We start from the raw sequence: 144179 nt of genomic DNA, 5'->3' as shown, positions 1-144179 counted from the left end.
GCCTCTCCCATTGCAGAGCACAGGCTCTGGACGCACAGGCTCAGCGGCCATGGCTCATGGGCCCAGCTGCTCTGCGGCATGTGGGATCTTCCTGGACCGGGGCACGAACCCGTGTCCCCTGCATCGGCAGGCGGACTCTCAACCACTGCGCCACCAGGGAAGCCCACTTCCACTCTTTTATCTTCCAGGTCACCTATCTGTTTTTCTGCCTCAGTTATTCTGCTATTGATTACTTCTAGAGAATTTTTAATTTCATTTATTGTGTTGTTCATCATTGTTTGTTTGCTCTTTAGTTCTTCTAGGTCCTTGTTAAATGTTTCTTGTATTTTCTCCATTTTATTTCCAAGATTTTGGATCATCTTTACTATCATTACTCTGAATTCTTTTTCAGGTAGATTGCCCATTTCCTCTTCATTTGTTTGGTCTGGTGGGTTTTTACCTTACTCCTTTATCTTCTTTGTATTTCTCTGTCTTCCTATTTTGCTTAACTTACTGTGTTTGGGGGTCTCCTTTTCACAGGCTGCAGGTTTGTAGTGCCCGTTGTTTTTGGTGTCTGCCCCCAGTGGGTAAGTTTGGTGCAGTGGGTTGTGTAGGCTTTTTGGTGGATGGGACTGGTGCCTGTGTTCTGGTGGATAAGTCTGGATCTTGACTTTCTGGTGGGCAGGACATCATCCAGTGGTGTGTTTTGTCAGGTCTGTGAACTTACTATGATTTTAGGCAACCTCTCTGCTAATGGGTGGTGTATTGTTCCTGTCTTGCTAGTTGTTTGGCATGAGGTGTCCAACTCTGGAGCTTACTGGTCATTGAGTGGAGCTGGGTCTTAGAGGTGAGATGGCTAGCTCAGGGAGAGCTCTCACCGATTAATATTATGACAGGCCGGGATGTCTTTGGTGGGTCAATGTCTTGAACTCGGATCTCCCAGCTCAGAGGCACAGGCCTGGCACCTGACTGGAGCACCAAGACGCTATCAGTCACATGGCTCAGAAGAAAAGGGAGAAAGGAAAAAGAAAGAAAGAAAGAAAAAATAAATAAAGTTATTAAAATAAAAAATATTTAAAAATTATTTAAATAAAACATAAAAAAGTAATTTAAAAAGTAAGAGAGCAAGAAACCAATAAAAACATCCACCATTGATAACAAGCACTAACACTATACTTAAAAAAAATGGACAGAGAGAACCCTAGGAAAAATGGTAAAAGCAAACCTATACAAGACAAAATTGCCCAAAGAAACATACACATACACACTCACAAAAAGTGAAAAGGGAAATAGATAGATAGATAGATAAAATAATAAAGGAAGAGAGAAACCAAATCAATAAACAAATCTACCAATGATAATAAGCTCTAAATACTAAACTATGATAAACATAAAGCTAGAAACAAATTAGACACAGATTGCAAACCTCAAGTCTACAGTTGCTCCCAAAGTCCACTGCCTCAGTTTTGGAATGATTTGTTGTTTATTCATGTATTCCACAGATGCAGGGTACATCAGGTTGATTGCGGAGATTTAATCTGCTGCTCCTGAGGCTGCACGGAGAAATTTCCCTTTCTTTTCTTTGCTCGCACTGCTCCTAGGTTTCAGCTTTGGTTTTAGCCCTGCCTCTGAATGTAGGTCCCCCTCTGACAACTGTTCTCCACCCAGACAGGAGGGAGTTAAAGGAGTGGCTGATTCAGGGGCTCTGGGTCACTCAGGCTGGTGGGAGGGAGGAATGCCAGGCAAGCCTGCAACAGCAGAGGCCAGCACGACATTGCAACAGCCTGTTGTGCGCTGTGTGTTCTCCTGGGGTATTTGTCCGTGGATCACAGGACCCTGGCAGTGGCGGGCTGCACAGTCTCCCAGGAGGACAGGTGTGGATAGTGACCTGTGTTTGCACACAGTATTCTTGGTAGCTGCAGTAGCAGCATTAGTGTTTCATGCCTGTCTCTGATGTCCGCACTGATAGCCGTGGCTTGCACCCATCTCTGGAGCTTGTTTAGGTGGTGCTCTTAATCCCTTCTCCTCGCACACTCTGAAACAATGGTCTCTTAACCCTTAGGCAGTTCCAAACTTTTTCCTGGACTCCCTCCTGGCTAGCTGTGGCACACTAGCCCCCTTCAGGCTGTGTTCACACAGCCAACTCCAGTCCTCTCCCTGGGATCTGATGCTGCAGTCTCAGCTTCCAGCCCCACACACCCCGGTGGGTGAGCAGACAAGCCTCTCAGGCTGGTGAGTGCTGTTCGGCACTGATCCTCTGTGTGGGAATCTCTCTGCTTTGCTCTCTGCATCCCTGTTGCTGTGCTCTCCTCCATGGCTCCGAATCTTCCCACTGGGCCACCTCTCGTCTCCACCAGTGAAGGGGCTTTCTAGTGCATGGAAACATTTCCTCCTTCACAGCTCCCTCCCAGAGGTGCAGGTCATGTCCCTATTTTTTTGTCCCTGTTTTCCTTTTTTCTTTTGCCCTATCCAGGTACATGGGAAGTTTCTTGCCTTTTGGGAAGTCTGAGGTCTTCTGCCAGCATTCAGTAGGTGTTCTGTAGGAGTTGTCCCACATGTAGATGTATTTTTGATGTCTTTGTGGGGAGGAAGGTGATCTCCACATCTTACTCCTCTGCCATCTTGAAGGTCCCCCTCCATGCCTACATCTTTTAGCCACTTCAACTCTTCCTGTGTATTTCTGAAAAATTAATTGCTCTAAAGCATATATTTCATGTATCACTCACCTGTTAAGAAACTCATTTTGCTTTCCTATGGAATAAAGTCCACACTTTTCATCTTAGCCCTTAAAGTTTCCCACAATCTGGCCACAATCTAGCTTCAACACTGGCTGTGTTCCAGCCAAACAGAGCCATGAAATATTCTGTAAACTACTCATGACCTGTGAATATTTGACTCCATTATTGCCATCTGGAATGCCTCACCTTCCATATGTATTTTTGTATGCTGAAATATTCAGCCTTAGTGATGAGTTAATTACTTTCCTTACCAAGAGCCTGCATTTGTATCACTTATATTGCTTATCACTCTACCATAGTTTATGAATATGTTTTATATCTACATCTGTTTGGTAAACATCTATCTACCAAGGATTATTTTTGTTTTCTTTGCAACCTACACTGTGCTCAGCATTGTGCCTTTCTCACAGCAGACTCATTAAATATTTTACTGAAATCATTGAACTAAAATGTGAATGCATCTTATTTTCCCCTTCATGTTTTCCAAGGTGCCATACTTGGAACTGAATAGTAAATGTTCCAAAGTCGACATGATATGTATTCTTATGTTATTAAACCAAAATCAAAACTGTCCTATTTTGCATTCATTCTCATTATATTCTGTGGGACTGTCAAATGCTAAAATCTGATTTCACTTAGAAGAAATAGATAATCCCTACAATTAGTGGTCTTGGAAAGGATAAAAACAAAACAAAACAAAAGCAAACCACCCTGCTATATCAATAGGAATATGGAAGTCTGACTTTTGGAGTGCTGCCTTACTATGAACAAAATCACTGGGAGAATTTTTACCAATGAGCAAAATTTCTCATTCAATGGTTATATTTATTGCCTAATACAGTGATTCTTAAACTTTTGGAGTTTGCTTTTATTTCATGATACCCATCTTCCTAAATGACCTGCCTTCTGAATACCAGTGATTTTAAAAAATGATTAAAATGAATTAATATCTACTTTGTTCTGAAATGTTTTTAGGGGGTGGTGAAGTTTGAGATTTCTATGACACTCTTGGACATAATTTTGGACGTCCTGTTATTGCACAAACAGATTAAGAAGCCCCATCCTATATCATTCAATGTTGTCAGTTTCCCAACAGAAACACATATTGTCCATTTATAAACGTCTCTCCAGAATGAAATATGCAACCAGATATAATAAAATTTTCAGCATTTTTGAGTCAGGATTTAATGATATGGTGAAAGATGATGTCTGAAAAATTTTGGTTTGATTTGCATAATCCATTAAGTCTCCATATATGACTTTTCTACGTTTCCCACTAGCTGCTAAAACATTCAGCATTTCTTATTTGTTAAGTTCAAATAATTCAGGCAATGACTCTCCCACCCCTTGACAATTGTTTTTGTCTAAATACCATTTTATTAGAACGAGAATTTATCCTGTATGCTGCTGTTTTACCCAGTCAACATTTGCATAATGCTAAACATTTGTTGTCCATGTTTTTTGTTAACACCCTTCAAATTCTTTCAGCCCTACTCCCTCTTACTCATCAATTGGCCTAGCTGATGAATAAGATTTAGTTTTTTTCATCTGTTTAAATAAATCAATTCCATATTTTTAACAGAACATTTCTATTCTTCATGTATTATTCTTTGTAATCTCACCAAATTTTAGAAGACTTTCTGATACAAATGTACCCAGAAAAATACTTAATGTGGTTTCTAAAGAGAAATACAGAAACAATAATTATCCTTAAATTAATTAGTCAGAGGAAAAAATGTCTTCTAGCAAGTGTTCCATTATCAAACCACATAATTAAGATCAACCTGTTCTCTACTGCCTCACAGGATTTGGCAGAGGAAGAGACTGTGAATTGCCAACTGAAGAAGAGAGAGAAAAGAACCCTGAACAGATAGCTTACAGATGAGCCCACTAGATTTTTGCTAGTATGCAATAAAGTCTGCAGAAAATAACTTATAATTGTCCTTTGTACTTCACGTGCTGTTTTATGTCAGTATGCTAAAGTTCCCATTGGTGTGATTAATTTTACATTAAATTTCAGCTTTCCACTCTTGTTTGTGAATGGAACAGTCACACATATTGATCAGTATTTATCTTTGATCATCTTAACATCTTTTTAAACAATTGAGAGTGAACATTGGGTGCATAGAATTTCATGGTGGCCTCCTATGACTTATGTATTTTTGGAGAATCAGACTTGGTGTGTTGACTGCCTCTAACTTTCTCCCCCAGGTAAGTTCTACCTTCTTTCAAAAGGAAAACACTGTATGCCACAGTTATGAACATTTACCAGTGTAATTTGTGAAATTTAAATTATAAAAGAATTATAGAAAATATTCACCATACCTTATGTGAAAATACTCTCAGCATAAACATATTTAATATTGTTTAATAATATTTGTTATTTAAAACAGCAAAATATGGATTTCTTTATTTATAAAGATTTTTCTCAATGAAAAGACATTTTAAGACACAAATACATAGCTGACCCTTAATTTACTATGAAACAAAATCCACCCATTTGAGCATACCTCCCTTCACAGCTCTGCAAGACTGCTGGCTTCATCTCCTGCTTTTGAGAACATTTTACCATTAAAATCACCTCTCATATTACACAATAAAGACAGAACTTTTTATTCAGAACATCCATTAAATTTTGTACATATTACTTTGGGGTGGAGGTCAAAGGGAGGCTTGTCTTATTCTCTGTTAATGTTTGTCACACTAGTGAATTAAGAACTTCTCATCTTTACAGCCGAGAGAACATACTGCTAAGAAAGGGAGACACAATTATCTATCGATTGCTTATTCAACCATCATTATTACAAGTTTTCTTTGTACTTGGCACTAAATTAAGTGCTGGGAATGTGGGGGAAAATAAACACACACATGTACCCACATCCTACACAGTTTCTATCCTGTGAGACTCTCAGTTCAGTGAAGAATATAGACATATGAACTTATTATTATTGCACTTGGAGAGCCTTGTACATCACACTAAGATTTTGGATGGTATTTTAAAGAAGTACAGAGTTACAGAATGATTATATTGAAAGTTGGAAAAATAGCTTAATAGCCATAAGGAGGATGTATTGGAGCAGGAGAAAGAAGAGGCATTACTTTCACCTTATTTTCTTTATCTCTTTATACTTCATCTCAAAAGAAAAAAAAAGAAAGAAATGCAACAGAGAGAAAGGGGATGAGGCAGCAAGGAGAGCTTTAGGGGTTGAAAGTAATATAGGAAAGAGGTAGCAGATAAAGGAGAAAAAGGAAGAGATGGGTATTACATTTTTGGTGCTCTTCAGCCAGATTAAGAGGAGAGCAAACGGCACCCAAACCACGTCTCTGTTAGGGATTGCTAAAACATCACATGAACAGGTCAAAAAATATGGTGGCTGCTAGTTAACTAGGGTGTTCTCTTATAACTGTTGAAATATAAATTGAAGTGGCTTCTCCCAAAGAAGACAACATTTTGGTAAGAAATTAAAACTAAATAGAATGCTCTTTATGTTCATAACTCTGCCCCAATTGTATAATGTTGATTATATCTTTAAATAATAGCAGTTTGGAGGGATGAAAAATTATTAGTTTTCCTGTTGAATCAAATGATAATCTTGGCTGGGGAAGCCCCATGTCTCTGTCAGTCCTTGAATATGCATTTAGAAATTTTGTCCTTTCTATAGGAATGAATAAGAAGGGAAAAGAGAGATCAGAGAGGAGGAAGCTGTTTGGAGAAAGAGAAACACTGGCTTTAGTCCAACCACACATAAGTACAAATGCATTTGATATAACTTTTAAAAAATTGACAATCTTAGAAATATAAACAAGATCCAGTGGGAATCAGAGAGGAAATTCAGAACCTCAAAGATGAGCTAAGAGATTTTTACTAATAAAAATAGCACATTAAAATAATCTTATCAGAAGTGAAAGAGATAGCAAGGAAGAATGTCATATAGATACTTATATTAGTTCCTTTAAACCATAAGGGAACTTGATGAGGTTACACCACACAATTGCCTAGAAACTTGACAAACAATAGGTGAGCCTACTCCCCATATAAATTTCCTTTACACTGAACAATGGAGACTTTACAATGAAGAGTCTAATATTGTCTGTAAATGTTTTTGTTCCCCCTACCCTTGCCTATAAATAGTTCCACACTTAAAAGTTTCCTAGACTTGCTAATTATTTAGAAGTACCTGGTGTGTTGCACAATATCCCTCAAAATGCCACAATCTAGCCCAAGACTTTAGTCTAAAGAAAAGAAAAAAATGAAGAAGAAAGACAAATAATAGAGAAAAATGGGGCATGTGTTGGCAAATCAAACACAAAACTATCTATATTCTCACCTATGCCCACTGTAACTCATTTCTGAATATCCTACTAATAACTTAGCCAGTGCCCAGGCAATAATGATGCAGAAGTACATACTTAATGTACATTCATAATATGGGATTTTGATTCCTATGATAAAATTCAGCTCACTCTATCCCACTTGATTTTGGTTGCCTCAAACATATTCTTGGGGAAAAAAGAGTTTATTAAAAAATTTTTCTCTTCCCAACATTAGAATTTACTTACATTAGAATTAACTTAACAAGAGACAGTTTTGGGGTGTCTGGTGACCATTAGATCCAAATCTTGGTAGAATATGTTATTTAAAATGAGATATGGGTGAAAGGGTAGGAATGGGAGTATGTGACAAGAACAGAGTTGGCTGGTCTGCCTGCCACCATCATACTGGGGACAGAATATAAGAGAGAGTAAAAGTAATTTTAAGAGGCACATATCCTTGATGATGGTTTCTGTCAAATTTAGCCAATTATAAGTTCTCATGTTTTCAGAATTAGGATATTTGTTCTTCTACTCTGTGAAAGCTAATTAGCACAAATTAAATCCCAGGCATGGTGAGTAAACCATTGCCTTATGGAGCTTACTGTCTAGTAGGAAATAAAGAAATTGATCAAACTAGCAAGCAATAAATATAGAATTTGATATGCTTACAGTCCAGTGGGAGAGAAAGACATTAATCAATGTTTTTCTCACATATGTATAAATATTTAATTTGATGTATAGCAATAAATGTGTCATTTAGGTGTTGTGAAGAATTAGATATACAATGCTAGGAGCACTTAACACAAGAATACTACTGTTATTGATGAACATTTTGGATGTCAAGAGTATGTTGGAATGATCCTTTGTAATGTAAAAGACAATTGCTGATAAATCTATAGCACTAAAAATATAATCGTAGAGGGGCTTCCCTGGTGGCACTGTGGATAAGAATCCGTCTGCCAATGCAGGGGACACGGGTTCGAGCCTTGGTCCAGAAAGATCCCACATGCCGCAGAGCAACTAAGCCCATGCGCCACAACTAATGAGCCTGCGCTCTAGCGCCCATGAGCCACAACTACTGAAGCTTGCATGCCTAGAGCCCGTGCTCCGAAACAAAAGAAGCCACCGCAATGAGAAGCCTGTGCACCGCAACGAAGAATAGCCCCCACTCGCCACAACTAGAGAAAGCCCACGCGCAACAACAAAGACCCAACTCAGCCAAAAATAAATAAATTTGTAAAAAAAAAAATATATATATATATATATAATTGTAGAAAAGAGGCATAGTCACAAATCAATCACCTAATCTCAAGAATCTGGAAATAGAAGAGCAAAATAAACCCAAAGCAAGTAGAAATAGTAAAGGTAGATAGACATCAATGAAACTGAAAACAAAAAAATAGAGAAAAATCAGTGAAACAAAAATCTTATTCTTCAAAGATATTAATAAAATTGATATCTCCAGCAAGAGTGACAAAGAAATAAGGAGAAAAGACACAAATTACCATACCAGACATGAAATATAAGATATCACTACAGACTCTATAAACATCAATAGGATAAGGGAATACTACAAAGAGATTTTGACTGTATCTTGACTATATTAATGTCAATATCCTGGTCATGAATTGTCCGTGGTTTTGCATTATGTTACTATTGAGACAAACTGTACATGGAATGTACATAAATATCTGATAATACATATGTTTGACTCCAATTTTTGGAGTAAATTGATTGAGAATGTAGGCTGCAGACAGACAATGGGGAAATCTTGAAAGACAGAATAAAGAATGTGGACTTTTTTTCTAAGTTGTAAAAAAATGGTGGGTGGTTTTTAAATTGAGGAACAGATGTTCAATGCCTTACTTCAGGATGAAAGACACTAGACACCAATGTGGAAAAACTTTTAATTCCAAGCTATGGTAGTGAGATTTACAAAGTAAGTTTCTTAAAAGAAAACATAACCTTGATACGTGGACTTTAAAATTAAATACAATTCATCAGAGTTGGCAAAATGTCCTCCAATGGTTTCCATCTCAGGCTCCTGTCTGTTGGCGATTCATTCTGTGACCTCAAAGAATACATCAGAGTTTTTTTTAACCCAACCTTCTAAAAATCAGTTTGGTTGCATGGAAACAGAAAACTTAGCTTAGTATATAAAAGCTGTAAATAGTAGTTATGACTCAAGGAGCTATAGATTGTGAAGTTTACATACTTACTACTAACCTATAATATTGAACATTTTTCTATCTCTTTATAAATTGGAACTATAGTTTTGCAGCCAAGTTCTGATAACACAGGCATTACAAAAAGTTAATATTTCCAGGAACCTTTATTTATATGCTTATCCATATGTTATCATTTCCAAATAAATTTCCTAGTCAATATGACTTTTTTTTTTTAACCTGGATCAGAAAAGTAGAAGAATATTTCAAAGAAAGATTTTTGAAACTTTTGGTGGATCCATTTGAGATTTAGAAGATCTATTTAATGATATTTTAAAGTTGACATATAATTTATAATGTGACTTAGGCACTAATAATTCATTAACTTGCCATTTAGGACTGAGTTATCAAAATAACAATAGGCAAACTACTTGTCCACTCTGAATACAGATAAAATTCTGCGGCACAATTTTGCAGCCCAGTCCCTTAAATGTTGTTAAGACTTGGGGTTCATTCTAATCCTCTCAGATACTGCTCTGAACCTTTAGTAAATCACATTGATCTGGGAACAGAGCTTTATAAGTAAACTGTCATTTTGACATCTACTTATGAATTTTCTAGGTTGACTATAGCTTTGCTTATCAGATGCCACTCATTGCAAGTAAAATATAATTTCTATCTCAAATTCTGATTTTAATCCAATTATCAATACCCCCAGAACACAGAGTCATTTGCAGAAAATGGAGATTTATATGGTATGTTCCTCCATGGAATCAATAATATGTATCTTGGGAGTTTGGTTTTACTAACACAGAGGTCCTTAGATGACAAATGCTGCTATTTCCAAGGAGAAGTTTATCTGCCCATTATAATCAATCTACCTGCAGAAAATGAATAGAGGGTTAAATCAGGGGAAAAAAACCCTCCTCTATTAAGTCATAATTAGGTCAATCAGTATTAGACAAAGGAAAAAAGCAGTGGAAAGCCTAAAATATTTTCTTCATGGGCAGCCATAAAATCACAAAATTGATTATTCAGCTCAGCTTATGTGCATCATTCTTACCAGGAGATGAAAATAATTTTAGAATTGATATGTCTTTTGTGATTTTAAATGACAATCAAATTTAGTCATTTTTTATAACTTGAATAGTATTACAGGGAAAAGAAACAACCAAAAAGAGATTTTGCAGCTCTTAGCACTGAAAAGATTATGGTTTTCCCTGCTTTGGTTTAAAATCAAAAAAGAAAACAAACCTAAGTTATAAAGTAATTATAAGGAATCAAAATGTTCTGATTTTTGGCATAAAAACAAGTTCAACAATTTTTGAAATATCAAAAATCGTTATTTCAAAAATGTTTCTGGTGCCCTACATTGCTGCTGCATGCAATTTGTTGCCTCATGGATAAGACTAATGGTCATGCCAAGACATATTTTTCTGATCAGTCCAATGGTCTCTGAAGCCACAACATAATACCTTTTATTTTGTTGGAAGGATGAGCATGAGGTGGTTATGAGAGTGGTATGAATGGGGCAACCAAGAGAAAAATAACAACTTTACTACTGCTGTTATAGTTTTAATGAAAACCACTAGATGTTATTATTCCAAATGAGAACTAGCCAACACATCAACTTAGTCACACATTAAGTCGACAACAACCCTTTTTACAGTTCTTACAATGCTAGAAATCTGTAAAAGATGTCAATTCTAATAATAACCTTTTTTTCAAATATGCTTATGAGTGTGGGTAATATAATTTGAAAACCTTTGGCCATTGGATATTAAAATCCAAATTCATTTGTTCTCTACATATATGAGGTCTGGAACACCTGTTTTATTGTGAATAGATAATGAGAATCTTCTTGAACTGAATTTGGTCAGTATTGCATTTCTAATGCTCTTTCTTTACTAGTTTTTGGTTTTAAATTTCCTCCTCTGCCTGCCAAATTACCCCCTATTCAAATTTTACTAATGAACCGAATATTTTCCCACTGAATCAGAAAAGATTAGTTTATCATATTTTAAAAGGAAGGTAATTTTCCATGGGGAAATGTGTGAGATTTTAAATCTCCGTATTCTAATTCACATATTTTTAACCAAATTCCTTTCAGCTGACAGTGTGAAAATTAGTGACTTTTATAACATAACTTACCTGTGCAGGAATGGACTGCACAGAGTGAAAACTGTCATGTAGTTAATGATATACAGGGCCTGGGTTAAAAGTTTGAATTCCAGTCTTTTTCTGCCACTTTTAGCTTCATTAATTTGCACAGTAACAGCTTCTCTCACCCAATTTCTTTCCTGTTAAAGATTAATAAATGCTAAATTAACAATAAAGTGACAATAATTTTAAAAGACATATTATGCCACTCTGAAAACTTTGAACAGCCTAAACTCTGGCAGGAATTAAGGAAAAATAGATCTTGATTATGGGAACAACAGACAAAATTAAGAGATAATATAGATGTATGTTAAGTTCAACTGCTTTAATAGAGAATAGTGAGTCTTCAATTGTATAAAAAATACCTAGGGTTTTAATTGACTGTTGCTTCCTTATAAGTCACGGTATGATTTAATTGCCTAAAAAATCATGAAAGCTCATTTTGCATTTGTGGTCATGTGGAGAATAGAGGTCATGATCTCGAGAACCACAATATTGCCAGAAATTATTGAAGTAAACTTCCAACTGGTTAAATGGTTCCCTGTCTTTATTAGCGCCCTCCTTCCAATTCATTGTACACAACTGCAGAATGACATTTTGAAATTTTAACATGAATCTCTCCAGCTTAAAATGAGGCCATCATCCTCTATTGCTTTAGGCAAAAGTGTCCAAACCCATTAGCATGCCATATACATCTCCCTGGGGTAAGACTTCTGTTAAACCTCCTGGCCTTAACTGTGCCCATTCCCGCTGCTCTCTGATCCTGTCATGACAAACTATCTTGTCCAGTCCTATTTGGACTAATCCTATGTATCTTTCAAGATGCAACTTAATCATTATCTGCCTTAAGAACAACTTTCTGATAATTGACCACCCCTGTGGTCCTTGGGGTTTTTTTAATGAGATTTAAAAAAATTATTATTATTATTATTGTGGTAAGAACAGTTAGCATGAGATTTACCTCTTAAATGTTGAAGTGAACAACACCATGGTGTTAACTATAGGCAATCTGATTTACAGTTGATCTCTAGAACTTACTCACCTAGCATAACTGAAACTTTACATTGTTCAATACAATGTCCCGTTTCTCCCTCTCCCCAAACCCTAGGCAACGAGTATTGTATTCTCTGCTTCTCTGAGTCTGACTATTTTGAATACCCCATATAAGTGGAATCATACAGTATTTGTCCTTCTGTTATACTCTGTCCTAGTGTTTATAATACTTTCATTTTTTTTTCTGACTACTAGTTTGCAAGCCCCTTGAAAGTATCATGTCTGTCTCATTTCTTGTATCCCTAGCTCATGACCAAGTACACACGATGTTAAATAAATGTGGTATGGTATGTGTATGTTTGTGTTTTAAGTATATCAATCCCATGTGGCAGCAGTGGGCAGAGCCGAAGAGTGTAAGTTGGGCAGAGCAAATTGTGCTGCAAATTTCCAACAATAAAAATGTTTAGTGAAAAGTTTGGCTAAGTCATTTAGAAATTAAATTGTAGAAGAGATTGCTTCATTAGATGAGGAATTAGATTAGATATTATGTAAATGATGATAATAATAACAACATAATAATACTGATAATTTTATTCATCTATCACCTCCTACAAAAATTAATGAGTGCTTGTTATGTGCCACGCACCATGCTAAGTATTTTACGTAAATTATCTTGTTTACCAGCAAAAAAATAAAAGGAGACTCAGATATATAAATTAATTTGACCTGTTGCAACATGAATGAGTGAAAAGAAATTCAAACTTAGTTTGATCTGAATTCTGAGCTTTTGCTTTTCTACCTACTTTACTGCATGCACTTCCCTGTCCTCCTGCATTCCTGCGGCAGCTGAGAGACAGATTTCGCGGGCGGAGACTGTGGGTGGCGGAGGGGGGCAGCTTCGGAGCCGCGGAGGAGAGCACAGCAACAGGGGTGCGGAGGGCAAAGCGGAGAGATTCCCGCACACAGGATCGGTGCCGACCGGCACTCACCAGCCCGAGAAGCTCCTCTGCTCACCCGCCGGGACGGGCGGGGCTGCGAGCTGAGGCTTGGGCTTCGGTTGGAGCGCCGGGAGAGGACTGGGGTTGGCGGCATGAACACAGCCTGAAGGGGCTAGTGCGCCACAGCTAGCCGAGAGGGAGTCCGGGAAAAGGTCTGGAGCTGCCAAAGTGACAAGAGACTTTTTTTTCCCTTATTTTTTCCTGGTGCACGAGGAGAGGGGATTAAGAGCGCTGCTTAAAGGAGCTCCAGAGACGGGCGCGAGCCGCGGCTAAAAGCTCGGACCCCAGAGACGGGCATGAGACGCTAAGGCTGCTGCTGCCGCCGCCAAGAAGCCTGTGTGAGAGCACAGGTCACTATCCACACCTCCCCTCCTGGGAGCCTGTCCAGCCCGCCACTGCCAGGGTCCCGTGATCCAGGGACAACTTCCCCAGGAGAACACACGGCGCGCCTCACGCTGGTGCAACGTCACGTGGGCCTCTGCTGCCGCAGGCTCAGCCCACATCCCTACCGCTCCCTCCCCCCGGCCTGAGTGAGCCAGAGCCCCCGAAGCAGCTGCTCCTTTAACCCCGTGCTGTCTGAGCGAAGAAGAGACGCCCTCAGGAGACCTACACGCAGAGACGGGTCCAAATCCAAAGCTGAAACCCAGGAGCTGTGTGAACAAAGAAGAGAAAGAGAAATCTCTCCCAGCAGCCTCAGAAGCAGCGAATTAAAGCTCCACAATCAACTTGATATACCATGCATCTGTGGAATACATGAATAGACAACGAATCATCCCAAACTGAGGAGGTGGACTTTGGGAGCAACGATATATATATATATTTTTTCCCTTTTTCTCTTTTTCTGAGTGTGTATGTGTATGCTTCTGTGTGTGATTTTGTCAGTATAGCTTTGCTTTTACCATTTGTCCTAGGCTTCTGTCTGTCCGGTTTTTGTTTGTTTGTTTGTATTTTTATTACTAAAAAAATTTGTTTTCTTAATAATTATTTTTTATATTACTGACTTTATTTTATTTTAGTTTATCTTCTTCTTTCTTTCTTTCTTTTTTCCTCCCTTTTATTCTCAGCTGTGTGGAAGACAGGCTCTTGGTGCTGCAGCCAGGCATCAGGGCTGTGCCTCTGAGGTGGGAGAGCCAAGTTCAGGACACTGGTCCACAAGAGACCTCCCAGCTGCACATAATATCAAACGGCAAAAATCTCCCAGAGATCTCCATCTCAACGCCAAGACCCAGCTCCACTCAACGACCAGCAAGCTACAGTGCAGGACACCATATACCAAACAACTAGCAAGACAGGAACACAACACCATCCATTAGCACAGAGGCTGCCAAAAATCATAATAATGCCACAGACACACCAAAACACACCACCAGACAGGGACCTGCCCACCAGAAAGACAAGATCCAGCCTCATCCACCTGAACACAGGCACTAGTCCCCTCCCCCAGGAAACCTACACAACCCACTGAACCAGCCTGAGCCACTGGGGAGAGACACCAAAAACAACGGAAACTACGAACCTGCAGCCTGCGAAAAGGAGACCCCAAACACAGTAAGTTAAGCAAAATGAGAAGACAGAGAATAACATAGCAGATGAAGGAGCATGGCAAAAATCCACCAGACCTAACAAATGAAGAGGAAATAGGCAGTATACCTGAAAAAGATTCAGAATAATGATAGTAAAGATGATCCAAAATCTTGGAAATAGAATGGAGAAAATACAAGAAACGTTTAACAAGGACCTAAAACTAAAGAGCAAACAGACAGTGATGAACAGCACAATAAATGAAATTAAAAATTCTCTAGAAGGGATCAATAGCAGAATAACTGAGGCAGAAGAATGGATAACTGACCTGGAAGATAAAATATTGGAACTAACTGGGGCTTCCCTGGTGGCGCAGTGGTTGAGAGTCCGGCTGCCGATGTAGGAGACATGGGTTTGTGCCCCGGTCCAGGAAGATCCCACAGGCCGTGGAGTGGCTGGGCCCGTGAGCCATGGCTGCTGGGCCTGTGCGTCCAGAGCCTGTGCTCCTCAATGGGAGAGTCCACAACAGTGAGAGGCCTGCGTACCACAAAAAAAAAAAAAAAAAAAAAATTATATATATATAGGAACTAACTACTGCAGAGCAGAATAAAGAAAAAAGAATGAAAAGAATGGAGGACAGTCTCGAAGAACTCTGGGACAACATTAAATTGCACCAACATTCGAATTATAGGGGTCCCAGAAGAAAAAGAAAGGGACTGAGAAATTATTTGAAGAGATTATAGTTGAAAACTTCCCTAATATGGGAAAGGAAATAGTTAATCAAGTCAAGGAAGCACAGAGAGTCCCATACAGGATAAATCCAAGGAGAAACACAGCAAGACACATATTAATCAAAGTATCAAAAATTAAATACAAAGAACAAATATTAAAAGCAGCAAGGGAAAAACAACAAATAACACATAAGGGAATCCCCATAAGGTTAACAGCTTATCTTTCAGCAGAAACTCTGCAATCCAGAAGGGAGTGGCAGGACATATTTAAAGTGATGAAGGAGAAAAACCTACAACCAAGATTACTCTATGCAGCAAGGATCTCATTCAGATTTGATGGAGAAATTAAAAGCTTTACAGACAAACAAAAGCTAAGAGAATTCAGCACCACAAAACCAGCTTTACAACAAATGCTAAAGGAACTTCTCTAGGCAGGAAACACAAGAAAAGGAAAAGACCTACGACAACAAACCCACAACAATTAAGAAAATGGTAATAGGACCATATATATCAAAAATACCTTAAATGTAAATGGACTAAGTGCTCCAACTAAAAGACATAAAATAGCTGAATGGATACAAAAACAAGACCCTTATATACGCTGTCTACAAGAGACCCACTTCAGACCAAGGGACACATACAGACTGAAAGTGAGGGGATGGAAAAAGATATTCCATGCAAATGGAAATCAAAAGAAAGCTGGAGTAGCAATTCTCATATCAGACAAAATAGACTTTAAAACAAAGCCTATTACAAGAGACAAAGAAGGACACTACATAAATCAAGGGATCAATCCAAGAAGAAGATATAACAATTGTAAATATTTATGCAGCCAACATAGCAGCACCTCAATACATAAGGCAAATACTAACAGCCATAAAAGGGGAAATCGACAGTAACACATTCATAGTAGGGGACTTTAACACCCCACTTTCACCAATGGACCGATCATCCAAAATGGAAATAAATAAGGAAACACAAGCTTTAAATGTTACATTAAACAAGATGGACTTAATTGATATTTATAGGACATTCCATCCAAAAACAACAGAATACACATTTTTCTCAAGTGCTCATGGAACATTCTCCAGGACAGATCATATCTTGTTTCAAAAAACAAGCCTTGGTAGATTTAAGAAAATTGAAATCGTATCAAGTATCTTTTCCAAACACAGTGCTATGAGACTAGATATCAATCATAGGAAAAAGTCTGTAAGAAATACAAACACATGGAGGCTAAAAAACACATTACTTGATAACCAAGAGATCACTGAAAAAATCAAAGAGGAAATTAAAAAATACCTAGAAACAAATGACAGTGAAAATACAACGACCCAAAACCTATGGGATGCAGCAAAAGCAGTTCTAAGAGGGAAGTTTATAGCAATACAATCCTACCTTAAGAAAAAAGAAACATCTCAAATAAACAACCTAACCTTACAACTAAAGCAATTAGAGAAAGAATAACAAAAAACTCCCTAAATTTAGCAGAAGGAAAGAAATCATAAAGATCAGATCAGAAATAAATGAAAAAGAAATGAAGGAAATGATAGCAAAGATCAATAAAACTGAAAGCTGGTTCTTTGAGGAGATTAAAAAAATTGATAAACCATTAGCCAGACTTATCAAGAAAAAAAGGGAGATGACTCAAATCAATAGAATTAGAAATGAAAAAGCAGAAGTAACAACTGACACTGCAGAAATACAAAGGATCATGAGAGATTACTACAAGCAACTATATGACAATAAAATGGACAACCTGGAAGAAATGGAAAAATTCTTAGAAATGCACAACCTTCTGAGACTGAACTAGGAAGAAATAGAAAATATGAACAGACCAATCACAAGCACTGAAATTGAAACTGTGATTAAAAATCTTCCAACAAACAAAAGCCCAGGACCAGATGGCTTCACAGGCGAATTCCATCAAACATTTAGAGAAGAGCTAACATCTATCCTTCTCAAACTCTTCCAAAATATAGCAGAGGGAGGAACACTTCCTAACTCATTCTATGAGGCCACCATCACTCTGATACTAAAACCAGACAAAGATGTCACAAAGAAAGAAATCTACAGGCCAATATCACTGATGAACATAGATGCAAAAATCCTCAAAAAAAAAATACTAGCAAACAGAATCCAAGAGCACATTAAAAGGATCATACACTATGATCAAGTAGGGTTTATCCCAAGAATGCAAAGATTCTTCAATATATGCAAATCAATCAACGTGATACACCATATTAACAAATTGAAGGAGAAAAAACATACGATCTTCTCAATAGATGCAGAAAAAGCTTTCGACAAAATTCACCACCCATTTATGACAAAAACCCTCCAGAAAGTAGGCATAGAGGGAACCTACCTCAACATAATAAAGGCCATATATGACAAACCTACAGCCAACATCGTCCTCAATGGTGAAAAACTGAAAACATTTCCACTAAGATCAGGAACAAGACAAGGTTGCCCACTCTTGCCAGTAGTATTCAACATAGTTTTGGAAGTTTTAGCCACAGCAATCAGAGAAGAAAAAGAAACAAAAGGAATCCAAATTGGAAAAGAAGAAGTAAAACTGTCACTGTTTCCAGATGACATGATAATCTACACAGAGAATCCTAACGATGCTACCAGAATACTACTAGAGCTAAACAATGAATTTGGTAAAGTAGCAGGATACAAAATTAATGCACAGAAATCTCTTGCATTCCTATACACTTATTATGAAATATCTTAAAGTGAAATTAAGAAAACACTCCCATTTACCATTGCAATAAAAAGAATAAAATATCTAAGAATAAACCTACCTAAGGAGACAAAAGACCTTTATGCAGAAAATTATAAGACTGATGATAGAAATTGAAGATGATACAAAAGATGGAGAGATATACCATGTTCTTGGATTGGAAAAAACAACATTGTGAAAATGACTCTACTACCCAAAGCAATCTACATATTCAATGCAATCCCTATCAAACTACCTGGCATTTTTCACAGAACTAGAACAAAAAAATTCCACAATTTGCATGGAAACACAAAAGACCCCGAATAGCCAAAGCAATCTTGAGAACGAAAAATGGAGCTGGAGGAATCAGGCTCTCTGACTTCAGACTATACTACAGAGCTACAGTAATGAAAACAGTATGGTACTGGCACAAAAACAGAAATATAGATGAATGGAACAGGATAGAAAGCCCAGAGATAAACCCACACACATATCGTCACCTTATCTTTGATAAAGGAGGCAAGAATATACAGTGGAGAAAAGACAGACTGTTCAATAAGTGGTGCTGGGAAAACTGAACAGCTACATGTAAAACATTGAGATTAGAACACTCCCTAACACCATACACAAAAATAACCTCAAAATGGATTAAAGATCTAAATGTAAGGCCAAACACCATGAAGCTCTTGGAGGAAAACATAGGCAAAACACTGTATGATGTAAATCACAGCAGGATTCTTTTTGACCCATCTCCTAGAGAAATGGAAATAAAAACAAAAATAAACAAATGGGACCTAATGAAACTTAAAAGCTTTTGCACAGCAAAGGAAACCATAAACAAGACGAAAAGACAACCCTCAGAATGGGAGAAAATATTTGCAAATGAAACAGCTGACAAAGGATTAATCTCCAAAACATACAAGCAACTCATGCAGCTCAATATCAAAAAAAACAAACACCCCAATCCAAAAATGGGCAGAAGACCTAAATAGACATTTCTCCAAAGAAGATATACAGATTGCCAACAAACACATGAAAGGATCCTCAACATCACTAATTATTAGAGAAATGCAAATCAAAACTACAATGAGATATCATCTCACACCGGTCAGAATGGGTATCATCAAAAAATCTATAAACAATAAATGCTGGAGAGGGTGTGGAGAAAAGGAATCCTCTTGCACTGTTGGTGGGAATGTAAATTGATACGGCCACTATGGAGAACAGTATGGATGTTCCTTAAAAAACTAAAAATGGAACTACCATACGACCCAGCAATCCCACCACTGGGCATATACCCTGAGAAAACCATAATTCAAAAAGAGTCATGTACCAAAATGTTCATGGCAGCTGTATTGACAATAGCCAGGACATGGAAGCAGCTAAGTGTCCATCAACACAGATGAATGGATAAAGAAGATGTGGCACATATATACAATGGAATATTACTCAGCCATAAACGAAACTCAGTTATTTGTAGTGAGGTGTATGGGCCTAGAGACTGTCATACAGAGTGAAGTGAGTCAGAAAGAGAAAAACATATACCATATACTAACACATATATATGGAATCTAAAAAAGAAAAACAAAATGGTCAGAAGAACCTAGGGGCAAGACGGGAATAAAGATGCAGACCTACTAGAGAACGGACTTGAGGATACGGGGAGGGGGAAGGATAAGCTGGGACAAAGTGAGAGAGTGGCATGGACATATATGTACTACCAAATGTAAAATAGATAGCCAGTGGGAAGCAGCCGCATAATACAGGGAGATCAGCTCGGTGCTTTGTGACCACCTAGAGCCGTGGGATAGGGAGGGTGGGAGGGAGGGAGATGCAAGAGGGAAGAAATATTGGGACATATGTATATGTATAACTCATTCACTTTGTTATAAAGCAGAAACTAACACACCATTGTAAAGCTGTTATACTCCAATAAAGATGTTAAAAAAAAAAGATATGGAAATGAATTTCAAATATGTGTAGCCCTTTAATTATGCCCTTGAAGACAGTACAGACCGTTCACTCTTAGATAACTAAGCGCATGGCTGAGGCTGAGGCTGCCATAAACCAGCCCTTACTTTTCCCTTTAGCAACATAGTAATCTGTACCAAGTCTGCCTCAGATGGGCAACAGGCCATCTTCTCTCTTTGGTTACACCTTCTTTTCTCCCATCTCTGGGTTCTCTCAGATGAAAATGATTTGCTTTCTATACCACTGGAAGTTCATTACTTTAGAAACATAATTTATACATATTTTGGAAGCTCTAATTTTATTTTTTCAACATCCTGAAATAATTTAACATATTTTCCTAGTAATCCAAATGTCTCCAAATCCTCTTTCATCTAATGTAACTGTAGCAAGTCCAGATCCCTCTGCCATAATTCTGAAGTTTACCAGGACACATATCTTTTCTCTTGGTCACTCTTATCTCTCATTCTAAACTCCTGGCTTCCCTTTAATGACCATGGCCTCATCGCTCACTGTTCATGCCAGTCGCTGCCTTCTCTCCACACCCCTTGGTCCCAAATGTGGACATAAATCATTTAGTCCCCATTAACACAGCGCTATTGTGTGTATTAGACCGTACTGAAGCTCTGAAGTTGGTGGAGGAGAATCACAGTACAGGACATGAAATAATTTAAAACTGGGTATAGATACTATGTTTCGTAAGTTTTTCAGCCATTCCTATAAAAGAGGCCTCTTTTGTGTCTGCCCCTCTCTGAGTACAGACCTGTTCTGATGTCTCTAGGGCTTCAGAACAGAAAGATGTTCTCTGCTCATCATCCCTCCTCCCCATCCCACTAACCAACGACACAGTATAAATCCACATATAACAAATTGTACAAACAAAAACAAAACATTCCCTAAGGTGAACACCCTTTACTTCATTACATAGGGAATTTGTGTATTTTCTTAATTTCTCCCTATAGATGATTTGTTTCCTATAACTACAAAGCCTATTGAAGAGTTTTCCTAAACAGGAGAGCGGTTTTCCCCAGAAGCGCAGTTGTCACTACAGAAGATGTAAGGAATTACACAGACGGTTCTCTGCAATTTATTAAATAACATTTTTTCCGCCTCCTTTCACATGACATTGTGTTTCGCCTTTTGTATAATCTGTCTAACTTTCTATCTGAAGAAATATAACTCCCAATAGCATTTCTAAGAAGTGATAATACTGTTGTCTGGGAAAGAACAGCAGCAAACAAATCATCTGAAATAAAAGTGAGTCATTTGGAAGAGGCAGACTGGCCTGGCTGGGAGAAGGTACTAAAACATGACACAAACTTCATATTGGAATGAGAGTTTTGAGCACTTGTTATTTTTGAGCTAGACTTACAGATATATAAATATATTTACAGGCTCATTAATCCTTTGTCTTTGAGCAAATAGTTGAAGATAAGTTCTTGGCAATGATCTATCTGTTTCGATCTCTGTGTGCCAACCTCACCTTTCAGTATTTTCAAGCTAAACTTATCTCCAGGCCAAAAGGCAGTAAATACCTCTCACCCCAGGTCAAAAACCTGCAATTGCCAATAGCTACTCTAGGCTCTAGAATTCTCTCTTCCATCTCTCTTCTTCCCTCCACCCTCCCAGTTTTCCTTCATGTCTCTTTCCATTTCTCCCATGAAAGCCGTCCCCTGTCCTTTAGCTTCCTAACACATTCTCTTAAATTGGGGGAAAAGAAGCATGTGGGTAAAGGAGGACAAGAAGGAAGGCTGCGATGCCCACTGTCCTTTACTCCTCCACTAGGATGGACATTTTCACCATACTTCACAACATTTTCTTCTCTCTTATGGGTTTGCTGTTTTCATGACAACTTTGAAAAATTGCATTCTTAAGTTAGTTCATCACTGTTTTTTATTGTATGCTCTTGAAATTTTCCAGAACCCTTAACCAGGGAGGCTTCAGTAAATGGAATTAGCATTTGGGCCCTATAAAGAGTCAGAAGAAAGTTAACAGTAGTCACTTGGTTATACAATACAATATACAATACAATACGTAACCATCTGAGCTCACAGATAAAGGACAGATGTTTAACTATTTCTAACATGGTCAGTAAAACTGGGCTTTTAGCACGCTTTTCGGTCTTTGTTATTTGCAGGAACACTAAGTTCTCAAAGGAGAACTCTGTATTGAATTAAACTTATCGACATACAAAATATACATGACATAAATATTTAATTACATAACTACATAGTTCTCATAGTGAACCTATGTCCCCATTCTTTACACGGAATTAGCTTTGCATCTAGGCAGCATTGTCCACATTTACAAAAGGCAAAATTAGAGCTCTTTTTTATTTTAAGAAAGTAATTAATAAAGTAATAAAAGTAAAGTAGATAAATCTAACTTATAATTTGGAGATCAGTGCAGAAATAACTTAATTTATTGAACTTTTAGAATGTAGGATTTATGATTTTATTACTTTTCTGAAAGATATGGACTGAGAATTTTCTTTTCCTGAGAAGCTACGTGGCATTACCGCATCCTCAGATTCACTTTGCCTTTGGACTCTTTCTCACCCTTCTCCTTAGGGAGAGAGAAAGAGAGAGGGAAAAAAAGTACTATTTCAGCCAACTGGCTTTATTAAAGCTTTCTCATTTACAAGTCATGAGAATATGTTTATGAATCTGCTTCTCTTCGGATTGGCAATAAGATGTACAATTGTTCTTTAATTAGAACCTTCTTAGTGCCATCATACTGTTGAACCCAGGTGTTTAGCTTACCTCAATCCAAGTGCAACTTGGTGATATGAGTCACCTGATAATTTTATTTATTTATCAGACAACGTAAGACTAACTAAACACTGCCACCAATGATTCACTGAGTGATTTTCTTTGCTGATTATTAGAGTAGGGGAGGGGGAAATTATGGTGGCGTGTACGGGAAGTCACAGTAAACTTGGTTATGAGATTGAATACTAGCTTTAATCCTTAAAATATTTATCTGTATGGGGCTGAGATTACTTTGTGATTACTAGAACTTGATTTTCCTGTCTGTAAACACATAAGTTATAAGATTCTCTCTGGGATTCAGAACTCGTAATTCTAATCAACCCATAAAAAGAGATTGAAGGACAGAAAGAAATATATACATATGTTACCAAATGGTTGGGTGGCTTTGAGAAACCCATATTTATTTAATACTTTCTCAATGATGTTTTGCTTTTGTGACATTTTAATAAAAATATTTGCTAACCTTGTCAAGGGATTTTCTAGCTAAAATATAATCAAGAGATATCTTGAAGACCGTTTCTCTTCTTCTTCCAATTACATCTCTTGGATCTACTACAGGTAACCAAAAATATCAATGTCACTGACAAATAGAAAGAGACACAGTTAATCATACCTCACTGAAAATCACACGATTGCCTCTTTCCCTGATGTTTGGCTGTAAACAGAATCCAAGAGCAATGTCTTTTATTTTTGTGTGTGTGTGTGTTCCTGTTCGCGTGTGGAGGACATCAGGCAGTGACTCATATTCCTGACACACTGCCAGCACAGCTGGATAGGCACAGAATGCATTTCATAACAACAGGAACAAAGAAAGACAAGGAGAAAAGTTAGTTTGCAGCTACAAATGCAAGATGCAAACTTTTCTAAGAAAACAGCTTAAAGGAAATGCAAGATTCGGGAGCTAAATAAAATTACTTTAATAACTGTTAATGTGTCTTATACTCCTTGAAGGTGGCTATTCCTTCTGGAAAACTAACTCTTCCCCACCAAAAAGAAACAACAATCTATGAATATCACCAGGGCTTCATTATGGTGACGAGTGGGAGATATAAACAATAAAATAAAAATACTCCACAATAATTTTGGAACTCTTTTGAAAACAAATAGGAATAGGAAGAGGATTTCAAGGATTTTAAGGGGGAAAAAAGATATCATGTAACCTCTGACAAATGAACTGAGAAATATCTGCACTCTAGCTTTCAAGGATGAGTTGATTGATACAGCACAATATCAAATGACACGTTTTAACAGAACTGTCCATGGTTAATATTTCCCAGTGCAGTAAGTGTAAGTGACACTGTCACTCATTGTGTCTTCTATCTACACTGTATAGAAATTCAAATTAAGTTGTTAATTTAATTTTTAAGTTATATTAAAAGTAAAGTTTTTAGGATATGGAATAGTTTATAACATGCCTATTGGCCATATATATGTCTTCTTTGGAAAAATGTCTATTCAGGGCATCTGCCCTTTATTTAATCAGCTAGTTTGCTTTTTTTATTTTGAGTTGAATGAATTCTTTGTATATTTTGGATATTAACTCCTTATCATGCATATCACTTACAAATATCTTTTCCCATTCAATAGATCGTCTTTTCGTTTTGTTGATGGTTTCCTTTGCTATGCAAAATGTTTTTAGTTTGATTTGGTCTAATTTGTTCATTTTTGCCTTTGTTTCCCCTTCAGAAGAGAGATCCAAAAAAATATTGTGAAGACTGATGTCTAAGAGCTTACTGCCTAAGTTTTCTTCTAAAAGTTTTATGGTTTCAGGTCTTACATTTAAAGCTTTAATCCATTTTAAATTTATTTTTGTATATGGTGTGAGAAATTAGTCCAGTCTGATTCTTTTGTGTGTACTCTCCAGTTTTCCTAATATCATTTACTGAAGAGACTGTCTTTTCTCCATTGTATGTTATTGCCTCATTTGTCATAGATTAGTTGACCTTATAAGTGTGGGTTTATCTCTGTGCTCTCTATTCTGTTCCATTGATCTATTTTTCTATTTTGGTGCAAGTATCATACTGTTTTGATTACTGTAGCTTTGTAGTACAGTTTGAAATCAGGGAGTGTGAGACCTCCCGTTTTCTTCTTTCTCAATATTGTTTTGGATATTCGGGATCTTTTGTGATTCCATACAAATTTTAGAATTATTTGTTCAAGTGTTTTGAAAAATACCATTGGTATTTTGATGGAGATTGCATTGAATCTATAGATTGCCTTGAGTAGTATGGACATTTTAACAATATTAGTTCTTCCAATCCATGAGCATGGTAAACCTTTTCACTTGCATTTGCTGTCTTCATTTCTTTCATCAATGTCTTATAATTTTCAGAGTACAAGTCTTTCACCTCCTTGGTTAGATTTATTCTTAAGTATTTTATTATTTTTGGTGTAATTTTCAATGGGATTATTTTCTTTATTTAGCTTTCTGATTGTTGTTAGAGTATAGAAGTGGAACAGATTTCTGTAGGTCAGTTTTTTTTTTTATCCTACAACTTTATTTAATTCATTTATTAGTTCTACTAGTTTTGATGGAGTCTTTAGGGTTTTCTATATATAGTATTATGTCATCTGCAAACAATGACAGTTTTACTTCTTCCTTTCCAATTTGAATTCCTTTTATTTCTTTTCTTTTCCAATTGCTGTGACTTGGGCTTCCAATACTATGTTGAATAAAGTTGGCAAGAGTGGGTATCTTTGTCTTGTTCTTGATCTTAGAGAAAGTACTTTCAGCTTTTTACCATTGAGTATGATGTCAGCTGTGGCTTTGTAATAAATGGCCTTTATTATGTTGATATGTGTTCCTTCTATACCCACTTCGTTGAGAGTTTTTAACACAAATGGATGTTGAATTTTGTCAAATGCTTTTTATGCATCCATTGAGATGATTGTATAAATTTTATCTTTCATTCTGTTAATGTGGTGTAGTACATTAAAGTTTTAAGTTTTTTACTTTCAGCACTTTAAGTAGACCCTGAGATTCTCTTCTGGCCTGTAAAGTTTCTACAAATGTTAGTATGTTTAATGTTGTCTGAGAGGTGCCTTCAACTTTCCTCATTTAAAAAAAAAAGTTCTTTCTTTTTTTTTTTTTTTTTTTTTTTTGCTGTTCAGATTGGTTGATTTCTACTATCCTATCTTCCAGATTGCTTTTCTGTTCTTCTAGAACAGAAGATTCCCTCTAGATTATTTTTTCAGTTATTATATTCATTTTGATTGATTCCTTCTTATATTTTCTAAATCTTTGTTGAAGTTCTCACTGAGTTCCTCCATTCTTCTCCAGGTTTCATGAACATCCTTATTATGGTTTTTTAAACTCTTTATCAGATAAATTACTTATCTCCATTTCATTTTTTTTCTAGAGTTTTATCTTGTTCTTTCATTCAGAGCATAGTCTTCTGTCTCCTCATTTTGTTTGACTTTTGGTTTTGTTTCTATGAATTAGGCAAAACAGCTACCTCTCCTGATCTTAAAGGAATGGCCTTGTGTGGGAGGACCCACTGCGTAGAGTGCTTGTGCCTAGCGGCTTTGGCAGGCCAGCGTGGGCTGGAGTGATCCCAGGACAGAGGCAGCCCCTTCAGAGTGCTGTACCTGAGCCCACCTTGGATGGACAGCTGGGGCTGGAGCTGGAGCAGTGCAGGTTGAGGATAGTCCTGAGGGGTCTCAAACAATGACACTTGCCAGTGCCCTTAACCCCAGTGGAGGCTCCAACAGTTCCCTGCTCATTTGGTAGAGCCTCTAGGATTAGTAAATAAATTTTCTTCCTGTATAGTCTAGATGCCCTTTATACTGCAGTTTTTTGCTGTATCCCAGGGCAGGCTGGCAAGTCCTTGGTCAGGCCCCTCAGCTATATCCCTGTCTGCTACAGGTCACCCTGTCTTTGATCTCTGAGATCATTAATTTACCTAGTTCAGAACTTAGAATAGATACTGAAAGACTTCTGAGAGAATAAAGAAATAAACTTTTTCTCCTGTTGTCTTGAGCTCTAGACAGTTCTCTTGCAACCCAGGGCACACATTTTTTTCCCTGGATATCTCAGTGAGGAAGCAAATCTCTGAAACTCTGTCCATTGCCTAATGAATGATCACTGCTCTTATAGCTGAGACCATAGATCCATCAAAAGGTTCATAAATCACACATTGTCATTCTATGCAATACAATCACCCTTGTTTCTTATATAACTTAATCTAAAGATGAGGTTGCTGGACTTGGTCACAGACTATTACATTGTATTTAGAAACTTAACTTTTATTCCTGTCTCCTGTCAACTGGATAACCTCAACACTGATGTTCTTTCTGTATCCCAGCAGAAGTTTTTGGACCACCTGGACATATATGCCACATTCATTCAAGGGTTGGCAAAACTTAATTATCCTGAAACTTATTCTTATTTGGAACAATAGATCAGACTTTATCAAAGCAATTATGGGAATATATGTATAATTTTATGTATATATTTATTTGATATATATTTTTCTATTTTTAAAATCCTTTTACTCCTCTGCCATCTTGAAGGTCTCTCCAAATCCTTTGATTACTGAAGCACAGTGGAGTATTGATAAATAGATGATTGATAATTTGATGATAGATAGATAAATGAGACTAGCTCAATGACCACAAGAATTGTTATCTTGATTTTATAAAACTGTTAAAACTAATCTGATGTTTTTCATTTTCTTTTGTTATTTATTTAAATGTTATTTATGTTTAATATAATTTAAGGTGGACCTGCTAGTCAGACCTCAGCCAAGTAAGGGAGCATTTATTTTTAAAGGTGTAATTATAAGAAAACAACTATAAAAAGGTGTTTGCCATATCGAAGTTATTTCTCTACCTCTGCTAATGACCCAGTCTTCTGAATGCTCCTTTGTAAACAATTTTCTTGGTCTTTGTCACACATCGTCAAAATAGCTTGTGTGCTGATTGTATCATAGAACTAAGATCACACCCACAGGTAGTTCTTAAAATCTTTTGTTAAGGACATCAACTAACAACCATCATTCCATTTTTGCTTTCTTGCCCCACTTATAGTTCAAGTCTTACTGGGAAAATAAACCTAAATTCCCAGAGCACCCACTACACAGGGAGCATTCAGGAGCTTGTGGGAAGATAGACTGGGATAGAAGGAAATTGATGCTCTTTCTTATTTAATAATAGGTTCCAAGGCTTTTTTTTTTCCCCTTCATATATGTATTTTGGCCATTTTGTCTCTGGGTTCTATGGGAACACTATGTGAATTCTAATATTGAATTCCTTTCTCACAGTTTATTTTGACTAAAAATTTTAAAGCTTGTATTAAATTCATTGTTATGGAGTTTCACCACGTAAATGACAACACATAGGCTTTACAAAAAGGAATAATATATATTTGCAGAATTTTTCTTTCTAGTTCATGATAAGGAGAAATGAAAGGGGATATCACTACATGAGAGAGGATATCTAAAAATGAGGAAGGGAATATTCACGTGCTTCACCTCCCTCAGAGTTCTCTACAACAGTCATGCATCTTTTTTTTAGGGTATTGGTAATGCTTAAGTTTTAATTGTATAAAATGACAAATCCCCTAAATCTAGTACATCATTTTAATCTACCTGCCATATTTATTTTTCTTCAGCTGTGCCACATGGCATGCAGGATCTTAGTTCCTGGACCAGGGATCAAACCCTTGCCCCCTGCAGTGGAAGCACAGAGTCTTAACCACTGGACTGCCAGGGAAATCCCAATCTGCCATAATTTAAGACAAAATTTTTGCACTTCCTTGCCATACTCTCTTTAGCTTTTTTTAAAAATTGAAATATAGTGGACAGACAATATTATGTTAGTTTCAGGTGTACAAAATAGTGATTAACATTTAATTACATTATGAAATGATCACTAGTATAAGTCTACTAACCATTTTTCCCCACAAAGAGTAACTATAATATTGGCCAGATTCTTTATGCTGTATATTATAACCCCTGACTTATTTATTTTATACTGGAGGGTTATACCTCTTAATCCCCTTCATCTATTATGCCCAAGTTGCACATCCTTCCTTCGGCAACTACCTATTTGTTCTGTGTATCCAGGTCTGTTTTTGATTAATTTTGTTTGTTTGTTTTGTTTTTTAGATTCCACATGTAAGTGAATCATATGGTATTTGTTTTTATCTATGACTTATTTCACTTAGTTTGATATCTTCTACATCCATTCATGTTGTCCCAAATGGCAAGATTTTGTTCTTTTTTATGGCTGAATAATATTTCATTGTATATATATACCACAACTTCTTTATTCATTCATTGATTGATGGACACTTAGGTTGCTCTATATCTTGGCGATTGTAAATACTGCTGCTATGAACATTGGGGTGCATATATCTTTTCAAATTCGTGTTTTTGTTTTCTTGAGAAAAAATACCCAGAAGTAGAATTTCTGGATCATGAGGCAGTTATTTGGTGAAGAACATCTATACTGTTTTCCAAACTGGCTGCACCAATTTGAAGTCCTACCAACAGTGCAAAAGCTTCCCTTTTCTCCACATCCTCACCAACAATTGGTGTTTCTTGCCTTTTTGAAAATAGCCATTCTGACAAGTGTGAAGTGATATCTCATTGTGGTTTTGCTTTGCATTTCCCTAATGATTAGTGATGTTGGGCATCTTTGTATGTGTCAATTTGCCATATATATGTCTTCTTTGGAAAAATGTCTATTCAGGTTTCTCTGTCCATCTTTTAGTTGGCTTGTTTGATTTTTGATGTTGTGTTGTATGTTTTTCATATATTTTGAATATTAAATCCTTATTGAATATATTACTTGTAAATATCTTCTCCCATTCAGTAGGTAACTTTATCATTTTATTGATGGCCTCCTTTGCTGAGCAAAAGCTTTTTAGTTTAATGTAGTCTCATTTGTTTATTTTTGCTTTTGTTTCGCTTGTCTAAGGAGACAGTTCCAAAAATATATTGCTAAGACTGCTGTCAAAAAGCTTGCTGCCTATGTTTTCTTCTAAAAGTTTTATGGTTTCAGGTCTTACATTTAAATCTTTAATCCACTTTGAGTTTATTTTTGTATATGGTGTGAGAAAGTAATCCAGTTTATTTTGCATGTGCTGTCCAGTTTTCCCCATTGTATATTCTTGCCTCCTTTGTGTTTGGGTCCCCTTGTGTGTGACACTGTTTTCCTTTTGCTGCCTTTAAAATTCTCTCTTTAACTCTGGCCATTTTAATTATGATATCTCTTAGTGTGGGTGTCTTTGGGGATTTTGTTTGAGACTCTGTGCTTCCTGGACCCGGCTATCTGTTTTCTTCTTTAGGTTAGGGAAGTTTTCAGCAATAATTTTGTGAAATTCATTTTTGCCCCTTTCTCTCCTTCTTTTCTCCTCTGGGACCCCTATAATGTGAATGTTGGTTTGCCTGATGTTGTTTCAAAGGCCTCTTAAACGATCCTTGTTTTTTTATTGTTTATCTTTTCTGCCATTCCGCTAGGTGATTTACACTATTCTATCTTCCAGGTAGCTCATGCATTCTTCTGTATCACCTAATCTGCTGTTAATTCCTTCTGGTGTATTCTTTATTTCAGTTATTGTATTATTCAGCTCTCATTGGTCCTTTTTTATTTTTGCTCTTTGTTGAAATTCTCACTATGTTCATCTATTCTTCTCCCAAGTTCAGTGAGCATCTTTATGATTATTTTCTTGAACTATTTATTGATTAGATTGTTTTTCTCATTTTGTTTAGCTCTTTTTATGAGGCTTTGTCTTGTCTTTTGTTTGGAACATATTCCTCTGTTTCTCATTTTGCTGAATTCTCTGTGTTTATTTCTATGCATTATGTAGGTCTGTTGCATCTCCCAGTCTTGGAGAAGTGGCCTCATGTAGCTGTCCTCTGGGTCCAGCAGCATGCTCCCCTCTGGTCACCAGAGCTAGAACTTCTAGTGGTGTCCCCTATGTCAGCTGCATGCCTCCTTCTGCTGTGGTAGAGCCAGCTACTGTGGGTGGGCTAGTATGCGTGGCTGGCCCCTGTCCCAGTTGTCTGTGAGGCCCTGCCTTGCACAGTAGCTGCAGACACTCTGGTAGGCGGGGCAGGACCCCAGCATGGCTGGTTGCATGTTTGGCATGTGCAGCTGCTATAGGTTCACTGGAAGATGGGACAAGCCCCCAGCTAATAGCCTAGAGAGATATTTCCATAAGAGTGTTTTCCAGCACCAATGTCAGCATAGTACAAGATCCCTCAAATGGCTGCCACAAATGTTTCCCTCCCTGGGGGAAACAGACCCACGGACATAGAAAACAAACTTACAGTTACCAAAGGGAGGGATAAATTAGGGACTTGTGACTAGCAAATACAAACTACTATATATAAAATAGGTAAACAGCAGGACCTACTGTATAGCACAGGGAACTATATTCAATATCTTGTAATAAGCTCTAATGGAAAAGAATATGAAAAATAATATATACATGTATGTATAACTGAATCACTTTGCTGTAACCAGAAACTAACACAACATTGTATATTAACTACATTTCAATCAAAAAAAAAAAAGAAACTGAATAGAGTAATACACTGGGGGCTGATAATAATAGTTTTTTTTTTTTTTTGTTTGTTTGTTTTTTTTTTTTTTTTTGTGGTATGCGGGCCTCTCACTGTCGTGGCCTTTCCCGTTGCAGAGCACAGGCTCCGGACACGCAGGCTCAGCGGCCATGGCTCACGGGCCCAGCCGCTCCGCGGCATGTGGGATCCTCCCGGATCGGGGCACGAACCCGTGTCCCCTGCATCGGCAGGCGCACTCTCAACCACTGCGCCACCAGGGAAGCCCATAATAGCTTTTAATTAATGAGTTTTATTCTTTAATTCATCCTTTCAACAAAAGTTTATTTAATAAAAAGTAGGCAATTCATTATATGGCAGGAGAATGCTAAAGGATTTTTATTACTAGGCCTGCTAGAAAGACATTCTAGCTCTCTTTCACATGAAATATTGTCCCACAACTACTACCCAAAGGATAACATCATATTCACACCTCATTATAGAAACATACCAGATTGGGGGCTTCCCTGGTGGCGCAGTGGTTGAGAGTCCGCCTGCCGATGCAGGGGACACGGGTTCGTGCCCCGGTCCGGGAAGATCCCACATGCCGCGGAGCGGCTAGGCCCGTGAGCCATGGCCGCTGAGCTTGCGTGTCCAGAGCCTGTGCTCTGCAACGGGAGAGGCCACAACAGTGAGAGGCCCGCGTACCGCAAAAAGAAAAGGAAAAGAAATATACCAGATTGGAAATTATTTCCTCATAGATGAAAACCGTTATGTATATCTATTTATTTTCATCCTATGAATATAAAATCTGCAGCATTTCTGCTAAAGGAAAAGGTGAGCTCGATCCTTACCTGTCCGTATGGTTAATACATATGGATAATTAAACCCAGTGTGTTTTCTTACAGCACATGCTTCTGTAAGATGAATGAGAACATGTGCAATTGGTAACTGGAGGGTGATGTAAGTACAATATGAATTCATGTAGGTCCCTATAAAAATTTTCCTAGCACATTAGTTTGTATGCCATCATGGACTTGCAGTTGAATGCATAGTGCACTAGAACAGTTAATGTACCGGACCACAGAGGGTCACAGTGCTGTCAAGGAAGCCCATTCATTCCTTATTCTTTCTCTTGGCTCAGATTGCTCATGTGTTCAGGTTTTGAAGAAGATATTGGTATGCAACCTCTGAAAAGTTGATAATTTCCTTCAGTTATTTAAATCTAGAGCACATACAACTTTTAATTACATTCAGAAATATTTGCTCTTCTCCCACACATTTTATTTCAGTGATGTCTCTCTCTTTAATTTTAATTACTCTCCCGCATGTGCTGATCCATATTTGTCATTGACAACAAACTATTATAAACAGTGAGTCAGGCTATAGCAGCTTCTTGGTTAGTTGCTGCATCCATGTGTTTGCAATGTGCTAGGTAACACCATTTGCAGGATGTTTGTATAGTCACTGGGGAGAATGAACAATGGAACTGTTGGAAATATCTGGCTTCATGTTGTAGCATAGAAAATGGAAAATTCTGAGGACAGCTGTGTAATATAAGCAACAGCTGGAATAACTATGTCCTAGAAAAATGGAAGTCTTGGGTCTCTGTGTTATCAACCAACTAAAATAAATATAAGGTACTTTCCCAAGTTGAATATTTAAAGTTCATTTTCATAAGATTTAGAGTAAATTTACAGTACAGTTGACACAATATATTTCTACTTATTTTATTATTTGTGCATACCCACCCTACTTATTGCAAAATGTATAATAAAGGCTAATATAAAAAAATACAAAGGAACACTGACTTCCAGATTGTGCTCTCTAAATACAATTTTCTACTAAAACCAAGGTTCTTTGGGGAAAATGTCGATTAGAGATCTGGGGAAGGAAACATCGGCTAATGTTTCAGGCCAAGTTGAGCCTGAGATATCTTTGTACTGAATAAAGAAATCTGTCAAATATTAGTGGGGTATTTGCAGAATGAAATAGGTGTCAACTTGAAGGACTCCTACCATCTAAATGTGGGACAACTGAACACCAGGAAGAATAGTGATTGAAGTAATTGAAGCATATCACATACATAAAAGTCTGCAAGTTCATACTGATGTTCAAAAAACTTGGATATTTCTAGAGTTTGCTACAGTGCTAATTCATAGTTTTGAGCATTGATAAATATAGGAAAAGACTCTAGTGTTTATTCTACCTTTTTTTGTAGATATATTTCAGGCTAACAAAATAGTTAATGGAAGAAACATGTTTTTTTTTTTAAATAGATGAATCACAGTTAAAGAAAGGGGAAGAAAAGATAGAGTTAAAAGGTTATCATTTTCAAACACCAAAGGAAATAATGGATATATACATAAATAATCAATGGCTGCTAAACCATTAGTAGACAAGTTGATGGGAAACTCTAAAAAGAGTGACGGTGACTTTACCTGAACACACTGATAAATCTTAACATCACTAAAAGTGAATATCCAGACATGTAGTGCCTCCCAATGTGAAGCAATAAGCAATAAACAGCATTCCATGTGAAGTACTCTTGCTAAAATATAATCAAGCCTCTGATAACACTTTACGAGGAAAGAAAGGAAATACGAGGAAGAAAGGATCATTTTAAATGACTCCATGAAGATTCAATAATTCAAATCAAGAAACAGAGACATTCTTGAAAACCAATGTCCCAGTTTTGACATATAAAGGGCACAAAAATGAGGAAGGGCTGCTGCAAATTTTAAAAGCCCTAATATACATATCAATCAAAGGAAGTTGGTCATCCTGTTTGGATGCTGACTTGAACAAACAACTACCAAAAAAAGAAAACCCCAAAACAAAAACTCGTTTTTATACAATTGGGGAAAATGCAATGAATTTTAGATAAATTAAGAAATTACTTTTAATTGTTTATTTTGTTGGATGTGATAATGATATTGTGGTTATGTTTTACAAGCATCCTTATCTACTAGAAACATATACTTAAGTATTTACAGATGAAATTCTTTGATATCTGGGATTTGCTTTCTAACACTTCAGGAAAAAATCTCAGTGATAAATAAAATAAGAAGTTCAGGATATTGATAATTGTTGGAGTGATGGCTTATGGATTTAATTATGTAACTGTACTTTCTAAATGTTTGAAAAACTTTTGTAATATACAGTTAAAAAAATAAAGCAATTAGATAAATAAGACATCATTGGCTGAGTATAGAGTGCACAGAAATAAGTATCAGTATATTTAAAAATTTTAGTGAAATCTAAATGTGGTAGTTGAGATATGTGTGAAAAGATGCTTCCTTTAATGTTAGAAATAGCATGAGAATTCTGCTAAAAGAAAATATTGAGGTCATTACATAAGAGAATGTACAATATCAATGTATAAAACAATGATAGATGTAACAACCCTCAAGAATTTAGGGACATGATTCACTGATGAGCCCTGTAGTCATATTCTGGCTTTGGTTAGTTTTCAATCAAGCTGTGAACATTCACCACTTTCCTTGAGTAACCCATTAGAATCAATGGTGAGGCTGGGAAAAAAGTCATGGGCTATGTAATTTCCACTGTCGTGGAGCCATGGAGTGAGAGTAAGAATGGCCATTTAAATCAATTTATTTTCAGCGTTTGTGAAAGAAGGGTCTGAATCTCTGTGTGGGGGGTTTTAACCTCATGAATGAATTAATATCCTTATAAAAGAAGCCTGAGAGAACTCCCTTGCCCCTTCAACCATATAAGGACACAGTGAGAAGTTGGCAGTCTGCAACCCAGAAGAGGGCCTTCACCAGAACCGTGCTGGCACCCTGATCTGTGACTTCTAGCTACCAAAACTGTGAGAAATGCATTTCTGTTGTTTTTAAGCCATCTAGTCCATGGTATTTTGTTATAGCAGCCCTAACAGTCCAAGTGACCATCATTAATAAACTCACGATGTATTTTTCTCTATCAAAGAAATATATTTCTTCAGTCCACTGAAAATGTTTAAAAACAATGACCAACTCAGAGGCAGAGGTTATCACAAATACCCGGGGTTTGATCACTGTTGCAGACAAACCCTAAGGGGATCCTCAATGAGTCACACCCTTGTACAGCCTCCTTACCTTGAGTACAAGCAGAACCCAAAACTTGCTTCTAACTAACAGGATGGACAAAGATAAGGGTATGTCACTCTCATGATTACACTACATTATATAAAATTCCATGTCATATGACTTCAGTGAGAGAAATGCCCTGTGCCTTGAAGAAGCAAGCTGCTGTGATGTGAACTATTTACAGAGAGGGTCATGCAGCAGGGAAATGTGGATGGTCTCTAGCCAACAGCCAGTAAGAAGGTGGGCCTTTAGTCATACAGCCACAAGAAAATGAATTCTGCAGGTGACCTAAATGAGCTTGAAAGCAAATTCTTCCTTAAACAAGCCTCCAAATAAGAGTACAGCTCAGCTGAATCCTTGAGTTCAACCTTATGATACAGTAAGCTGAAGACTTATAGTAAGCAGTAAGCCCAAATTCCTGACCTACAGAAACTGTAAGATTTCATTCATACATGTACATAAGTGTATATGTATAATATAAAAAATAATTTATATTTTATATAAATGTAAATATATTTATATAAATATATATTATATATTTATAGACATTTATACATAAAAGATTACATATGTGTGTGTGTGTTTTAAGTCACTAGTTTGTGGTAATTTGTTACATAGAAATGGAAAACTAATACAGACCCTTAGTACTTTTTCTCACTAAGAGGAATCAGGGATCCATGAAGGAATGACTGGTTTAATGTTTGGGTCAGAAAATATACTATATAAGGCATGTTGTCATACCAGGAAGCAGAACATCCTCAAAGACTATGATGGCTTTTTAAAAAAAGTACAAGGGGACGAACTTGAAGGAGCTTCCACTGCCTAGATATGAGGAAATTTGGTACCAAGGAAAATAATGACAGCAATGTATTGAAATACATTAAATATGTTACATTCTACAGGTTCAACAATATCTGAAAAAAGATCCTTGGTATATTTTGGAAGTTATTGTGCCAACATCTCATTTTCCTGAAATCCATTAAAGAGAGAGAAAAAGGCATCTATGTTATCTTTACTAAGTGAATCATCATCAATTGCCGCTAAAAAAAAAATTAAGTGAAAAGCTGGTGGTATTTTTACAACAGGATAAGACTGACATTTGAACTCACTTATCAATCTTAACATCACTTGAAAGAGAGACATACTAACAATGAAAGAGCAGAAAGAGAAATTAAGGAAACAATCCTATTCACCATTGCAACCATTGCAACAAAAAGAATAAAATACCTAGGAATAAACCTACCTAAGTAGGTAAAAGTCCTCTACTCAGAAAACTGTAAGACACTGGTGAAAGAAATCAAAGATGACACAAAAAGATGGAGAGATATACCATGTTCTTGGATTGGAAGAATCAATATTGTGAAAATGACTATACTACCCAAAGAAACCTACAGATTCAATGCAATCCCTAGCAAATTACCAATGGCATTTTTTTACAGGACTAGAACAAAAAACCTTAAAATTTGTGCGGAGGCACAAAGGACCCCGAATAGCCAAAGCAATCTTGAGGAAAAAAAAAAAAATGGAGCTGTAGAAATCAGGCTCCCTGACTTCAGACTATACTACAAAGCTACAGTAATCAAGACAGTAGGGTACTGGCACAAAAACAGAAATGTAGATCAATGGAACAGGATAGAAATCCCAGAGATAAACCCATGCACCTATGGTCAACTAATCTATGATAAAGGAGGCAAGGGTATAAAATGGAGAAAAGACAGCCTCTTCAATAAGTGGTGCTGGGAAAACTGGACAGCTACATATAAAAGAATGAAATTAGAACACTCCCTAACACCATATACAAAAATAAACTCAAAATGGATTAAAGACCTAAATGTAAGACTGGACACTATAAAACTCTTGGAGGGGGCTTCCCTGGTAGCGCAGGGGTTGAGTGTCCACCTGCCGATGCAGGGGACATGGGTTTGTGCCCCGGTCCAGGAGGATCCCACATGCCGCAGAGCGGCTGGGCCCATGAGCCATGGCCACTGAGCCTGCGCGTCCGGAGCCTGTGCTCCACAATGGGAGATGACACAACAGTGAGAGGCCCGCGTACCTCAAAAAAAAAAAAAAAAAGAAAACTCTTGGAGGAAAACATAGGAAGAACACTCTTTGACATAAATCACAGCAAGACCCTTTTTGACTCACCTCCTAGAGAAATGGAAATAAAAAAAAATAAACAAATGGGACCTAAAAACTTAAAAGCTTTTGCACAGCAAAACCATACATAAACAAGACAAAAAGACAGCCCTCAGAATGGGAGAAAATATTTGCAAACTAATCAACAGACAAAGGATTAATCTCCAAAATATACAAGCAGCTCATGCAGCTCAATATCAAAAAAAAAAAAAAAAAATGCAATCCAAAACTGGGCAGAAGACCTAAATAGACATTTCTCCAAAGAAGATATACAAATTGCCAACAAACACATGAAAGGATGCTCAACATCACTAATAATTAGAGAAATGCAAATCAAAACTGCAATGAGGTATCACCTCACACCAGTCAGAAACACCATCATCAAAAAATTTACAAACTATAAATGTTGGAGAGGGTGTGGAGAAAAGGGTGGACTGTTGCACTGTTGGTGGAAATGTAAATTAATACAGCCACTATGGAGGTTCCTTAAAAAACTAAAAATAGAACTACCATATGACCCAGCAATCCCACTACTGGCCATATACCCTGAGAAAACCATAATTCAAAAAGAGTCATGTACCACAATGTTCATTGCAACACTATTTACAGTAGCCAGGACATGGAAGCAACTTAAGTGTCCATTGATAGATGCATGGATAAAGAAGATGTGGCACATTTATACAATGGACTATTACTCAGCCATAAAAAGAAATGAAATTGAGTTATTTGTAGTGAGGTTGGTGGACCTAGAGTCTGTCATGCAGAGTGAAGTAAGTCAGAAAGAGAAAAACGAATACCGTATGCTAACACATATATATGGAATCTAAAAAAAAAAAAAAAAGGCTCTGAAGAACCTAGGGGCAGGACAGGAATAAAGACACAGATGTAGAGAATGGACTTGAAGACATGGGGAGGGAGAAGGGTAAGCTGGGACAAAGTGAGAGAGTAGCATTGACATATATACACTACCAAATGTAAAATAGATAGCTAGTGGGAAGCAGCTGCATAGCACAGGGAGATCAGCTGGCTGCTTTGTGACCACCTAGAGAGGTGGGATAGGGAGGGTGGGAGGGAGATGCAAGATGGAGGGATATGGGTGTATATGTATACATATAGCTGATTCACTTTGTTATACAGCAGAAACTAACACAACAATGCAAAGCAATTATACTCCAATAAAGATGTTTAAAAAAAATGGGCAGAAGTAATAGACATTTCTCCAAACAAGACATACAGATGGCCAAGAGGCACATGAAAATCTGCTCAACATCACTAATTATTAGAGAAATGCAAATAAAAACTACAGTGAGGTATCACCTCACACCAGTTAGAATGGGCATCATCAGAAAATCTACAAACAATAAATGTTGAAGGGGGTGTGGAGAAAAGGGAACCCTCTTGCACTGTTGGTGGGAATGTAAATTAATATAGCCACTATGGAGGTTCCTTAAAAAACTAAAAATAGAATTACCATATGACCCAGCAATCCCACTACTGGGCATATACCCAAAGAAAACCATAATTCAAAAAGAGACATGTGCCCCAATGTTCATTGCAGCACTATTTACGATAGCCAGGTCATGTGAGCAACCTAAATGTCCATGACAGACAAATGGATAAAGAAGAAGTGGTACATATATACAATGGAATATTACTCAACTATAAAAAGGAACGAAATTGGGCCATTTGTAGAGACTTGGATGGACCTAGAGACTGTCAGACAGAGTGGAGTAAGTCAGAAAGAGAAAAACAAATATCGTATATTAATGCATATATGTGGAATCTAGAAAAATGGTACAGGTGAACCGGTTTGCAAGGCAGAAATAGAGACACAGATGTAGAGAACAAATGTATGGACACCAAGAGGGGAAAGCAGGGGGTGGGGGCGCGGGATGAATTGGGAGATTGGGATTGACATATATGCACTAATACATATAAAATAGAAAACTGATAAGAACCTGCTGTATAGCACAGGGAACTCCACTTGACTGTACAGTACAAACTAACACAACATTGTAAAACAACTACACCCCTATTAAAAAAATTTTTTTGAAAAAAAAATGAGACAACCAGACATAATGTCCTTCCTTACATGTTACAGTAGGAAGCTCAAACTACCTGTGAAATGCTCTTGCCAAATTTATAACATGGATCCCATCAAGTCCCAGATCTATCATGTTTTTATACTTTTATTTTGTGATAGCAGACATTCAGAAAGTTTGCAAGAACAGTACAAAGAATTTTCATATTCCTTTTTTCCAGCTCCTCAGTTAAGATTTTCCTACATTTATTTTCCTCTTTCTCCTCCTCCTCTTCCTCCTTCTCTCTTTCTCTCCCTCTGTCTGACTGTATGTATGCATAAATATATATAGATATATTCACATATATATGTATTTTTTTCTGAACCATTTGAGAAATGTTATAGATATGACACTTTACATCTAAACACTTCAGTGTGTATTTTTTAAAAACTAGGACATTCTCTTACTTGGCCACAGCACAATGATGAAAATAAGGAAATAATTATAATATAAAAATATGGGGCTTCCCTGGTGGTGCAGTGGTTGAGAATCTGCCTGCTAATGCAGGGGACACGGGTTCGAGCCCTGGTCTGGGAAGATCCCACATGCCGCGGAGCAACTAAGCCCGTGCGCCGCAGCTACTGAGCCTGCGCGTCTAGAGCCTGTGCTCCACAACAAGAGAGGCCACGACAGTGAGAGGCCCGCGCACCGCGATGAAGAGTGGCCCCCGCTTGCCACAACTAGAGAATGCCCTCGCACAGAAACGAAGACCCAACACAGCGAAAAATAAAAATAAAATAAATTAAAAGAAGGCTCAACATTAAAAAAAAAAAAGAATTTTTTATATAGACCTTATCAAAGTTTGTCACTTATCGTAATGTCCTTTATAGCAAAATAAAATTTCTAATTATGCGTTGCCTTTGTTTTCATGCCTCTTTAGCGTTCTTTAATCTGTCACAGGTCTTCACTCTTCCTTTGTCATTTATGATACTAGCATTTTTGAAAAGCACAGCTTACTTGTTTTATTTTTTCCTTTGTATACTATCTCTAGATTTGGGTACCTTCCATTATATGGGAAATACAGTAGATAGAAGAACATATTAAAAAACAGCAGAGGGAGCAATCCAGAATATGACAAATTCCACAAAACAAAAAATCTGGTTTCATCAACAAATAAATGACAATAGAAAGGCAAGGGTAATTATCATGGATTTTAAAAACTTAGGAAATATGTCCTAATGCAATATGTAGAACTGGTTTGGATTCTAATTTTAACAAGCCAAGTTTAAAATACATGTGTGTAGCAGTGAGAGAAATTTGAAACTGGATATTAGATGACATAAAGAATTAGTGTTAATTTTTAGACGTGATAATGGTATCATTATATTTAAAAAAAAATAGTTCTTATCCCTTGGACAAGCTGAATTATTTATAGTTAATATGAAGACATGTGTGGTACTTATTTTAAAAAATCTATTCAGGGTTGAAAGTGGTAGGCATAGATAAACATTGATAAGTATTGCTTAATTGCTTAGGGTGAGAGGTACTTGGGGATTTGTTATACCATTCTTTTATTTTTGTGTATGTTTGAAAGTTTCCATTATTAAAAAGTTAAAAAGAAAGGGCTGGATGCCTTACCATGAGACTATTAAGTGATCAAAATCCTTGAGCTCATGAAGTATGGGTTATCTGATGCATCCACACATAAAGTCTGGTATGCACATTAGGGAAAGTCTAATGGGCGGAATTTGGGCCAAGAAAGTTCTGGAAACACACATAATTTGCATGAAACAGTGACTTTTGTTTACAAGGAGCTTCTTCTTATTCCACCACTCTCTCAACTAAAGTCAATGTCTCAGATGGCCTCCCAGAGAACCTTTTACAACCAGTTGATTAAAGAGAAAAATATTTTAGTCTGCTTTAGGGCTCCACACCATAAGCATATAGCAGCTGAAAGTGCAATTCTGTGGTAGAAAACTTTACTTAGGTGAGTTCTAAAGGGTGGTGGAAGTAGAAAACATCCTCTGTGGCAAAATTTTACACTTTGCCTGAGATGAGCTGAGGTTAAGATTTGCATTAATCACAGATAATTGTTAACAATACGTGTGGCTGGTCAGGAACAGAATTAAAGGATGAATGACAAGACATTTTGTGAAAATTCATGGATCTTTCAAAATAGGCTCAGAGTACAAAAAACAGTTCCTTTGTGGAGGATGTTCTTAACATCCAAATGGAAGGAAAGAACTGCCATGTGGATGCCGATCAGCCCTTTTCCCCTCATTTCAGCCCTAGATCCATGGGTTTATGTTGCTAAAGATGGCTTTTATTTTAACCATATGACATTTGCCATTCCTTTTTTAATTTTAACTGGTCAATAGCTTAACTCCCCTTCAGGTTTTTGGGGAATTCCCCACCTGATGAGTCTTGTTGGCAGTAGAGTACACTCTTTTCTCGTTATAAAACCTGAAAATGCTGCTTTCTTTCCGAGCTCCCCTTGGAGTTAAGGTGCAAACACAAGACGATAAATGTCTACCTCAGACTTTGAATCAGGAGCTAGTGATGCTAAGATTGGAACATACATGTAACTCTTCCAGCAGGTCATAGTGATAAACAGAAAGATTTAGTTCTTAGGTTAGCAGTGGCAGAGGATCTGATGGCAGCACCCAGAGTTTAATATATTCAGAGTGGGTTTATGTGAAAATTAAATGAATTTTTATGTGTAATTGTGTTGCACAATGTCCTGACTGGTTGTGCTCTTAACAGCTCATTCATGCCACTGAGATATGGATGTCACATTAATAATCATTGTGGTAAATTTTAAGGTGACTCAAATCTTATTCTGTTTCTCTCATTTCCTCTCATTGCTCATACTCAGTTCTTTTGGTTCTGCCCTCTTCTTATTGGTGATCTAGTTGAAAGGAATATCTGGACTTGTTTTTTTCCCTGAATCACCTTTAATTATATGATTTATCCTTTGAGTGAAAGTCTTTGTTGTTCCTTTATTTAGCCAGGCTTTCAAAATACATTAATCTAGCCCAAGTACAGACATCGGGTTCCCATTTATCTATAAAAGGGAATCTAATACTGAAAACAAAGTACTACAAAAACAATCTAGTAGACTTATTTTCTCCATTTTAACTTTCATGTATTTACCTCATCTCTTCCTAAATATTTAAAGTAAAATCTCAGAGACATTTAAAGTTTGGTTCAGATAACTTTCTGTTATATGCAAATTCAACAGTTTAAAAACGTATATTCTACTTATAGAAGAATTATTAAAAACTTTTCTACCAAAGGAAGAAAACTATAACAGATACAAAGATGGATTCTAGAATATCAGAAGGTAGAAATTATTATTTATAGTATATTCAATTGGCTCATGTTTAATGTGATTTTAAAAAACTAATGCACCCTTTCTCTTTATTTTTAGTTTTCCTATTCAGATTGAAACATTATCAACCAGCCAATAATCATTCTAAACAACTGATTCAGATCTGTTGCTAGTTAGATTAAGGTTACAGACTTGAAAATGGAAAGAACCAGCACTTGGATGGGAAAAAGGGCTACTACTGAGGATGAAAATAATATAGTAAGAAAAGACAAGTGACAGAGCATTGACACTGAAGACCACCTTTATAACTGCCCATCCTCCTTGCTATTTACCTTCACCTGGTCACAGACAATGGGCAGCATACAGAGACCATTGTGTGCTTGTACTTTGGCAGGTTAGCAGAGTGTTCTTGTTGAGCAAGACAAAGCAGGTCAAGGTTTATTATTATTTTATAAACTTGCTGATATTATTAAATGAAATAAAGCAAAACAAAAACAATTAACAAAAGACTTTGCCTCTACTCAATTTAATTGAAATATTGCTGTATTCTTTGCTTTCCAAATTACTGAAATCCACATAAAAAGGATAATAATGGAGTCCTTTTGTTATGGGCATAGTTTCCCTCACAGATTCTTAAGGAATCCCTTGGCAGCCTTTACAGCTAGGTTGTAGAGAATCTGCCACAAAGAGAGGCAGTACTAATCCAAAGTAAAGTGAACATTTCAGTTTCATCATGCCCTAACAGAAATTATTGTGAAAACCTGCTGACTTACAGGGTATTTAGTGCAGTAGCTTTACTTTTGAGGGTCTTCAACTACGGATAAAGGGGGACTCTGTTACTTTTTGTGTAAATAAAATGTCCTGCAATTGTTCCAATGTTTTCCTTCCCACCAAGCACAAAAGGAGGTTACAGGGAGCAAGTGGAGTACAATACTATTTATCTCTTTTTGCTGTACAACAGGAAATTGTATTGCTAAGACTTTAAGTTGCTGATTAATAATGAAATGAGTGATGTGTATTTTTCTTTCTGAGGCATTCTTCCTAGGACAGTACTGAATTTTTACTAGTGCAGCAGTGGCTTTCTCTAATATTAGATTGTATATCTCTATGAATAAAGTAAGCTATAAAAATCTTCTCATGTTGGTTCCATGGGGGAAAAAACACCCCTGAAAACCATATGTATAAAGAAATATAACCATTAGTAGATAATTTTAAACCACACTGATCTGTCATAGGCAGGAAAATATTTTAATGACTAGCTATGGTTATATTGACTGAGCATCTCCTTATTTATTAACTTTCTAACTAGTTTCTTTAAAATATTAAATTAACGTTGAGATCCTCTTACCATGGCAAGTAAGTGGCTATCGTATTTTTCCAAAACTCTGTGGGGAGTTGTAATTGTCTGTGGAGGATTTTCCTAAATGTTGAAATGCCCTCCCTGGTTCCCAGTTACTAAGTTCCAATCTGGCTTCACTTTTTATAGCAAGACTTTGGGAAAGCTTTTTTTCCCAGAGAAACATCTTATGTTTAGCTAATGTTTCTGCAGAACAAAAGGTAAAACAAAGACAGCCTGAAACCGAATGCTCGCAGCATTTAGACCGTATGTCCATGTGTGGTTCAGGCCGAGGGGACAGGTATTTCTCACTCTTAGCAGTAAATTTTAGAGTGAGCGAACAAACCAGGCACCTTCAGCTCTTCTGAGTCAGGGAATCAGGCTAGCAATGTGTCAGTGAGACGAGGCTTAGCCCTGGCCAAAGTCTGGAAAGTCTTGGTCTGATACTGTAAGCTTCTGGGGCTGGGTCCAACGCTGACTTTAAACAGGAAATGTGTGCTCCGATGGCGCTCCGTCAGACCTAGTTGGGTCTAAGACGTGCAGAAATCACAAAACGTACTTGAGGCTTTATAGCTCCACCTGGTAAATTCAACATTAATCCTCTCTTTCCTGCTTTCTGACCTAATTCTCCCCCATAGTTGTGTTTAAATGCTACCAAGTGTATTTTGGCTTTTGGTAAGTAGAAAAGCAGAAGTCTACGACGTGTGCCATGTCTCTGAATTTGAGACTGCAATGATATCATAACTAAAGGGAGCACCATTAATCACATGGGGCAGGCTAGAAAAATCAGGGATGGAGACTCTTTTTTTAATAATAAAAGCCAGACAAAAATTGAAGTGGTGAGAGGAAAATGCTGAAAGAAAAAAAAATCTTAAGGTATACTTTAACACTTGGAAATATTTAAACTAAGCCATTTAAAATTTAGTTACATGCATATATATTGTATATGTGGAAAAAATATATACATATGCAATGTACACATATATTATATATATAACATATTGCTATATTATACTTACTACAACTTTGTACTTAGTATATACATATTTTTAAAAATTTAAATAAATATTAGGTTTAGAGAAATGTATTTTGCTTTAACTTTAAATGATACTTTTTCTTATTTTTAACAATCCATTTACCATTAGAGGTACTACCTTTAAAATAGTCAACCCTTCCCACTTTGTTGAGTTTAAGGGTGAAATGGAGACTACATCAAAGAAATTACGCAGAGGCAGTAACAGTGATGAAAGTTGAAAGTAAAATGACATTGATGGTAAATCCCAGACATCTTTCTCCCAAAGAAAGTCTCATGTAAATCATGATAATTTGTTCTTTCTGTAATTTAAAAGAATGACTTAGTAAGGATGTAATGGAGTAGAAAAATTTACTCATGTACGTGAACTTATATTATATAGAAAAAGTAATATTACATTCTGTGAATGAGATAAAAAGCCTGAAACTACATGACTTTATATAAAGTAAATCGTGATTTTTGTATAATTATCAAAATCTTTAGCTGGTAATAGTTCTGTAAGTCTAAGTCAGAAGAGTGAAATGAATTGAAAACTTAGATCTCAGAGATAACCATCTAGTTCTTCTAATAAAAATGAGCAACTCACTCAAATTTGGAGTATTTGTTTTCTTTTCCAGACAGCTTTGTTTATAGAAAGATAATATCTCAGACTTTCTTCGATATTCAGGCCCCAGAACAGCTGAAGCATCATTACTTCCATGAACATTTAAAATTTCTGGCAGAGACAATTATTATTCTATGGTTCTTAATTAGGTTGGTCAAAGTTGATTGTCTCCACAAATTCAGTACTCAAATCCAGAACAAAGTTAAAAAAAAAGTCAACCATGCCATATTCCAGTTATTTCTATCATATAACCTCATTAAAGGAAATGAGATTCATGGCTTCATATTTCACTGAGATGAAACTTAGCTGGTCTTGTTGCCAAGTGGCCATAAAACACAATACATCTTAATACACTTAAAATGCATTCATCCACATTTCCATTTATTTACCAAGGCACTCTACTAGGGGTTTGTGAGTAGTCTGGCTAGAATAAGCAAAACCATGTCCCATAAAATCACAGATGTTGTGTCTTGAGTGACTAGAAGAAATGTGAAAGTTACTCTGACAAATGATATAATTCATTATTATTTTACCCTCATTTATTTCCTTAAAGGAGATAAGATGTAACATAGGAATGGGGATGGGAAGGTATATGGTGGAAGGGTGAAGGGAAGTGGGATGAAAGGAATCAAAATGTACGTAACTAGAAGAACTCAGATGGAAGGCAATCAACGTTTTGTTTATTCACTTCTATCTGTTCAGTGTGATAAATCTTTGCTTTAATATTTCTTTTTAATAGCTTTTTTTTTTAAATTTTAGATCTGTGGAAACTCATTCAGTAGTTCTTATGTCATTTACCATAAAAGTAGTCCTTCTATATTCATCCACCAAAATTGAAAACTGGTACTCAAACAAATACATGTACACACATGTTCATCGTAGCATTATTCACAATAGTCAAAAGGTGAAAGCAGTCCAATGGCCATCACTGGATAAATGGATAAACAAACGGTGGTATATACACACAATAGAATATTATTCATCCATAGAAAGGAATGAAGTACTGATAATGTGCTTCACCATGGACATATATCAAAAATATGATGTTAAGTGAAAGATGCCAGGTGCATAAGGTAATGTATGATTTTATTTATATAAAATATCCCAAAGAAATAAACCCATGGGGATAAATGCAGATTGGTGGTTGCTAGGGGGTAGAAAATGGGGCTATGGAGGGGCAATTTCATAATGGGTATAGGCTTTCCTCTAGGGGTCATGAAAATATTTTGAAACTGGGTAGAGGTGGTGATTGCACAACATTGTAAATGTCCTATATATCACTGGATTGTTCACTTTAAAATGATTAATTTAATATTAGGTGAATTTCACCTTAATGAAAATTTACTTTACTTTTTTTTAGAAGTAGCCCTTCTAGTCAGTAATATGCAAAGTAAATTGGCTTTTCAAAAGTAAAAAAGAAAAATAAATATTGTCACTCATAGAAAAGAAATAATTATAATAAAATTTGAAAAATTTGTAGAGCATTTAATACACATTCCTATGAGCATACTGATTTTCTCATCACTAGAAGTTCTATCTTCAAAAATCTTCTGTATTTTCAATAGGATCTGGAGGTTTAAAGCCACCCATATATTTTTCATATTTTCAGTAAAGTAATTAAACATCATTCTAATACAAGTGACTCCCCTGTATTATAATTTTTATATTAATATCTTTAATTTTGTAAAATATTTAATCTGTCTAGTACTCAGTTCCTCTGACTATAAATAGAAGCAGTTAATTTGCCAGTGGATGTGAACCAGGGGCATACAACAGAAATACTCAATACTCAATACTCAATACTCAATACTCTCTGTCCCAAATCTTGTGAGTCAGAAGTGAGGAGACAGTGTCTTGGCAGACATGTTTTGAAAACTCTCCATCTTCTCACATTTTGATTATTAACTATGAGATCCAATGGTCTCTACTGTCCCTTACTTTTAATATTTTATATTAAAAGTAACATATTTATGGCCAAATTATGAACCAATACCATTAGTGGACTTTCATACATTTAAAGTATAATTACAAATACCTTCTCAATAATACTTTAGGTTATTTTGTTTTACATGATTAGTTACATAAGTTGCTTACCAACTTTAATTCTGCATGTGTAGATAAACTAGTTTTTAACTGTTGGATTTTCATTTCTTCTTTTAGGACTATATATATATATATATATATATATATAGGATACTTGCAAAGTGTATTAAGAATCTACTGCTTTCAATTATTGCAAAATTTCTATTTTCTACAGATTATTCACTGAAGAATGTATTTTTACATTTACATTCTTACATTACATTCTGAAGAATGAAGATTACTCATAAAATGACATTAGGTAGTATTTTTGTGGGTAGCCACAAAAATAGGCAATCAGACAGCCACTTATTCCAACAAACAATTCTTGATGAACTGCATTCTGAAGACTGTAGAAGTCAACCACAGGGACTCAAAAATTACCCCAAACACTAATATTGAACTTGAATCAGAGTGGAAAGAAAACTTAAAGACCAAAAACAACTGTAGACCCTGGACCTAATTTGAATCACCCCAAGTACCCTCCCAAAAGGAATCATATAGTCATCAAGGAGGAAAAATAACAACATACACAACTCCAACATGAAGATATTTGATATTCTTGATTCAAAATATTTTCTCATATTCCTAAAAGCCTGTTAGGTGCTATGGAATATAATGGAATGTAGTGTACAGTTTTCTTCTGTTTCATGTTTGTCTGGGGTGGGGGGAAGGGAGGATTTTCCTGTCTTGAGAGAAGCTTCATATATCAGTTCTGACCTTTTTTATACAATTTCCTGAAAGGATAATGTCAGGGCCAGGGAAGTTGCATACTTTGTTTCTCATTTGTTTTTGCTGGAGAACTAACTTTGCCCTCTTTCTCTATATGGCCACGTTCTACAGGATATCACCATTTCTCCTTATATATGAATCTTCCCTACAAGCAATACTTCTCCAAAACTACAACCTATGGTTCCACTTACTTTTAAGCCCCTTCCCCAAGCCATTCAGACTATATTAAGTGGAGAAATTGAAACGTGTATGATTTCTTTGAAACATGTATAATTTCACAGCTGTTCAATGATAACTCAACAAGAATCCAAATAATTTATATTTCATGCCTCTAGGAAAGACAAAGCTTAGAAATTTATTTTAATTTTTTTTGTGTGTGTGTATTGTCTGAAATATTTAATATTGACCTTAAGCTTATAAATTGCCAGAAAATAACTTGGCAATTATTAGGGATTTCCAACATAGCTAGTTAGCTGTGCTGTTAAAGAAATACTTATTTAAACATGTTTAAATGTTTAAACAGCAAAAAGTTTTCATCATTGCTGTTATAGAAAAGATAGTTATATGAAATATCTGATATACTTTAGGTTCAATAGAATTAATTTAAAAACTAATATCATATCAAATATTATATTGAAAAGGACTTTCAAAATGTAAAGCTCAAAAAAAATTAGGCACTGTATTTATCAGTTAATTATTAATTAATTATTAATCAACCAGAACCAAGATAGATATATATCAGTGTTCCTTACTCCAAGGGCAATGCTCTTCTCTTACAATATGTTAATATATTTTATAATATATATATTTTATTTGTTGAAGACCATTACAGTAAGTTATTGCTATCAACACTATTATCACATGTAGGTACTTTTTATGGATGCTTGTTTTTAAAAGTTGAAAAAGGAGTTAAAGAATGGGAAGATTCCACATCTATTTATTTCTAAGAACCATGTATGAGTTCAGCAAGGAAGCTAATATGACAGAGTAAAAACACATTGCCTTTGAAGTTTTACTCTGATACTTATTGCTTGTATGACCTTGCTTAAGTTACCGGTGAGCAGGTAACTTAATCCCACTAAGCCTCAGTATTCTCATCTGTAAATTGGATGACTATGACTGTGATTGAATGAGGTTAATGCATAGTCATGTACATAGAAGGCACTTAGTACTTGTTATTTTCTGATCCTTCCATTCTGCCCCACAGCAAACACCAACTGTATATAACAGAACAGTAGAATATACAACATATAATTCTTTTAAGTTATATTTATATTTAGTTTTTAATATCTATCATCTGCATAGTACTTTACTAAATGTATGAGAAATTGTATAATTTTGATATTTGATTCTTTCATGAAATGATCATGAAATCTAATGAAAAGACAAGATATACAAAACATTTCAAATGAGTGTAAAATAGTAAAAAAAAAAGGGATATGAAAGACTTTAAATTCAATATATTAAGATTTATGCTTATAAAAATATATGAAGCCGATTAGAATAATATCCTTTTTTAAAAAAAACAAGGACAAGCAAAGAGTGTTATGGCTGATTTTTAAATGAATGATAAAGACAATGTTCTTCAGGATTTCCTGAAAAATGGGACTATGTTAAAACTTAACCTCTTTTACATTTTGTACTGCTTTAGAGTGAGATTGGTGAAGAGTTCCTTGGATCACAATCAGCAGTGGGGCTAGTTCCTTCTCCACCTTCAATGTTGGTGTGGAGATGCTACAACAGTCATTAGGCATCAGCATTTTTTTTTTGCGGTACGCGGGCCTCTCATTGTTGTGGCCTCTCCCGTTGCGGAGCACAGGCTCCAGACGTTGCGCAGGCTCAGCGGCCATGGCTCACGGGCCCAGCCGCTCCGTGGCACGGGACACGAACCCGTGTCCCCTGTATTGGCAGGCGGACTCTCAACCACTGCGCCACCAGGGAAGCCCTAGGCATCAACATTTTGACTTTCACCCATCATCAGAACCAACCATTCCTTGGGCACCAAAATAGGTTTCCCTTGTCACACTAACTGGCCATGTTGTAATAATAAATAAAACACTATAGTCTCATGGTGGCGCTCCCTGAAATGCCATCAGCAGCTCAACTCCTTCTTTGGAATTAATAAAAATTGACATTTTTTCCTGGTTATTAGAAATAAAAAATAAAGACAATGTTCTATATTTTCTGTCTTCTGTTGCATGGGAAGCTCCATAAGTACAGAGATCTTTGTCTCTTTGTTTACTGATCTATCCCTTGCACATAGACCAGAGCCAAGCAGATGCTCAATAAATGTTATTTTTAAACAAATATTGAATGAATTCTAATGATTCCCATGGCATAATATATGAGAATATTGTGAGTGAGCTGAAACATAAAAATAATCCTGACAGATGGATAGGTTTGGATAAGTAGTGGGATAGGAGGATGATCTGAGTGGAAGGACTGGCTTAGGTATTACTGAGTACTTTTTATTATTCAGATAGACATCTGATATATTATACAAACTAGCAGGGAAGACAGGCATTAACCATGACAAAAGCTGCCAAGAAGCCAATTAAGGAAGGAGAATAGACAACTGGCTTTAGCAAAAGGATTCCTTGTAACTTTAAGATTACTTCCAGTAAAGTGCTGGAGGTGGAGGCCAGATTGCAGATCAGTTATGAAAGGGGGATAAAACAGAGCCAGTGGGTCTTTCAAAATGTTTGGTAGTGAAGAAATTATGTATATGCCAGTAGTTAAACTCAAGTAATTTTTTAAAATATTGTCTATTAAATAAGAGAATCTTGAGCATGTTTAAAGAGTAAGAAGGACAGAGAGGTTGAAGATATCAAGTGAATCAAGGGTAATTGCTTATATAAGGTTCCTCAGAATTAAGGAAGGTATCTAATTCCAATCAAAAAGGAGTAGGGCTTCCCTGGTGGCGCAGTGGTTGAGAGTCCACCTGCCGATGCAGGGGACACGGGTTCGTGTCCTGGTCCGGGAAGATCCCACATGCCGCGGAGCGGCTGGACCCGTGAGCCATGGCCGCGGAGCCTGTGCTCCGCAACGGGAGAGGCCACAACAGTGAGAGGCCTGCGTGCCACAAAAAAAACAAAAAGGAGTAAACTTGGACAGGAGTACATACTGTGGTAAGCAAATTAGCTACATATTTTTTTTTGTTTTTTAAAGTTTTATCACAAAAATGTTCACATATTCAGAAAGGGCATAAAAATTGTATAATGCACACCCATATTCTCATCACTTTGATTCTGTGATTAACATTTGGTGATATTAATCATGTATTTATCCATATTTGCATCCTATTCATGCACATATCTGTCTTATTTATGACATACTTCAAAGTTGTAAATGTCAGTACATGTCACTGCTAAAGCTTTCAAAGTGTGTATCATTAACTATCGTTCAATATTTCTAAAACGTTTTTGTGACAAAATATACAAATGTGAAAAGCACTAATATTGATTGTTCCATTGATTGAATACTTTTGGAAAATGCATTTACCTAGGTGAGCCAAACATCTGGCAAGGCATAAAATATTTCCATCACCTCCCCCAAATTCTCTTATGTTGCTTTTCCTTGCCCTCATCCCACTGTTCTGGTTCTTTTTAACCACAGATTAGTTTTCCCTGTTCTAGAACCTGATATAAATGGAATGATGCCGTATGTATGTACGCTTTTGCATACTTTTTGTTTTGAATTTCACCCATGTTGTTGCAGATATCTGCAATTTGTGCTGTTTTATTACTAAATAGCAATCCATTTGTGCAAATATAACACAACTTTCTTATTTATTTTCTGCTTGATGGATACCTGAGCTTCAGACAGTTTTATAAAACATATGAAAATTCTTGAACAAGTCTCTTTATGAACATATGTTTTCTTTTTCTTGGTTAAATACCTAGGAATGGAATTTCTGAGCTTATGGAATATATATGTTTAAATTTTGAGTAACACAGAGCTTTTTTCAAATATGGTAATAGCATTGAAGAATTTTCGCCATAATTATATGAGATTTCTAGATTATTTTATATTTAATTTCAGTCATTCTGATTGATATATATCTTACTGCTATTTTATTTTGCATTTTCCTGATTATCTCCAAAGCATCTGTTCAAATATTTTGTCTATTTTTCCTGGGTTGTTTGTCTTTTTGTTATTGAATCCTAGGAGTTCTTTATATACCCAAAAACCAGTCATTTTTTTAAATATATGTTTTGTGAATAGCTTATCCCAGCCTACATCTTACCTATTAATTTTCTTTTTTAAAGAAACCACTTTATTGAGGTATGATTGACATCCAAAAATCTGTATGTATACAAATTGTTGAGTTTGGAGATAAGTATATATAAGTATATATCCATGAAACCATCACCACAATCTTTGCCATAAACATACCCATCACCTCAAAAAATTCTCTCTCATTTTATTTATGTGTATGTATATATATATATATACACACATATATATACATATATATGTGTGTATATATATATACACACACATATATATATGTGTGTGTATATATACACACACACACACACACACACACACATATATGTATATATATATCCTGTGTGTGTGTGTGTGTGTGACAAAAACACTTAACACTTAACACAAGAACACCTAATACAAAACAGTTGTATTAACTATAGGCACAATGCTGTACAGTAGATATTTAGGACATATTCATCTTATATAACTGAAACGTTGTACCCTTTGACTAATATCTCCCTATCTCTCCCTTCCCTCAGCCCCTGGCAACTACCATTCTACTCTCTATTTCTGTGAGGTTGACTGTTTTATATTCTTCATGTAAGTGATATCATGTAATATTTGTCCTTCTGTGTCTGGCTTATTTCACTTAGCATACCGTCCTCCAGGTATATCCATGTTGCTGCAAATGGCAGGACTCCCTTCTGAATAATATCCCATCATATGTATATACCACCTCTTCTTTATCCACTCATTCACTGATGGACATTTATACTGTTTCCATATCTTGGCTATTGTTAAAAAAAAAAGCTTCAATAAATATGGGAGTGCAGCTATCTCTTTAAAATACTGATTTCAATTTCTTTGAGTGTATACCCAGAAGTGGGATTGCTGGATCATTCAATTTTTAAATTTCTGAGGAAACTCCATACTGTTTTCTATAGTGGCTACATCAGTTTATATTCCCAAATTTCTGTGTAATTTTTTCTTCTTATAGCATTCTTTTCCAAAGGTATTGTCTATAATAATTCATTACAGTGTTTGTAATAAAAAAGTAGTTATATATCCTTTTCCCCAATTTTGATTAAGAATTGTGGCCATATATTTACACTGAACAAATGTGTGAATGGACACAACTCAGTCTTAGTTTATACAACTTTGTATAACAAAATTTATTCAACAAAATAAAAGTCTATCATGTTCCTAAATCTGGATGCTTAAATTTATTTTTTTCTTCCCATTTACGTGATTTGGTATCACATGGACACAATTCAACTTAAGAAAGTACACAGAACATGGCATGGCTATTATAATAATGAATTTTCAATTGAAATATAAATCTTGTATTCTGCTTCTCTAAGAGCCCTTGGGAGTTTTCACAATATAAATCATTAACAAGAATGAAACTTGTTGCAACTGGCATTTATCTCTAAGAATCAATTAGCAAAATGAATTTTATTGTTAAAGCTACAAAGAAAGTCAGAACAGGACATCAAATTTCTGACTGCTTGACTGAAAACCTTTAGGTCTAGTATCTATATTAGCAAGACAATTACAGCAAAATTTTTATGCTTAAAGACATTTCTGCTTTCTCCAGTTGCCTGAGTTGAGTCATTACCTCTGAGAGAATCCATTTGGTGGCAAGGGAGAGATTGGTTATGTTCACTATGTGCTTTGTGTGAAAGCCAAAGTATATTTTCCTTTTCAATGTAGCATTTATAGGATCAATTTCTGCTATATTTGTACCATAGAACATATTTGCCGTACGTCTAGTGTTAGTAGATCAAATCTGCCTCTAGGCTTCTGTTTGCTTTCCTGAGAAACAATAGTCAGGTAGTGATGGAAATCCCATCTGTACAAATCTTTCAACAAGTCTCTATTTCATTTATTTCCTATTGTTCTGACATGTATGGATTGATATCTCAGATTGTCTCATACATCCTTGAAAAAAGTCAGTTTATGTATAAAATTTTGAGCAATATTTAATAAATTTGATTTAATATAACAAATACAGAAAGCTGCATTTCATAATTGCAAAATAATCATTATTTTCAAATGCACATAAAACATTTACCAAAATGACTATTATTTTTTTCCGAAAAGCAAGTCTTAACAAATTTTAAAGACCTAATATCCTATAGAGTATATCTTCTAACCATTGTTAGATTAATCTAGAACAAACTCAATATTAGAAATGAACAGATTCAGAAATATTTGGAAATTAAACAATACAATTCTTAATAACCAATGGGCCCAATTACAAAGAAAATTAGAAAATACTTCGAACTGAGTGCTTATGAAAATATGATATATTATAACTTGTAGAAGGCAGCTAACTCTACTTAGAGGAAAAAGTTTTGCCTCAAGTGCATATACTAGAAAAGAATAAAAGCTGAGAAATAACTTATGAAAAGGAATATAAGAAGAAATAGAAAATTTGTACAGCTTTATAATTATTAAAGAAGTTAAATCTATAATAAAAAAAATTTTCCCCAAAGAAATTTCCAAACCCTACTGGTAAATCCTTTCTTAAAGAAGGAAAAAATAGCACTCATCTTATACAAACTCTTCCAAAAATATATGCATTTAAAAAATATTTCTCAACCCTTTTTATAAGGCTAGTATAATCTTGATATCAAAACTTATAAAAGCACTCCAAAAAGAGAAAATTAAGGCCAACCTCTATTTTGAACATACATGAAAAATCTAAACAAAATAATAGCAAACAAAATACAGTGTTATATTAGAAAAATAATACATTATGCTGGGGGGGTTATTATAGAAATAAAAGATTGATTTAACTTTTGAAAGTTAATCACTGTAATTCAACAGTTTAAAAGAAAAATGATACAATCATCTCAATAGTTACAGAAAATTATTTACACCTATTCAAATACCTAGCAAAAATCCAGTAAAAGATGTGCAAAATTTCTACACAAAAAACCATAAACACTATCGAGACAAATTAAAGAAGACCTAGATAAATGGAGAACATTCCCATATTCATGAATCAGGATACTCAATAATATAAGGATATATTGTCTCCTTAAATTTATTTATGACTTCATTTCAATCCCATTTAAAATCCCAACAGGACTGAAAAGATCTAGGCCAGGATTCTACAGACTATAGCCTGTGGGCCAAATTTGGGTCTACTGACTAGTTTATAAATAAATTTTTATTGGAACACAGCCACACCCATCCTTTTACATATTGTCTATGGCTGCTTTTGAGTTACAACAGCAGAGTTGAGAGATACTATGTGGCCCCCAAAGTGGGAAATGTTTACTGTCTGTCCCTTTCTAGAAAACCTTGGCCTAGTCTTGCTCTAGACAAACTTAAAGGAGAAGAACAAATGTTGGGGGCTAATACTACTGAATATCAACACATTATAAAGTAGTTAAATAGTTAACTACCTTTATTATAGGAGTATTTTAGCATTATGTGATAGACAAACACAGACAAATAAACCAACATAACAGATTATAGAGTTCAGAAGGAGATCTACACTTAAATGGACGTTTGATTTAAGACCAGAGCAGTAGGAAAAGCATTGTGTTTTCAATGAAGGTGCAAAGTCAACTCTATATCCTATGGAAAAAAATTAATCTTGATCCTTATTTTATGCACAGGGGAACTATAGATCTAAATATAAAATATCAAACAATATAGTTTGTGGTTGAAATCATAGGAGAATATCTTTATAATAGCCTTATTAGGGTACAAAAATACTACCAAGGGAAAATTTTTATTAATTGTATGACATTAAAATTAGAAACTTCTCTTCACCCCAAACACCATTAAAAGATGAAATGCATAGCCACAGTGAAAGAAAATATTTTTTATATACAAAATAAACCAAGGAAACAGAATATATAAAGAATCCCTGAACACACATTGGACTTCCAGTTTCAACTCTGACCTGTAAAGAGCTTGTAAATTATCACTATCATCCTTACAAGAAAAAGCCAGACAATGAGACAATCAACAACTTTTGTTTGACCCATCAGAGAACTGAGGTTTCAGGAAAAACCACCATCACAATCTGGAGGGACAGGCAAATCCAGAAAGTCAAGGTCAAGATCTGATTACCTGGAGTAGCAGCCACAGGAGCCATACATTGGTAAGAGTGCTTAATGGTAAATGTGGTGAATCGCTGGAGGTTGAAAGTGGACTAGCATGAAAGCCAGAAACTCCTGGGAACCTGCACCCTTTAGTAGGCTTTACCTCCAGGAAACCCACCAGGTTCTCATCATGAACACCTGGGGGAAAAAAAATTCCCTCTTGGTTCTGGAAGAGAGAGGGAAAGAGTAATCATTTTGAACTACTCTTAGAGTCTTCTCCATAACAAAAGTCTATGCTAAAGGGAAAAGTATTTTTCTAAGCCTTATCCTATCTGGGGGAAGGGAATTCCTTCCAATCTATCTCCCCCTAGCACTCCTGCTTCTCCAAAGGGGAGGGGGAGCAACAAAATGTAGTCACAGGTGTTAGGGCTTAGAGGAAATAGATTGAGAGTGCTGCAGCCAGAGAAGGGAGTTGGGGAATAGGGAGAAAAAAAATGTTCACTGGAGATAGAATTTGTGAACATCATGGCCCTGAGACACAGGTCCATGAAAAAGATTAAGATTTAATTAGAAGATTACAGAATGTTCCACTCACACCTCACCATTTATAGACTACTCCTTCATATTTATAGAATACTCCATCCAATACTAGAAGGACACATTCTTCTCAAGCTCATATGGAACATTCACTCATATAGACCATAAAACGCACCTTAACACTTTTAAAACACTAGAAATCATACAAATTATGTTCTCTGACCACAATGCAATTAAACTAGAAATAAATAACCAAAAAGTAGCTGAAAAAATCCTAAATATTTGGAAATTAAACAACATACAGTACTTCTAAATAACCCCTGGGTCAAAGGAGTCTCAAGAGAAATTAAAGAATCCTCATAAGAGATAGAAAGCAAAGACAAGTTGAATTTAGTAAAGTGGGGGAAAAGCCTTGCACAGGCAGTTCACAAGAAAGGATTTTCAAATAGCTGAATAAATATGTGAAAAATTGCTCAACATAGTCACCAGAAAAATGTAAAATTCAAAAAGAGGCAAAAATAATTATTGATAAATTATTTTCATATAAAAATTCAAAAAGAGGCAAAAATAATTATTGATATTAGAAAGCAGAATAGTGGTTACCTGTGGAGAGGTAGGATAGAGTGATAAGGTGGGTGATGCCCAGAGGGTATTTCTAATATGCTGGTGATGTTTCATTTCTTGACTTTGTTGGTTACATGTCATATAAAATTCAAAAAGAGGCAAAAATAATTATTGATATTAGAAAGCAGAATAGTGGTTACCTGTGGAGAGGTAGGATAGAGTGATAAGGTGGGTGATGCCCAGAGGGTATTTCTAATATGCTGGTGATGTTTCATTTCTTGACTTTGTTGGTTACATGATCTGTTCTTTTTGTGACATTTCATCAACCTATACACTTTGATTTTGTGTATTTTCCATAAGATGCTTCATTTTGATAAAATGGATTTATTTTTAAAATTGAAGATAAAATACAAAATTTCATGGTGTAGAATACTGCCCTTATTGTTCCAGCACTTACGGCTCCATACCACCTAAGTACTCTTATTCTCTGCATCTAAGACATTAATATAGTCTTAAGATATTTAAAGAGCTGTTTTAGCAGACTCTTGCTTTTTGTAGGAAAATATAAAGTTGTTCATTTTGCAAGTTTGACTTACATTTCAAGAAGTTATGTGATTTCCTGTTTGATAACGGAAAGGTCCTTGTTTAAATAATAAATGACCTCTCTGTGTCCTCTACAGTATTAGAAAAACATCCTTCTGTAAAATTCTTTTTAAGTTTTCAGTTTCTTTTTGGGCTTATTGATATTCCATCCAATGTCAGAGAAGTGGGCTGAAATACCTGTGGTTGGATTCCTGTAAGTGCAGGGCCAGGGCCCTTGGTGTTTCTAGCTTAACTGCTTTAGGTTTCTTCTTACAGGTGTACCTAATTCACCTTAATGCATTAATACTTGACTATTCTTTAGCCTTAAGATGACATTTTTTTTGTCCATACAGCAAATAAGAAAGTATAGAATTTTAAGTCAGATTGCAATTTGATAAATGTACCTGTTCTTTGATGATTAGACTATTAAAGATGCAAGGGTAACTAATTTAACTAAAGGATTTTCTTTAGGTAGCCACACAGCAAATTGCATTCTTGTATTAATATATAATCACTAGAATTCTAATTCAAATAGTTAATTCTCCCCAGAATATTTTTCATTATTTGGGGACAAAGTGATCCACAATTTCTTTTTTTCTTTTTTTTTTTTTTTAAATTCTGGATGAATTTTATGTTTGAGTCTACAAAATTGCATGAAGGCTAAACTTGAGAGACTTCCTATCATTCCAAAATTCCTCCCAAATCATTTTTAGGACACTTTCTTATAAATATCACCCTTGAAAGCACATACAATTCCATTTGTTCCACATTTTATGATGTTAAGCTACATAGGGCTGAACTCAGTTATTCATGGAATATCAAATATGATAGGAAGACAAACCTGAGAGAAACATTTACAGTACAATAGCATAACTTGCTAAATTCCTCATCACCATTCTCTGAAAAAAACTTCTCAAGCCTTTCTCCTTTTTATTTTAGCAATGGATTGAGGAAAATGTGCGAATTTCTCTTGACATGAAAATATTTCAATGCACGGTGATCTTGCCAGACGGATTTAGTATTTTCTGCATAGCTGATACAGGAACTCCTATACAACTCTCTTCCATCCTATTGTAAAGGTCAGAAAAAAGCAGCAAACTGGGAGGGAAATAGCTTATTGCCAGAGTAGTAATGTCTGAAGGCTTTCAAAGTATGTTTGTTTTCCCCTCCTTCTGACTGTTTATCTCCATTTTTTTCTTACAGCTCACAAAATGTAGGGGGTTTTGTTGTTGTTAACACAGCTGTTCTTTGTAGGTTTTTTTTTTTTTCCTTCTCCAGATTCTTCTCTGCATTCTTGTCTATGCAGTATTTGACTTGCTCAGTTCCTGCCTGATTGCATCAATGAGCTCTTCTTTTAACTTAGTTAATTCTCTTCTCATTTCATCTAAAATGTCCTGCTTCAGCCTGTCATAGTCTAGTCCCTCCATCTGGACTCCATTGGCACTGGGCTGTGACAAGGGCACAGATTTTGGTCTGTGTAATGAATCATAGGATCTGTTGTCAAAAACAACCTGATTTTTCCTTGGAGAATCCCATCTGGAACAACAGACTTGCTGCCATTCATTGTATTTGTTCTCTCCCAAGGTTTTCTTGTCGGTTCAGGTGTACTTGTTGAAGAAGCCTTAGAAGTTACAGGCTCTGAATTTTCATTTTGTCCTCTTTCTGTTAGGTTTCTATTGTTGATCCCTTTACAGCAATTCTTCTCCTCCTGGCCAGCAGGGTACTCAGTCCTTCCATTAAACCACTAAAGGAAGGGGTCCATTTCCACGACCCCTATCTGTTTTAGATGAGGCCGAATTCACACCAGTGGTGTTCCCTCCACTTGGGAAAGAGGCATCCTCCAACCGTGACACTTTCCTAAGTTTTGCTCCAGCAATTGCAGCTGCAAGTCCAGTTGAAGGGCGATTGTCTACAGACATGGATCCCAAAAAAAATCCAGATGCAGGGAGGGGAGCAGCAGGAGGTGATGAGGGAGAAGGGGATACTTGATTAGGAAGAGGCGCTGGAGGAAGCAGAGGCGGGGGCCCTGAGGACAGAAGTGGACAGAGTGGAGGAGGCCTTGGGGGAGGAGGGAGCGCTGCTGATGCCTGGGCAGGACCTGGTGGGAGTGCAGGAGGGAGTGGAGGTTCAGGTGGTCCCAAGACAATGCCCTGTTGGGCTGGAGTCTCGGCCAGCTGAGAGACTGCCTGCAAGCCTGGCTCAGAAGAGGCTCCCAGCACAGAGTTTAGAGGAGTCTCCACAGAGGCAGGGGCAGCTGCAGAGGGAGAAGGGAGAACACTAGGCTTGGATGAGGGAGTTGAGGCAATAGGCGTGCTTGGAGGAGGAGAAGCTCTCATCCACAGTGTGAGAGTGGTGCGAGGGAAGGCGGTGGTGGGCTGGTAGAGACACTGGATGTGTGACAGAGTCGAGCAGCCCGCTGGGTGCCGCTGATGATGGAGGCATCTGGGGCACAGGATAAGAAACACAACTGGGGAGGACAGGCTTTGGACCAGTAGCTCTGCGTTGGTGGGAGAGGAGACGGAGGGAAGGGCGAGAAATTGGAAGTAGACCAGGCACAGGGCTTCGTAGCTGGAGGTTGAAGAGAGGGTGTGTTCACAAGAGAGGAAGGTCGAGAGTTTTTGTTCAGAAGACGAGGAACTGTAGTATAATGGGGAAGAACAGGGTGGAAGGCTGAACCTAGAGATGTTGCAAAACGTGTCTTGGAGTGTCGAAGTGGTGGTGTAGGGGGTGTAGAAGTAGGTGGCAAAGCGGTCACTACAGCGTAATCAGGAGTGGCCTCTGACACTGGAGCTGAGATGACTTTAGCATATGATGGAGGAGGTGCTGAAGGAGGCTGGCAACTGGCACACTCAGGAAGTGGAGGACGATACAGGGAGCTGTTGGAGGATGGCGCGGCATTTGACATTCTTCGCTCACTTGCATTCCAGTTGCTCCCTTTCTAGCTGCTCTTGCCGCTCTCTTTCTTGCCTTTCCCAGTCCAGCCTCTCCAGCCTCTCCCGCTCTTATCTCTCCTGCTCCAGGCAATTCTGACGTTCCCTTTCTTGTCTCTCTCTCTCCAGCTGCTCCTGTTCTAGCCTCTCCCTCTTCAGCCTTTCCCTTTCTAACCTCTCCCTCTCCAATCTCTCCCTTTCCATTCTTTCTCTCTTCAGCCTTTCCCGCTCCAGCTCCTTTTGTTGTTGATGTTCTTGTTGCCTTCTTTGAATTTCCGATTCTTCTTGTGATGGGCCATTCTGAACTTGGGCAGGTAGTTGTGAATTTTGTCTAGGCAATGTTGACCCTGTTTCCTGTGAATTCAACACTTCTAAGGCATGCATCATGGCACTTGTGAAGACATTGGCATCTTCTTTGCTGCCAAAGTTGAGACCATACACCTGTCTAGCATCCCGTCATTGGTGGAAGGTCTGTGTAGCTTGATTGTACTTCAACCTTTTAGGAATGGCACAATTTATCACTACCTGATGGTCCTGAATCTTCCTGCCCACCCCTCTGAATGTGTTGTTTCCTGTATGATGATATATATGAACTCTGCTGAACCCGGTTGAACCACCAGCTGGCACCCACTTTTTATTGGCATCATCATAGACCATGAAAGCAGTTCTTGCCTGACAGATACTCTGTTCACTTATTATTTTAAATGTATCATGCCACTCCCTTCTGGTCTGCAGAGTTTCTGCTGAAAAATCAGCTGATAACCTTATGGGATTTCCCTTGTATGTTATTTGTTGCTTTTCTCTTGCTGCTTTTAATATTTTCTCTTTATCTTTAATTTTTGTCATTTTGATTACAATGTGTCATGGTGTATTCCTCTGTGGGTTTATCCTGTATGGAACTCTCCATGCTTCCTGGACTTGGATGATTGTTTCCTTTCCCAGGTTGGGGAAGTTTTCAGCTATTATCTCTTCAAATATGTTCTCAGGCCATTTCTCTCTCTCTCTTCTCCTTCTGGGACCCCTATAATGTGAATGTTATTGTGCTTAATGTTGTTCCAGAGGTCTCTTACACTGTCCTCATTTCTTTTCATTCTTTTTTCTTTTTTCTGCTCCACAGTAGTGATTTCTCTTACTCTGTCTTCCAGCTCACTGATCCATTCTGCTTCATTTACTCTACTATTGATTCCTTCCAGTGTGTTTTTCACTTCAGTTATTGTATTGTTCAACTCTGTTTGGTTGTTCTTTATATTTTCTAACTCTGTGAACAGATCCTTCTAACTTATCCATTTTTCTCCCGAGTCCTTGGATCACCTTTACAATCCTTACTCTGAACTCTTTCTCGGGTAGATTGCCTACCTCCACATCACTTGGTTCTTCTGGAGTTTTATCTTGTTCCTTCATCTGAAACACATTCCTCTGTCACCTCATTTGGGGTTAATTACGTTTCTCAACTTTGGAGGAGTAGCCTTCTGTAGGAGACATCCTATGGGTCCTAGCAGTGCACTCACTCAAGGGCCAGGGGCCAGCGGTCCCAGGGTAGTGTCTGGCCTGCGTTTGCAGACTACAGGCTGCTGGATTGTAGGTTTCTTCCTTCTGATTTCTGCTGCCTGGTCGGTGAGGCTGGTCTAGAAGCTTGTGTAGGCTTCCTGGCAAGAAGGGCTGATGCCTGCCCACTGGCAGGTGGAGCTGGGTCCTGGCCCTCTGGTAGGCAGGGCTGTGTGATCATGAAGTCTTTAGGCAACCTGTCTGCTAATGAGTGGGGCTGTGTTCCCACCTGGTTAGTTGTTTGGCCTGAGGCACTGGACACTGAAGTCTACAGACTGTTGGGTGGGGCCAGGTCTTTGTGCTAATGACCCAAGCGAGATGTCTGCCTCAAGGAGAGTTCATGCAGATGAATAATCCCCAGTATATCTTCCACCAGCTTTTATGGCCCCAGCATGAGCCACAGCCAACCCCACCTCCCCAGGAGACCCTCCAAGACCAGCAGGTAGGTCTGGCCCAGACTCCTATGAATTTACTGCTTTTGCCCTTGGTCCCAGTGCACATGAGATTTTGTGCAATCCCTTTAAGGGTAAAGTCTCTGCTTCCCGCATTCCTGTGGAGCTCCTGCAATTAAGCCCCACTGGCCTTCAAATCCAGATGATCTGGGGGGTGGCACCTCTTCCCGATGCCAGACCCCCAGGCTGGGAAGACTGATGTGGGCTTCAGAAATCTCACTCCTATGGGAGAGCCTCTGTAAGGTCACCCACAGGAGTGGGTGGGTAAGGATTTGATTATATTTTGAGTGCACCCGTCCTACCATCTCGTTGTGCTTTCTTCTTTATGCCTTTAGATGTAGAAGATCTTTTTCTGTAGGTTCCAGTCTTTTCTATTGGTGGTTGTTCAGATGTTAGTTGTGATTTTGGTGTGTTCATGAAAGGAGGTAAGCTCAAGGTCCTTCCACTCCATGATCTTGAAAGACTCCCCAGGATTTCTTTTTTATTATTGATATTTTGTCCTATTTTAGTTAACTAATAACTGTCAAGCCCATTTTTAAAATATTTAAAGAAAATAAGTTATGTGCATTGAATGTATTAATTCATCAAGATATTTTAGTCCTCTAGAAAAAAAATTAGTTAATAAAAAATAATATGAAAAGCACCAGTTTTATATCTTGTGTTTTGAAACTAAAACGAGAAGTGGGAACTATATTTTATGGTTGGAGGATATGGAAAGCCTTCTCACACTAATATAGCTTTTGGGTATCAGAATATATATGGCTATTGTTAACAAAAAATGAATCATTGCAGTCTCTTGGGCTGTACATTGTGTATCATAAAGTGTTAATTGTATCAGTCTTTGCCAGGTTCCTACCATTCAATCAGTCCCAAGCATTAGATACTTTACATATTGGTGAGCCAAGCACTAACTCATTATATAATGGTTCACACTAGCTTTTGCTTTTATTTTTTCTTTTTCCATTTCTCAAATATTTATCTTCCCCTTTTCCTTTCAAATTAAAAATAAGCCTGTATGACTCCTGTAAGATGGAGAAAGAGGCAGCATTGAGTAATGGGAAAATGAATAAACTTGGAATTTGGCAGCTTGTCTTCTAGTCCTGGCATTAGTCTTCAACATTTTCTGGGCACCTCAGTCTGAGTCTCAGTTTCCTCATTCATAAAATGTGGGTAATAACTCTTATTCCACTTACCTCAGTAGTTGTTGTGAACGACTGAGGTAAATGTGAAAGTTCTGTGAAAACCTATTACATAAATGGAAGGTGTTATTTTTACTACTACTACTTTTATAGATTGATTGGGTCTAGATTTCTAACATGGTGTCCCTGTGTCTGATTCAGTCATGTCACTCACATTGAATTTAGTTTTTAATGGACCTGGAAACTTCAAGAATCTATCCAATGTTGTAACCTGTAGGGACTATTTATGTAAAACTTTTGAAACTAAGCTTATTTGGATGAAAGTGGTTTGCAAAGACTACCCAATTTCCTGTTTTAAATCATTGTAGAATTAAAGAGGAAAAAAAAAAAAAAGCAGGGGGAGGTATCCCTTATGAAATCTGAATCACTGGCAATCTCTGTGGATTTAAGTGTATTAGCCTAGAGCAGAGGGGCTATCCCTTGTAAATGTGTTACCAGGGGGCACCCAAGGCCATTTGCTAAAAGGTATTGGCTTTAGTTCAGTTACTTCTAAGTAACTTCCAGATCTTTTTCCCCATGACCTTACAATTTTGCTCCCCTTGGTAGTCAGCACCGGTCTCCAGACTCTCCCTTTTCCAGACTGTAGTAGTGCTCCCCACCCTTCTTCACTTGCCTCTAAATGCCAAAGCTTTGAAGTTTCTAAAAAGGAAACTCAGCCTGGTCTTTTGTCTGGTGGCTGCTTTTGAGTATCTCAAACTCTTTATTCCATTTATTGGACTTGGGTACACAGGATTAAAAAAATTTATGGAAAGGCTCCTAAAGTTTTGAAATGGTCTGACTCATGTGACCTAGGTCACAATGTCCTTTCAGAGTCCCCAGAACTTTCTCGACATACCCTCAGACCTCTCTGACCATTTGCCAGCAGCATTATCAGAGAAGTAGCAGTCCACAGTTCCCAGCAGACTGGTGCAGCCCCAAACCACAGTTCAGAAAGACAGCCTGAATGATAGCAGAAGCACCCTGACTACCATGTGGTTTTGTGTGACAAGAAAATAGTTTGGTCCAGTCATTCTACTTAAGAATTTCCTAAACTTGTCAAGGGGATTTAAACTGTGAAATGGAAAACACTGGCCACTTTTCTCCATAATTTACACATTAAGGATTTATTATTATGCTAGATTTCATATACTTCTAAATTATATTTTCAGTGCTTACATCAGCTGATTCCTAATTGTGTTTCAGAGAAAAATGCTGAAAATGGCATATGGAATATTGTCAATAAGGAGAAAGGAGGGGTTGGGAACGATTGCCTAGAGCATCGCTAGTAACATATTGGGCACGATTTTCCCTCTCCCCCTCAGGAGGGTGTGATAATCTACTCAGCCAACAGAGAAATGGTTTAATAATACTGCAGCCAGGGATCTCTGAGAAATGTTTTCAATTCCCTACATTGGTCTTAGCAAAACATTTCTGTGTTAAAATCACTTTCCACTAGTTCACACCACTTACTGGTGGGAAAACACAAAAATCCATCAGGTTGTTCATATCAATCGGTGCACAGTCTTATTTGACTACTGGATATTTTATATTATCCATATTTTAATTTTATAATTAAAATATTTTATATTTATTTTCTTGTTCCAATTTCAACATTTTCTGGTTATTTCACATACTTTTCCTTTGTGTATGTCTGTGCCACTACAAGTGGTAATGATTTCCAAAATGCGTTTTTGTCTAAATAATATTTTTCCTCCCAAATTTTTTATTTAGATGCAATAATCTGAGAAAGTAACCTCCCCTACTTCCAAAGTCACTGTTTGAGCCAAACACTTTTACTTTCCACTCTGGTCCCTTCCTTTTCTGGCTTCATCCATCTTTCAGACCTGAAGTGAAATAAATGTCCCTTTTTTATAGAAACGTCCCAAAACTTCTAGGAATAGTTCAGGTCTTTCAGTAATACATACACATAGGTCCCAGTACTTTAGGTTCATGTCAAATTATACTGTTCTTAGTAAATACCCATTTGTATAATTGTTTGTGAGAGTTTAATGGCTTCATTTCTGGACTTTAAGCTCCATGAGGGCAGATATCATGCTTGTCTTGAACACTGATGAATTTCCCTTGTCTACCAGAGTACTTGACACTCAGTAGTAGCTCAAAAATGTTTTCGCACCGGTGAAAAATGAATAAAGCAACATCTCTCTGGCACACAATTTCTGGTGAACCTAAAGCATGTGACCCTGATGAAACCTGGAATAAAATCAGGAACATTTATGCCCACTAGTTGACCAGGACTAGAAGCAAAGGAGGCAGGAAAGTCTGCTGTCTGAGTCTTGCTTCAGCTGACAAAGTTTTCATGATGTATTAATTCTCCCAGTTTTTTCAAGCTAATTGCCTGATCCGAAGCTGTGTAGAGAGGACCTGTGTTTTGTACTTCTAACTTCCTTTGATGGACCAGCTTCCAGCTTTAAGTCAAATAGCTTTAGAGTTTAGCCCTAAGAGGTGGGTATATTCTCAGCACTCGGTCCCTTCAACCACTACATAGCCTGTTTGATTCACTGACTCTGATCTGCAGGATGCAAAAGCAGGGATCTAGAATTACTGCTCCCATTGCTCTTAGAAGCTGTCAATAAATGGCTGAAAAGGATGGGACATTTCTTTAACTTTCCTTTTCACCATTTCAGTTGAAGAGATTACCAACAACCATGCTTTTTTAGGTCTTGTTGTGCATATTAATAACTTTGTTTTTTCTGATTACTCAGTTATACCAAGGCAGTCATCAGCTGTGTCTACTTGTTTGCCAAACATTAAGAAATGACATAAAGAAAAGTCAAGGACAAGGACGGCAAAAACAGCAAATCCTTTGAGCCATTTTATTAGACCCTAAAGAGCCATTTTGATGACAATATTCCTTTGCGTTAGTGGAAACAGGCTAAGACCAAATTCTCTCTTGATTTCTCAGTTAAGAAGCTATTGCTTTATGTGTACTCACAAAGCAGAATTCTTATACACCCTCTTCTGTAAAAACATGATACAAGAGGCTTGAAGGCCCCAATGATTGTCATGCAATCTTTCAATTCTAGGTAAACTTAAAAATATGACCTTTAATTTTGTTTCTAAACAAAGTAAACAACTCAAGGTCAGTTTGTTTATTCCAAGTGTCATTGTTATTTGTTTTTGAATATATGTTTTGGAAGGTACACTTTGAGCACAATATTCAACAATTATTAACCAACAAATAATTGTAATTGTCAAAGTCTTTATATACTTAACTTGATTTTAAAAGATGGGGCTTGGGTGTTGATTTGAAATATTTGGTTTGGGCTTCTCTGGTGGCGCAGTGATTAAAAATCTGCCTGCCAATGCAGGGGACATGGATTTGAGCCCTGCTCTGGGAAGATCCTACATGCCATGGAGCAGCTAAGCCCATGCACCACAACTACTGATCCTGCGCTCTGGAGCCCGTGAGCCACAACTGCTGAAGCCCGCGTGCCTAGAGCCCATGCTCCGCAACAAGAGAGCCCACCACAGAGGCCTGCGCACTGCAGCAAGGAGTGGTCCCCACTTGCCGCAACTAGAGAAAACCTGCGCGCAGCAACGAAGACCCAACGCAGGCAAAAATAAGTAAAAAAATAAATAAATTTATTTTTTAAAAAAAGAAATATTTGGTAATCTTTTCTTTCCCTTCACCATAGTGCTTGTGCTATCAAAACCAACACGTGGCAGAACTGTAAGGACTAATGCCAAACATATGGTATGCACAACCAGTCAGCATAACCTTTGGAATTCTAATTGCAAAGAAGTGCCAAGTGAAACTGCTTCATAGCACACATATGGCCAGTTGAGGATTTCCTAATAGACTGACTTCTCTAAGGCCTGTAAATATCCTTGTCATGTAGAACAAATTTTAATGCTGCAAGTAAGACCGTGATTAAATACAGTCTTTTAACTGTTTAATGTATTTTTAAGATGTGAAAGTTAAATGTAATTTTCACAACTTTATTAAACCTTTAAAATGCCTTTTCCAAAACTGTATGCACTCTAGAAGTGCCTGCTAATTACCCTATTTGTTTGTGGCCTGAGGCCAACAGAATTCAGGATGCAATAATTTTCCTTGAACTAAGTACGTAATAATTCCATGAAGACAACTACCACAGCAGCATAAATCTAATGTCTAGCTAATGCTGTATTTATATTAAGCACTAATCATGGAATCAAAACTTTTCAATTCAAAGGATGCTAAAAATCACCTAGATTAAATGCTTCATTTGATACAGGAGGAAACTGAGATACATAGAAGTTTTTTGACTTGCCCAAAGCACACAGCTTGGATGTGGCTGAGCGCAAAGTGAACCCATGATTTCCTTACCAAATTCCAGTGTTCTTTTCATTACATGACTCTTTCATACAAAAGATATTATCTTATAAAAATAATGTGAATGGCTCCTTAAGACTTTGTTGAAGTGATTATTTGCTCAGGAACAAAATGAATGTAATTTTGGCCTCTTGTTCAAAGGTCTTTGAGAGGTCCTGTTTCTAGTGTCTTCTCTCTATAGACCCCATCTTGCTCCTTTATATAAAGCTGGTCCTTCCTGCTACTACAACATCTCAACATATAAAAACCATCTATTGAGCCAGCACCAGTCTCAGACCTTCCTCTACTACCTGTTCTCTCAAACCATTGTTCTAATCTCATCACAAAGCAATAGCCTAAGTGAATTAAGATTAGCTCTAGAGTCTGTGGCCAAATTTAAAAAGTGAAATTTGTTATGTTGCAGGTTAGCTCTTTTATGTGGTTACCAAGGTTCAAGGATCAGGCTTTACATCTTTTTTTTTTTTTGCAGTACGCGGGCCTCTCACTGTTGTGGCCTCTCCCGTTGTGGAGCACAGGCTCCAGACACGCAGGCTCAGCGGCCATGGCTCACGGGCCTAGCCACTCCGCGGCATGTGGAATCTTCCCAGACCGGGGCACGAACCCGTGTCCCCTGTATCAGCAGGCGGACTCTCAACCACTGCACCACCAGGGAAGCACCAGGCTTTATGTCTTGAAGGAAGATGTGGCATATAAATTTAGGTGTGGGAGCAATTGTTGGTGACTATTTCTATTAAATCTGTGAATTAATGGTTCATATTTATGTAAAACAAGAGTGAGAGTATGCTACTATCTTGAACTACCAATTCTCTTTCACTACAGCATTAGTAAAATGATCAAAAATAGCAGAGATATTAATGATTGTTTTGTTCAAACTGGGTCCTTTCTTTTTTGTCATATGACTACATGTCACCTTCTGCCCTACTTCTGCCCCTCATGTTGATTCATACAGGTATTTGTAGAAGCCTTGGATTGAGGCTAACGTTATTAACTATCTGATAGGCAAAATTGCTCTAAATTTAGTCTTTACTACAAAAAAGATATCTTTTTTTTTCAAAAGACTATTATTTAGAGCAGTTTTAGGTTCACAGTAAAGTTGAGTGGAAGATACAGAGATTTCCCATATAACCTCTGCCCCATTATCAACATTCCCCACTAGACTGAAACATTTGTCTCAGTTGAAAAACTTACACTGATACATTATAATCACCCAAAACCCATAGTTTACCTTAGGGTTCACTCTTATTGTACATTTTATGGGTTTGGACAGATGTATAACGACACCTTTCCATCATTACAGCATCATACAGAATATTTTGCCTGCCCTAAAAATCCTTTGTGCTCCACCTATTCATGCCTTCCCCCACCCCACCACTGGCAACCACTGAACTTTTACTGTCTCCACAGCTTTGCTTTCTCCAGAATATCATATACTTGGAATCTTACAGTATGCAGCCTTTTCAGATTGGCTTCTTTTACTTAGTAATGTGCATTTAAGGTTCCTCTATGTCTTTTCATGGCTTGATACCTCGTTCTTTTTAGCTTTGAATAATATTCCACTGTCTGGATATACCATAGTTTATTTATCCATCCACCTGCTAAAGTACATCTTCATTGCTTCCAAGTTTTGGCAATTATCAGTAAAGCTGATAAAACATCCATGTACAAGTTTTTGTGAAGACATACCCAACTTCTTTGGGTAAAGCAAAGCAGCACGAGTACTGGATCATGTGAAAGTATGTTTAGTTCTATATAAATCTCCAGATTGTCTTCCAAAGTGGCTGTATCATTTTGCATTCCCACCAGCAATGAATGTGAGTTCCTTGGACTCTACATCCTTGTCAGCACTTAGTGTTGTCAGTGTTCCAAATTTTGGCCATTCTAAATAGGAGTGTAGTGGTATCTCGTTGTTTTAATTTACATTTCCCTGATATGTGATATGGAGAACCTTTTCGTATGTTTATTTGCCATCTATGTATCTTCTTTGGTGAAGTGTCCAATAATGCCTTTGGCCCATTTTTAAATTGGGTTGCTTGTTTTCTTATTGTTGAGTTTTAAGAGTTCTTCATATATTTTGGATAACAACTTTTTATCATAAGTGTATTTTGCAAATATTTTCTCCCAGTTTGTGGCTTGTCTTCTCATTTTCTTGATATTTACCTTCACAGAGCAGAAGTTTTTAATTTTAATGAAGTCCAACTTATCAGTTATTTCTTTAATTAATCCTGCCTTTGCTATTATATCTACATAGTTCTCACCATCTGCAAGGTCATCTAGGTTTTCTCCTATGTTATCTTCTAGAAGTTTTATAGTTTTGTGACTTATATGTAGATCTGTGATATATTTTGAGTTAATGTTTTGTAATGGATGTAACATCTGTGTCTAGATTCATTTTTTGTTTTTGTTTTTTTCTTGTTTTTGCAAAATGATGTCCAGTTGTTCCAGCACCATCTGTTTAAAAGACTATCTTTGCTATATTGTATTGGCATTGCTCCTTTGTCAAAGATCAGTTGACTATATTTATGGGGGTCTGTTTCTTGGATTTCTATTTTATTCCATTGATCTACTTGTCTATTATTTCACCAACACTTTCTGACTTACTTCACTCTGTATGAGAGTCTCTAGGTCCATCCACCTAACTACAAATAACTCAATTTCGTTCCATATTATGGCTGAGCAATATTCCATTGTATATATATGTATGTATGTGTGTATATATATATATATATATATATATATATATATATGCCACATCTTCTTTATCCATTCATCTGTCAATGGACACTTAGGTGGCTTCCATGTCCTGGCTATTGTAAATAGAACTACAATGAACATTGTGGTACGTGACTCTTTTTGAATTATGGTTTTGTCTGGGTATATGCCCAGTAGTGGGATTGCTGGGTCATATGGTAGTTTTATTTTTAGCTTTTTAAGGAACCACCATGCTGTTCTCCACAGTGGCTGTATCAATTTACATTCCCATCAACAGTGCAAGAGGGCTCCCTTTCCTCCACACCCTCTCCAGCATTTATTGTTTGTAGATTTTTTGATGATGGCCATTCTGACTGGTGTGAGGTGATACCTCATTGCAGTTTTGATTTGCATCTCTCTAAGGATTGGTGATGTTGAGCATCCTTTCATGTGTTTGTTGGCAATCTGTATATCTTCTTAGGAGAAACATCTATTTAGGTCTTCTGCCCAGTTTCGGATAGGGTTGTTTGTTATTTTGATATTGAGCTGCATGAGCTGCTTGCATATTTTGAAGATTAATCATTTGTCTGTTGATTTGTTTGCAAATATATACTCCCATTCTGAGGGTTGTCTTTTCATCTTGTTTATGGTTTCCTTTGCTGTGCAAAACGTTTTAAGTTTCATTAGATCCCATTTGTTTATTTTTGTTTTTATTTCTCTGGGAGGTGGGTCAAAAAGGATCTTGCTGTGATTTATGTCATAGAGTATTCTGCCTATGTTTTCCACTAGAGTTTTACAGTGTCTGGCCTTACATATAGGTTTTCAATCCATTTTGAGTTTATGTTTATGTATGGTGTAAGGAAGTGTTCTAATTTCATTCTTTTACATGTAGCTATCCAGTTTTCACAGCACCACTTATTGAAGAGGCTGTCTTTACTCCATGGTATATTCTTGCCTCCTTTATAAAAAATAAGGTGACCATATGTGCATGGGTTTATCTCTGCTCTTTCTCTCCTGTTCCATTGACCTATATTTCTGTTTTTCTGCCAGTACCATGCTGTCTTGATTATTGTAGCTTTGTACTATAGTCTGAAGTCTGGAAGCCTGATTCATCCAGCTCCATTTTTCTTTCTCAAGATTGCTTTGGCTATTCGGGATCTTTTGTATTTCCATACACATTGTGAAAATTTTTGTTCTAGTTCTGTGAAAAAGGCTATTGGTAGTTTGATAGAGATTGCACTGAATCTGTAGATTGCTTTGGGTAGTAGAGTTATTTTCACTATGTTGATTCTTCCAATCCAAGAACATGGTATATCTCTCAATCTGTTTGTATCATCTTTAATTTCTTTCATCAGTGTCTTATAGTTTTCTGCATACAGATCTTTTGTCTCCTTAGGTAAGTTTATTCCTAGGTATTTTTTTCTTTTTGTTGCAATGGTAAATGGGAGTGTTTCCTTAAATTCTCTTTCAGATATTTCATCATTAATGTAGAGGAGTGCAAGAGATTTCTGTGCATTAATTTTGTTTCTTGCTACTTTATTAGATTCATTGATTAGCTCTAGTAGTTTTCTGGTAGCATCTATAGGATCCTCTATGTATAGTATCATGTCATCTGCAAACAGTGACAGCTTTACTTCTTCTTTTCCAATTTGGATTCCCTTTATTTCCTCTTCTTCTCTGATTACTGTGGCTTAAACTTCCAAAACTATGTTGAATAATAGTGGTGAGAGTGGACAACCTAGTCTTTTTCCTGATCTTAAAGGAAATGGTTTCAATTTTTCACCATTGAGAACTATGTTGGCTGTGGGTTTGTCATATATGGCCTTTATTATGTTGAGGTAAGTTCCCTCTATGCCTACTTTCTGGAGGGCTTTTATCATAAATGGATGTTGAATTTGGTCAAAAGCTTTTTCTGCATCTATTGAGATGACCATATGGTTTTTCTCCTTCAATTTCTTAATATGGTTTATCACATTGATTGATTTGCATGTATTGAAGAATCCTTGCATTCCTCAGATAAATCCCACTTGATCAAGGTGTATGATCCTTTTAATGTGCTGTTGGATTCTGTTTGGTAGCATTTTGTTGAAGATTTTTGCCTCTATATCCATTAGTGATACTGGCCTGTAGTTTTCTTTCTTTGTAAAATCTTTATCTGGTTTTGGTATCGCAGTGATGATGGCCTCATAGAACGACTTTGGGAGAGTTCCTCCCTCTGCTATATTTTGCAAGAGTTTGAGAAGGATAGGTGTTAGCTCTTCTCTAAATGCTTGATAGAATCCACCTGTGAAGCCATCTGGTCCTGGGCTTTTGTTTGTTGGAAGATTTTTAATCACAGTTTCTCTTTCAGTGCTTGTGACTCATCTGTTCATATTTTCTATTTCTTCCTGGTTCAGTCTCAGAAGGCTGTGCTTTTCTAAGAATTTGTCCATTTCTTCCAGGTTGTCCAATTTATTGGTATATAGTTGGTTGTAGTAATCTCTCATGACCCTTTATATTTCTGCAGTGTCAGTTGTTACTCCTTTTTCACTTCTAATTCTATTGGTTTGTGTCTTCTCTTTTTTTCATGATGAGCCTGGCTAATGGTTTATCAATTTTATCTTCTCAAAGAACCAGCTTTTAATTTTATTGATCTTTGCTACCATTTCTTCATTTCTTTTTCATTTATTTCTGATCAGATCTTTATGATTTCTTTCCTTCTGCTAACTTTGGGGTTTTTATGTTCTTCTTTCTCTAATTGCTTTAGGTGTAAGGTTAGGTTCTTTGAGATGTTTCTTGTTTCTTGAGATAGGATTGTATTGCTATAAACTTCCCTCTTAAAAGTGCTTTTGCTGCATCCCATAGGTTTTGGGTTGTCATGTTTTCATTGTCATTTGTTTCTAGGTATTTTTTGATTTCCTCTTTGAGTTCTTCAGTGATCTCTTGGTTATTTGGTAGTGTATTGTTTACCTTCCATATGTTTGTATTATTTTTACAGATTTTGTCCTGTAATTGATATCTAGTCTCATAGTGTTGTGGTCAGAAAAGATATTTCATACAATTTCAATTTTCTTAAATTTACCAGGGCTTGATTTGTGAACCAATATATGATCTATCCTGGAGAATATTCCATGAGCACTTGAGAAGAAAGTGCATTCTGTTTTTTGGGATGGCATGTCCTATAAATATCAGTTAAGTCCATCTTGTTTAATGTAACATTTAAAGCTTGTGTTTCCTTATTTATTTCCATTTTGGATGATCGGTCCATTGGTGAAAGTGGGGTGTTAAAGTCCCCTTCTATGATTGTGTTACTCTCGATTTCCCTTTTTATGGCTGTTAGCATTTGCCTTATGTATTGAGGTGCTCCTATGTTGGGTGCATAAGTATTTACAATTGTTATTTCTTCTTATTGGATTGATTCCTTGATCATTATGTAGTGTCCTTCTTTGTCTCTTGTAATAGTCTTTATTTTAAAGTCTATTTTGTCTGATATGAGAATTGCTACTCCAGCTTTCTTTTGATTTCTACTTGCATGGAATATCTTTTTCCATCCCCTCACTTTCAGTCTGTCTGTGTCCCTAGGTCTGAAGTGGGTTTCTTATAGACAGCATATATATATGGGCCTTATTTTTGTATCCATTCAGCCAGTCTATGTCTTTTGGTTGGAGCATTTAATCCATTTGCATTTAAGGTAGTTATCTATACATATGTTCCTATTACCATTTTCTTAATTGTTTTGGGTTTGTTTCTGTAGTACTTTTCCTCCTCTTGTGTTTCCTGCTTAGAGAATTTCCTTTAGCATTTGTTGTAAAGCTGGTTTGGTGGTGCTGAATTCTCATAGCTTTTGCTTATCTGTAAAGATTTTAATTTCTCCATTGAGTTTGAATGAGATGCTTGCTGGGTAGAGTAATCTTGGTTGTAGGTTTCTCCCTTTCATCACTTTAAATATGTCCTGCCACTTCTTTCTGGCTTGCAGAGTTTCTGCTGAAAGATCATCTGTTAACCTTATGGGGATTCCCTTGTATGTTATTTGTTTCTTTTCCCTTGTTGCTTCTAATATTTTTCTTTGTATTTAATTTTTGATAGTTTGATTAATATGTGTCTTGGCATGTTTCTCCTTGGATTTATCCTGTATGGGACTTTCTGTGCTTCTTGGAATTGATTGACTATTTCCTTTCCCATATTCGGGAAGTTTTCAACTATAATCTCTTCAAATATTTTCTCAGACCCTTTCTTTTTCTCTTTTTCTTCTGGGACCCCTATAATTCGAATGTTGGTGTGTTTAATGTTATCCCAGAGGTCTCTGAGACTGTCCTCAATTCTTTTCATTCTTTTCTCTTTATTCTGTTCAGCGGTAGTTATTTCCACTATTTTATCTTCCAGGTCACTTGTCCATTTTTCTGCCTCTGTTATTCTGCTATTGATTCCTTCTAGAGAATTTTTAATTTAATTTATTGTGTGTTTCATCATTTTTTGTTTGCTCCTTAGTTCTTCTGGGTCTTTGTTAAACGTGTCTTTTATTTTCTCCATTCTATTTCCAAGTTTTTGGATCATCTTTACTATGATTATTCTGAATTCTTTTTCAGGTAGACTGCCTATTTCCTCTTCATTTGTTTGGTCTGGTGGGTTTTTGCCTTGCTCCTTCATCTGCCATGTGTTTCTCTGTCTTCTCATTTTGCTTAACTTACTGTGTTTGGGGTCACCTTTTTGCAGGCTGCAGGTTCCTAGTCCCCATTGTTTTGGTGTCTGCCCCCAGGGGGTCAGGTTGGTTCAGTGGGTTCTGTAGGCTTCCTGGTGGAGGGGACTGGTGTCTGTGTTCTGGTGGGTGTGACTGGATCTTGTCTTTCTGTTGGGCAGCACTGCATCCAGTGGTGTGTTTTGGGGTGTCTCTAAACTTATTATGATTTTAAGCAGCTTTTTGCTACTGGTGGGTTTGTGTTCCTTCTTGCTAGTTGTTTGGTGTAGGGTATCCAGCAGTCTTGCTTGCTGGTTGTTGAGTGGAGCTGGGTCTTAGTGTTCAGATGATGATCTCTGGGAGAGCTTTCACAATTTGATATTACATGGAGCCAGGAGGTCTCTGGTGGACCAATGTCCTGAACTCGACTCTCCCACCTCAGAAGCACAGGTCTGACACCCAGCCGGAGCAACAAGACCCTGTCAGCCACACAACTCAAAAGAAAAGGGAGGAAAAAAGAAAGGAAGAAAGAAAGAAGAAGGGAAGGAAGGAAGAAAGAAAGAAAGAAAGAAAGAAAGAAAGAAAGAAAGAAAGAAAGTAAACAATAAAATAAAGTTATTAAAATAAAAAAATTTTAATTATTAAAAATTTAAGAAAATTAAAAAGTAATAAAAAAAGAAAGAAAGCAACCAAACCAAAAAACAAATCCACCAATGATAACAAGTGCTAAAAACTATACTGAAAAAAATAAAAAATAAAAAATAAAAAAATGGACAGACAGAACCCAATGACAAATGGTAAAAGCAAAGCTATATAAACAAAATCACACAAAGAAGCATACACATACACACTCACAAAAAGAGAAAAAGGAAAACAATATACATATTAAAAAAAAAACTGAAGAGAGCAAACAAATCAATAAACAAAGCTACCAATGATAATAAACTCTAAATACTAAACTAAGATAAACATAAAACCAGAAACAAATTAGAAGTAGAAAGCAAACCCCAAGTCTCCAGTTGCTCCCAAAGTCCACCACCTCAGTTTTGCGATGATTCATTGTCTATTCAGGTTTTCCACAGATGCAGGGTACATCAAATTGATTGTAGAGATTTAATCCGCTTCTCCTGAGGCTGCTGGGAGAAATTTCCCTTTCTCTTCTTTGTTCGCACAGCTCCTGGGGTTCAGCTTTGGATTTGGCCCTTCCTCTGCATGTAGGTTGCCTGAGGGCGTCTGTTCTTCACTCAGACAAGACAGGGTTAAAGTAGCAGCTGATTAGGGGGCTCTGGCTCACTCAGGCCAGGGGGAGGGAGGGGTATGGAACACAGGGCGAGCCTGTGGTGGCAGAGGGAGCGTGATGTTGCAACAGCCTGAGGCACTCCATGTGTTCTCCTGGGGAAGTTGTCCCTGGATCACAGAACGCTGGCAGTGGCAGGCTGCACAGGCTCCCAGGAGGGTGGGTGTGGATAGTGACCTGTGCTTGCACACAGGCTTCTTGGTGGCTGCAGCAGCAGCCTTGCATTTCATGCCCATCTCTGGGGTCGGCATGATACCCTCAGTTCTCACCCATCTCTGGAGCTCATTTAGGCAGTGTTTTGAATCCCCTCTCCTCACATACCCTGAAACAATGATCTCTTGCCTCCTAGGCAGGTCCAGACTTTTTTCCAGACTCCCTCCCAGCTAGCTATGGCATACTATCCCCCTTCAGGCTGTGTTCACGCAGCCAACCCCAGTCCTCTCCTTGGGATCTGACCACCGAACCAGGAGCCTCAGCTGTCAGCCCCCACCTGCCCTGGAGGGTGAGCAGACAAGCCTCTCAGGCTGGTGAGTGCTGTTTAACACCTACCCTCTGTGCAGGAATCTCTCTGCTTTGCCTTCTGCACACCGATTGCTACACTCTCCTCCATGGCTCCGACGATTCCCCACAACCACCCCCTGTCTCCACCAGTGAAGGGGCTTCCTAGTGCATGGAAACTTTTCCTCCTTCACAGCTCCCTCCCAGAGATACAGGTCCTGTCCCTATTCTTTCATCTTTGTTCTTTCTTTTGCCCTACCCAGGTATGTGGGGAGTTTCTTGCCTTTTGGGAAGTCTGAGGCCTTCTGCCAGCATCAGTAGGTGTTCTGTAGGAGTTTTTCCACATGTAGATGTATTTCTGATGTATTTGTGGGGAGGAAGGTGATCTCCATGTCTTACTCCTCTGTCATCTTGAAGGTCTTCCTGTTATAGTTGACTTTTGTGTACCATGCTTGTATTCTTCAACCTTGTTATAATTGCTTATTAGTTTCAGGAGTTTTTTGTCAATTCTTTTGGATTTTCTACATGGATGTTCATGTCATCTGTGAACAAAGATAGTTTTATTTCTTCCTTCCCAATCTGTATATGGTTTGTTTTCTTTTCTTGCCTTATTGCATTAGGAAGAACTGCCCTTATGATGTTGAACAGGCATGGTGAAAGGGGCTATCCTTGTCTTGTATTTGATCTTGGTGAAAAAGCTTTAAGTTTCTCACCATGAAGTGCGATGTCACCATCAAGTTGAAGCAATTCCCCTCTATTCCTAGGTTTCTGAGAATTTTTATCATGAATGAGTGGGTGTTGGTGTATCTGCTTTTTCAACCACAGTTCAATCACCTAAACTTTTATTGCTTTAATGTTTCTCTACCTAATTTTTATGGCACAATTTCATCACATGTAAGAAATCAAGAATATGTTACCTTCCTCCAATACAAACCTACTCTACCACTTTTCTCTGAAAAATGATGATAAATCTGGACTGTGAAATGTCCTTGAATAATGGATTCCCTCTGCAAAATTATTTTAAAGGAGAAGTTTTAATATACTTGTCTGACTTTAATTTGAGGGAAAAAATATGGAGAGAGAAGTATTAATTTTATTCTAGAAGACTATACCTTATTTTCAAAATTTTATTTACTGTATGATTATTTCCTCACTTTCTTTGTTAATCTCCCTCTATGTCTCCTTCTACTATTTACACACTTCCCAAGGAGTAAGCATCTTTCCTTGATAAGAGTCTGCTATTCATTTATTTTATGCTTACTATGTGCATGAATTTTTTAAATTTATATACCAAGTAAATTTAATACTATACCAAATATATTTCATTTCTATACCAAATAAAACCTTAATTTTCCATGTAAATTAAAGGATCAGGTATGCCTTCCCTGAAGAAAGAGATGAGGAAGGACATCCAGGCTGAGGGAGCATTGTGAATCTATATGTTTGTCTGGAAATTGTAGGGAACGTTGAGGAAATAGTGGGTGATCCAGTATGGCTAAAACAGGCTTAAACATACAGCTTGAAGATCACATCTAGTTCACAGCATGTTTGCTTAGGGAGAGTAATGCTTTTAAAATGTTTGAATTATTTGTCAATATTTACTAACTGAGAGATTTCATATTACACTTCAGATTCCTGGTTTGTCTTGAAATTCTGAGCTTACTTTTCAGCATGGCAGTATAAGTTTTTCAGGATAGGCTGAATTCAATAATAAACCAAAAAACTGTAAATTTTCAATAGCTTAACACAATTAATATTTACTTCTTCCCAAAGCAATGATTCAACAAAGGTGTTTTTGATCTGGTATCTTTTCTGGATAGCACTCCACTGAGTGATATATCAAGAGCACAAGCTCATTTTATTTTATAATTGCACCATACTCCAGGTCTTTGGAGTTCTTTCTATTCAGCAGGGGAAAGAAGAAAGAGAATAGAGAATTAAACATGGAGGGTTTTATGATCCAGGCCTAAATATGGTGTTTGTCACTCTCACTCTTGTTTCATGAGCCAGAAGTCAACCACATGCCTCACCTAATGGCAATGAAAACTGGGGTATATATTTTAGCTGTGCATTCAAGAGGAAAAGAAAATGGCTTGTGAACAAGTAGCCAATTTTTACTACCTGACAACTGGTTGGAGGTAAGTAGTCTCTACTCCCTTTATCAGGGTGTGTGTCCACTCTCACCACATCTGTACCTATCCTCCTCAACTCATCTGTGTTGTCTTTCTGACTGCTGTAGTCATTTGAGTGTGTAACTCTCAGGATAGAAAATGAAAATGTGTATGTTTGGAACTAGTGAAAAAGGTTTTCTCTGGAAAGGGAAAGGACTTAGACCTTACATTAAACAGAAATTTTCTTCTGTTTTTTTCTTTAAGTGAGGGCACAATGTTCTCTTTAGGTCAATGGACCATATGTACCATGAGAAACAATTATATGACCTTTCAGTCAATCAATATTTTATAACTTGAAGCATTGCCTTTGCTGTACTTCTAAATGAAATGAAATATTAGTGACATTTTTATGGTGCCAATATTTTTCTCATAGTCAGAGAACTCTGATTTATGGACCGTGATTTTGGATGACAGAGAAATGTTTAATATGTAGCTTAGTTGTTTGATATTTTTCTCTTTAAACCTGTCAATTTCTTGATTGCTCAGAACAAGTTTATAAATATCAGGATCAAGCTAGCAGTTTTTGAAAAACCTTGCTTTTGCAGGCATAATTTTTTTAAAAGTTGTATCTCTCAAGCCTGGGAAAATGTTAGGAATTTCTATTTTGATTTTCCTTTATGCACTTGCTAAAGAGAAGAGAATATAGCTAGCCCTCTGTATCTGTGGGTTCTGCATCCATGAAGTCGACCAACCAGAGATCAAAAACAGTTAAAAAAAGAAAAAAACCCAGAATGTTCAAAAAAGCGAAACTTGAATTTTCTTGTACACCAACTATTTCACATAGCATTTATATTGTATTTACAACTATTTATATAGCACTTAAAATGTATTAGGTATTATAATAACCTAGAAATGATTTAAGTAGATGGGAAGATGTGTGTAGGTTATATACAAATACTATACCATTTTATATAAGAGACTTGAGCATCTGCAGATTTTGGTATCAGCAGGGTTTCTGGAAACTATTCCTCATGGATACCAGAGGATAACTATATATGATAAATGTTCAGATGGAATTTTAGTGACAGAGAGGAACTTGAGCACCACTAAATCTAACTTCACTTCACAATGAAGTCACTGAATTCACAGAAGGTAAACAGCTTTGTCCAAGTACTCAGAGACATTTAAGTTTTGGACATTCTTTGGTTGTTTACAGCATAGTCCTTCCATTTACTGCCACATCATCGTTAAATTCATTCAACCTTTGAGTTGATGGTTTAGGGGACATCCTGATGATGTTAGCAAAGAAAGAAGAGGCTTAAGGTGGAGCACAGATAGACATCGATTAGGAAGTATATCATGGAACAGAATTAAAGTGAATATTATATATATTTCCAAAATATACTAGAGTTATATAATTCCTGAAGAGACTTTTTAAGATGTCAGAGCCTTCAAATACCATAAAACAAAAAATATTTTCTCCTAATATTGTTCCTTCACTCACCAGTAGTGAATTATTGTTATCTAGCCACTATTGTCCTTGCTGTTTCGTCGAAGTTCACCCACACTCTGCTCCTACCCTGACCTAGAGCAAAGAGAATACAAGTAGGCACATATTAAGTACTGGATCGGAGACAACTTTCCCTTGCACTACCTTTGCTATTTTTCTGTGAGAGAAAATATCGTTCTTGGATTCTGATTCCCTGTTTCCCAGATTTGTTAGTTTAGTATCTTTACTGTTTATTGCTTGCATCATCTCCCCCCCCCTTTTCTTCTGTCGGATAGAAATTCTGTCCTTCTACACCTCTTTATTCTCTCTATTACATAGCCCAATTTCCAGCCCTGAATTCTCTTTGTCTCACCTGTTCTGAGCACATTAATCCCACAATGATTGATATATTTGCTATCTATATTTCTCCAATCTGTAGTAAACAGCCTAAGCTTGCACCACAGAGCTGACATAAAAATATCTGGCCACTAAATATGTGGCTTATAGTGACTTTGCTTGTATGCATAAGGTTATCTGGTTCTAGGAAATTGTATTGCCAATTACTGCTTCATTTCTTCATTTCTTCATTTTGTTATTATAACAGAGATGTGTACTAACACTGAGTTGGGGGCAGCAAACCCTTCCTAACTATGTGTTCAATAGAGTTCCTCCAGATCCCTAACTAAAGTCTTTTTACCCTAAGTTAATTATATGAATGAGTGTTTGGTACCAGGCTATGTACGTGACAGGGCAACATAGCAGTATAATGAGAGGACTAGTGTTGGTTAAATTGCTTCTGGGTTCTATTTAACTTGCAAGGATTCTTCATAGCCTAGTTCTCAGAATTTGACTGCATCCATTTTAAAAGTTTTAACAGAAATATATTTTAGCAGAAGAGTTAGACAAGATAACAAATTTGTTAACAAATCTAAAATTTGATTTTAAGAAATGTTAGACAATCTAATATAAGCTCTGGACCAAAAAAACTGTGCTTAGAAGTTATATAGTTACTCTCCAACAAATAAAAAATAAAGTTAAAATAAAGTTTTACTAAGATTAATCATGAATCATATTCTGGCTTTTAGAATATGATATCACAAAATCTTTCTTCTAATCTCTAATTTGGTTTCCCTAAACTTCACTTATAAGTTTATTGTTATTTGTTCATTGTTATCTTAAAATCTCTGATAATTCCAAAAGCTGAGCAATCTCTGTTACCTTTCTTAATTTTTTTCTTGCTTGACATGTTCCTTTTTTGACCATCAGCCATATTTTCTTCCATGCTCATGTGTTTTGCGATTTTTAAAGCTTCTCTACTAGATTTTTTATATAAAAATAAAGTAGAAAATAAAAGAAGAGAGGATACTTCCCAACTCCTTCTATGAGGCCAATATTACCCTGACTCCAAAACCAGGCAAAGACATCACAAAAAAGAAAACTACAGACCAATATTTCGTGAATATTGATGACAAAAATCCTAAATAAAATACTGTTGTACTGAACCCACCATCATTTAAAAAATTATATACCATGACCATGTGGGATTTATCCCAGGAATGCAAGGTTTATTTTAACATCCAAAAATCAATTAATGTAATATATTATATCTATAGAGTAAAAAATAAAAATACATGATCATCTCTATAGACACTCATAGAAAAAGCCACTCAACAACTTAGGAATAGAAGGGAACTTCTTCAACCTGATAAAGGAGATCTACAAAAACCCCAAAGCTAATGTCACACCTAATGGTGAAAGACTGAATGCTTTCACCCTGAGATCAAGAACAAGACAAGGATTTCCTTTTTTACCTCTTTTCTTTAACATTATACTAAGGATTCTAGCCAGAGAAATTAGGCAAGAGAAAGAATGAAAAAGTATCAGATTGGAAAGAAAGAAGTAAATCTATCTCTATTTTCATATGACATAATCTTGTATATAAAATATCCTAAGGAATAAGCTGACATTAAAACTAATTAACCAGTTTGTCAAGGTTATAGAATACAAGATAAATATACACAAATCAATTATATTTCTATACATTTGCAATGAGCAATCTGAAAATAAAATTAATAAAATAATATTAAAAGGTGGTTATGTGATGTACTAAATGTTGATTGTTGTTTAAATCATGATAAACAAATCATGTCTGTGCCATCCAGGGTTTATTGTAATCTTTCACTGAGTACTTGGATTGAGATAGAGGGATTGCACTATGCACTTTTTTATTAATGAATAAATAGAAAATGTTGGTAACACCAAAAAAATTTACTATAACATCGAAAAGAATAAAACAAGAACAAATATTTTTAAAGAAGTGCAAAACTTATATTCTCGATATGAAAAACATTGTTGAAAGAAATTAAAGAAGAAATAATTTATTGGGAAAACATCCCATGTTCATGAATTGGAAGACATAACATTGTTAGAGTGGCAATACTCCCCAAACTGATCTATAAATTCAACACAATCTCTATGAGAAGCCTAGCTGAATTCTTTGTAGAAATTGACAAGCTGATTCTAAAATTCATATAGAATTGCAAGGGTCCCTGAATAGGCAAAACTATATTGAAAAAGCAGAAAAAAGTAGGAAGAGACTCACACTTCCTGATTTCAAATGTACTACACTAAAAGCAATGTGAATAAAGACTATGTGATAATAACACAGGATAGACATACAAATCGATGGAATAGAATTGAGAGTCCAGAAATAAGCCTGTACATCTACGGTTAACTAATTTTGACAAGGTTGCCGAGACCAACTAATGGAGAAAGAAATAGTCAACAATCAGTGCTAAGACAACTGAATAGCCATATTCAGTTGTCAAAATATTAAGTTTGACTTTGATGTCATACCATAAAAAAATTAACACAAAATTATTGTAGGCCTAAATGAAAGAGCTAAAACTATTAAATTCTTAGAAGAGAACATAGAAATAAATTTCATGATCTTGGATTTGCCACGATTTCTTAAATATGACACCGAAAGCATGAATAATAAAAGAAAAAATAGATAAATTGAACGTCATCGAATTTTAAAACTTTTGTGTTTCAAAGGGCATTATCCAGAAAGTAAAAAGACAATCCACAGAATGGTCAAAAATATTTGCAAATCATATATCTGATGAGGAACTTGTGTCCAAAATATGTAAAAGGGTGGCAGGGGTAGTAACTAAAGAGTATGTACTGGATTTCTTTTTAAGATGATGACTATGTTATACAATTGACCATAGTGGTGGATTGTACATATAAAGAATATTAAAAACCATTAAATTGTACACTTTAAATAAATTATTTGTGTGGTATATGAAATAAACCTCAACAAATCTATTAAAAAATACAGTAGAGCCTAAAGTAAATCATATTTATCTCCATAAAGGAGGATACCCCTTCTTGTCAGACTTCTAGGATGAAAGTTGAACAAGTGTACTCTAGGTTGAGCTGGGTCTGAGGTTGTAACTTTAGTTTGCTTCAGTTCACTACTGGATTCAAATGTTTTGATGGCAGTGTTGGGAGTTGTCTTCACCAGGGTCTTCGATCTAAACACTGATGAGGCTCCAAAATTCTGAATGTTCTTCATGGCTGAACAGCTTGTTTTCTAAAATGTGAGAGAATTCTCCTTTCTTTACACTCTGCAGCTAACTTTTCGTGTTACTGAGGAATTCTCTTGGCTCTCCAGTCCTGTCTCTCATCTTAGGAAAGCTATTTTTCACTATTCCACCCTGCCCTTGGCCTTCAGAAATCAACTGAGGACTCTCTATACTCTGTGAAAGCAGAGACTGTCCCTAGAGGAGTTTTGCTCAGCTCTCCTGTTCTGCAAGATTTCTGAGCTAAGCATAAAGTGCCAGGAGGAGATGAGGGTTCTCTCAGCTCCCCCATCCCTCCTCCAATGTTCCTTAGCTGCAAAACTGTCATCTTTATGAGTTTCACTCAACTTTCTCTCTCCACCCTTATTTTTAGCACTCAGTAAATAACAGAGGGACAGAGTTGGCAGTAATTCCATTTTGTTCCATGTCTCAGTCTCTGGTGGAATTTAACCTGTCATGCCAGCCCACATTAGAAATGTCATGTTAGGCTGGTTTTCCCTTATTCCCATCTATGGAGGATTACACTTCTCCCTCCATGTTGGTTAAAAGGGATTCTTCACTCTTCTTTCTTATGAAGGGCTTGTCACTTTCTGGATTTTAGTTTATTTAGGTTACTTTGTGTTCTCTGTTCCCTGATGGGTTTTTTAAAAAATTTATCATTATGTGCTTTTCCAACTTTTGATTAAAAGAGTAGGAGTAACAGTCTTATACCTTCCAACAACCAAACTGAAAGAAAGAATCCTGCTAAAAGTTGAGAAGAGAAAAGCAAGTCACAGAAATGTTATTAAGTATATATTGAGCATTTTTCAAGCTTTCGGTTCTATAAATAGGACCTAAGAAACAAGCAAGCAACAAAGTGCCAAGGCCTCATATTTTCTCTTCTCAGGTACCTCTGTCTCCCCAGTAGAGTCTCATAATTCATGAATAATCCCTACCTTAACATATCAGGGCAAGTGATGCATAGGAATGTGGCATAGCCAAAGGAGGCCCTCAGAATCATGAGTCAACTTACCCAGTCTTCTGCAGTCTTGCTGCATCTGTTCAGAGGAAACACAAGTGAGTTACCTCTGTTGGGAAGTATTAAATAAAGTGAGATTGAGTCACTTCTCTTGGTTACTCTGGTAAAAAATGGTCAGGCTCACTGATGCAATAAGAAAGAGATCATGGATACACTGTTTTTCTTGAACAAGAAATTACTTATATGCTAAAAGGATAAAGTCTTATGTTCCACACGACCCTTTCTATACCATTCACATAAAATGCACAAGCCCATAGACTGGCATCCCCTCATGTGAAAGATTCCTCACATCTCATGGTCTAAAACTGACCCATAAACATCAAGTGCTCCTCTATGAACAACAAAAGATCAAACAAGGAGTTGAGGTACACACTTGTATCCTCAATATGGTGTATATCTCAAGTACAGGTTGCTCAACTTAATTCTTTGATCATTAGTAAACCAAAGTGAAAAAAATCATGAACAGTGTCTAAGGAATCCATGTTCATTACAACTCAGCGGCTGACAATAATAATGATGTTGTAATACTTAAATTGTACATCATATGTTCCAGGTACTATTCTAGTTCTTTACATTTAAGCCTTACTGAAACAAAGCAAAACACTATGAATTAGGTACAACTGTTATCCCCGTTTTACTGATGAGCAAATTGAGGCACAATATGCTCAAGGAATTTGCTCAAGCCACAAATGATGGTTTATTGTATATAAAGCTCTTAGGGTAGAAACTTGAATTATGTTGCTATTCAATTGCAATTTAGAGTAACTAATTGTCCTAATTATCAGACATTATTCATTGTCATAATACTGATGAGAATCAGGGGTGGCTCTTCTGACAACGTACTGAATAGAATCATTTTTTCAACTGCTAACTTATTTTAAGAAACATTCACTCCTGTCTGTGTTCTTCCTTCACATCAACTTTACTTATATTCTGAAATGAAAAGAAAGATGTTCATGGAATAGAAACAACCAAAGTAACATAGGAAAAAAGCCAAATTGTGCACGTCTTTAAATTTATCATTATCACTCTCAAGGAGAAAATACTCTTAGATTATACCATATTGCTTTATCCTTTTACACTTCTGCCTTTTCAAATAATAAAAGAACAATGCTGTAAACTAAAAGAATATTTTCCAACTTTGTGTTATATCTATAAACTTTACGTTGAGAGCCACTTTAATGATGCATAATACTCTATCACCCTCCACTATGCTTATCAGAGAAACACGCCCCAAACCAGGACTTACCCTAAAGATGCATTCCAACTGCCAGAATGCTCCCAGCCCAATCATTTTGTTAGAAAATATGAATTCCTTTTGGTTGAAACTAGACATGGGTGTGGTGAAAGTGAGACTGAGAAAAAGGCTTTGGAGAGAAAAGAATTGAGAAATAGCTTTAGGTTATGGTTAGAAAAGGGAAAACAGATTTATATTCCATATGAAATATGTATGAAATAAAAAGGCTGTGATAAGATAAAATATAATTTAAAGAAAAAAACTATGATAATGTGGGTACATTCCTCTTCACATAGAGTATTTGCCAATCATTTTAACATCAACCAAGCCTACTTGGAAAAGAATACATTTGATTCCATACTGCAAAACAATTTGTTCTAAGATGAACACTGGGTCAATCCTATAATCAATAAAAAAATAAAAAACACAAACACACAGCAACAAAGCAGTCACCCTTCCAAGTGGCAGTGAATTGTATCTTTACCAAAAATATTTGGCAACATAGTCCCACAATGATATGACATAATGAACCACGGGTGTAATTGGATATAAGACATCAGTCTAAGAAACCATAGGCAGTTTATTTTTCCAAAATTACAACTACAGGATTATATTACTGTATCAAATTTTATAAAATCCAATTCTTAAGGTCACATAATACCTTAAATTTATATTTCTCACTATGCTCACTGTATATTTCTGAGTAATGAAAATTCCTAAAAAAGCTCTAAAAATTTTTATGTTTTAGAGCTCCAAATAATTTGTCAATCAACAGTAAGATATTTAACCAGCAATTAGAGTAGAAGGGTAAAAAAAGAACTAAATTATATATGAGGTACCATAATAGTAAAAAAAAAATAATAATCAAAGCTAACAATTGAAAATACTTTATCATTTTCAAATGAATACCATGACTGGTTTCTAAATTCCTATTTCCATGCTCCATTCTGTAATTAATTTTATACCTGGCTACCAGAATAAAATTTTAAGAAAGTTGATACATAGTAACCTATTACCTATCATATCAAAATCACTCAAACTTAGCTATTTTTTTTACTAACTCTTTTCTCATCCTATAATTTGCTGCCTTCTTTTTTTCTCCAGTTAATGCATTTCAATTTTAGCATTTTTTACATTGTATTTAAATGGTATAAAAATGCTCGTGTCCAGCTCCATTCAATCCACTCCATGGATCAGCTTGTATTTGTCAGTCCCTCCATAAAAATGGAGGCTAGTGGGAGACTCTCACATTAATTTGTATTCATGCTGAGTAAAATCATAATCTAAAATATAGTTTTTATTATTTTATTTTAAAAATTAAATCCACAATAAATGATTCTATTTAAAGTTATCCAATCATGAATTTGGCAAGTCTTTCTTGAGGGGGGACCTTCAAGATGGTGGAAGAGTAAGACGTGGAGATCACCTTCCTCTCCACAAACACATCAAAAATACATCTACAGGTGGAACAACTCCTACAGAACACCTACTAAACCCTGGCCGAAGACCTCAGACTTCCCAAAAGGCAAGAAACTCCCCACGTACCTGGGTAGGGAAAAAGAAAAAAAGAAAAAACTGAGACAAAAGAATAAGGATGGGACCTGCACTTCTGGGAGGGAGCAGTGAAGAAGGAAGTTTCCACACACTAGGAAGACCCTTCACTGGTGGAGAAGGGGGGCGGGCGGAGGGGAAGCTTCGGAGCCACGGAGGAGAGCGCAGCAACAGGGGTGCAGAGGGCAAAGCGGAGAGGTTTCCCCACAGAGGATCGGTGCCGACCAGCACTCACCAGCCTGAGAGGCTTGTCTGCTCACCCACTGGGGTGGGTAGGAGCTGGGAGCTGATGCTCAGGCTTCAAAGGTCAAACACCAGGGGAGAGGACTGGGGATGGCTGCATGAAGACAGCCTGAAGGGGACTAGTGTGCCACAGCTAGCCGGCAGGGAGAGAGGGAAAAAGTCTGGATTTGCCCAAGAGGCAAGAGATCATTGTTTCAGGATGCACGAGGAGAGGGCATTCCTTCCCTGTGTGCCCACAGAAGGCAGAGCACCACCTAAGTGAGCTCCAGAGAAGGGTGCAATCTGCGGCTATCAGCTCAGACCCCAGAGACAGGCATGAAACGCTAACTCTGCTGCCACTGCTACCAAGAATCTTGTGTGCAAGCACAGGCACTAACCACACCCCTCTGTGAGCCTGTGCAGCATGCCACTGCCAGGGTCCCAAGACCCAGAGATAACTTCCCCGGGAGAGCACATGGTATGCCTCAGGCTTTGCAATGTTATGCTGGCCTCTGGTGCTGCAGGCTTGCCCCACATTCCAATTATAACTACAATACCCCTCCCTCTCCCAGGCCTGAGAGAGCAAGAGAACCCTAATCAGCTGCTGCTTTAACCCCCTCCTGTCTGTGTAGGGAAGAAACACCTGAGGTTGACCTACACACAGAGGTAGGGCCAAAAACAAAGCTGAACCCCAGGAGCTGTGCGAACAAAGAAGAGAAATGGAAATTTCTCTGTGCAGCCTCAGGAGCAGTGGATTAAATCCCCACAATCAATTTGATTAACCCTGATTCTGTGGAATACCTGAATAGACAACAATGAGTTTAGTTTTTAGTGCTTGTTATCATTGGTGAAATTGTTTATTGGTTTGGTTGCACTCTTTTTATTTTATTATTTTTTAAAATTGTTTAAATTTTATTTAATATTATTTTCTTCCTTTTTTTTTTCCTTCTATTTCTTCTGAGCTGTGTGCTGACAGGGTCTTCGTGCTCCAGCAGGGTGGCAGGCCTGAGCCTCCAATGTAGGAGAACTGAGTCCAGGACACTGGACCACCAGAGACCTCCCAGCCACATGCAATATAAATTGGCAAGAGCTCTCCCAGAGATCTCTGTCTCAACCCTAAGACTCAGCTCCACCCAACGGCCAGCAAGCTCCAGTTCTGGATGTCCCATGCCAAACAAGTAGCAAAACAGGAACACAATCCCACCCATTAGAAGAGAAGCTGCCTAAAATCATAATAAGTTCACAGAAACCCCAAAACACACCACCAGAGGCGGAACTGCCCACCAGAAAGACAAGATCCAGTCACACCCACCAGAACACAGGCACCAGTTCCCTCCACCAGGAGCCTACACAAGCCACTGAGCGAATCTTACCCACTGGGAGCAGACACCAAAAACAATGGGAATTATGAACTTGCAGTCTGGGAAAAGGAGACCCCAAACACAGTAAGTTAAGCAAAATGAGAAGACAGAGAAACACACAGCAGATGAAGGAGCAAGATAAAAACCCACCAGACCTAACAAATGAAGAGGAAATGGCAGTCTACCTGAAAAAGAATTCAGAGTAATGATAGTAAAGATGATCCAAAATCTTGGAAATAGAATGGAGAAAATAAAAGAAACGTTTAACAAAGACCTAGAAGAACTAAGGAGCAAGGAAGAAATGATGAACCACACAATAAATTAAATTAAAAATTCTCTAGAAGGAATCAATAGCAGAATAACAGGCAGAAGAATGGACAAGTGACCTGGAAGATAAAATAGTGGAAATAACTACCGCTGAACAGAATTAAGACAAGAGAATGAAAAGAATTGAGGAGAGTCTCACAGACTTCTGGGACACCATTAAATGCACCAACATTCAAATTATAGGGGTCCCAGAAGAAGAAGAGAAAAAGAAAGGGTCTGAGAAAATATTTGAAGAGATTATACCTGAAAACTTCCCTAACATGGGAAAGGAAATAGTCAATCAAGTCCAGGAAGCACAGAGAATCCCATACAGGATAAATCCAAAGAGAAACATGCCAAGACACATATTAATCAAACTATCAAAAATTAAATATAAAGAAAAAATATTAGAAGCAGCAAGGGAAAAGAAACAAATAACATACAAGGGAATCCCTATAAGGTTAACAGCTGATCTTTGAGCAGAAACTCTGCAAGACAGAAGGGAGTGGCAGGACATATTTAAAATGAAAAGGAAAAACCTACAACCGAGATCACTCTACCCGGCAAGGATCTCATTCAAATTCAGTGGAGAAATCAAAAGTTTTATAGACAAGAAAAAGCTATGAGAATTCAGCACCACCAAACCACCTTTACAACAAATGCTAAAGGAACTTCTCTAAGCAGGAAACACAAGAGGAGGAAAAGTACTACAGAAACAAACCCAAAACAATTAAGAAAATGGTAATAGGAACATACATATCAATAATCACTGTGAATGTAAATGGATTAAATGCTCCAACCAAAAGACACAGACTGGCTGAATGGATACAAAATAAGACCCTTATATATGCTGTCTGCAAGAAATCCACTTCAGACCTAGGGACACATGCAGACTGAAAGTGAGGGGATGGAAAAACATATTCCATGTAAATGGAAATCAAAAGAAAGCTGGAGTAGCAATTCTCATATCAGACAAAATAGACTTTAAAATAAAGAATATTACAAGAGACAAAGAAGGACACTACATAATGATCAAGGGATCAATCCAAGAGGAAGACATAACAATTGTAAATACTTATGTACCCAATATAGGAGCACCTCAATTATTAAGGCGAGTGCTAACAGCCATAAAAGGGGAAATCAACAGTAACATAATAATAGTAGGGGACTTTAACACCCCACTTTCACCAATGGGCAGATCATCCAAAATGAAAATAACTAAGGAAACACAAGCTTCGACTGACACATTAGACCAGCTGTTCTTATTTGATACTTCTAGGACATGCCATCCAAAAACACAGAATACCCCTTCTTCTCAAGGGCTCATGGAACATTCTCCAGGATAGATCATATATTGGGTCACAAATCAAGCCTTGGTAAATTTAAGAAAATTGAAATCATATCAAGTATATTTTCTGAGAACAACGCTATGAGACTAGATATCAATTACAGGAAAAAAACTGTAAAAAATACAAACACATGGAGCCTAAACAATACATTACTAAATAAGCAAGAGATCACTGAAGAAATCAAAGAGGAAATCAGAAAATACCTAGAAACAAATGACAATGAAAACACGACCATCCAAAACCTATGGGATGCAGCAAAAGCAGTTCTAAGAGGGAAGTTTATAGCAATAGAATCCTACCTCAAAAAACAAGAAAAATCTGAAATAAACAACCTAACTTTACACCTAAAGCAATTAGAGAAAGAAGAACAAAAAACCCAAAGTTAGCAGAAGAAAAGAAATCATAAAGATCAGATCAGAAATAAATGAAAAAGAAATGAAGGAAAAGATAACAAAGATCAATAAAATTAAATATGGTTCTTTGAGGAGATAAACAAAATTGATAAACCATTAGCCAGACTCATGAAGAGAAAAAGGGAGAAGACTCAAATCAACAGAATTAGAAATGAAAAAGAAGTAACAACTGACACTACAGAAATACAAAGGATCATGAGAGATTACTACAAGTAACTCTATGCCAATAAAATGGAAAACCTGGAAGAAATGGAAAAATCCTTAGAAACGCACAACCTTCCTAGACTGAACCAGCAAGAAATAGATAATATGAACAGACCAATCACAAACACTGAAATTGAAACTGTGATTAAAAATCTTCCTACAAACAAAAGCCCAGGAACAGATGGCTTCACAGGTGAATTCCATCAAACATTTAGAGAACAGCTAACATCTATGCTTCTCAAACTCTTCCAAAATATAGCAGAGGGAGGAACACTCCCAAACTCATTCTATAAGGCCACCATCACCCTGATACCAAAACCAGACAAAGATGTCACAAAGAAAGAAAACTATAGGTCAATATCACTGATGAACATAGATGCAAAAATCCTCAAAAGAATACAAGCAAACAGAATCCAACAGCACCTTAAAAGGATCATACACCATGATCAAGTGTGGTTTATCTCAGGAATGCAAGGTTTCTTCAATATATGAAAATCAATCAGTGTGATACACCATATTAACAAACTGAAGGATAAAAATCATATGATCATCTCAATAGATGCAGAAAAAGGTTTTGACAAAATTCAACACCCATTTATGATAAAAAACTCTCCAGAAAGTAGGCATAGAGGGAACCTACCTCATCATAATAAAGGCCATATATGACAAACCCACAGCCAGCATCATTCTCAATGGTGAAAAACTAAAACCATTTCTGCTAAGATCAGGAAGAAGACAAGGTTGCCCACTCTCACCACTATTATTCAACATAGTTTTGGAAGTTTTAGCCACAACAATCAGAGAAGAAAAAGAAATAAAAAGAATCCAAATCAGAAAAGAAGAAGTAAAACTGTCACTATTTGCAGATGACATGATACTATACATAGAGAATCCTAAAGATGCTACCAGAAAACTACTAGAGCTAATCCATGAATTTGGTAAAGTAGCAAGATACAAAATTAATGCACAGAAATCTCTTCCATTCCTATACACTAATGATGCAAAATCTGAGAAATTAAGGAAACACTCCCATTTACCATTGCAACAAAAAGGATAAAATACCTAGAAATAAACCTACCTAAGAAGACAAAAGACCTGTATGCAGAAAACTATAAGACACTGATGAAGGAAATTGAAGATGATGCAAACAGATGGAGACAGATACCATTTTTTTGGATTGGAACAATCAACATTGTGAAAATGACTATACTACCCAAAGCACAATGCAATCCCTATCAAACTACCAATGGCATTTTTCACAGAACTAGAACAAAAAATTTCATAATTTGTATGGAAACACAAAAGACCCCGAATAGCCAAAGCAATCTTGAGAAAGGAAAACACAGCTGCAGGAGTAAGTCACCCTGACTTCCAACTATACTACAAAGCTACAATTATTGAGACAGTATGGTACTGGCAGTAAAACAGAAATGAAGATCAATGGAATAGGATAAAAAGCCCAGAGATAAACCCATGCACATATGGTCCCCTTATCTTTGATAAAGGAGGCAAGAATATACAATGGAGAAAAGACAGCCTCTTTAATAAATGGTGCTCGGAATACTGGATAGCTACATGTAAAAGAATGAAATTAGGGCTTTCCTGGTGGCACAGTGGTTGAGAGTCCGCCTGCTGATGCAGGGGATATGGGTTCGTGCCACGGTCTGGGAGGATCCCACATGCCACGGAGCAGCTGGGCCCGTAAGCCATGGCCACTGAGCCTGCGCATCTGGAGCCTGTGCTCCACAAAGGGAGAAGCCACAACAGTGAGAGGCCCGTATACTGCAAAAAAAAAAAGAATGAAATTAGAACACTTCTTGACACCATATGCAAAAATAAACTCAAAATGGATCAAAGAACTAAATGTGTGGCCAGACAGTATGAAAGTCTTAGAGGAAAACATAGGCAGAACACTCTATGACATAAATCACAGTAAGATCCTTTTTGACCCTCCTCCTAGAAAAATGGAAATAAAAACAAAAATAAACAAATGGGACCTAATGAAACTTAAAAGCTTTTGCACAGCAAAGGAAATCGTAAACAAGCTGAAAAGACAACCCTCAGAACCAGAGAAGATATTTGCAAATGAAGCAACTGACAAAGGATTAACCTCCAAAATTTACAAGCAGCTCATGCAGCTCAATATCAGAAAAACAAACAACCCAATCCAAAACTGGGCAGAAGACCTAAATAGACATTTCTCCAAAGAAGATATACAGTTTGCCAACAAACACATGAAAGGATGCTCAACATCACTAATCATTAGAGAGATGCAAATCTAAACTACAATGAGGTATCACCTCACACCAGTCAGAATGGCCATCATCAAAACATCTACACACAATAAATGTAGGAGAGGGTGTAGAGAAAGGGAACCCTCTTGCACTGTTGATGGCAATGTAAATTAATACAGCCACTATGGAGAACAGTATGGAGGTTCCTTAAAAAACTAAAAATAGAACTACCATATGACCCAACAATCCCACTACTGGACATATACCTTGAGAAAACCATAATTCAAAAAGAGTCATGTACCACAATGTTCATTGCCACACTATTTACAATAGCCAGGACATGGAAGCAGCCTAAGTGTCCATTGACAGATGAATGGATAAAGAAGATGTGGCACATATATACAATGGAATATTACTCAGCCATAAAAATAAACAAAATTGAGTTACTTGTAGTGAGGTGGATGGACCTAGAGTCTGTTACAGAGTAAAATATGTCAGAAAGAGAAAAACAAATACCGTATGCTAACACATACATATATGGAATCTAAAAAATGGTTCAGATGAACTTAAGGGCAAGACAGGAATAAAGACACAGACATAGAGAATGGACTTGAGGACATGGGGAGTGGGAAGGGTAAGTTGGGATGAAGTGTGAGAGTAACATTGACATATACACTAGCAAATGTAGAATAGATAGCTAGTGGGAAGCAGCTGCATAGCACAGGGCAATCAGCTCAGTGTTTTTTGACCACCTAGAGGGGTGGGATAGGGAGAGTTGGATGGAGGTGCAAGAGGGAGGGGATATGGGGATATATGTATACATATAGCTGATTCACTTTGTTATACAGCAGAAACTAACGTGACATTGTAAAACAATTATACTCCAACAAAGATGTTAAAAAAATCTTTCTTGAAACGAATTATGTAAAGAAACACCATATAACAACAACAAAATCAGTGGCTTAATCATTCATTCGACTAGCATAAACTTATGAAGCCTAACTATATATGAAGCCTAACTCTATTGGAGGATATTGGAGGATTTTCACTGACTCTTCATTGAATGTCTTGCTTTCCCCTCTGGGTTTTCATGCCTTTTTAAAATCTATATAATAAACAATTATATATAATTTGTATTAGTCCATTTCTGGGATCTAAGAATTTATATTCTCCATGCATATGGCCTCAAGATGAGTATCACTGCATGCAGACATTTTCTTTTCAGAGGAACAAAGAATAGAATTCATCTTGAAAAATGAACTGCCCCTAAAGGCAGGCAGCTGTTTTCAGAACTCTATATTCCTAGAAATCGTTGAGGTGCTAGAAGGCATTTTAATCTGGGTAAACTGATGAATTTCCACCTGTAAGCCTTTCAGTACAAGGGATGATATTTTTTAAAATATTAATATTCTTTTCTCTTCTGCATTTTGTGTACCTGATCTTATCTCTTGAAATAGTTAAGATTTTTAGAGTATGAATGTAAAGACAGTGTTAATATACTGCTTCTTATATTCAAAATAGGAATTTCAGTTTCTTTGGGGGAGGGCTATTTTTCTTCATTAATCTTTTGCCCTCTTCTTTCAATATGATCAGCTCAACTATGGCAGAAAATATATTAAAATAAGAGGCAGAGATTCGAAGTCATTTGATGTTGGTCAAGTCATTTAATTTTCTAAGACTCTGTTTCCCCACATGTAAGATACAGGGATTAAACTAGAAAGTTTCTAGAGTTTACTCTACGAATTTATTTTTTATTTTTGGCTGCATTGGGTCTTCATTGCTTCACACGGGCTCTCTCTAGCTGTGGTGAGCAGGGGTTACTCTTCATTGTGGTGCACAGGCTTCTCATTGCAGTGTCTTCTCTTGTTGCTGAGCACGGGCTCTAGGCATGTGAGCTTCAGTAGTTGCAGCATGTGGGCTCAGTAGTTGTGGCTCATGGGTTTAGTTTCTCTGTGGCATATGGGATCTTCCCAGACCAGGGATCGAACCCATGTCCCCTGCTATGGCAGGCAGACTCTTAACCACTGTGCCACCAGGGAAGTCCCAAGAATTATTAATTAGACTTGTTGAGTTTGCTATTTACACTTTACATGGAACATGATTACTTTAGGATGTGTCTACATAATGTCAAACATTAAATCAATTTAATAAAATTATTTATCCAGTCATCCAGATGTTTTGTCTCTTTGACACCAAACATCGAGGAGAACTGGAATTTGGACATATTTGACCTGACATTTTAAGCACCACTGCATAGGCCTGGCCAATAAATATATTAGTTTGTATCTAGTTCCCAGTAAACATTTTTATATGTTAATGAGGTTCTTCTGTCTAATATCCGGTTTTGAATTACAACTATTTTATAATTTCTCAAGAGCTGGTTGAAATTTGAATAAACCACCAGAAGCTTGGTGAGCCTAGTTTACAGAAAGACTTATCTCACTAACTGATTCTATGAATACCCTAGCTGAACTTGAGGATGAGACAGGCAACCTGGTTTCCTACAGAAGTTTTGATTTTTAATTTTGGAATGCTTGGAAGAATCAATTCCAATGCTACCAATAACTATAACTGATATTTAGCAATTCATAGGTCTATATTCCTCATCCACGCATATCTATGCTTATTCTTTAGACCCACAGCTTGCTCATTCTACCTGATCATTCCTTATTGATGATAAAACACATTTGGTCACCATCCTCCCTATAAAAATAAGTGAAGTACTTGAAGATGCTTCCCATTAGGATATCATCTTCCAGATACTTTGTGTACAGGATCTGTTTTATTTTTCAACTTAAAACTTATTTGCCATTGTCAAAGTGTGGAATGTGTTTGGCTGGATGTACAAGATAAATAATTATGATTACGTGGTCACCATACCTTAGGGTTATTGGAGGAAGCCTGGATGCAAATAATTAAAGACTGAAGACTGTTTGGAAATGAGAAGAGAGTTTAGTTTAGTTACAGTGAGCCCAGGTAGTAAAAATCACTATCTATTATTTCTATTACAGTGGTTAAAAAAGACTATAACATTTTCATTTCAAAAATTAGGACACAAAGTTTCAAAAGGGCTAAAGTAACTGTCCAGCCATACAAGTAACTGTCTGCACCAGAATTCAAACTCCGGTCCATCTGTCTCCAAAATCCATGTATTTTCCAATACACAATATTGCCACTATACCAAAAAGGTCAAAGGACCTTTATCTCACATGAGCTCCACAGATTTATTTGAACTGTTTTGCAAAGTTTTAAAAAATTATTTTAATTATTTTAACAATCCAGATTTCTGACTTCTCCAGAAAAAGTCAGGAGTTCTAGAAACACTGACCCCACAATTAGGGAGTTAAATAATGTATACTTCCCTGTAAAATAGACATATATTATCCAGTTCACCCTAGTCCCCACCATCTTTTACTACCTCCCTATCAATGTGTGTGAATATCTATTGTATGAAAATATTAAATATTATGCCATTAGATAACTAGAATAACACCCAGTTTAATTAACTTACTTAAATTACATGCATAGCCTCATTTAAATGCATGAGACAACAATTAGATATTAAAATAGGAGAGGAAGCCAGAGTTGAAAAATAGACACATTTAAACGAAGTTTTCATTTAACTACCATCAAATTAATGAACATGGTGAGAATCTCCCTTCAGTCCTAAATAAACATTTACTTATCATTTTAATCTGCTTGAAATATAACTGCCCCAATTCAGATTCACACAAATGGTAAGAAAAATGTATCAAAGACATTGCATGATTTGCACACAAAAAATGTGACACATAGGCGGTGTTGGCTGCCATCACATTCAGATGGAACACATGATGCTATCTAATATATGAAAATCATTCCACTCAAAACAATGTGATCACAGAACCAACATCCTCTTGCTCCCCTATAAGACTATGACACATATACATCTGTCACCCAGCTGTGTAATCCAGATTTTCTAAAAATAAGAGATGCTCTTTTCAAATAAAGAAATCTTAACAACATTAATTTTTTGGATAAGTGTTTTGAGCCAGACAAATTCTATACCAGATGACAAGTCTTATCCTTTCAATCCATTATGGTTTTGCCATGAATCCAGAAAGGTTAAATGGCATTATAAATTAATAAATGTTGTTTTACTAGTCTTCCCTAATAGGTCTTGTAAAAAGATAACTTAGTCTCATAAATACTTGGCAGAAGAGTCAGGTTGTAGGAGGTAGTAGAACCATACAACTTTGAACTTACAAAGTTCCAAGAAGTAAAGTTGTTATCTGGAGAATCCACAAAAAAGCAAAAGAAGTAACAAATGGCATTTAACATTTTGTTTGCTTAACACATTTTATTGTGTGCCTATGTTCTAGACACTGGGCCATGCATGTTAAAGAAAACCAGACACGGTCCTTGCTCTCATGCAGCTTGCATTCTAGTGGAAGGGAAAGTCATTAATCCAAGAATCACATGTAAAAATGTTCTCTGCCAAATGTTATGAAAGAGATTTGATCTGGAGGCAGGTGACCTCCTCAAGGAAATGAAGTTTTGCACTGAAATCTGAAGGACAAGTAAGCGTTAACTATGTGAGGAAAATAATTGGGCAGTTAGCGTGAAATCAATGGAAAGCTTTTGAAGGGTTTAAATGGGAAATAGGTTGATTTACATTATGAAAAGATCTCTTTGACTACCATATGAAGAAGTGATTTGAAGGAAGGTAGATTGGATGTAGGTAGTGGACTAGTGCAGTTACTAGATGTATTCGTTATTTATGCTTGTGTACCAAAGTGTAATGGCTTAAAAAGCAGTCACCTATTATCTCACAGATTCTGTGGGTCAGGAATCTGGGTATAGTTGGGTTCTCTGGTTCTAGCTCTCTCACAAGATTGTAATCAAGGTGCCATCTGGAGCTGCAGTCAACTCAAGGCTCAACTGGAGGAGGATCCACTTCCAAGCTCACACATGTAGCTGTTGGCAGGATTCAGTTCCTCACTGGATCTTTAACGAGAGCCTCAGTTTCTGGCTGTTTCTTGGCCAGAGCTATCCCTCAGCTCCTTGCCACTTGGGACTCTCTATAGGCCAACTCACAGTATGGCAACTGGCTTTCATCAGCATAAGCAGGTCAGACAGCAAGAGAATGAGAACAAGACGGAACTCCAAGCTGTTTGGTAACCCAGTCTCAGATGTGATATTTATTAGCCACCAGGTATAGCCCCAAGAGAAGGTATTATACACACACATGAACACTTGGAAACAGAGATCCTTGGGAACCATCTTTGATGCGGCCTATCACAGTGGGCAAGAGGCAATGGTAGCTTGGATTAGGAAGGGATGGAGATAAGTGTGTGGATTCAAGAAGTATTTATTTAAAGAAAAAAATGAAATACATTTGATGATAGATTTTTATGGGTTAAATTGTGACCCTTCCCCCCAAATTCATATGTTGAAGCCTTCCCCCAGTACCTCAGGATGTGATTATATTTGAAGACAGGACTTTTAAAGAGGTGTTAAGTTAAAAAGAAGCCATTAGATTTGCCCCTAATCCACTCTGACTGCTGTCCTTGTAAGAAAAGGAAATTTGAACACACAGACACCAGGGATGCATGCACACAGAGGAATGACCGTGTGAAGATATGCAGAATGGTGGCCATCTGCAAGCCAAGGAGAGTTGCCTCAAGAGACATAGAACCAGCAGACACATTGATCTTGGACTTCTAACTCCAGAACTGTGAGAAAATATGGTGCTAAAGCCACATAATCTATGGTATTTCATCATGGCAACCCTAGAAAACTAATACAATTGTCAACTCTGGGGATGAGGGACATGGAAATGCCAACAAGTTTTGCTAGGCTGTTTAACAGAATAAATGGTGATGTTCTGCCCTGATAGAAAATACTAAAATAGGGTCAAGTTTGGGCATATTCTTTTACTTTCATTAAACAAGTATTTATTGTTCAACTATCATGTTCCAGGTGTTATTCTATGCCCTGGGGATAGAAAAGAGACAAAACAAGTGGTCACTACCTTCATGGAGCTTACATTCTATATAATGCATGGGTCTGCAGTTCAAGAGATCTGAGGTGGAGATAGATATTTATGAATCATCTGACCAAAGGGATGATTAAAGCCATAGGTGAGCATGAGATATATAGGTAGAGAGTAGAAAGTAAAAACAAACCATCATAAAAAGGGAGAGCATAACACCAAGTCTTGATACACTCCAACAGTGAAGGCTGATTATAGGGGAATGAATCTACACAGGCGGTAAGGGGAAAAGGAGGAGAGTGGGAAAAAATTTTTTCACATAAGCCAAAGGAAGAGAGTGTTTAAAAGCAGAGGGAATTGTCAACAGAGTGGAATGCTGGTGAGAGCTCAAATGAATTGAGAAGTAAAAATATGTGTTGGATTTAGTGCCATGGAGGTCATTTGTAAGGTTGGTGAAAGTTGGATAGGTAGAGGGTCAAGACTGAAGAGGGTGGTGAGTAGAGAGTGAGAGGTGAGGAAATGTAGATAGGAAGAAGAGTCACCTCATCCAAGAAATATGTGTGTGGATGGGCAGATAGAAAGAAGGAGCTGAGTGAGTGAGAAGAGGATGAATCTACACAAAAAAAGAAAGGTTAGCAAATCATGTGAGGTAGCTAGGTAGCTAAGTAGAAGAAGAGCATAAAACTCAAAGCACGGGTGATGGGAAGGACTGGCCCCACCATAAGAGGAAGTGGAGCTTCTTCAGTCTGAGATGTGAGCAGACTGTATGGTGGTATGAGGCAGAGGCAGTATGAATAGCGGTCAAAGACATAGACTCAAATTAGAGGCCTGACTACCTGAGTGAGGATCTATGACTCTCCACTTGTGAGTTGTGTGACCATAGGCAAATTACTCAAACTCCCTGTGCTTCAGTTTTCTCAACTATAAAATGGTGATAAAATTAATCTTTGTTTCCTAGGGCTGTTATAATTATTAAGTTAGTTAATCTATGCAAAGTTTAAAGATTAGTGTCTGGCATACAGTAAGCATTAGGCATGCATTTATTACTATTATCTTTCTAAACTAGAGGTAAGGTGATCTGTTGAGGGTGAGGGTGAAAGAGGAGGGTTGGAGGTTTGGTGACAGTAAAGAGGGTTGGAGATAGGTACTGCTGAGTGGAAAAGTAGTCCAGAGATATAGTAGGATTGTTGTCAATGTTGGGAGCCCTTTTAGGGTTGAGATTGTGAATTTGTAGTATACCCAGGCTGCTCTATTATGTGACCTTTTCAGCAGTTTTTAGCTATTAGGAGAAGCAGTAGAGAGGGTAGAAATTTGAGTACAACCACTCGGGGTTTTGTCTGACAGACTGGTAAGACAAAAAGACAATAGAACAAGGGAGTTGGAGCTTATTGACAAAAACTGCGTGAACTGTGTTCACATTAGGCTGGATAAAGAGGGGCATAAAAGAATGAGATTGATGTTGGATTTGGACAAAATAGAGAGACCTCTTTCACAATGGCCACAGATAATAACAAGGGAACATCTTGCTGGTCAAGATGATTATCTTTTGGCTCTGATTTAATCCCACTCTGTGTCAGTTAAAATAGAACTTAATGTTATCCAAACAAACAACAATGGTGTGAGGTGATGTTGTCAAAATGGTGTCACAGAACCTCTGTCTCCCTACACAGATCAATAATTAGCTACTCACCCAATAAATGCAGCTTTGGGAGAGCTCTGGAGTCCATTCAAGAAACCTCAGCAACACACTGGAACAAAAAAGAACAAAAACAAAAAACTGAGAATGACCGCACAAAAAGAGAGGAAAACAGCTTCATTTTGCCTGAATCATTCCATGCACCAAGCTGGCATTGCTCAGCACAAAGAGGGAATTTCTCAACTAGAAAGCATTCCCCTTGTTAGGAAAGGAAGAGCAGGGTGAGCAACTAGTTTCCTCAGCCTTTTGGGAAACTACATAAAGATCTTGCTTTGGTTTCACCCTACCCAGCAAAGTTGAGACATATAGAGACAGCTAGGAACAAAGAAGAAAAGCAGGGGTGACCAATAACAGCCATGCAGGGGGAGAGATCATGGTTCCCAGTGACCTGTTCTACAACAAATCCAGCAGCTTTTGCTACTGAAAAAGCCAATGCCCGGCACAGTTGCCACAGACCTTCTGCAATGTTCACCAGCTTTCACCCAAGATATTTGCATTCACTGATGCCAGTAGCCTAGTCCCTCTCTGTTCCCTCCCTCCACCCACTCCAACTGGAGCCTGGAAACTATACTAGCAGCTAATCCAGGCCTCTGTAGCTGTATGAGTGCAAGATGCAGCTTAGACTCCCACAACTGCCATGTGCATGCTCGGACTAGCCCCTCCAGCTGTGCACTGGCCTCTAGTGCTATGTGAATGCCCAGGGGGAGACTGCAGCCATGGGAGAGCACGCAGACACCCAAGGACCCTACAGCTGCTTGTGGGCCTGGATCAGGCCTTGTCTTCTCTCACTGGCCTGCACCACTGCACTAACCTGCAGCTAGCCCATCCAGCTATGCACCTAAACACACCCAGCTGTGGAGAGACCCAGCAAGCAAGGTAGTACACACCAACAACAAGAGCCCCTGAAGCTGCCAGTCAGCCCATGGTTGGCCTTGGCCCTTGCTCCTACACTGGCTCCCACCACTACATGTGTGTCTACAACCAGCTCCTCCTACTACAGAGGAACCTGCAGCTGGCCCCATAGCAAGTGCGTGCACACCACTGGCCAGGGTCACCACCCCTGCCTGCCCTGTCCCTTAACGATGAGATCTGGAAGAGCCACTGAAGACACCAACAGCCCTTGCAGCCACTGAAGGCTTCTTGCAGCACTTGCCAAGGACTACACAGTTGTTGATGCTGCAGACCTCAGAGGCCTGAGCTAGAGAGACATTAAGCTCCTCCAGTCCAGTGTCACCACATCTTCCTGCACTTGGCACCTTGTACCACCAGACCCAGGGTCACATCACACTCCAGCATGCTAACACCCACCGAAAGTCTTCTCTCACTGAAGTCAGTTCATAAGACACTTGCACAAGGCTACAGGGATCACAAAGAATCAGAGAAACATTACTCCACCAAAGTAATATAGCAAACCTCCAGTAACTAGCACTAAAAATATGTAAATCCAGGAATTGCCCAATAAAGAATTCAAAATAATTGTTCTAATCATGCTCAGAGACCTATAGGAAAACACAGATGAAAAATTTGACACTACCAGGAAAACAATACAAGAATAAAAAGAGAAGTTCAATAAAGGAATAGAAAACATTAAAAAAAAAAAACAACAACAGAAATTTTGGAGCTGAAGAATACAATGACTGAACTGAAGAATTCAATAGAGAATTGCCTTCAGTGGCAATCTTGGCCAAGCAGAAAAAAGTTTCAGTGAGCGCAAAGACAGATCAATTAAAATTATCTAATCAGAGGAGCAAAAAGAAAAAGAATGAAAAGGTAAATAACCAATAAGGACCTACTGTGTAGCATAGAGAACTATGCCCAATATTTTGTAATAACCTATAAGGAAAAAGAATCTAAAAAAAGAATATATATCTGAATCACTGTGCTGTACACCTGAAACTAACACAACATTGTCAATCAACTATACTTCAATTTTTTTAATTTTAAAAAAAGAATGAAAAGGAACAAAGAAATCCTATGGGACTTATGGGGTACCATGAAGAGACATACTGTAATGCATCATTGGAGTCCCAGAAGGAGAAGGTCGGGGGGAAAGAGTGTAATGCTTATTTAAAGAAATATGGCTGAGAACTTCCCAAATCTCAGGAGAAATTTGGACATTCAAGTTTGGAGTTAATAGCTCCAAAATTTCAATCTAAAGCAATCTTCTCTAAGACAGATTATAATAAACATGATTAAAATCAAAGACAAAAAGGAAGTTTTAAAAACAGCAAGAGAAAAAATTTCTCCCATACAAAAGACCCCCATAAGGCTACCAATGGATTTCTCAGCAGAGACCTTGCAGGCCAGAAGAGAATGAAATGATATGTTTAAAGTGTTGAAAGAAACCACCTATCAAGTATACTTTACCCAGAAAAATTGTCCTTCAGAAATAAAGGTGAGATAAAAACTTTACTGGCGGCTTCCCGGGTGGTGCAGTAGTTGAGAGTCTGCCTGCTGGTGCAGGGGACACGGGTTCGTGCCCTGATCTGGGAGGATCCCGCATGCCGTGGAGCGGCTAGGTCCTTGAGCCATGGTCGCTGAGCCTGTGCGTCCGGAGCCTGTGCTCCGCAACGGGAGAGGCCACAGCAGTGAGAGGCCCGCGTACCGCACAAAAAAAAAAAAAAAAAAAACTTCACTGGACAAACAAAAGCTAAAGAAGTTCATCACCAGTAAACTTGCCTTACAAAAAATGCTGAAATGCATTATTCAAGAAATGGAAGGATGCTTATTAGTAACATGAAACATATGAAAATATACCTCATACTGGTAAAGGTAAGTATATAGTCATATTCAGAATACTCTAATACTGTAATATGATGGTGTGTTAACCAGTTAACTCTAGTATGAAGGTTAAAAGAATATATTAAAAATAGCTATAGCTACAATAATTTGTTAATGGATACACAACATAAAAAATGTAAATTATGACATCAAAAACATAAAAGAGGAGTAAAAGGGTAGAGTTTTTGTATGTAATCAAAGTTAAATTGAAGAAGATCCAAACAAATGGAAAGAATATTCATGTTCATGGAGCAGAATAAGTGATACCATTAAAATGTCCATACTGTCCAAAGGCATCTATAGATTCAATTCAATTCCTATTCATATCTCAATGGAATTTCTCACAACAATAGAAAAAACAATACAAAATTTGTATGGAACCACAAAAGACCCCAAATAGCCAGAGCAATCTTAAGAAAGAATATAGTTGAAGGATCAAATTTTCCGATTTTTCATTATATTACAAAGCTATACTAATCAAAACTGTGTGTTACTGGCATAAAAATAGACACATAGACCAATGGAACAGAATTGAGAGCCCAGAAACAGCCCTGGAATATACGGTCAACTATTTGAAAAGACAGCCAAGAATATTCAATGGGGAAAGGATAGTCTTCAATAAATGGTGTTGGGAAAACTGTATAACCACATGCATAAGAATGAAATTGGGTCCCTATCTTACACCATCCACAGAAATTAACTTGAAATGGATTCGAGAGGTAAACATAAGACCTGAAACCATATAACTCCTAGAAGAAAATATAAGGGGTAAACTCCTTTACATCAGTCTTGGCAATGATTTTTTGGATTGGACACAAAAAGCACAAGCAAAAATAAACAAGTGGGACTACATCAAACTAAAAAGCTCCTGCACACTCAAAGAAGTAATCAACAAAATAGAAAGGAAATCTATGAATGGGAAAATTATTTGCAAACCATATACCTGATAAGTGGTTAGTATCTAAAATACATTAAGAACTCATAAAACTCAATAGCAAAAAACACTGCCTGATTAAAAAATAGGCAGAGGAACTGAACAAACAGTTTTTCAAAGAAAGCATACAAATTGCCAATAGGTACATGAAAAGGTGCTCAACACCACTAATCATCAGGGAAATGCAAATTAAAACCAGAGTGAGACATCACCTCACACCTGTCAGAACGGCTATCATCAAATAACAAGTATTGGTGAGGATGTGGAGAGAAGGGAGTATTTGTGCTCTGTTGGTGGAATTGTAAATTGATATAGCCACTACATAAAATCATATGGAGATCCCTCAAGATATTAAAAATAGAACTATCTAATGATCAAGCATTCCTGATTTGGCTATATATCCAAAGAAATGAAAACAAAATTTCGAAGAGATATCAGTACTCTCATGTTCATTGCGTCATTATTCAAAATAGTCTATGTATACACAATGGAATATTGTTAGCCATGAAAAAGAAGGAAATCTTACCATTTGCAGCAACATGGATGGACCTTGAGGGTATTATGCTAAGTGAAATAAGTCAGAGAGACCAAGACAAATACTGTATGATAGCACTCATATGTGGAATCTAGAAAAATTGAACTTATAGAAACAGATAATAGAATGGTGGTTACGAGGGGCTTGGGAGAGGAGGATATGGGGAGATGTTTGTCAAAGGGTACAAACTTCAAGTTAGAAGATAAATTACGTTCTGGGAATCGAATGTACAGCATGATGATTATAGTTGATAATACTGTATTATATACTTGAAATTTGCTAAGAAAGTAGATCTTAAATATTCTCACCACACACAAAAAAAATGGTAATTATGAGACGTGATGGAGGTGTAGATAACACCATGGTGGTAATCATTTTGCAATATATATGGTATCAAATCAACACATTGTACAATTTAAACTTATACAATGTTTTATATCAACTACATCTCAATTTTTAAAAAACAGTAATGGTTCAGGATAGAATAATTTAGTGTGACAGTCTGGAGAAATTTTTTAATGTATTTTTAAATTAATTTTTATAGAAGTATAGTTGATCTACAATGTTGTGTTAGTTTCTGCTGTACAGCAAGGTGATTCAGTTATACATGTATCCACTCTTTTTTAGATTCTTTTCCCATATAGATCATTACAGCCTATTGAGAAGAGTTCTCTGTGCTATACAGTAGGTTCTTATTATCTATTCTATACATAGTAGTGTGTATATGTCTATCCCAATCCCCCAATTTATTCCTCCGCCCCCCTCCCCACTGCTCCCTCGGTAACCTTAAGTTTGTTTTCTACACGTGTGACTCTATTTCTGTTTTGTAAATGAGTTCATTTGTACCATTTTTTAAGATTCCACATATAAGCAATATCATATAATATTTGTCTTTGACTTACTTCTCTCAGTATGACAATCTCTAGGTCCATCAGTTGAGTACTTGAAAGCCCTTGGGACAAGGTCCTTTCCTTGAGATATGGAAAGAAGAAAGAAAGAAAGAAAGAAAGAAAGAAAGAAAGAAAGAAAGAAAGAAAGAAAGAAAGAAAGAAAGAAAGAAAGGAAGAAAGAAAGAAAGGAAGGAAGGAAGAAAGATAGAAAGAGAAAGGAAGGAAGGAAGGAAGGAAGAAAGAAAGAAAGAATGAAAGAAAGAAAAAGAAAGAAAGAAAGAAGAATGAAAGAAAGAAGGAAAGAAAGGGGGAGGGAGAGAGAGAGCGGGAGGGAGGAAGGAAGGAAAGAAAGGAAGAAAAAGAAGCACTGATTTGGTATTACTACCCACAGGAAATGGAACTTGCTACATGGAAAAGAGTAGAGTAATTGATGAAGATTTTCAGAAAGGGAAAGATTAGAAGAGCATTTAATTAATCTGCATAGTCTCTTAGTAAAACGTTAGGTTTAAAAATGGGTCTCGATGTTACTATTCACAGGAAAAAGTCATAGCTTGATTTGAAATGCTGAGATCCTTCTGGTGAGTGAGGTAGTCAAGCTAATGTGACTTTAATCCTCTCTCTAACTTCTGAGACACTTGAGATATTCCCTGTGAGATCTCAAATCACTTAATCCATTGCATCCCAGGGATTTAACAACAAGAAAAGTAACTGCTATTTTCCTCCTGGAAGAGGAAAATATTATGTACACAGCCTGGAGTTATTCTAGATATGGAGTTAAAAATCTGGAAATGTTTATTTGGAACACCAAACTTTGATGTGTTGCACTTTTAAATTTCAGAACACCAGAAAGAAATTTCTCAGTGCCATTACCTGTTGATGGATTTTTCATAATATATTGATTATAAAATTTCATAATTACTATTATTATTCAGAGACATTTTACAGAAATAACTGAAATGTATATTTGTATCACAGAAATTTGTGTATTAACGACCAGGGATTTCTCTCGAAACCCAGGAGAACAATGTTACATCTAACAAAATAGATTGGTATGAAGTTGCTCTCATGCCAGGACAAGGCAATATTACAGCACCTCTTTTGGATCAGAAGATGAGGAACTAGGATCAAGGCAGAAAAGTCTTGCTAGCATTAAGTACTTAAACTGAATTCTAACATTACTTGACACATTCAACTGATGATATGGAATGGAAAGAGGTGTAATTGTACAGTTCAGCAAGTGGAGCCCTTGCTGGCTGGGTTCAATGTTTAGTAATAGGTTCAGTAGGAATGCAGTGGTTAATCAGAGTGGATTCTGGCTGAAAACCAAGCCACCAAGTCTTTTTTTTTTTCTTTTGGTTCTTATGTTGACCATAGGCAAAAGCTCAACCTCTCTGAGGCCAGTTTCCCCACCTGCAAATAGTGCTTGGTTTTAATTGATCTCTAGGACTCTTTTCAGCTCGAAGATCTGTGATTGTGCCTTTTCTAGGTCAGCTACAACAACATTCCCCGGCTGGAGTGAGCTTAATAACTTAGATGTGTTCACAAGCAGAAGAACATCTCTTGCCTGCTGGAAATAGAGTTCAAGAAGGGCTTAATTTCATGATTTTAAAGAGACCCAAGGAAACATATTTCCTCCATATGGTGTTGGTTATAGGAAAGTGTATAAAGTACATCTCTGACTCAACTTGTGGGTGGTCAAGTAGGGGGAAAGTAAACAAAGACTGGATCTGTAATATGTTAGGTCACTGCAATTTTGTGTTTGTAGAAGCTGCCTGAGAAAAGATATACAAACAAATGCTCAAATCAAGTGAAAAAGAAAAAAGTTTTTGTTATATGTAGCTAAAATCACACAGACCATACTGCTTCTTAAAATGGAGAAAGCTAAATATGTCAACCTTTAATCATTTTATTATTCACTTTTACTCCCACATAGACACAAGGAAACACACAAAGAACCCTCTGTAAAATTATCTTTGAAGCATTAATAAACTGCAAGTTAACTTCAAGTAAACCAAAACTGCATTGTACAAGTTTTCTTCACAGTATATATATATAATTTTTTTTTTTTTTTTTTTTTTTTTTTGCGGTACGTGGGCCTCTCACCGTTGTGGTCTATCTCGTTGTGGAGCACAGGCTCCGGATGCGCAGGCTCAGTGGCCATGGCTCACGGGCCCAGCTGCTCCATGGCATGTGGGATCCTCTTGGACCGGGGCATGAACCCGTGTCCCCTGCATCAGCAGGCGGACTCTCAACCACTGCGCCACCAGGGAAGTCCCTGTATATATATTTTTATAACAAAAATTTTAAAATAAATGAAGTTTTACTATAGCATGATATAATAGAGGCCCACATAGAACCAACATGCTTTCTTCACAAGAAGTCACAGCATTATGGAGTTGAAGTTTGTCTGAAGAAAATGTCACTGAAAATTTTGGAAATATATTGTGGAAGTTTTCCTATTAGGTAAATAAACCCTATGTGCTTTGGGTTTTAAACACTTTGAGTCATTTTTCTTGGTTGTTTGCTCTTTGCACGTGTAGTATAGACATATTCATCTGTGTGTGTTGATGAGGGCTAAAGCTACAACAGGAACTGATATAACAATACTCAAACCACAGCTATTAAGCCATACATAGTTCTTTTCTGTGTTGAGAAAATGTAATTAAAAACTTTCAATTTTTATTTCACAGTTAAAAAGAAATAGCAACCTGAATTATTTAAAAACCTAAATACATATGAGTAAAGGTAAGGTACCATCAACCTTCAATCTTTTGACTAATACTGTTTTATTCAGTTATTATGCAAAAGGACAATGTGATTTCTACTTAACTTCAAAGAATTTTCTTTTTAGTTTTTTAATTGGACATTTTTTTGAAATTAAGAAATTTTGACTTGAAGTTTTTTTTAAATCATTAGCTAGTCAATTCATTTCCTTGTCAAAGAGCAGGAAGTAGGGTCTAAGGAGTAGATTTCCAACACACACACACACACACACACACACACACACACACACTTCATGGTAAAAGGGTCTCTGACACCTGGTTAACAATTTCTTTGAAAACGTCTTTTGTAATTTGCTTTATTTATTTATTTATTTTAGTGCTGTATCAGTGCTGGAGGTGGTTGTTTTATTTTATTTTTATTTATTTTATTCTTTGAATATTATTAATATTATTTTATTTAAAATAATATTATTTTAAATAAAATAATATTATTTAAAATAATATTATTTTATTTTATTCTTTGAAATTGACTGTCTAAATATTTCTGAGCTTTAAGAAGCTCTGAAAATGAAAAAAATTACTATTTTAACATTTGGTTTCTTGTTAGTCTTTTTATTTCAGGTAAGATGATAAAATGGAATGAATGGATTCGTTTTCCCTGAATGACTTGGAACCATGTGTGGTCTATCTGTGTGTGACTATGTATCATACAGTTTGACAAAGTGAAGGACAAGTCAAGCCCAAAATTCTATAATGAGAAGTTTAATTTTTCCTAAAACCCCTGTCATTATATGGAAATTCTCTATATTGGAAAAAAAAAATTTCCTAAGACTGTGGAATATATGTGTAGGTTTCATTTTCTTTACATTTAATTTCTGCCTGTATTTGAAGTAAACAGAACAAGTTCAAGGATTTCTCAGCTATGGCAGAACATGCACTCATTTCACTCACAATTATTTATTGAGTGCTTATCAACTGCTAGTAACTATTATATATTAGCAAAACAGGCATAAGAAAATGAAATATTATCTCTCTCCCCAAGAACCCATGTCAACATATGTTATTTGAAGGCATGGAATTGGTTGAGATCACCAAGAGAGATATTCAAGATTGAGAATAGAAGACAGGAAGGACAAAACACAGGTGACACCAACATTTTTTTTTTCTGGTTCTATTGAAATGTAATTGACATAGAGCACTGTATAAGTTTAAGGTGTACAGCATAATGATTTGACTTACATACATTATGAAATGATAACCACAATAAGTTTAGTGAGCATGCATCATCTCATATGGACACAAAATAAAAGAAAAAGAAAAAATATTTTCCTTGTGTTGAGAACTCTTAGGATTTACTCTCTCAACAGCTTTCATATATAACATACAGCAGTGTTAATTATATGAATCGTGTTGTAAATTATGTCCCTAGAACTTATTTACCTTCTAACAGGAAGTTTGTACCCTTTGACCACCTTCATCCAATTACCCCTCTCCCCACTCCTTGCCTCTGGTAACCACAAATCTGATCTCTTTTTCTATTTATTTGTTGAAGTGTAATTGACCTACAACACTATGTTAGTTCCTGGTGTACAACATGGTGATTCAATATTTTGGCACATTACAAAATAATCACCACAATAAGTCTAGTTACCATCTGTCACCATACGAAGATATTATATTATTCTTGACTATGTTCCCCATGCTGTACATTTCTTCCCGATAACTCAGTTATTTTGTAACTGGAAGTTTGTACCTCTTAATTTTCCTTACCTATCTCACTCATTCCCCCAGTCCTCTCCCCTCTGGTAACCACCTGTTTGTTCTCTGTATCTGTGACTCTGTTTCTGTTTTGTTATGTTTGTTTTTGTTCCTTTTTTTTCCTTTTTAGATTCCATACACAAGTGAAATCATACAGTATTTGTCATTCTCTGCCTGACTTATTTTACTTAGCATAATATCCTCTAGGTCCATCCGTGTTGTTGCAAGTGGCAAGATTTCATTTTTTATGGCTGAGTAATATTCCATTGTACATATACATACCACATCTTCTTTATCCATTCACCTATCAATGGGCACTTAGGTTGCTTCCATGTCTTGGCTATTGTGAATAATGCTTCAATGAACATAGGGGTGCCTATATCTTTTCAAATTAGTGTTTTTGTTTTCTATGGAAAAATACCCAGAAATGGAATTGCTTGATCTTATGGTAGATCTATATTTAGTTTTTGAGGAAATACTATACTGTTTTCCATAGTGGCCTCACCAATTTATTTGTGGTCTCTTTGATGATACTCATTCTGACAGGTGTGAGGTGATATCTCATGGTGGTTTTGATTTGCATTTCCAAGGTGACAGCAGCATTTAATAGACTGGTAGAAGATTATCCCCCAAAATGTTGAGGAGTGGCCATGGGAGAAGAAGAGGAAAGAGTGGTGTCAGAAAAGAGGGGCAAGAGAATTTCATGAAGTATATTGGCTAGATTTCACCAAGATGTGTTTTACTTTTTTTTTTCTTTGTGTAACAAGAGTAATATTTTTTAAATAATCCCCAATTTACTTTATTGAAAATGAGTTTTTCTCTCCCCACACTCCATCTGATATTTCTGTTTCAATGAAGTACATAGAGAAAATGTCAACTCAGGGAATCAGAGAAAACCATGGAGTGTAACCAACTACTTCCTGTCTCAGGAATTGTGATAAAACAAAGGAGAGAGTGAAGGGTTAGCTGGTGGGTGAGCTGTATGGGTACAAGCCTCCCCTCTCTGGACATTGGCCTGGAATGTGACAAATGTGTTAGATAAACTGAGGAGAATGCCAAAGGAATGAGGCTTTTGGAGAAGTAACTGATCTACAATGTGATTTCATGCCAACAAAAAGTCCTTGGCCAGTAAAACTATGAGGGAGGCATGGTGTAATCAAGAAGGGAAAAAGTCTAGTCCTCATTTTATAAGGATCATGGATACCAAATTTAGAGCCAGCAGATCTGTCATGGGGCCTGGCATGCTGTGGCAAAGTGAGAGATCAGAGAGCCAGAGAACACTGGAGAATGAGAGGTGTATAGAACTAGCAGGAGTCCAAGGGAGTTGACAAGTCAGCAAGGAACGAAACCCCAGGGCTGAGCAAACCAAGAATGAATAGGCCACAACTTAATCAACAATCCCCAACAGAATGACCGTGGGCAAGTCAGGTCACGCATATTTCAAGGGAGAGCCCCAGCATATACATAATTATTAGTATCAAGCTAGGGGATTCTTTTTCTCCTGTCATCAAAAAGTCACAAGTGTCTCTCTCTCACATCTTAGGGGAGGAATCTGAAAGGTCTGGGCTCTTATTCAAAATGATTGAGTTAAATCTAAAGAGAGTCTTCAAATTATATATTCCAAATGTTTAAACTAAATTGATCTGTATTTAATATTCCCCCCACTGCCTACCTTGCAACTACTTAGTGGATGAAGGTGATAAGGGAGAGCAAATCAGTTTTAGAAAATAAGGAAATTGTATAGGTTTTCTGCACATACAGTACAAAATGAGTAATTTTTCAATGAAACACTTGTGCATAATTTGTTTTGGTTTCTCATCTTTTGATAGAATTTTTTTGCAAGATTGACCCTTTATTTGAAAAGAAGAGATAAGTGGCGTGAACAGATGAAGTCAGAGCTCTCCATTGTCCCAGAAACTTTCTGTCCTCGAGCACACACATACTTTTTGGATTACTAGACATCTAAAATATTTGATTAATGACTGATGCCTTTTGTCAAAAGACTACAACCCAATCACAAAATGGGCAGAAGATCTAAATAGACATTTCTCCAATGAAGACATACAGATGGCCAAGAGGCACATGAAAAGATGCTCAACATCACTAATTATTACAAATGCAAATCAAAACTACAATGAAGTATCGCCTGACTCCAGTCAGAATGGCCATCATCAAAAAGTCTACAAACAGTAAATGCTGGAGAGGGTATGGAGAAAAGGGAATCCTCTTGCACTGTTGGTGAGAATGTAAATTGGTACAGCCACTATGGAGAACAGTATGGAGGTTCCTTAAAAAACTAAAAATAGAGCTACCATATGAGCCAGCAATCCCACTCCTGGGCATATATCTGGAGAAACCATAATTCGAAAAGATACATGAACCCCAGTGTTCATTGCAGCATTATTTACAACAGCCAGGACATGGAAGCAATCTAAACGTCCATCAACAAAGAAAGGATAAGGAAGATGTGGTACAATGGAATAATACTCAGCCATAAAAAGAACAAAATGATGTCATTTGCAGTGACATGGATGGACCTAGAGACTGTCATAATGAGTAAGGTAAGTCAGACAGAGAAAGGCAAATATCATATGATGTGGCTTATATGAAGAATCTAAAAAAATGGTACAAATGAACCTATTTACAAAACAGAAAAAAGTCACACATGTAGAAAACTAACATGGTTACCAAGGGGGAAAAGGAGAGGAAGGGATAAATTGGGAGATTGGGATTGACATATACACACTACTATATATAAAATAGATAACTAATAAGAACCTATTGTATAGCACAATAAACTCTACTCAATACTCTGTAATGACCTATACGGGAATAGAATCTAAAAAAGACTAGAGGGGTGGGATAGGGAGGGTGGGAGGGAGATGCAAAAGGGAGGAGATATGGGGATATATGTATATGTATAGCTGATTCACTTTGTTATAAAGCAGAAACTAACACACCATTGTAAAGCAATTATACTCCAATAAAGATGTTTAAAAAAAAAAGAGTGGATAAATGTATATGTATAACTGATTCACTTTGCTGTACAGCAGAAACTAACACAACATTGTAAATCACCTACACTCTAATAAAAATTAATAGAAAGACTCAGCAAAAGGATGCAATTGGTAGCTATTAGTAATTGAGTATGTATTGCTTATTTGTTATATGGTAATTAGTTCCAGATAAAACTTGGAAGACATAGCATGCACAAAAGGAGGAAGGAGACCTGACATATGGGTATTCCTAGGAAAAGTGAATATAGATGGAGTATTGGGCTAAGAACTTCTAGTTGAAGCATTAGAGCATTGGGCTATTCAGCTAGGGAGAAACTCCAAAGCATAAGAGAAGATACTTAAATTAAGGGGAAGAGAAACTGAAGGGTAGTACCAGTAATGTTTATTTTTATTCAAAATGCATGAAGATTTTTAATCATATACAATATTCCATTGAATCTTCATACCAACCTCAGGACATCTTATTATCGCTATTTTATCAGTGAAGAGTCCAAGATTCCAAGTGGTAAAGTGATCTATCCAAGGTTATATCACATTAAGTGGCAGAATCAGACCTGGAATCCATATCTCCTGACTCCATGACCATTTTTCTTCTGATTACAATCACAGCAGCAACTTTGCAAATTTCATAATTTTGCACATGTCCAGCTCTGTGTTTTTGAACAATATGGAATAAGAATAGTCTAAAAAAACCAATGGCCCACCAACTTCTAAGACTATAAACACTTTAGCTCATGCAATCCAATATAATCTCTTCAGCTCTGTTTTTCATTAATATTTAGATTTGCTAACATGTGACCAAAATCTAGGACTAGTGTTTTTTAAATGTTTTTAATAAAAATGATTTCACTTTGTCTAATGCAAGAAAATAGATGACATGGCACATGAGAGTTGCTTGCATTCCAGACTTGTCAGAATGAGAAGGACAAATGAAATATAATTAAGTACATGAATTGATAATGGCTCTTGGGAAACATTCAGTTGTATTTGAATTTGTAAAGATACAAGATACATCGTTGTATACCAGTAGTAGTAGATATTATTCCATAGAGATGCTTGAAAATGACAAAACACACTTTTACAATTATAAAATGAAATACTTTTGCCTTCATGGTTCAAGAAAAGGAGGATTTTTATAGCGTTAAATGGAAATTTAATGATTAATGTATTTTGGAAAAAATCCCAGATAATTTATTAAACATAGGGAAGATCTGCTCAAAGGAAGAAGACACTGAATTAAGAAAGATGGTTAAAAATGAAAGCTATTCTCACCTGGCTGATTAATATGCTCATCACCATTTATGAATCTATCTTGAGAAGAGAGATGTCAAGTTACGCATCTTTCTTTCACCTAGTGTTTTTATAAAATATTTTTTCATCTTCCAAATTTTAATTTTCCTGTATGTTCTGTTCTAGATGTATCTCTTCTATGTAGTTTATAATTAGATCGTTGTTCATGTAGTCTGACAATCTTTTTCTTTTCACTTGAACACTTCTAGTGCACTTATCCTAAAAAACAATTAATATTGTTGCTGTAAAATGTTGAAAGTCAGCTGACTGTCTAATTATCACTATTTTGAAGGAATTATGTCTCCTTTGGCTACACCTAAGTTTTCTCTTTGTCTTTGATTTTTATTTATTAATTCATTCATTCATTTGAGGTTGATTAAATTTCTTGAAATTATGTATGGGTGTCCATGGCATGTTTTATTATATCCTGACAATTCTTCCTTTCCTACTTAAACATACCTTGGTTTACAATGAACAGAATAAATATCCTCATGTCACTGATAATAGGCTTTTCCATATACTGTACTTTGGTCAGGAAAATGTAGAAGGAAGTGAGAGTGTGTCAGTACCTAGCCAAGTGTTAAATATCAAGTGTTTCCATTTGTCCCTCTTGTGCTATTGACAATCACCATCACAAAAGTATGTCCAAATTAGCTGCTGGTTCCAAAATGAGAGTCACAGAGAGCAGTATTGAATTTGATCCTCAACCAATTTGAAGAATTGTGCACAAAAGTAAATGTCTTTTACTGTAGGCTACCGACACGCAGGGTTTGTTTGTTACACAGTATTATTGATGCCAGTTTCTGAGTACTGCAATATCTTTCATTGGTTTTGAAAAATTCTAAGTCATTCTCTCTCTCTCTCTCTCTCTCCTCTCTCTCTCTCTCTCTCTCTTCCAATTATGCATATGCTAAACCTTTTCACACTTTACTCTTTTAGCCACAGGTGAAAATTTCCATCTTTTGATAATTCTGTACTTCATATAATTTCTTCTACCCTATATTCCAGATCATAAATGTCCTCTATAAATTTGCTGAATCTGATTTTAAAAATATCTAAGGAGGTTTTTTCTATAATTTCAATTTGATTGTTTTCCACATATGACATGCCATTTTAATAGCATATCATTTTAATTCCTATCTTCAATTTTGTCTTTCATATTTTTTTCTCAAGTATAGTTAGGATAGTGATTTCTTAGTCTGCATCTAACAATTTCATAATCTGAAGTCCTTACATTCAGCTTCCTTTTTATTTCTTCTAGTTCACAGTCATTTTCTTTATGACTGATTATCTTTTATTATTGGTTATATTTTTAAAAATTTGAACTTATGGAAAAAGTTCCTTTTTTCAGACAAGATTTTTGCTCTTGTCTGACAGACGGCTAGGGACACTACCTGTCCATGTCCACTTTAAACAATGCAATAGCTTCCAATTCCTTGGATCACCCACATTACAATTCCTGGATTATAATTCCATGCAAGGATTAGTTCTCTTCTAGTTTACATTCACCAAGAGGTTGTAGCCCATAGAGTCCAAACTGATGTGAATATCTATTAGACTCTCCACCTTATGTATGCCCTCAGCTTTGAAATCTGTCCTCTTCATTACAGGCAGTTTTTAATTTTTTAGGTCAACAAATGTCAATAGGCAAAATTAGCTTCTATGCTTGTTTTCCTACTTGATTTCTAGTATTCCCTTTGTCACTGATAATTGTCTACAATTTTGTTATTTTCTTAAGTGTTTTAAAGAGGAGATTTTAAAAAATCTTTAAGTTTTAAATTGCTGTTAGCAGGAGAAGTGGTCTGAATAACCTAGTCCATCATTATCAGAAACAGGAAGTTTCTCACAGTCTTTCTAGGCTTTTCATTATATGGCTTCATTTTTCTGTGTAATTTCCTTTTCTTCCATCTTCTCTTTCCACTATCTTACATGTTTGCACTGGAATCAATCCTGACTCAAATTAAAGAATATTTGCAAAATCTAAAACAGCAGAAAGTCAGTGTTACTGTTAGACTGACTCTCTTCGTTTGCTTTTATGAAGTTGGGAACAAACCCTCGCCTTGGGCCCCAATTTAGTCGTCTTTTTTTCCTCTTCTGTGCAAGAGATCTTGTCTAGAAAGTCTGGAAAACATTCTAGCATGGTATCAATGCCTTGCATTTCCAAAGCTCCTTTTTCATTGCTGAAATCCTGTCTGGACTCTTTAAACCTCATGGCTAATGTTATGTTTGTTTAGAAAACACCATCTTGATGCAGATGTCTGACATTTATCTCTACATGTTATTTTCTACATAAATCAGTGTTGCAGTGTTTCATTGGCTTCATGGGAACCTCCATGCCATTTTCTGAACCTCTTTGCTACTGATTGCTCCTGGATCTACCTCCTTTTAACCTACTCTCTGAATGACAAGTTCTCCCTGCTGACTCACTTTACCCCATCTCTTACAGCTGCAAATACAGTATACCCACAGATGTCACCCACAGACCAAATGCGGTTCCATATTCTAGCCCCTCTTTGATAATGCTATCTATCAGCTTCATGAACTATTTCATAAACTTCCATGTCACAAGACATGATCCTTCACCATTTGTCAGTGAGGGGTAAAGAAAAAAGATGAAAATTAATTAGCTGATTTAATTATTTGATTACACATTTTCTCAAAGGTGTAATATTTAAGGACAAATACACCAATTGAGTCAGCAGTATTTTAAAAAATAAAAGTTCCTACTAACAGTAGGAGCACCCTTACTTTCAGCTTTTGCAAGTTGATTACATTGACAGATTCTCTCTTAATGAAATTTATTAAATTTAGTTCTCTCAATATTTTTGGTTTACTTTTGGAATCTAACTCATGAAGGAAAGGTATTAGACATAAAATCTGAGTTACAGCTGTGTTGTTTCAAAATGAATAACGTCTACTGAGTGAGACACTGAGTCAAGGGTTTAGTTTGCAGCATAAGGAAAATATTTGTGAGTGTTGCTGGAAAAGCTGACAATCTACCATATGCAGCCTCACTTTTAGATAGAGAAGCATGGTAATGAGAGCAAACTGCTATTTTGGCTAGAAAACCAAATGCAACTTTTGTATCCACGTCAGTTATATCCAGAAGAATCTCTGTTTGATTACAAATAACACTCAACTGCTTTTCCTTGTTTTAGAAAATAACATTTGAAGTTCTGAAACATTAAAATAAACTTCTGGTCTTAAATTCAGTGGGAAAAGATTTCCTGGAAAAAAGCAGGGAAAACATTCTTATTGCTCAACACAGAACGTTATCTAAAAGAGATAATAGGCTTAAAATTGAGTTCACTAGCCTTTGCCTCCACAAGCATAAGCAAGTGATATGACTGTTGTGTTGACTTAGGCAAAATGCAAATTAGGTGAGGCTATATTTTCTGACTATTGATTTATTATTCAGATAACATTTTAAAATTTCTTTATTGAAAATATGGGTTCGTCATTTGGATAAGTTCTCCACATTGATCAGTTTCACAAAGCAGTTAATACTAAAAGTTAGAGAAAGTAGTAATGACTTTTCAGGAAGAATGGATTTTAAAATACTCATCTATATGTATTTTTAACTCAATTTTTTAAAACTTGAGCTAAACTAAACCTACTTGCAAGAAGTTGGTAGGTTTTAAGTTGAAGAGAAAGCTCAGTTCATTGAGTCTACAGGGTATTCATTTGCTTTCATTTCTGAACTAGATTTGTGCTAATATGTGAGCATATATGAGGATATAACTTGGTTATTTATGTACTTTGATGGGATTAAGAGAATACTGTAGTAGAAGTCAGAGCAATGCATTTCTAGCACCACCATAAACTAGCTGTGTAACTCTGAAGAAAGAGCAAAACCCCTCTTTTCATGTTAAAATTCTCTGAAAGCACTAAAAATATAATAGCATGGTGAATACGCTGTTGAACGGACAGACCAAACTTTTCCATAAATCCAAGTATTTTACAGAGTTAATCATCACATGGCATGACCTTGCCTCCAGTAGTTCATCTCCTTCCAGAGACAACACTGACAGACAAGCAGAAGTCTAGGATAGATGACCTGGAAAGTCATTTTCTGTCTTTACTTTCTCTGGTAATTCAAGGCCAGACTGAATGCTCTGCCTGCAATAAGACTTCAGCATTAGCAAAGTTAGGAGAGGTGTGCAGTGCACGCAGAGTTAATTGAAGGAAAATGAGCTAATGAACTCTAGGGAGGCAACCACATTGCACTATAAAACATTTTCTTGGCTTCTAAACTAAGAATTGATTTAATAATGCAATAAATGAACTAATGTGAAAACAAAGAGCCAATATCAGTCAAAACCTGTTAGCAAGTTGATGAACCTGACCTCATTTTTAAAAAGCCATTTGTATGGGCAAATAAGTACCATCGTTAACAAAGTAAATACAATACAAAGATGTTTAAATTTAACAGGTAAATTTTAGGAATAAATTGAAATCATTATTAAGCATGATTGGATTTTTACACAACTTAAAAAAGTCAAAAGTCGTGGTTGGTCTGTTTATATAAAAAGCCTCAGTGGTCAGTTTTGACCATTGCAGTCAACTAGATCCATTATCATACTGTAATTTATTAACGGAGCCTGATGTTCATGTTCAAAATCAGTTATGTCATTTAGAAGTGATCTGAAGAAGTGTTTAAGTCAATGCATTTGGCACAATATAAGAGATCTGAGAGAAGAAAGCGAGAAAAACACAGAGAAGGGAAAGGAAATATCTTCTCTGATGATTCAACTAAAACTAGTTAAATCCTCCTGGGATTACCAACAAAAAGTACTTTAGTCTTGTTGAAAAAGCTGCTTTTTGAATTTGTCAAACATATGTGAATTAAATTAAAACAATGATGAAATTAGGTAATACTGCCAGTAAACTTGTCCACTGACTTCCCCCAGCCCCCAGAGTTTCTAAGGAAAAATGAAATAAGCTTCTAGAGTTGAAAAACAACCCTTTATTGTACTGTACCAATATGGCAAATTGGTTAAGATATTAGAAATACATGGAAATACAGCCTTCCCCTTTTTCTTCACCTAAGGAAATAAGAAAAGAGTTTTATGAAGTAGGATGTCAACAGATTAATATAATTGCTTTGCAATGTTGGAAATTCAAAACACTAAATTTAGAGTCCCTTGCCAGTATATATCATTTTGTTAGCCATTATTATTACGAAACATTCTTGAATAATTTTAAGTCATTAACCTTACTGTTTAAAACAGAATGTGGTACAAAAATAAAATTTCTGAGATATTTGAGAATTTATGAAATTAGTTATTATATGTGTGGACTAATGCTGATATGGTTGACTTTCTTCTACCTTGGTTTACTTCAGAATTATTAAGTTGTCAAATAAAGCAATATCTCATGTAATAATAAAAAACTATTGATACTAATACCTAAGACAGGCTTGAAATCATTATTTAATTCATCCATGCATAAAATTGGCAAATAATGTTTTCAGTAGAAAGACAATTATTTTCAGTCTGCATATCAAGAAAAAGAAAATATGAGTTTTTTACAAAGCAACAAGTCATTTTAACTATAAAAATTAAAAAAGGAAACAAAGCTGCTGTACTAGTAGATATCCTCCATACTCCTACCAAATAATACATAGGCTGTAGAGTTTGTTGCCTCAAGAAAAATTTGGGACTAGTGGACAATACTAAAAGATTGTTGTATGTAACATGGTTTGTTTCCTTTAATTTAAAAATCCTGGCTAAAAATGTTTTTATCTCCTTTATAAGCTTTAAGTAATTTTTTTAAAGAGGAAAAACAAGGAAGAGGGAGGGAAGGAAAGAAGAAAAGAAGGAAAGAAATTCAAATCTATTAAATATGTTATTTTTCAGCAGAAGTTATTGTTCATCTACCCACTCAAAGTGTTTCCACCTTTAAATGACCTTATCTCTGAAAAGTATGTACCTAATACAAAAATTAATAGAAAAGAAAACTAATTTTCTTAGTCCAGTGATTTCAAAATGTTATTGAACTAATGAATGAACTAAATCATTGTCATGTCTCATAACTTCATGCAAGCCCCCAAGTACCAATAGGGGAACCCATTTAATTATGTCTTTTCCTTCTCACGGATGCAGAATCAAATTAATAATGACACATTAATCCAAAAAATAAACATTTTGTATTTTTTGTATGAGTCTCTACTAAACATTGCCATTCTTACTGATACCACATCTTGATATGTTCTTGTTCTTTTTTTCTGATAGTGAGCATCTGCTTCATAACACATTAGTAAAGTTAAGACATGGAGTAAATTATAGAATACCAAGTCCGTATTCCTTCTGCCTTAGTTGAGCCAGTAGCCAATCTGATACTTTGGTTCAAGATTTGGAATCAAGGGTCTTAGAGAAAACAACCACTGAGTCACATTAATAGTGAAACTTTAGAAGGACGGTCCTTCAAACACTCAAATACCATTGCTTATGTCCCCAGACCAGTCATGTTCCCTAGCTGGAATCACCAGTGCTCATGTCACCAGATTTCCCTGGCTTTCTTCCTGATTATTCAAATTTTGCTTAAATTCTATAAAATGCTTAAGTACTTTTCCAATAAATTTCATTTTATCCTTAAACTAGACTAAGTTTCTGTTACTTACACATTTGAAGAAAATTATAGCATGCAGTTTGTGTGCAAGTGAATGCACTAATCCATATAGAGTATACGTATTACTAAAAACCATTTTTCCTGATTTGGAAGAGGGGACTTAAAACATAAACATGAAGGAAACTGGTAAATACATTTTTTTTGAAACGTAAAAGAGACTCTGAGAAACTCTGTTATACAGATCTTCATATTTTCTCTTATAATCTGGGCCTGACTATGTATTTAGAACAAAGTTTATTTTCATCCATTGCATACATTTTGCTGAGACAGTAAAACACCACTATACTTTTCTATAAAATTTTTTGAATTTTTAGTCTATATAAATGTACATTTCTTTCTCACTAATGCTTTTATTTTGACTAATAATTGATATAGATATAAATTTTCAAATCTAATGTTATAATGGAGTTTTTACTAAGTTCCAGAAGATAAAACAAGACATAGAAATATATGGAAAAGAATTTAGAGTGCATTACAGAGCCATTCTCTGTGGGCACTTTACTTCCCACAGCCTCTAACAATCAGGCAGGGTAAATGGTTTTAAAGTAGGATCATGCTTAAATAAATATTCTCAGCCACCCAAACCGTCTACTCACTTCTGAAGGTTCAGAAACATTGGTGAATGTTTTGCATTTCTGGTTTCTGACCTAGATTGAACTGGACACACTGAAATATTATGAGAAAGGCTGTTTTTTGGCTTGAACTGGAAATAAATCTGCCAGCATTCCAGTGAGCATGCCTTTCTTCTGTCCATCTTTGACTGTTTGAAAAGTCAAGTTATGTTAGACCCAGCCATTAATCTGAACTACAGTTAGACTGTGAAACTTTTTAAAGAATGATAGAAATGCCCAACCAAAATTTGGGAGGGCAGAGCTTTTAGGAGGGCTGTTATTGCCAAAAGTCAAAAACATTTGGTAAGTGAGAGAAACGGGTTATCAAAACATGTGTCGGTGGATATGTTGTCCCCATGCAGGCGAGGTGACCTAAGAGTAGCTTCTCACCTAGTATGTGACCAAAACTACTCCAGATAGAGCATCCTAGCTGAGGTTTTTGAGATATTTTAGTAATAGTCTCTCATCCACATTCAGTGAGAAGAGGGCACGCCAATAGTTAAATATCCTGTTAAGCTTTAGCAGCATACTAACCTCATATTTTACTAGTAGGATATTTGTGATGGTATAATTTTGTAATTTATAAGTAACTTTAAACTTCATTAATCTTCAAATTGATCCCCTTCTACCAAACACTGCTTTTTACTTTTAGAATTATGAATTTTCCGTAAGGAACAAAGAGTATGACTAATGTGAGGCTCTGTGTTACTGTTACAACATCCTGATGGGCTTTTTTTCTCTTACTTATGCTTTTATCTTATTCAAACATAACTTGGTTCTTTTAGAATCATGAAATAGAGTTGAAACTCTCTCCTTCAAAGGTTAAAACAACCCCATATATTCTTTTGTGGAAAGGAGTGGCATGTTATCCCCCTGTCACACAAGCATTAGACTTTGCCCAAACTTGTGTCCACAGGACAGTCACAAATGGAGCTCATTTTTGCCTTTTCAGTCACCAGTGAAGGAGAACAGCTGGCTCCTTTCCTTTGTATATCCTTTCCTTTGTCTATTCATCTTTTATATACTTAGCGATCAGGCGCATCTCTCAGTGTTTAACTAAGACTAAACAATAAGGATCCTTTGGACTTCACTTATCACTTTTATTCCCAGCTCATTAATAATCATGGGGTTGACCCCTGAAACTTTCCTAACTATTTTCCCCTCTTAAATTGTAGGATTAGAAGCAACAGTAGTCTTGAAAGGACATATGTTGAAAGAATTTCTTCATGGTTCTTAAAGATTTTTGCACATTACCTTACTTCTATAGTAAGTATGACACATAGTTGACAAATGTGCTCAAACTTAGTTTGTTATTTCACCCACTTCCAGCAATGTTTTGTGAGCATGCCGATGGCATATATTTTCTTCCCATGTCTATTTTCACCCCAGCTCCAATCAAGAAGCTAAAGATTTACATTTTTTTAAAAAAGTTTATTTACTTTTGGCTGCATTGGGTCTTTGTTGCTGCACGTGGGCTTTCTCTAGTCGCAGTGAGCAGGGGCTTCTCTTCATTGGGATGTGCCAGCTTCTCATTGCCGTGGCTTCTCTTGTTGCGGAGCATGGACTCTAGGCACACAGGCTTCAGTAGATGCAGCATGCGGGCTCAGTAGTTGAGGCCCGTGGGCCCTAGAAAGCATGGGCTTCAGTAGTTACAGTGCGTGAGCTCAGTAGTTGTGTCACATGGGCTCTAGGGTGCGTGGGCTTCAGTAGTTGTGGTGTGCAGGCTCAGTAGTTGTGGCTCACGGGTTTTAAAGCACAGGCTCAGTAGTTATGGCACATGGGACTAGTTGCTCCATGGCATGTGGGAACCTCCTGGACCAGGGATCAAACTCGTGTCTCCTGCATTGGCAGACAGATTCTTAACCACTGTGCCACCAGGGAAGTCCCTAAAGGTTTACATTTGAATTTGACAAATAGCCAATCCAATTTCTACAACCATCTGATGCTACATGCCTCTCTATATATGAGGGGCGTTAAAAGTTTACCACCACCCATGGCAAAGATTCCAAAAGCATCTAAATTCACCTTAATAATTAAATAGAAGAAAGAAATTTTTAAATAGGAAAAGCCATTTCAGAATCAAATAGGCAAGAATGAATTACCCTGTGACTATTGCTCCAAATCAAATTGGAATTAGACTTCCTAGTGGGATGTTGTCAAAGAAGCAGGCTTTTTCTCTCCTTCTATTTTGCCATATTTTCATATTGCCCATTTGTCTTCTGATTGATAGGTGTCTGCCATTTCTCAAGACATCATAATGTCCATCTTCAGAGTAGGAAGAAGAGGCTGATCTAACATTATTCTCAGATTTGTTTCTTCTATTGGGAAATTAATTTTTTTTCCAGAATCACCTCCTCCTAGGAGAATTTCTCTCTAATAACTCAGTCACTTCCTTCTACAAGAAGTCTGAAAAACAGAGTTTCTATCAAATTAGAATAACATTATGATGATTAAAATAAACCAATCACAATTCATTTCCTAGGTTTCGCAGATTTCCTTATTTTCTGGAAGTCAAGACCTCTCAGTCCACCACTTAAACAAACTGGACTTCAGTTAGTAAAAATGTAAAGTTTGGGAGCAGCTGTTGGTAGGCACCCAAATGAGTCTACCAGAGTAGCTATCTTTTCTGAGCTTTTATGTACTTAAACAAGCACCGCTGAAACCAAACATGTCTTGGCAAAGATATGCTTCAGGAAATAACATCAGACAGTTTTATGCAAAAGGATAATCTGAAAAAAGGCTGAAATGTAGAAATTAACGGGCTCATTGTGTCTCCAGGGCCCTCATCATTGTTTCACCTGAGGTGAGGGTTACTGGGGTCTCTGGAGGGCTGGGCAGATGCTGAGAAAGCCCCTGACATTCCTAATGTCCCTTTCCCTACAGTGATTATGCTCTCCCCACAGTCAGTTCTGGCCTTCCTTCCTTCTGGAACTCCCCTCTTCTCAATCCAACAAGCTTCATATATGAGCAAGACTCATCCCAACCCAGCCTCAGGGAGACTCAGCCAGCTGGTGGAGATATTAAGGACAGAGTACACTGTGTTGAGAGCTGTAACAAGACATGGATCTCTCTAAGCTTCACTTACCTCATCTGTAAAATCGAGATAATAATAGTAGCCACTTCACTGGGTTGTTGTAAAGATTAAATAAGACAGTTACACATGATAAAGCCAAATCAACATTGTAGTATGACTACAAAAAGATTAGATTTGTGTATGAAATTAATGGTAAATGACCACTGCTTAGATATCCCTGGTGAAATATTTGAGGTCCAAAGGTAAATAATATCAGAGATTTCTCTAAAAAGTTACAGTAAATGTGATCTACACAAATGGAAAAATGAGAATCACCTCATCTTCCTCCTCTACCATATTAAATGTTGGAAGACACTAGCATAACATCTACTGAGTTCTCAACTGAAAAATTTAAGACCCAAGACATTCTTACTCACACAATACAAGCAATAGAAAGAGTTTCAAATACACAGGGACTCAGAGTGTAGCCCACATAGTCTTCACGGAAAAAAAAAAATTATTCAAAACATACTTCATCCAAAAATAGCAGCCAGTGTCATCCTTTTAAAATGTAGGTCAGATCATGTCATTGTTCTGTTCACAACTCTCTAATCCCTCCCATTCACCTTAGGGTGTGATGGCAATGGTCAAAAAGGACCAAGAAACTCTGGCCCCGTTATTTTTCTTATCGAATGTCTGACTATTCTCACCGTTGGTCACTCAGCTCTAGTCACAGTAACTTTCTTGCTGGTCCTCAAATTCCCACCTCTGGGAAATTCCCATATGCATGCAAATTCCCACCTCTGGGCCTTCACAGAGACAATCCTCTCTGCCTAGAATGCAAGAATTATTCTCTCGTTTTCTTGCTCAAATATCCCTTTTCCCTGTGGCCTCCTCGCACCAAATATTCACTTAATTGTCCTTATCCTTATTCCATTTTCTCTGTTCTTGCCATCTGTAATACGTGCTAGAAAGTGGGTTCTCTGTGTCTCCCATAACTATTAACTTTTTCCCATCTTTTTTCTCTTTTTGCTGAGGTCTGAGCATTTTGCTCAACTTTATTTCCAACTTTGTAGAATATTTTTTAATTAGCTCTATATTATTTAAATTCTTTCTGCATATTTTTAATTTTTAAAACTTCTACTTGGTCTATAATTACTCCTATTCCCTAATAACTTGGTTTTGCTTTATTGATGATATAGTCTCTCAAATATCTCTAAGGATACACATTAGAATTTTTAAATTCTTTACTATTTCTTGCACTATTTCTACACCTGGGATCTGTCAATCTGTTTGTCCATCTTGGTCTTCCTCTCCCAGGCTGTTTAAGTATTCCCCAAAGGTCTAATAATCCTTCATTAACAATTGATATTTGTGAACAAAATATGATTTGATTCAGTATAAGTTGCTATCCTTTTCAGTAATATATATCAGTCTATCTATTTAGGAAGGGCTGACTGAGGATCCCCTTGTAAGCTGATGGTTCCTGTTGCAAACAAGCTTTCCTTTATGTTACATACCTGGGAATAGGAAGGCTAGCTCAAGAACTCTACAAACACCAAAGTGAGGCATAAGTTAGTTTGGAAGTAGAAAACTTTTCCACAATACACTTCTGACAGGCACTGTCTCTTCTTATAATGTTGTGAAAATATGTTGTCCTTTCAGGTTCTTTGTTATATCCTTCACCTCATGACACAGACTGTGATCGACCCCTCCCCAAATATATTATTCTATATAGAAGGTGAGTCTTGGATTTCTGTCTGTGAACAAATGTTCTAGAATGCTGCTCCAAAAATGCATGGGAGGATGCATTTAGACCATAAAATTCCTTAGACCTCATACATTTCGTTGACTCTTCCCAAACCTGCTTTTTCATTGTCCACCAACTCCAAACTTAGAATTTCTCTGCAGCTCAGCTAGGAAGAGCTTCTCCGTTATCTGTACCATCTTCCTCCTGCATCTCTTCCAGTGTGTGACTTTTTTTCACCCATCTGCTTTATCTACTATATAATCCCTTCCACTTTCAGAATTCCTAAAGTTTGTCAAATCTCTGGTTTGCTGGAGGAATCCTCTCTGGTTTACAGTATTACCAGGAACTCATTATGTTGTATATCTTTTACTGCCATTCAGTGAGATCTATGGATGGAGGAGAGGTTCATGTGTGTGCCAAGTTTGCCACCATAGACTGAAAAATAGGGTGAAAGCGTTAACTATACAGTGGCCAGAAACAAATTTCAGATGATGAAATTAGAATAATAGGAGTAGGAATGTGAATTAGGGATTTTGCTAAGAAAAACCACCATGCCATTCCCTATTACCCAGTTTTTAACCCCCAATGAAAGAAACTTCACTATGTTTTCATATCCTTATGACTTACCTCTCTTTGCTTCTCGAGGCTTCTCATGAAAGGTAATATAATGGCCTGCTGCAGCCAACACCTATCTTTTTAGTCTATATCTAGGAATTTCAGAAAAGGTAAATGTGGAAGGCAGCCAGATGTCCAGGCTTTGATTGTTAAGTCTTACAGCAAAGATGGCAATAAACTTCACTAAACAATAGGCTGACCCAGGTTCCAAACAAATTTTTTGAATATGATATTAATTTTATAGAAAACAATATATAAAATGTCATGGATGAAACTTATTTCAAACTTATTTTAATATATCCTTACTCTGACTTTTCTGTCTTTGCTGATTTTTTTAATTTGGTCCTTTGATTTGTTCTTTGTTCTTTTCGTTTCTACCTCCTCAAAATCCTGTAAGAAAATAATTCAAGATGATAGACAAAGCAACATCTTAACTTCATTATGGTTTTCCATCCCTTAACAATTATCATGACTAGAGAATGACTGATGCAATTGGCCCAGGAGCCTAATACTAAAACTGAGTTTTGAGAACAAAAGTGAAGACATCAAAGCCAGCAGGACAAATGAGGGAGTCACAAACCCCCTACGTTCTCTAATTTAAAACAAGGGAAGGAAAAGCCTTCTTTATTTTAAATTGATGACTCAAATTAGGGCAAGGGAAAGTGAGATATAATAGGATTATGCAGTTTGATGCAAATGTTAATTTACCATTGTTTTCATATTTGCCTTAATGACTGCTGAAATGTGCATATGTTTATAATGGCTGTCACTTATGTCTGAAGTTTCATTAGATGATGGAAAATCTCCCTTGGGAGGCTTTATAATTAGCATAGCCAACCATCATCTGTTTTGGATGATTTTGGAGACAGAATTTTTAGGTCCTTCCAGCTCTGAGCCTGTGTCTGGATCTAAACAAAATGAAACATTTCCAAACAATTTTCCCAAATGCATACATCAGCACTTCCTGGTGATGCCTTGTCTCAACTATGAGAGTGAATTTGGAAACAACCATTCACCACCCTTTATCTCAATACCACTCAACCCCAAACACACTTCTGATTATGGTCTTCCGAGTATGCTCCAATCCCACTTTGCCACATCTGCTTCCCCTTTGCTCCCCTACTTCACTCACACACTCTACTCAAGTACACACACCTGCTTATGCTCTCTAGCTCATCAACTAATCCCTCATTTCCCCTCCGTCAGGCTGCCCAGCTGCAAAGAACATCAATAAATCATAGTTTGTATGTTCTCCTTCCTGCTCTGATGTGAAGTAAATCACTGTTTCAAAAGGTGTTTTCTCTGAAAAATTCCTTTCTGTTTTCAAAGAGCCAAGTTTTTACACAAATAAGGTAATTAAAACGTTTGCCTTTTGTAGGTAAACAGGTGTCACACCTGCAAGCAATGATCCACCACTGAGCAATATTATTTATCAAGCTCAAGATTATCCATTTTTGGTTTATGTTATAGTATTAATCCATCTCTGATATATATATCACTACAAAAATTCTAAATAAAAGTAGTGTATTTAAAAAATACTTTAGAGTCAAGTAGGTTTGTGAATTCTAATTTTCCATTGACTTCCATTATAAAATAAGAGCAGGAAAAAAATGGAAATAATAATAGCTAATATTTCTTGAGCTCTTACCATGTGCCAGGCCAAGTACTATTCTCAGCACTCCCAATGGAATAATTTATTTAATTCTCACAACATCCCTATTGAGTGGGTGTTATTTCTATCTAAATTTTTATGCATAAGAAAATGACATACAGAAATTTTTATATATCCCACCCAAGATCACTGCTACTAAGTAGCAAAGTCAGGATTCAGACCTATAGCCTAGTTCCAGAATTCATGGTCTTAACCAACATGCTAAAATGCCTCAATATAATAAAATAGTGCTAAGTAGTTATAAGGCCTTGAAAATTTATTTAATAAAAATAAAACTGATGAAGCACCAATGATGACATCGAACATTTTAATAATAATGTAGTTACATGCTGGGAAATTTTAACAAAATGGGTTAAAATAAACAGTTGCTTACAAGGAAGAATAAAGAAAACCCAAAGCCTTTTCTATAGTAACATTATACTGTGCACATGCTACATTCACATACTCCCTCAGGGCTACTGTGAACTGACAGATAAGTACACAAAATGCAACATGACCAGAACTGAAGTTATGCCTGCCTAATTACAAGTTTCCTAGTACCTACGGCGCAAAGGACACTTTGCACGATAAATGTTTGTTGAATTGGACGAATGTTTATTGGTAACACCAAAGGGAATTATAAGGTATAAAATACCCAACTGCCTTTTTCAAATTAAATTGAATTCTATTAGGATTTATAAACTTTGTAAGTAACATTTTTTTCAAAAGTCTTCAAAAATATTCAAGCAGATAAATGTTTTGTCCATAGGCCATAAGAATGTTAAATCAGTGCCATTAGAAATTTTCTAGTCTAATCCTTTCATTTACAATAGAGAAAAATGGACCTAGAATGGTTCACTGACTTGCCCAAGCAGCCGGTTCATAGCAAAGTGTGACTAAAACCCAGGTCCCCTGGTGCCTGAGTTGACTTGAGAGGTACATATATGTATATAAATACCGTATGCACAATTCCATCTGGCTCAACTGTTTCTCATCAGTATGCCACAGTACTGAAATCCTAGCATTAAAAGATATGATTATACATATTTGTCTTCCCTGTCTACAATGTTTCCACCAAAACTACCCTCCATGGACTTATAAAATGCCTTATCCACCATTATGGTATTCCACACAGCATTGCTTCTGATCAAGGACCTCACTTCACAGCAAAATAAGTACTGCAGTGGGCCCATGCTCATAGAATTCACTGGTCTTGTCTTCTTCCTCACTATCCTCAAGCTTGATAGAATGGTAGAATGTCTTTTTGAAAGCAGGGAGGGAAGCAACACCTTGCAGGGTTAGTGAAAGGTTCTCCAGAAGGCTGTATATGCTCTGAATTAGTATCCAATACATGGTGCTGTTTATCCAGTAACCAGGATTCATGCATCCAAGAGTCAGGAGGTAGAAATGGGAACAGCACCACTCACTATTACCCCTACTGATGCATTAGCAAAATTTTTGTTTCCTGTTCCCATAATTTTCCAGAGGGAAGAATCCTTCCACCAGGAGATACAACAGTGATTCCACTGAACCAAAGTTAAGACTGCCACCCAGCCACTTTGGGCTACTTATTCCTCTGAGTCAACAGGCAAAGAAGAGAGTTACAGTAGTGGCTGGGGTGATTGACTCTGACTACTCAGGGGAAATTAGACTACAACTCCACAATGGAGGCAAGGAAGAGTATGTCTGGAATATAGGAGATCCCTTCAAATGTCTATTGGGTCACTTGCTGAAAGCAAACAGAATATAGATGAGAATCGAAAGGAGGTGGTTATAAACACTAGCTATGGCCATGTGACAAATTACAGAAATGAGGACTATAATTGTCATCAGCATTTCCTCCTCATTTTACTACAAATAGGTGTGTGTGTACAGGATATATATGTTTTCTTTATTTCCTCTTTTTCTTATCATATAACATGAGATGTATTGATTTTATATCATAGTATTTAAATGTGGTTAATTTTACATCATATTACTTAAGTTATAGGACATCAAGAAGAAGAGTAAATATTGCTCAAGGACTTTACCTCCTCTTCCAGGGTAGGGGTTAGTCTGTTTTTAGTTGTAGGATAGTCGTATCATGTTAGGTGGTATTATGACCTTGTTATTGTCTTTATTTGAAGATTAAGTATGATTTAAGGATACGTGTGTGGGTACCAATTTGACAAGGGGTTGATGTGGTGGTTAATTTTATGTATCAAATTGAGTGGGCTACAAGGTGTCCAGAGAAAACATTGTTTCTGGGTGTGTTTATGACGGTGTTTCTGGATGAGATTAGCATTTGAATCAGGAGACTCAGTAAAGTAGGCTGCCCTCCTCAATGTGGTTGGGCAGCGTCCAACCCACTGAGGTTCTGCATAGAACCAAAGTAGGAGGTAGGAAGAATTCAGCCCTATTTTCCTGCCTCACTGCTGGAGTTAGGGCATCTTATTTCATCTTCTCTTTGCCCTCAGACTGGGATATACATCGTTGGCTCCCTTGGTTCTCAGACCTTTGGACTCAAGTTGAATTACATCACCAGCTTTCCTGAGTCTCTAGCTTGCAAATGGCAGATGGTGGGACTCCTCATCCTCCATAATCATGTGAGCCAATTCCTCATAATAAATCTCCTTTCAATGTACAAACTATTGGGTGTAAGATAGGTTACAGGGATGTATTGTGCAACATGGGGAATATAGCCAATATTTTGTAATAACTGTAAATGGAGTGTAACCTTTAAAAATTGTATTAAAATTGTTTTAATTTTAAAAGAATATGGCATAGATTTGTTCCAAGTGTTTGTGAATTTAAATGCAGAAACATTACTTAGAAAAGCAGAAAATGTATCTAGGGGACTAAAACACTCCTGCTAACTTACTGCCTTTTACATTTTGGAAAACTGCCTATAGATTTAATTATAGTCTAAACGGGATCAAATTTTAAAAATCTCCTTTCATATCCTATTGGTTCTGATTCTCTGGAGAACTCCAATACAGATATTATTTTTAATTATGTAAATACACTAAGTCAGCTGCTACCAAAGATTTTAAAACAAGGGAAAAGAACAATGGCTTGATTTCTTACACTTTTTATGGGTTGGTACTGCTGATGGTGTTTTGGTTGCCAGGCAACTGCTAATTGTGTGCTTTCTGCAGTCCCATTGGTAGGCAAAACTTTGTCATGCATTTGGAGAATGATCTCAGCAGACATCTGGAACTTGTCTTTCTGTAGCATTTTTATTTCTCATTTAATCTTCTTTACGCTAAAGTGATATCCACCTATCCAACCTAAGAGAATGTCGGTGCTAAGTCTATATAGTGGGAAGCATAATCTAACTGCCATCTCTTGACTGTCTTGCCCACTTAGCCCCTCTTAGATATAAAAAGAAAATCAGAAAACTGAATATCTACCACACCATGTGAGCGGAATCATCTATTAACTCCTTATGACCTTATTTATCCATATATTTACTAGTATAGATTAATTACAAATTTAACTGGTATAATAACTGTGGTTGACACCACAAAATCTAGCTTACCTAGCACCAACAAGTAGTATCAGTACAATTTTGTGACTAAGGTTTCACCCTGATTTTTTTAAGATACTCCTGATAATCTCATCCCTTTTGCCATCCCTTTTGATTAAGGGATGAGTCCCTTAATCAACTTGATCCAATGAGCATAAGAGAATGTATTCAAAGGGCTTCTAGGAAGTTCCTTCACTCTCAAAGACAAGTTACAGAAAAAAAGTCAATCATCTTTTCCCTTCCCTTCCTGGATATAAGTAAACAGGTAGCCCTTATTGCTACTGAAACAATTATTCAATGAACTATCTGGGCTACTTGGACCAGATAATTTTTATTTGGGGGGACTGCAGAACATTTAGCAGCATCCCTGGCCTCTACAACGAGATGTTAGTAGAAACATTCCAGCTGTGACAAAATGTTTTAGATATTTTCAAATGTCCCCTTGGGGGTAAAATCTCTCCCAGTTGAGAAATACTGACTTAGAAGAAGCTGAAGGAATAGACAGCAGCAGGGAGAGACCAAAATAAACTAGATTTACGATTACATCATTGAGTCTCTAGGTCAGCTAATTCTGAAACCCTCTTCACATCTGGACTATTATGCAAACTAATAAATTCTTTTATCTCTTGACCAGCATAAGTTGATCTATCACCTGCAGTGTGCAGCTTAATGGATACTGGGCAAAACATGTTTGCATAGCACCTTTGCTCTCCCACTCCCCTAAATGACTTCACATATGCAATCTCCTCAAACCAACATCTCCCTATCTTCACTGTTAGCCAGTGACATTGCTCCCTTCTTCACTGAGAAAATTTTTAACAGTAGATGAAAATTTCAGACTCCCACATCCAAATATATTTACCAACCAGCACTTGCATCCATATACTGTTCTTTGCCATCTGTTACTATAAATAAACCATTCCAATCTCTTCATTTTTGCAGTAAATCTCATTCCTTTTTTTCCTACTAAAACTTATAACCCCACACATTTTCCCCTTCTCTCTTTCTTGTATTATTCCAATTAGTTTACAAGCATGCTACAATTTCTCCCACTTTGTATTAGTCTGGGCTCTCCAGAGAAACAGAATCAATAGGATATCTATATCTGTATCTAAATCTATACCTTTATCTATATCTTTATACCTATATCTATGTCTATATCTATATCTGTGTCTGTATCTATCTATATCTCTATCTATCTATCTAGAAAGTTATTATAAGGAATTGTCTCACACAGCTATAGAGACCAAGAAGTCCCAAGATTGGCGGTTGACAAACTAGAGACCCAGGAGAACCAATGGTGTACGTTCCAGTCTGAGACCAAAGGCAGGAGAAAATCAAAGTCCCAGCTCAAACACAGTCAAGAAGAGAAAGCACATTCTCTCTGGCTTAGCACTTTTGATCTATTCAGACCTACAGTGGATTGGATGAGGCCTGACCACAATGGGCGGGGCAATCTGCTTTACTCAGTCTATTGATTCAAAGGTTAATCTTATCCAGAAACAACTGTACAGACACAGCCAGAATATTTAATCAAATATCTGGGCACTCTGGATATATACCCAGGACAAAAAGATACATAAACCCCTATTTCATAGCAGCACTATTTACAACAGCCAAGACATGGAAACAAATGTCCATCGACAGGTAAATGGATAAAGAAAATGTGCTATATTACTCAGCCATAAAAAAGAATGAAATAATGCCATTTGCAGCAACATGAATGGATCTAGAGATTATCATACTAAGAGAGGTAAGTCAGAAAGAGAAAGACAAATACCATATGATATCACGTATATGTGGATTCTAACATACAATACAAATGAACTTATCTATGAGACAGAAACAGATTCATAGATATAGAGAATAGACTTATGGTTGCCAAGGGAGAGGAGAGAGGGGGAGGGAAGGATTGGGAGTTCGGGATTAGCAGATGCAAATCATTTTATATAGGATGGATAAACAACAAGGTCCTACTGTATAGCATAGGGAACTATATTCAATATCCTGTGATAAACCATAATGAAAAAGAACATGACCATAAACAAGATGAAAAGACAGCCCTCAGAATGGAGAAAATATTTGCAAATGAAGCAACTGACAAAGGATTAATATCCAAAATATACCAACAGCTCATACATGTCAATATCAAAAGAACAAACAACCCAATCAAAAAATGGGCAGAAGACCTAAATAGACATTTCTCCAAAGAATATGTACAGATGGCCAACAAACACATGAAAAGATGCTCAACATCACCAATTATTAGAGAAATACAAATGAAAACTACAATGAAGTATCACCTCACACCAGTCAGAATGGTCATCATCAAAAAATCTACAAACAATAAATGCTGGAGAGGGTGTGGAGAAAAGGGAACCCTCTTGCACTGTTGGTGGGAATGTAAATTAATACAGCCATTATGGAGAACAGTATGGAGGCTCCTTAAAAAACAAAAATTAGGGCTTCCCTGGTGGCACAGTGGTTGAGAGTCCGCCTGCCAATGCAGGGGACATGGGTTCGTGCCCCGGTCTGGGAAGATCCCACATGCCGTGGAGCGGCTAGGCCCGTGAGCCATGGCCACTGAGCCTGAGCATCCAGAGCCTGTTGCTCCACAATGGGAGAGGCCACAACAGTGAGAGGCCCGCGTACAGCAAAAGCAAAAACAACAACAAAAAATTAGAACTACCATATGACCCAGCAATCCCACTCCTGGGCATATACCCAGAGAGAACCATAATTCAAAAAGAGTCATGTACCACAATGTTCATTGCAGCTCTATTTACAATAGCCAGGACATGGAAGCAACCTAAGTGTCCATCGACAGATGAATGGATAAAGAAGATGTGGTACATGTATACAATAGAATATTACTCACCCATAAAAAAGAACAAAATAATGGCATTTGCATCAACATGGATGGACCTAGAGACTGTCATACAGAGTGAAGTGAGTCATAAAGAGAAAAACAAATATTGTGTTATTAATGCATATATATGGAATCTATAAAAATGGTATAGATGATCTTATTTGCAAGGCAGAAATAGAGACACAGACATAGAGAACAAATGTATGGATACAAGAACAAATGTATGAATACCAAGGGGGAAAAGGGTGGGTGAGATGAACTGGGAGATTGGAATTGACATATTTACACTATTATGTATAGAACAGATAACTAATCAGAACCTACTGTATAGCACAGGGAACTCTACTTGGTTCTCTGTGGTGACCTAAATGGGAAGGAAACCCCCAGAAAAGAGGATATATGTATATGTATGGCTGATTCACTTTGCTGTATGGGAGAAACTGACACAGCAGTGTAAAGCAACTACACTCCAATAATAAAAAGAACATGAAAAAGAACATAAACATATGTATAACTGAATCACTTTGCTGTACAGCAGTATTTAACACATTATAAATCAACTATACTTCAATAAAATGTTTTAAAATTGGGCACTCCATGGTGCAGTCAAGTTGACACATGAAATTAATCATCACACACTTTAAATTTAAAAAATAACCTTTTTACCACCTTACTTTCCCTGCCAGCAACAGCCCTATTCAGCTACTTTCTTTTCCAGCAACTTCTCAAGACGTATCCTCAATAGAGCCATCTCTACTCATCTCCAACTTTCCTCCCACTATACTTTTTTAACGTCTCTCCAGTCAAACTTTTACTCCCAATTCTCCACCAAAGATGCCTTTATCAAGATTAGTAATGAACTCAATGTTGTTACATTCAATTAATTCACAACCCTTATTTAAAATTAATGATCAGAAGCATTGTACAAAGCTGATCACCCTCTCCTCCTTGATATATTTTCTTCATTGACTTCCTGCCTCACTGCCATCTTCAGGTTATTTTAATGGGTCCTCCTCATCTCATTTACCTCAATCCTGATCCCAGTGTCTCAGTTCTTGATTCTATTATTTTCTGTACTTAAACTGACTACTTTGGTGATTTTATCCAATCATAGTTACAGATTGATATGCTGATATCTTCCAGTATTATATTTCCAACCCAGGTCTCTTTCTTGAATCTGAAACCTGTATATGCAACTCTCTACTTGATATATTGTCTTGATGGTCTAATAGATATCTCAAATATACTAAGTCCAAAATTATACTCTTGACTTCCTCATACCCAAACCTGATCCACCCAAAGTCTACCCTTTGTAAGTCGAAGACAATGCTATCCTTTTAGCTTTCAGACCCAAAGCTTTGCAAATAGTTAAGACTTCTCTCTTTCCCTCACCCTCCAGATTCAATGGGTCAGTAAATCCAGCTGGACCTATCCTCAGAATATATCAAGAATCTGACCCTTTGTTATCAGCTCTGATGGCACACTCTACCATATATCTTGCCTGAGTTATTAAATAACTTCTAACCGATTTTCCTGTTAATGCTCTCTCTCAACCATAATATATTCTCAATATAGATGCCAGAGTAATACCTTTACAAGAGCAACATTACTCCTCTGATAAAACCCTCCAAGGGTTCTCCACCTACACTTTACCACCCAAACTTCTCTTAAAAATCCTGGATACTCCTATATGATGTGACCTCTCTAACTTCTTCTCCTGCATTCCCTTTTACTCACTGTTCCAGTTGTCCAGGTTTCCTTCTTGTTCTGCAAACATGCTAGATATGCTCCTACTTTAGGGCATTGTGTACTGACTCTCCCTTCTGCCTGGAATGCTTTATCTCCAGATATCAACATGGCTGACTTCTTTAATATTTCATGGAGATAGAGATGTGGATATTGAAGAAAATGGCCCCAAAATTCCCAAATATGGTTAAAAAAGAGATATAATTTTACAGATCCAAGAAACTCTATGAACCACATGTCATATAAATACAAAGGAAACCCCACCTAGATGTATCATAACCAAACTGATGATAAAGCAAACTGATGATTTTTTTTTTAATCTTGAAAATAGCTAGAAGAAAATGACATTACATTCAGGGAAAAATAATGATATGGATAAACATTGAACTTCATCCCACTAGAATTGTCTCCTTAAATCCTGAAACAACAAAAATATCAAGGACCACAAATACAATATCCAGTAAAAATATATTTTAGGTATAAAAGCAAAAATTATGAAGTTTTCAGGTACAAATGGAGAAAATGTATTTCCAGTAGTTGTGCAATGAAAGAAAAACTAAAAAAAAAAAAAAATTCTTCTGGCTGAAAAGAACAGAAACCAGGTGAATACTGGATCTATAGGAAAGAGTAGGGAGAACTAGAAATGGTAAATATGTTGATAAAAATTAAAGAATGCAACAGAATTAAAGAATATGCAAAGAATATTTTATCATTACTTCTTAAAAAAATGTGTGACTGAATGTGTGACTGAATGAATAACAGCACTGTCATGGGACTCATAAGTAGCTGTAATAAACATGACAAGAACAACAGTAACCAGATAAAAGGAATTGTACTGTTGCAAAGTTATTACCTTTTACATAAAGTGGTACAATATTAATTCTAAAATAAAGAATACATATTGCAATCCTTAGAACACTTACTTAAAATAATGTAAGTAGTTATAGCTGAAAAACTAATAGAGGATTGAATTAGAAATCAGTAAGTATAAGATATGTATAAAAGCCCCAATTATTTCAAAATTTGACGTACTGCTAGGTAACTCACAGCTCAAAAACAAATTACAAGGGAAATTAGAAGTTATTGCAAGAGAATTGTAGTAAAAATATATCACAACAAAATTTGCAAGATCAACTTAAAGCTGTGTTTTGGGGGAAATGTGTAGCCTGAGAAGTTCCAATTAAAGAATAATGTTCTTAAAATCTGTTACCAAGTTTTTCCATTAAGAGGCTAGGAAAAAAAAAAGAACAGCTTAGACTTAAGTAGAATAAAGAAAATGATAGTGATAAAGCAAAAACCAATAATGTAGTGTGAGAAAAAAAAGACAAAATTAACGAAGTTAAAATCTGGTTCCTTGAAAAGGTAAATAAACACCTACACCTAGCATGACTGATCAGAGAGAGAGACAGACAAAGAGAGATAAATGGAAAGAGAGAGAGAGAAATGGAGAAAGGAATGACAGAAGATTCGGAGAAAAATAATAAAGCAAATTGGGGAGAAACATAAACAACTGCTGAAGAACATGTGGAAGGTCTTTGTACTTTTCCTACAAATTTTCTCTAAATTTGAAAATAAATCAAAAATGTTATTTTAATAGATCTTTATTGGAGCATAATTGCTTCACAATACTGTGTTAGTTTCTGTTGTACAACAAAGTAACTCAGCCATATGCATACATATATCCCCATATCCTCTCCCTCTTGAGCCTCCCTCCCACCCTCCCTATCCCACCCCTCTAGGTCATCGGCAAAGCACTGAGCTGTTCTCCCTGTGCTATACTGCTGCTTTCCACTAGCTATTTTACATTTGGTAGTGTGTATATGTCGATGCCACTCTCACTTTGGTCCAGCTTTCCCCTCCCACTCCGTGTCCTCAAGTCCATTCTCTATGTCAACGTCTTTAGTCCTGCACTGTCACTAGGTTCACCAGTACCATTTTTTATTTTTTTTTAGATTCTATATATATGCACTAGCATGCGGCATTTGCTTTTCTCTTTCTGACTTACTTCACTCTGTATGACAGACTCTAGGTCCATCCACCTTGCTACAGATAACTCAATTTGCTTTCTTTTTAAGGCTGAGTAATATTCCATTGTATATATGCACCACATCTTCATTATCCATTCATCTATTAATGGACACTTAGGTTGCTTCCATGTTCTGGCTATTGTAAATAGTGCTGCAATGAACATTGTGGTACATGACTCTTTTTGAATTATGGTTTTCTCAGGGTAAGAATGGCCATTATCAAAAAATCTAGGAACAATAAATGCTGGAAAAGGTGTGGTGAAAATTTTTTAGATTATTTTTTTAAAATCTCAAGTATTACTTGAAATCAGAGTAATATCTGAATAGGCAAAGATTAACTTTTCTCCCTTTTAAAGTATTTTTCTACCTCCCCTTTGCAAATCTGGCACTGGGTGCTGAAGCTGGCTCATACCAGCTTTCACTGGCCATTGATGGGAGTATTTACACTATGGAAATCAGCACATGCTACAAATCAGGGTTTGCTTTATTGTTTTGCTGATTGACTATACTTAAGAAAATGATTGAGAAAACGTTAATAATGCAGATTAAACTTAAAAAATTATGTCAGATATGTAACCTTTATATTTTGAATAGCACAAAAACAATTAAAGAAATATTCTACCAGCATTCAAAAGCTATTCTGGGATTCAGTAAAGAAGTTGCTCGAAGTATTGATTAATGAATAAAGTTCCAATATGTGGCTTTGCTATTTCACTTCATCTTACTCATTAATATAAATGAAAATGTCAAACCATTTTCACATCCGAATTACATTTTTCCATCATTTACAATCACAGATATATGGTTGCTGAGTTCAGCAAAAATCAGAGGGTATCCTGTGAGACTCAACTGGTTACATGGATTTATAATAGAGTATTTTATATTTTATTATTATTTGTAAATTGTGTGCTACACATCTTTTACGTAAGTAAAAATTATAGTAAGGTTATGTGTGTACATAAATTTATCTTTTCATATAGTTAACATATGTGTGAGTATAGGGGCATACATTTATTTTTCCTCAAAGCTGGTAGTTAAACATTTAGCATCACATCACTCAACTCTGGGCACATCCCTTAACTCTGGAAATTTCTTAGACACAGTTTCACCTCTGAAAATTAATGTGACCAAGAATTACCTCATAGGTTCAATGTCAGAATTAATGATATAAACTAAAAACTGCCCATCCTGGTGCCTAATAGGAAGTGGCAGTTACTATGGCAAGGATTATGATCTCTGTTATTAGTACTCTTACTACTCCTAGATGATCATGGCTGGTCCCTGCTACTCTAGTTCCTTCATACTGTTCCCTACCTTCCTTGTGTGGAGAGAAGCTTATCTGAAACACACTTGCCCCATGTACGAATCCCTCAGGGTTTTTTGTGGTTTTTGTTTCTGTTCTAATTTGCTAACCTCAAAACAAGAGGCAAAGTCTATATTTCTTTCTAGGCTTCAATGTTCTCATCAGTGAATGAGGGCTTACATAATGTCACACAGTGTAAAGCATGTCTTTTTGTGAGTGACTGAATGTATCCACTGAACACCAATTCCAGTTCTGACATTTTATGATATTTGGAAATTGAAAATTCTCCTAACATTTAAAAAAATTTCTTCTTTATTTTTCCTTGAAAAGTACTGGAAAACACTGTAAGGTAAAAATGTCCTCTAAGTCTACAGACACTTAAAAAAAAAACCTACCTGAGATTGAAAGTAAAAGCTTCATTTACATTGTCCTGCCCATACAGACCCAGTCTGTGAAATCCTGTCTCCTGAAGACAGCAACTTACAGTTTGGAGTTTATTTTTCCCAGATTCTTCATGAGAACATTTTATTTAAGGAAAAATTTTATAAAGACATGAAAATAACAATAAACATGTATTACTGATATGTACTATTCTAAGTTCTCTCTAGTTTTTGACTTGTCAAGATTTCTGCTCACCTACACACACACATGCAGACACACATAAATACCCACATACAGATATAATGTCAAGGGTTTCATATAAAATATGTGCCTATAGAAATATATATTATACATATAAATATATAATATGAAAGCTATCTTTTCTATAAAAATGAGTAATGTACTCATTAGTCTTATCATGTCATGAACATCATTTAAAACTAAGTACATTTATATCTATTATTTTTATAATTACATATTATTATATTAAGAAAATTTACTATAATGAATTAATCACTCTCCTATTGTTGACATTTTGTGTCCTGTTATCCTAGAAACTCCATTCTACAAGGAATATCTTTTTTTTTTTTCCATTTTTATATGTTGGTATTTTTGACTCTGCTTTTGTGAATGAAATCTTTTTTATTTTAATTTATAACTCACTTTTAGTATTAAGGAAAACTATTATTTAGTTTGTCATACCTAGTTGGCTTATAACAATTTTTGTTAGATTTAATAGCTTCTTCCTTAAATACCTCAAATTTTTATGATATTATCCTTTCCTTTGTGATATTTTGTGTGATTAATTCTGCTTGATATATTACATTTCATAGAAATGCCAAAAATTATTTGAATAATAGTGATAACAAAAATGTTCCCAATCTCTTACCAAAATATTTGTAGAATATAGCTATTTAAAAATATG

The 144179-nt window shown here is 36.6% G+C and overlaps 1 pseudogene; it reads right to left on the bottom strand.

Moving 5' to 3' along the window:
* Window positions 1-60190: 60190 nt before the first annotated feature.
* Window positions 60191-62224, bottom strand: LOC132428079 (protein enabled homolog; annotated as a pseudogene).
* Between the last annotated feature and the right edge of the window lie 81955 nt (window positions 62225-144179).

Source organism: Delphinus delphis, chromosome 7 (assembly GCF_949987515.2).
Source record: "Delphinus delphis chromosome 7, mDelDel1.2, whole genome shotgun sequence".
Classification (NCBI taxonomy): domain Eukaryota; kingdom Metazoa; phylum Chordata; class Mammalia; order Artiodactyla; family Delphinidae; genus Delphinus; species Delphinus delphis.
Note: the sequence above shows the minus strand (reverse complement) of the source record. Positions and strands in the feature narration are given on the sequence as shown.